This window comes from Sarcophilus harrisii, chromosome 6 (genome assembly GCF_902635505.1).
Source record: "Sarcophilus harrisii chromosome 6, mSarHar1.11, whole genome shotgun sequence".
NCBI lineage: Eukaryota > Metazoa > Chordata > Mammalia > Dasyuromorphia > Dasyuridae > Sarcophilus > Sarcophilus harrisii.
In genome coordinates, this window is record NC_045431.1 from 220548256 (window position 1) to 220692434 (window position 144179).

The 144179-nt window shown below is 39.6% G+C and overlaps 1 protein-coding gene and 1 pseudogene across 5 annotated transcripts; one reads left to right on the forward strand and one right to left on the reverse strand.

Moving 5' to 3' along the window:
* Window positions 1–10688: 10688 nt before the first annotated feature.
* Window positions 10689–86837, forward strand: EHF (ETS homologous factor). 5 transcript variants are annotated; one of them, XM_031944143.1, is made up of 10 exons: window positions 10689–10859; window positions 51348–51485; window positions 58343–58462; window positions 59807–60052; window positions 64183–64245; window positions 66841–66909; window positions 67009–67077; window positions 76689–76748; window positions 81437–81632; window positions 82221–86837. In XM_031944143.1, exons 2-10 carry the CDS (start codon window positions 51389–51391, stop codon window positions 82318–82320), a joined length of 1020 nt encoding a protein of 339 aa, XP_031800003.1. In that variant the 5' UTR covers window positions 10689–10859; window positions 51348–51388; the 3' UTR covers window positions 82321–86837. The 5 variants fall into 5 exon arrangements, with proteins under 5 accessions (XP_031800003.1, XP_031800004.1, XP_031800006.1 ...); XM_031944144.1 differs by having other exon boundaries at window positions 51351–51485; XM_031944146.1 differs by having other exon boundaries at window positions 51386–51485.
* An 8219-nt stretch (window positions 86838–95056) lies between these two features.
* On the reverse strand, window positions 95057–95432 carry LOC105750945 (annotated as a pseudogene).
* Window positions 95433–144179: the final 48747 nt, after the last annotated feature.

Sequence of the window (144179 nt, forward strand, 5' to 3'; positions counted from 1 at the left end):
TATTAATAAATTAGAGGAACACAGGATAGTTTACCTCTCAGACCTGTGGAAGGGGAAGGTCTTTATGACCAAAGCAGAACTAGAGATCATTACTGATCACAAAATAGAAAATTTCGATTATACCAAACTGAAAAGTTTTTGTACAAACAAAACTAATGCAGACAAGATTAGAAGGGAAGCAATAAACTGGGAAAATATTTTTACAGTCAAAGGCCTCATTTCCAAAATATATAGAGAATTAACTCTAATTTATAAAAAATCAAGCCATTCTCCAATTGAAAAATGGTCAAAGGATATGAACAAAGGATATGAAAATCTAATACATATTTAATCTTAAAAAATAAAACTGAGTTAAAAAATTAAAATGTTTAAAAAATTAATTAAATTTTTAAAAAAATTCTTAAAAGAATATAAGTTGCATGTAATTGGGGTTGTTTTTGGTTGATATCTTACATACCTAACACAGTATTTTGTATTCAGTAGGCATTTAATAAATGTTTGTTGATTCATTGTTGATTCATGATGCAACCATATCCTGCTGGTTGTCTGTTCCTAGGTGTTCAGATGCCTAAAGCCCTTTGTCAACCTCAAATGGCCTCAGGAACCTACGTCAGCTGTTGGTGGCTCCACCCAGACCTGTCAACAAGGCTGTTAGCTTAAGACCTCCCTTGGTCTCACTCTTTCTAGGCAGTCCTCTGCCAGCCCCTAGGGAGCTTGTTAAGTTAAAGCCTTCTCCAGAACTGAAGAAGCAGCCCCACGCCTGAAAAATCTTGACCCCTGTGGTTTCTAGTGATCTTGTGACCAGGGTAGGTGTTTTTATTATTATTATTATTATTATTATTATTATTATTATTTTGGCAGGATGATGCTTATTAACCTGGCCTGACTTTAGCCTGGGCAATTAACAATAATATTCTTCCCTCTTTAATTCCCCTAGTTAAACAGGACCTGGAGTTCTTGTTCCTTGCCCTGAGCACCTGGGTAATGGTGCTCTCAGGTGATCTCCCCTAAGCATGGCACCTTCGGCCATGGGGGGAGATGGCTCTGTACACACATTTGATTGCTACAAAAGGCTTCTGGGTAAAATAGCCTGGGCAAAGAGAGTTTTTCCTTTCTTTCTTGCAAGCTACCATCACCCCCACTGGCCTTTCCTGAAACCACAGGTGCTCCAGTATTAGGTCTGTACACCCCCTTAGGGCCTGATACTTGGCTTCTTCTGAATGCTTTGTCTTGGCACTGACACAGGAATAAGATGGCAAGGCTGTTTGGGTCTTAAGATAGAGAGTGTCTCCCAGGCTAGTGAGCAGAACTTGGGCTTCCCGTGGTCCTGAGGATGACCTAAGGAGAGGCAGAATGCCATGGGTACCGCCCTTTTTTTTCTGCTCCACCTCCTTCCTTCCCTCTTCCCCTCCCTCCTTCCCAAAGCCTGAGTCAATCATTTACCTGGCCTCCATTCTCAGCGTCACCTGGGCTGGCTCAGTGACCTGGACAAGATGTTATGTTTCTTTGCCCTTTGGTTGCCCCATCTGTAAAATGGGAGTAATCAACCTTTCCCATCACCCTGCCCCCAAGGATCCTGAGAAAGGGGAAGGAGACGTTCTCCTCAGGGGAGGGGCAGGAGACAACTCCCTGGACTAGTGCCTCAGAGGGAACTTAAATTAAGGAGAAAGTGTTGTTCCTGACCCAGAGGGAATTGGGAATGTTCCCTAGCAGCACTGTGTGGATACAGGAACGAGTCTTTTTTGTTGCTGGTTTGATTTGGGGTGTTAAGTTTTGTATTCCTCAAAGAAAGGATCCTTTCCAGAGTTATCCACCTGACTCTCTGGGGTTTCCTTATCCCCCTCAATGAGTCACCCTGAGACTGGACACAGATGGCTTATTATTGTTAGCCCTTCTGTTAGCCATTCTCTTGTTTGCCATCTTGAAGATGACCAAGAAATCAGGGAGGAGATGCCGTGACCAGCAGGTGGATTGGATTTGAGGGAGGAAGGGCTGGGCAACGTCGTCTGCCTCAGTTTCTCTTCCAGAGTCATCCGGGTCCAGTGGTCAGACATAGATCAAGATGATCCGAGATGGAAATTGGCTTTCTTAAGCTAAAGTCTTCAACTGGTCTCTGTGTGAGTGCTCTAGAGGGGAAACTGAGGCAGGCGACCTTGCCTAGCCCTCTCTCACTTAAATCCAATTCACCTGCCGGTCACAGCATCCCCTCCCTGATACCTTGGTCCTCTTGGAGAACCAAGGACTAACAACAATCCCCCTCCCCTACACCAAGGCTTTTCAGTTTCCTTTTATACTTTGTCCTCCCCCATTAGGATGTTACCTCCTAGAGGGCAGGTAGCTGGCTTTCTTTTTTTTCTCTGTATCCCAGGCATTTAGCTAGGTGAGTGGCTTGACAAATGTTTGTCAACTTGTCTTGTTGACCCAAATTATGGCACAAACATGACTGCGTAGATAAATAGATGACAGAGCATTTAATAATTACTTTATTAACACTCTCTATCCTAAGAAGCTTACATTCAGGTGGGAGGACACCATATATAAAAGGTTCCTGGAGGACAAAAGGGGAAAGAAATCTAGGGAAGTAAGGGTTAAAAGTGGGGGTGAGGAATGGAGCCCAAGGTGAAGGCTGGTCACCTCCTGAGACGGAATCTGCCAATCACAAGAGGGGGTCACTGGGAAGATGGGGAACCTGGGATTTCAGTGGGAGATCTCCTAGTGAGGAGTTTTCTCTCTAAATGCATACCTTCCCTTATTCTACTACCCACAGATTGGGCTGGGGTCACTGGGAAATCTGGTGGATTTGGGTTCTGGATGGGCTGGACTGAGCCCTTAGCCCAGTACCTGGCATGGAGGCACCATGTCAATGTTAGCTATCATTATTCTATAACACTATAGCCTTTAATAATTATTAGCATTCCTATAGTGATTCGCTGAGGACTTTATAAATATTACTTCAGTTATTCTTCACCACAACCCTGGGAAGTAGGTGCTACCATTATTATCCCTGTTTTACAGATGAGAAAACTGAGGTAGAAGGGAAGTGGTTTGTCCATCCTCACGCAGGCAGAGTGGATCAGATGTGAGATCTGAACTCAAGTCCTTTGACCTAGAGTTAATATTCTTCTTATTGAACTATACTTGAAGTAGAACCAGCTCCAGTCAATTGGGAGTGAGCCAGAGTCAGTGTCTTAGATTGCCCTTCTCTCATTCTGGATTCCTTTCCCACCCAGCTCACCCATGTCCACTCTAAGGTACTTGCAGTTCTAAGTCTGCTCCTTCTCCCTTAGGGCCCTGCCCTCAGATTAGGAAGCCAAGGAAGGCCCCCAATAATGGGATAATGGGCATTCCTTTGGATCACTACTAGGTTAACATATTGGCATTTTAACAGGGGTCTTCCCAAACTGCCTCTAAATTTGGGGAATGGTGGAAATTTCAGACACAATTGAGGAAGGGAGAGAAGAAAGGGAGAGAAAAAAAAGGGAAAGGGGGAAGGAGAGAAAGAGAAAGAGAGACAGAGAAAGACAGAGAGTGAGACAGGAACAAACAGAGCTTCAGAGAGAGAAAAAGACAGAGACAGAGACAAAGACAAAAATACAAAGATTTCTTCGTGCTTATTGAAAGAGATCCAAAGCATACAAACAAGGGATTCACCAAAGTTCTGGAGAGCAGGAGTGTGAGGAGGTTCAAAGCAGGAGGTGAGGAGAAGGGATTGATGATGATGATGATGATGATGACGATGATAATTAGCACAAATATAGTGCGTTAAGGTTATGAAGCACTTTATAATATTAGCTCATTTGTTTCTTATAATAATTCTGTTTTAAAGAAGAGGAAATTGAATCTGAGAGAGATTAAGAGACTTCTAGGTGCCTCACTCTTAGCAGGCTGTCAGTTCTTAGCACAGTGCCTGGCATATAGTAGACACATAATAAATGTCGATTGATTGAGGGCACACCGTAAAGTTCAGGTAGGCTAATCTGAGATCACCTCCTAGTATGCATATGTACATGTGTTCGCTTCCTCTCCTGCCTTCCCCTACCCCTACATCATGTAACATAAGCTCCTTGAGGACAGTGACTTTTATGTGCCTTTGTATTCCTAACATCTGTAACAGACAGGGCATACAATAGGTGCTTAATAAATGCTTATTCCTTGATTAATTAGAGTCCAACTGGCTTAGACTCACAATTATTGCACAGTTTCAAATGTCTTAAGAATTTATTATCATGAAAACTGGATGCTCCCTCCCAGAGAGAGGGGCAAGACAGAATCAGGAAAAAGGAAAGAAACAGATGTCTGGTTATGGGTAAAGTGTCAAATCCCACCATTTACAGGAACTTCTGCTAGACACAGACTCACAAAAGCTGGAGGCCAGGGTCCTCTCTGGAAGCAGCTTGCCTTCTTTATCTCTGTGGGTAGAGGCAGGGGCTACTAGTAAATGTTTAACCAAGGGAGGCACACTTTTAAGTTTAATGTGTATGATTAACATATTCTCCATCGATTTCTTAAGTCTAGACAGTCGGTGAAACAATAAATAAATGGCTCTCTCAACAGGTTGGAGCTGATTGGGTGGAGGGATTTGTGGCTCAGTTCAATGTTTATTAAGCACCTACTCTGTGCAGACCAGGCCTGGAATCAGGAAGAACTAGGGTTGGGGTTTCTTTGGAGATATGCTAGAAACTCAATTCCTCAGTTTCCCCAAGAGTTCTTTAAGATAATCCTGTTACATCTTAATGGGCAGAGGGAATATCCTCACTAGGATTTTCTGCGCCAATGGAATCAAGAGGTTCCCTCTCATCACTCCTGAAATATGAGGAATTGTGCTAGGACTAGGAAGAAAAATGATAATTTCTGCTCTTGCGGAGCTTATTGCCCTCGAAAGGTTTCTAACAGGTACCTGGATCAACCTAATATGATGTAGATAGGAAGTGATGAGAGCAAAGGAGAGAACTGTATAAAATGCTCACCAGAACTGAGTGGCTGCCCATCAATCAGTCAATAGCTGAACAAGTTATAATGAACGTTATAGAATATTATTGTTCTGTAAGAAATGACCAGCAGGATGATTTCAGAGAGATCTGGAGAGACTTACATGGACTGATGATAAATAAAGGGAGTAGAACCAGGAGAATATTGTATAAGGCAACAGCAAGATTATACAATGATCAATTCTGATGGACCAAGCTCTTTTCAATAATGAGGTTGATTCAGGCCAGTTCCAATGGATGGTGATGGAGAGAACCATCTGAACCCAGAGAGGGGACTGTGAGTACTAAATGTGGATCACAACATAGTATTTTCACTTTTTTTGTTATTGTGTGCTTGCTTTTTGCTTTCTTTCTCATTTTTCCTTTTTGATCTGATTTTTCTTGTGCAGCATGATAATTGTGTAAATATATATAGAAGAATTGCACATGTTTAATGTATATTAGTTTATTTGCTGTCTAGGGGAAGGGAGTAGGGGGAAAGTAGGGAGAAAAAATTTGGAACACAAGATTTTGTTAGAGTGAATGTTGAAAACTATCTTTGCATGTATTTTGAAAATAAAAACCTATTATTTTAAAAAATAAAATAGAAAACAAAACAAAGGATATTCAATAAAAAAAATGAAATGCTGAAACTTTGAGGTGGGTGAGAATATTTTCAGCTTGAGACAATCACCTCATTTTATAGAAGATGAAATTGAGACCCCCGAAGAGGGGATATGACTCCTCTAAAGTCATACAGATTAGAAGGAGCAACATCTGCCTTTGAAACTGGGTCTTTTAATTCCAAATCCAAGGCTTTTCTAATGACATTCTGCTTATCTATCTCTGGGATCAGAAAAGGCTTTGGAAGCTTACCCAACTGATCCTTCAAAGCCAATAAGGGTTTGAGAAAGGGGACTGAACAGGCAATGCTTTTTAGGACCAGAGATATCCTGTACAAATATAAAGAGACAGGAGTCCCTGAGTTACAACTAGTCATCCTGTTTGCCTGGATTATAGAATACATGGAGGAAAGTCAAGTTAAAATGGGGCTAGAAAGGCAGATGGTGGGGAACCTCAAATGTTTATTTGCATCTTAATCTAGGAGTAATAGGGAGCCAATGAAAGTTTTTTTTTTTTTTTTTTTTTTAAAGGAAGTGACATGGACAGGACTGTGCATTAGGAAGATTGTTTTGTACAAGACAGACACAAAATAGATGGGAAAGACTAGAGATATGGAGACTAATGAAAAAGATAAAAGTTAATTCCCCATTAGCTCTTGGTAATGAGGAAGCAATCATAAGCATTTATTAAGTGCCTGCTGTGTGCTAGACTCTGGGGAAACAAATTAAAGAACAGGGTTAATTAAGTCACCCAAATCACCTCACCCCACTTAAGTAAGTGTAAGAGATGCCCAGATACTTTAACAAGGTGAGAACAAGTCTCATTCAACCACTCAAACACTTAATTAAGTACAATATTCCCTTGGATGAACTGGAGTTGTCATTTCTCATTTTCCCATGGGCATCCTAGCAGCATCCCTAGAAGGATTGTTGTTTCTGCATTAGAAACCAAGGACAGACTATATGCTGCTTCCTAACCTTTCAAAATGCCCAGAAAAAAGTTTACCATGCCCAAGGGAAACTTTTTTTTTTATTAAAGCATTTTATTTTCAAATCACAGGCATGGATAATTTTCAGCATTCACCCTTGCAAAACCTTGTGTTCCAATTTTTTTCCCTCCCTTCCTCCCATTCCCTCCTCTAGACAGCAAGTAATCCAATATATGTTAAACATGGGCAATTCTTCTATACATATTTCCACAGTTATCATGCTGCACATAAAAAAAATTGAAGGAAAAAGGAAAAAAAAAAGAGTAAGAAAACAAAATGCAAACAAACAACAAAAATTGTGATCCACACTCAATCCCTGAAGTCCTCCCAAGGGAAACTTCTTGAGCATGCCATGGAAACATTGGTTGGAATGGGGAGGTATAGGGAAGGACTTTGAAAGCCAATAGCAACAAGTTACCACCTTGCTATATGTGTCCTCTAAGTCTGAGCCCACTTTTGCTTACATTCTGTAAGTAATTGTGGAAGCATCCATCATAACATTTGGGGAGAGACTTTGAACCAACTGTTCTTCTTGTGCTATCTTAGTAAATACCTTTTTTTCTAAAAACTGGTTGAGTATGGCTACTCAAATTGTTTCTCAATTGATCATTGGAAGGAAGCACACTGGTGGGGGCTCATGACCTGTAGCACTAGAAAGATAAGCTTCCAGTTCCTCAAGGCTGATCCTAGAGGCCTTCTGGGGGACCAAAAGGTCAGGTGGTGATTGAAATAAGAGCCTCAGAATAATTAGAAATAGTGATACAATCCCTCTTCTCTAGGAAAAATCCAGGAGAATAGCATAATTAGCTGAAATCCACGTTTTCTCTTGACCTAACTTGAAGGTTTCCTCCTTAGCCAGAACTTCTAGTAAAAAGCAGAGATTCCTCCTGGAAAGAGAGCTGACTGATTTGTGTCTCCTGGACATCCCCTGGGGGAGAGTGTAAATAAATAGTAACATGGTCAGGCAGATAGCAGGTGGAAACCAGAGACTTGGTAATGTACAAACTGGATAATCAGCTTCTGCATAGTTGAGAGTTGACAGTTCCTTATTAACTAATGGTAATGGGTGATTCCCTCCCATATTCCCCTCTCCTCCACCCACTCTGCCACTCTCCGAACCTGAAGGGTCTAAAAGGAACTGACTTTCATTGGGTCCAATCAATGCTTAGCTTTATAATGAAGAATGCCAAGGGGCACTGCCAAGGAGGGCTAGTGCTTATGATAATGAGAAAAGTATCTTGGTTATGGACTGGCAAAGTGGAAATAACAATTGAAGTTGAGTCACGAGGTCATATTAACTCCGTGTATAACTTATCCACTTGATTTCTTTTCTTTTTCTATCTACTAAACTTCTTTTCCTTAGTTTCCTCATCTGTAAAATGAGACCCCTTTCAATTGTGGGGAAAAAACACCAAGAGAAACTCCCTAAATCAATAAAGAGCCCACCATGTGCCCCAGGTAGCTGGATAATAGGTGTTTGCGATGCAAATATAAAGAATGAAACAAGTTTTACACTGAGGAAACTTATAATCAAATTTAGGACATAAATATAGAGATCAGAACATACAGAATAAATAAAAGGAGAATAAATACGTATATATGAGAATACCTATATATATGTGCATAGTTATGCACAAAGTAGTTTGGAAGGGAGGATCCTAATAACTGGGGAGAAGGCAAATCAGGAGAGATTTCCTCTAGAAGGGGGTGTTTGAGCTGAGCTTTGAAGAAAAAAGGATTCTGTGAATGCAGGTGAGGGAAGGGGTGAGGGAGGTGTGAGGGAGAGTCCAAGCAAACACATAGTATCTTATTAAGAATTATTCTTTCTAGAATTGATTATTTTTTTGAAGTCAGGAGGACCCGAGTTCAAATCTGATCTCAGACACTTAACGTTTCCTAGCTGTGTGACCCTGGGCAAGTCACTTAACCCCAATTGCCTCAGGGGGAAAAAAAAGAATTAATTTTTTTCTCAATTAAAAAAAAATCAATTCAGAGAACAAAATAGGCATTAAAAGATGATTGCAGATGAAACTGCAAATGTTCCATGTCCAACTTGCTATTCCCACCAACTATACAACAAACTCATGGAAATTTCTTTTATTTTTCTTTTTTATTTCCCTCCCCCTAGAGATGGCTATCTTAGACACAAATAGGCATATATATATATATATATATATATATACATATATGAATATGTACATATGTATGTATATATACATGTATAAATGTATATAGTATATGTATAAAAGTATCACATATACTGTATATAATATATAAAAGTATCACATGTATTTATATATATATATATATATAGACACAATATATATGCATGTATATATAATTATTCTATAAAGACTTGTATTTATCAGTTCTTTTCTTGGATACAGATAGCATCTCTCTCTCCTCAAATATCCTTTATTTTTAAATTGTATATTTAAAATAGTCAGCCTTATAGAGTATTCCCCTTATTCCCCCATAATACACACACATATACACACACATACACTTTTCTTTTTGAGGGAAAGGGGGAATTCTAGTTGCTGTGACTGTTGCTATTTTTCTTATCATAAAACAAAATGTCAAATTTTTCAGAGGTGGAGGACAGGGGGAAGTCAGGTTTTTGGGAATTTTTCCTTTGCATCTAGCCTAAATTATGCAAGACAATAGTTTATAGGGAGAAAAAAGATCTGAGGGTCTTAATAGACAGCAAACTCAATTCCTATATGCGAGTAGTATGACTTAATAGCCAAGTGATGTTAATTTTGTCATTGAGAGGTGTAGTATACAGTTCAAGGGAGATGGTATCTACTCTGTTCTCTACCTGAGTTTGATGACTTCTGAAATATATTATCCAGTTCTGGCAGCTGCATTAGAAGAAGATACTTATAAAGTGTAGCATATCAAAAATAGGGTGATGAAAGGGTCAATTAAGATGGAAGCCTTTATAAAATAATTATAGATAAAATATATATTTATATATACATATAATATATGTGACAGATTATACATATATATATATATATATATATATATATGTATGTGTGTGTGTTTATGATTACACCAAACTAGGATTGGGTCAAGGAACTAAATAAGGTGTTTAGCTGGAAAAAGAGAGAACTGGGGCATTGAGAATAATGAGGGAAAGGACTCAGGCCACAGAGGAATACCATTTATTCTTGTTGGATCCAGAGAGCTGACCTGGGACTAGGAGACAGGCTGCTCAGAGGTGAGTGGAAAGGGAAACTTTCTAATAAACAGAAAATGGGACGGGCTGTCCCTAAATGGAGCAGGTTAGGGTGTTGGACTTGGCAATACAAAAACCCACAGACGTATACTGGTTGAGTGATCCTGAGTAAGTCACCTGTCTATTCTCCCTTATTATCTCATGTATCAAGTGAGGTATTTTTATTAGATTCAATTTTGGGGGTCCCATTTAGCTCCAAATCAGAGCTTCTTAATTTTTGTTGTTGTTATTTCATTGCTCTTTTTGGCAAATTGGCGAAGCCTTCTCAGAATCAAGTGTTTAGCTGTATAAAATCAGAACAATTAAGAACACTTGCTCCAAATATGATAGCTCTGGTCCTCCTTCGAAATTTAATGACTGTGTGGTCTTATTTGTGCCTTAGTTTCCTCATCTGAAGAAATGAGTAGGTTGAATTAGTTGACCCTAAAGTCCTTTCTCAGTCCACCGTCCTAGAATTCCCTTCCTCCCACGAATTCAAGGGGAAAAAAAAAAATCCCTTGGTGGGATGTTGTAGGGGATTCCTGAGGAGGTCTAGGTTGGGCCAGCTGACTCTCTGGGGTCCCTTCCCAGCGAGGCTCTGCGTTTCTGACCCTTCCAGTGAGCCTCCAGGCTGGAAAGAACAGTAACTACCAGATCAATTCTTCACCCATTAACAGGCTACTTCTTTTTTCCCGAGACAGTCATAACCCGGTCAGACCTGTTTTGGTTGAATTCTAAAGTGTGAGCTGCTCATGCAAATGAGCCCATGTTTGCAATCTTTTATTTTACTGTATTAAGGCTCTCGCAGCCAATCAGGCAAGGGGGAAGTGACTTAGGGAATTCCCGGTTGGTGGCCTATTGCTTAACATCCTACAAAATGATTTAAAATTAATGTCCTATGCATTCATCTTCACTCTTATGAGAGCTGGGAAGTGCTAGAACCTAACACCCCACTAAGGTTGGCCATCACCTGTAGGAGCTAGTCTGTTTCCCTCTGCCCAGCTTCCTCACTAGACCCTACTATTGGATTTCCCACCAGAATCCTTAGTTAAATGAGGTAAGTTGAGTTGGGGTTTTTTTGTTTCTCTCTCTCTCTCTCTCTCTCTCTCTCTCTCTCTCTCTCTCTCTCTTTCTGTCTCTCTCTGTCTCTCTCTCTCTGGATGTCGAATTGTTAGTACCTGAGCAAGAAGAAAAGCTCATATGTTCTGGCCGGGATAGCCTGCCTGGAGCCAGGCAGCTGAGAAACTGAGATCTTTAGTCACTGACTCCCTCCCTGATGTCGGTTGGGACAGAAAATGAAACCCAGTTTACCTTTGGTTAGCTGACTCCCTATTTCTCCCTAAATGTGATTTCTCAACAGAACAGTTCTGAAGTTGGAGCTCATGCTTTTTCTTTTTTTAAACTTCAGCTCAATATGATTAGTTTCCTTTGTATTTTCTTTTATTCATTTAAAGCCTTTTTTTTTTTTTTTTTCTGAAAAGACTGTATATTGAATTACCAAGGATCCTAGAACACAGAATAGGTTAAGAATCCCCGCTTGAATCCCAAGAGTGGGTTTGGCTATTGAGTGTATGTGGGTGTGTTTGCTGCCCTGTTCCTGGGCCCCCATGGGAGTCCCTGTGAGGTCCCAAAGTTTCTGTCCTTGACCTTCTCATACAGCCATCTCCCCAGGAAATAAACAGATAGGTAGAGCTAGCTCTTGGCTTTCTAATCAGCTGCCCTGCTCTTAGTCCCTGTCCCTAGAGATATCTCCTGTATGTAATTTTCCTGACTCGGGAGCTTTCTGTGAGGAAGCAGTAACCAGTGGCTGGATGGAAGAAAATAAATGGTAGGGGAAAGGGGGGGGAAGGAGGAGATAGAGCAATGTAGTAATCCCAGCTGCCTTTTTTACTGTACACTGGAGATGGGATTGGACAGTCAGAAGAAATAGGTGGAAGGGGGACAGAAAATCATCAAAAGAAACCTCTCTATTGGGCTATTGGGTGAGGGTGAAAGGGGAGTTGAGGAGAGCAAAGAATCCTAACATATTGCAGGAGGTTTGTCTGGTTAATATTTTGTCTACTTAATGAAAGGACAGTGTGACGGGTGAGAAAAGTGACTCAGTAACTCCTGAAGCCGTCCCCATGCACCGAGTTTCTTGGTTCTAGATGCCAGGTCTGGGTAATATATGGTCAAGTTTCGCCACAGGACACTAGGAAGGTTGGGTCTGGCCACACGTAGGGAGCAAGAACGCTCCAGGCAGGGTCTCCAAAAGCTTTAAACCTCTGGTGCTTTGGTTAGCAAGTCCATAAACATTTATTAAGCTTTTTATTTATGATTTATAAAGTGATTGATTACTACAATGGTGCTTTTTTGGAGCTGTGTGTTTGAAAACGGTGCAGTATGAGTTCAGTGCAAACATAATTCACTGCTGTCCCTGCATTCACACTGTGAGCAGTGCTGGTGCAATGAAAAAAATGCCCCAAATTTGAAGTCATAGGACTTGAATCTGAATTCCAGTTTGTCTACTTACGACTTGGATGATTTTGATAAATGACTTAATGTCCAGGGTCTCAGTTTTCTCATCTGTAAAATGAGGGAGCAGGACAAGTTATCCATTAGATCTCTTCTGGTTTTAAATCTATGAGCCTACAATGGGCGAGAGAGCTTTGGAGAGGAGATGCTTTAGAACTTGTTGAGGAAAAAATGGAATATAGAAACTGGACCTCTTTAAGATGGAGGAGAGAAAGGAGTAAGTGTTTGTGTGTGGTGGAGAACGAGAAGAGAGTTGTATGTAGAAATAGCCTTTAAGCCCATGAAAGAGTATTGTGGGGCCCTTGAGGGGCTGTATTCTACTTCTATTGCGGCAGGTGAATGATGAAATGGTTGGGGAAGCAAGGGCTACTGAGGGTAGGATTTAATTTTCAGCAGAAAAGCTTTAGGTTAGCTATTAAAAAGAATTTTCCTGCTTACAAAGGGCATCAAGATTCTGGAATATATCTTTATGAAAGATTATAAAAATCTCCTTGTGGCAATACAATTCAGCTGTATTCAATCCAAGAAATATGTATTGATCAAGCAGCTGCGTATAGAAAACATGGCGCTGGTCAAGACGTTAAAAGAAAAGAAAATTTCTGTCCTCAAGAAGCTTGTGTTCGACTGGGGTGGTAAGGGCTACACTTTGTCCACAGATCAGTAAATATAATGTAATCGTAGGTAGGAGACCATCTTAGCTAGCACACAGTAGGCACTTAATAAATGTTTATTGATAGATTAACAACTGAGCAGGTGGGGTGGGGGTTCAAAGATGAGTCGGACTACAATGGCATCTGTAGGACTACTGGGTTAATGGAGAAATTACAATGGTCCCCAAACCCTATTTGGATTGTTTTAATTTGTGAACTTGAGCCAGAAGTTAACTCCCAGGTTCCCCACTGTACTGCACAGAGAAGCAAACAGCTGTTATGAGGTGATATTAATTAAATTAAATATAGGGGGAAATAAAAAAAAAAATCCAAAAATCTAATCACATAAGGAAAAAGAATCTAAAAGGTGAGGTCATCTCAAAGTGGAATAGACCTTCGTCTGAAGGTAGTGAGCTCCCCTTGACTGGAGGTCTTTGAGCAAAGGCCTCTGATGACCATTCTTTAAGAAGGGCAGAAAGATCGGTTGGATGAGATGGCCTCTAAGGTTCCTTCTGATTCGGGAGGGTAAAGGAAAGAACTGTGAATATCTCTGTGGGACAGGGTGTTCTGTAAATTACCTTGACTTGCCATTTGGCTGAAGCAATTGTAATCGCTCAATCTTGTATTTATAGTACGTTGCAAGGAGCTCCCATTAATTTCCAGACTTTATCTAATCCATCTCCAAAACCACCTTGAAAGCCAGTGGAGGGGCTGGGACGGGAATTTATACTGTGCCCCATAGAGAACAAAATAAAGATATGGGGAGATTAAAGTAATCCCCCAAGGTCATGGGATTATGGGATGATAGAGCTGGAGGGGACCTTAGTCCAACCGCCAAATTTTATAAATGAAAAAGCCCGGGCCCAGAAGGTCGAGTTATTTGCCTAAGGTCACACAGCAGATTGCAAGTAACCAGTGGCAAATTGGAAGGAGGACTGGGTCAGGTCAGAATTGTAAGGCTTTGGGTCAAAGGGCACAAGTAAACTCTCTGGATCCTACGTATAGTGACCTGTCCACTCCTTCCCTTTGTTTTCTCTGGTAAACGATCCCTGTCTACAGGATTTAATTTAGTTTCCAGTTGTAGAATGAAGAATAGAAAAAATTGGAAGAGGTCATTTAGTTTACTCCTCTGCCCTGAGACAGCAGCATTTGCCTAAATCACTCCAAAAAATGTGTGATTTTCAAAAACTCCTTTGGGATAAAGGTTGAGAGCCTGCTGAAAGAATACGGATCGGCCATGATTTTAAGGGTCACACACGATCTCTGCTGGGACTTGGATTCTCTCTCCTGCCCTTTTAACTAGGATCTTTCTGTGGAATCTTTGGCTATAAGACGGCTTATTGCAAACTTCTCTTCTCTTCCAGGCTCTAACATCGTGGGGTTGTGTGGTTTAATTTTCCCTCTTGGATTGGGAGGGGGAAAAAAACATTGTTGATGCAAAAATAAAATACTTCTCATGTTGTGGGGAGTGGTAGAGGGAAGTCTTCCATCCGGGAAGGAGTCAGAGGCTGTGAATTCAAATCCTCTGCCTTTTCTAAGTCTCTGTAAAATAAGGATTCTTTACAGCCCTAGATCTCTGATTGTGGGATCCCAAGGCATCCAGGATATGAATGGTGGGATGGCATGGAGTAGGGGGAGGAAAACAGCTCTCTCATTAAGTAAAGCACTTTATAGTATAATATGCATTAAAATTCTATGGCTTTGTGTTTTGAATAAGTAAAAATGAATAAATGATAAACGAATCAATAATAATGAATGATATAAATTATAATGAACAAATCATGTTTATAGAGCTCTTTAAGGTTTACAAAGCACTATGTGTTATTATCCTATTGGATCCTGGGAGGAAGGTGCTATTTTATGCCCATTTCACAGACTGAGGTTAAGAGAGCTTGAGGGACCCAGCATCACAAAGTTAATTTTTGTCAGTGGCAGGATTCCTTTGGCGAGTTTTCTTGATTCCAAGACCAGTGTCCTACCCTCCAAGCCCTCTGAAGCTTCACCAAACCTTCCATCCTCTGCCATCTTGATGAGCTTCACCCCTGAGCCAAGAGATGCTTCTGCTGGAGTTGTGGGCTGGTGTTTGTGATCCCTGTGATCTGTGATCCCTGTGGTTCCCCTGCAGCTCTCTGATTCTATGATTGTGGTAGGGGGTCACAGGTTGTGGTACATGTCGGTCGTTGACCTTTTAGATTTCATTTGAGATCAGTTGTAGGCTGGGAGAGATCTCCAAAACACAGTTGCTATGAGACTACTTACTTTACTGGCTTTTTTTCATTGGTGTTTAATTGGGAGCGAGGAGAGTTGGATGAATTTAAGAGTGTTATTCTGTATAGCAATGAGAACCAATATTGGTCCAAGGGATGACCCTTTCCCCTACCCTACCCCCAGTATAGAAGCCTATGGGTGTGGACTGTTATAGAAGTTGGCAGATCCAGTGACTGGATTATTCTTCTTTGTTGCCATTGAGGGCTCCCAGGGGGTGGGGAGTAGGGAGTAGGGTGTGTTTAGTGGGTTGGCTGGTAAGAAGTTGTCCGGGGCTCTGAGTAAATCTGGTGAGAATAAGGCTAGAAGGAGGAGTATGAGGAGTAGTAGCATTAGGCCCAAGGCGTCCTTGATAGTGTAGTATGAGTGAAAGGGGATTTTGTCTGAGTCTGGGTTAGGAAATGGGAAGGGGTATATTGAGAAAAAAGTATGATGTCAGAAAAATGCGTACTTATGTGCACTCTCTTACATTGTGAGTTGGTTTATTAGTCCTGCTGGTTTTTTTCTTCTTTTTGAAATTCTTTGCTTACAAGAATGACTTACTGAGTAGGGGGGAAAGATACATTAAAAAAAAAAAGTTACATAAAAGTAAAACATATTAACGATTTTTTTAAAAGCCAGTAGTGAAACTCTAAAATATATAAATAAATGACTAAATAAATAACCAAACAAAAGCTGTTTTGGCTTCCTAGTTGAGAGATAATGATTTAGTCCTAGAGCCAGGATCTTAGATGTGGGAATCTAGGCAAAGATATGAGCAGACATGGGAGAAATAAGTGAAAATTCAGAAGAGCTCATTTAAATTTGATATCAGAAATTAAACAAATTTAACCTGAAGTCCCAGAGTGGACTGTCTGACCTCTTATTGGAAAAGCAAAGTAAAGGCTGGATGACTCCTGGATCAGGTGTATTAGAGAAGGGAATTTTTGTTCAGGTAGATCAGGGGCCTCCTGTGTTCCCTTCCAACCCTCCTTCTCATTCCCTTTACCAACCAAAACCTGCTCTCTATAGGCTTGTCTGAGGACGAAATGAAAGAGAGAACTGGAGTAAATGTATTATCTCCTGGCTTTAGGGGGGAGGCTTTTGGGATATTTTGTCATTTCTTTTATAATCCGTCTCTCCCATTTTTTGTACCATAAGACTTAAGTCAATGAGTTTAAAAATTGAAAAACAGCCCCAACTGTTAAAAAGTTTATCTAGAATTACAATTTCTTGTTACTGTGTTTTTTGTAGCCTGGGCCTTAGCTGGAATACATTAAGAGCTTAATTAATGCTTCCACTACTAAGTTCAAATCCAAATCTTCATTTTCCTTCCCTCTGTACTCTCTGCTCAATCACGGAGCCTTTGGCTACATAGGGCCAAACATGGGACTTGCTCAGATCTTCACAAAGGTGACGGCGTCTCGTTAGACGACTTTAGCAAATATAGGTTCCCAACGAAAGTGGAGGAAGGCCCAATGGACAGGAGAAGGGGTGCATTATAGGGTGTGCAAGCCAGCCTTCTTGCCAGCCATTCTGGATCCCTCAGATGCCCACCAGCACAGGGCGACCCTGTCATCAGGAACATATGGGGTGGCCCATTTAAAGAGGCCCCCAGCTTTTTAATTGGCCTCCTTTTAAATGAGTCGGCCTGTAAAATAGCTCCTTTGAAAATGGATTTCACTAGCACCTAACCACAATTCTATTTTTGTTGGTGGTGGTTTTATTGGGGCTCTGGCTCTTGTGTTGGCTGACTAGATTTACACAGTATTTTCCTGCTTGTTTGTTTATTTGCGCTCCAGAACCTAGATTCCCATTTTTCTCCCGAAGGATTTTCTTTAGTATTTGAATTCAAGGTAGAAGACGCCATAGATTGCAAGATAAGCCTCTGTCTTCCCTCTCCCTTGTGCCAACTACGCATTTCATCTCGTTGGCAGCAAATCAAAGCCAGTGGCTTATGGCCTGGAAGTTTTGGAGAGATATAAGTAGCATTTCTTGACTTTCCTGTCCATTGATGGCCCAGCTGAGACCATTAACTAAATGGGAAGGGGGTGCCCAGGAAAGATTTCCCAGGAAGGGCAGTGGGTCTCAAGAGAGAACAAATGGTCCAGTCCTTCCTGTGCCCACCCATCAATCACGACCAGTTTCTCTTCATTTTCCACCTCGGTGCTCTCGCCTTCACCTGTTTCCATCCCTCCCGGGTCAGTATGCTTACCTCCAGATCCTGTTCCGATCTCCTCAGCTGCCAAGCCTCTGTCTCCCTGTTCTTTACTTTGCAGGTGTCTTGTATAGATAGACCTGGGCTTGCTGGCTCAGCTCATAGACCCCCCTGAGGGCAGGAACCATTTTATTTGAGCCTTTTACAAACCAGAATTTAGTGTTTCTCTCATACACCACAATACACCGAATTTATATAACACACTAAAGTTTGCACAGCCCTTTGTGTATATTATTTCAGGCATTATATACATTATTTCATTCAGTCCTCACCATAAGATTGTGAACTCGAGGCTATTATTATCCCCATTTTGTATAGGAGGAAAACTGAGGGGACTGAGAGGAATGGAGTAAATTGCCCAGGATCACACATTGAACCCAGAAACTAGGTGGTATAGCCAATGATAGCTAGAGAGTCTGGAGTCAGAGAGACCTGAATTCAAATTTAACCCTAGATATATCTTACCTCTATGACCCTAGGCAAGTCACTTCAACCTATGTGCCTCAGTTTTCCCATCTGTAAAATGAGCTGGAGAAATAAATGACAAACTACTCCAGTGTCTTTGCCAAGAAAACTCTAAATAGGGTCACGAAGAATTAGACACGACTGAACAGCTAATGGCATAGCTAGTATTTATGTAGCATTTTAGGATTGACATAATGCTCTACAAATAATATTTCAGGTCAGTCCAATGGTCTTGTGATGGAGAGAGCCCATCTGCACCCAGAGAGAGGGTTGTGGGGACTGAGTGTGAATCACAATACAGTATTTTCACTCTTTTTGTTGTTGGTTTGCATTTTGTTTTTGTTTTTGTTTTTCTTTTTTGATCTGATTTTTCTTTTGCTGTATGACAATTGTGGAGATATGTGTAGAAGAATTGCACATGTTTAACATATATTGGATTACTTGCCGTCTAGGAGAGGGGTGTGGGGAAGGGAGGGAAAAAATTTGGAACACAAGGTTTTGCAAGGGTGAAGGTTGAAAATTATCCATGCATATGTTTTGAAAATAAAAAGCTTTAATACAAAAAAGAAAAAATAATCATATCTCATGTGACCATCAATATCAACCTTGGGAGGTAGGTGCTATCAGCATCTGAGGCTAAATTTGAACTCTAGTATCCCTGATTTCAGGTCCAATGTTATATTTGATTTATCAACTATCTTAACAAAGCAATTGTTTTTAGTCATTTTAGTTATATTCATGACCTTATTTGGGGTTTTCTTGGCAGCGATACCAAAATAATTTGCCATTTCCTTATCCAGTTCATTTTTCAAATGAGGAAACTGAGGCAAACAGAGTGAAGTATTAGTCCAGAGTCACACAGTTAGGAAGTGTTTAAGATCAAATTTGAACTCAGGAAAATGTCTTTCTGACTCCAGACCCAGGGTTTTATGCACTGGGCCACCTGGCTGCCCAAATAAGGTCTAATAAGTGCTTAATAAATGCTTGTTGATCAATTGAACAATGGGTTTGGAATGGCTACCCCCAGTTTTTGAAGGAGAGACGATTGCAAACACCTTGGAGACAGAATAGGAAACTCTCTGTCTTAAGGTTGTCCTAATGTATAGTCTTCATGCAAATCTAGAACTAAAAAGATTCTGGGGATAGCTTTGAGATTCTGTTTGAATCTTGGGAGTAGTTGTGCCTGTCTCCATAATCAAAGAACTGGTGGGTTCTTAGTTGGAAGGGCTCTTAGCCCCTATGAAGTCCAACTGAACCTTCAGTAAAAACTTCCTTCTCTGGGCAAGTTCCAGAAATGTGTGTGTGTGTGTGTGTGTGTGTGTGTGTGTGTGTGTGAGAGAGAGAGAGAGAGAGAAAGAGAGACAGAGACAGAGACAGAGACAGAGAGAGACAGAGACAGAGAGAGACAGAGACAGTGACAGAGAGAATGAGAGCCATGTAAAGAGACAGAGACAGAGAGACAGAATGAGAGCCATGTAAAGAGAGAGACAGAGACAGAGACAGAAACAGACAAAGAGACAGAGAATGAAAACCACGAAAAGGAAAGTGAGACACAGAGAGAGATGGAAAGAGAAAGACAAAAAGAGATGACAGAGACAGAGAGAGAATGAGAAGAAAATAAGGATCAAGATAGAGAGAAACAGAGACAGACAGAGAATGGAGAGACAGAAAGATAGACACACAGAAAAACATAGAGAGAAAAAGAGATTTAAAAACACAAAGGAGAGAGAGACAGAGACAGAGAGAATGCCAGTGTAATACAGGACCTTCTGAGAGAACCCATTCTGATTTGGGAACCTTCTGATTGGTAGGAAGTTTTCCATTTCCCCTGACATCAAGACTAAATTAAATTTGCTTTTCTCTAACTTCCTCCTGTTTCTATTTCTGCCGTCTGGGGCTAACCAGAAGTCGACTCCCTCTTCCCTTTAACAGCTTTTAAAATATACCTTTATATACTAATATAGAACTATTCTGTCTCCCATAAATCTGCTCATCTTCAGCCTAACCATACCCAGCTGCTTCACCCAGAGCCTCATGGTCCTTCACCATATCGATACTTTGTTCTCTTGGCTCTTGGCTAAAATGTTGCCCAAACAATAATGCTCCCAGTTGAAGACAAATAGTGCATCCCACAATTCCAGTGCTTTTGTGGGTGTGGGGGCACTGGCACACTGCAGATAGGGTCCCATCCTTTCCTTTCCACCCTGTGCTACTTGTCCCTGCACAGTAGAGTCCCCACCGAGCTGGGACCCCTTCCACTGGCACTTCTGACGTAGCATGGATACCAGGAGAAAACGTGGGTTCTTCCAGTCTTTCTGCTTACCTTGTGAATGGCAAGAATTTTTTTGTGGCCACCCTGGGGCTTTCTTCATAAAATCCTTAGCTTTGCCAATGTCTTCTATTTGTTGTCAATTAGCGTTTGTTAAGCCCCTACTACATGCAAAGCACCAGGGTAATTGCGAGGGATATAAAGAAAGGCAAAAACATCGTACCTGCTCTTGAGGAGCTCACAGTCTAATGACAGAGATAACATATAAGAAAATTATATATATATTATATATATATAATATATATGTGAGTGTGTGTATGTATATGTGTATGTATGTGGATTTATATATATGTGTTTTTATATAAATGTGTGCATATATGCATGTGTAAATTTATGTGTGTATATATATTTGTGTGTAAATATATGTATATACATGCATGTATATGTGCATTGCAGGTATATCAATGTGTGTGTATGTGTGTAAATATTTACAAATATGTGTTTTTTTTGTGTATATATATATATATATATGCTTGTATATGTGTTTTAGGGCATATATGTGTATATATATTTATATGTGTATATGCAAGTTTGTACTTATACATATGTATGAATATGTGTGTATATAATATATTAGATAATATAATAAACATGTAGGTATACATGTGTACATATGTGTGAGCACACTTTGTGTGTATGTGTATATATAAATATGCATGTGTATATTGTGAGCATATCTGTACACACACATAAATGTATGTATATATAAATATATTTTATATATTTGTATGTACAATGTGTGTATATATAAATGTATATACACACAAGTACACACACACACATATATATGGCAGCTAGGTAGATAGAGCGCTAAGCTTGTAAACAGGGAGACCTGAATTCAAATCCAACCTCAGATATTAGCTGTCTGACTCTGGACAAATCGCTGTCCACTGCCACCATCCACTTCTTCATCCATAGAAAAAGCCACGGGGAGAAAGACGTGCATTGGGTCTCCAGGATCTTTGCCAAAAAAACCCCAAATGGAGTTAGGAAGGGTCGGATATCCCTGAAAGCACCGAACAGCGAGATAAACTCAGAATATATTGGAGAAAGAGTCAGAGGGGAAGTGCTGCAGAGCCGTGGGAATGGTTCCTTCCAGAAGAGATTTGAAGGAAGCCACGGCAGATACTGTATAAATCTTGTATGGCAGATACTGTATATTTCTTGTACTACATAATTACTTACATGTTATCTCCCTCAAGAGAATATGAGTACCTCGAGGCAAGAGAACAGGTGTTTGTGTTTTTGCTTTGCTTTGTATCCCTCTTATACCCTTAGCACTGGGCCTAGCACATAGTAGGGGCTTAATACATGCTTATTTATTTCCCTGCCTTTGGGCACATAGTAGGTGCTTATGTTTCTTTCTTTCCCTTTCTCTTAGCATAGTTGGTGCTTAACAAATGTTTGTTTCTTTCCCCACCTCTTAGCTTTATGTTGGGCATATTAGTGGTGCTTAATACATGCTTACTTTCCTTTCCTTTTAGTACTATGCTGGGCACATAGTAGGTGCCTAATAAATGTTTATTTTTCTCCCTCCCTCTTAGCACTATGCCAAAACATTGTAGCCTAATAAATGCTTGTTCCTTCCCCTTAATACTGTATAGGACATATATTTAGCCTGAATAAATGATTATGGCTTGATGGCAGGTTACTTTGGTCCACTTAGAATCTCTCTCTAGACCTTTTAGATTACAGCATTGATTCAATTAACCAGTAAGCATTTAGATATCATTTATTCTGAGGAAGTCAGCGTTGGGGCTGGGAAAACAAGGACAAAACTCAGTTTTTGGCCAGGTTTGGCTGTACAGTCAAGAATCTGTCGTTTAATCAGGAGGTTTGGAACCCACTACAGCAACTAGTCAATAATTTAGAGTCTCAGAAAGCTCCCAGAAATTAAATGGTCACCCAGCCAGTGGTATCCGAGATGGAATTTGAACCCAGGTTTTTGGCTTCCAGCCCAGTTCTCTATTATTCATCATGCCTTCCTGCCTCCAGGATGTACACTATTTAGAATGTAATTCAACAAACATTTATTGAAAGCTTATTACGTGCCTGCTGATTGGTGGAATCTAATAAACACAATATAATTTCCGAAGCGGATGTACTGACAATGTGGGAGATCAGGAAAGACGTTTTTTGGGAACCAGTCCTAGAGTTGAGTTTTAAAGACTACTTAAGAAGGTGACATAGAGTCGCGGGATGTGAATATATGGCTTCGTTCTGTACCCTGTCAAGTGAATTGCTCTTGGAATAATTCCACAGAAAAACTGTCACCATAAATTGTGATGTTTATATTTTGACTATATGTTATTGTTTGCATGTTGTCTCCGCCATTAGAATGGTCCTTGAGGGCAGAAATCCACCTTTCTTTGAAAAAAAAAATAATTGGTAATTAATAATTAATTAAAAATACTTGTAGACCAAACTGAGAAACCCAAAGTCTTCATTCTATTTTGTCAACAATGGATGCTTAATAAACCTTTGTTGAAATGGATTAGTCGAATTGCATTACAAGGGGTCTTCCCTTTGCCTTGAGCTCCATTTTCTTTGTGTTGCTAGAATAAGTTTGTCCACACCCAGTGAGAGTGAGTCACAACTCCATGTTATTACCATAATGGTGTGAAGCTTTGTGGAGGACTCACCTAAAAGATCAGTCTGTCCTTCTCTCAGCCCTTGGGAAAAGGGCCCTCCTGACTCTGGGAGGAGGAGAGGAGTTGTGGGAGCCCAGAAGATTGAAGATTCTGAGATTTCCTGATCCCATTTTCTCTGGGAGCGACTCAAGGAGCTGCCTTGGGATTTGGGGCACTGATCATGCTATTTGGAGAAACCATCATATCGGATACTGAAAGTAGGCCATCTCTCTGTTTTTCTCTTCTCCCTTCTGAGCTATTTGTTGTTGACTGTAAGAGAAGCTAGAATTTATTCTGTTGTGGGGTGATCTGGAGTTACTATGGAGCATAAAAGTTTATCAAAAAAGTGGTCTTAGTTGGTAGAACCCAGTATAGAGGATGATGATTATAACTAATCCCTGGAAATGGACCTGTGTGACCTAAGTAACAAAGTGGGTGGAGTACTGGATTTGGAGTCAAAACTTTGTGAATCCTGTGTGATTTTAGGCAAGAAACTTAACCTTTTCCCCCCAGCCTCAGTTTCCTCATCTGTAAAATGGGGGTGTTGTTACTGTTATTATTATTATTAGTTTGGGAGACTTCCTTTACCGTTGATGATCACTGTCAATATGTTTGGATAATTGGCAATAATGATCAGAAGCCAGACTTTGAACCTTAATGTCTTTCGATATTCATTAGAATTGAAGTCACATAAACAAATATTTTATTATGTACTTACTCTTTTTGCATGCTATTATTGCAATAGACTGTTGGTTGGTTTTGCAAATCAGAATATAGTACAAGAAGAGTATTATTATTATTAGCCAGATGAACACAATTTTGCCAAATTTTGTAGATTACAACTCATTTAATTTTTTGGTTATTACTATTATTCATATTAAATAGCAAATGTTCAGGACTGAAGTAAATATTTAATCGGGTTAAATTCTGAAAGTTTTCTGTTCTTTATAAAAGCATGCAAATACCTTCCAAGGTTTATAAAAGTGGCTATTTAAATGGCCCCCAGCTTCATGCTTTTCCCTAGTTAATTCCAATGGGTTTACCCTTCCCTAGGGAGATCATCCCTATCTCAGAACCTCAACCACCTTCAATGGCTCTCTATTGCTGTCCAGATCAAATCTAGTATCTTCTGCTTGGCTTTGACCCTGACCCTGACCCTTCATATATCTTATTGCCTCCCAGGTGCTCTGTCTCCTATATGATCCCTCTGTCTGACTCGAGCCATTTTCATTGGCTTTTCACTGGTCCTCCAAACCTGGAATTCCCTCCACCCTCAAGTCCCCTTGAGGCTAATGCCTTCCCTCTATTGTTATGTCCATTTTATCCCAATCCAATCTTTTTGGGGGCTGTTATCTGCCTTTTGACTCCTTGATTAGAGAAAGCTGATCACCTTGAGGACTGAGACTTCTCCTTTATATTTCCAGCTCTTCGCTCACTCTCTGGTGACATCATCTGATTGATGATGTCACCTAAATTCTGGGTACACTTGAATCCAAATTTAATCTGAGTCCCAATCTCAGCTTCTGTCACTCTGCTTATGGCCTTTGAGCAATTCCCTTTGATTTGCTCACTTTACTCATCTGTAAAAGGGTGAGAATAATAATTATATACTTTGACAAATGATTATAAAGAAACCGATTCACAAAACTTTAAAATAGCATCTTAGAAGTAGGTAATTTTTATTATGGTTCATAATGCTTCATTGAAGAGAGTTTCAATCTCCACCAGCTATTATATATATAATATATAGAACCAGAAGGTCCTAATTATACTAGTGAATTCACCATTGTAGCCCCTATCTAGGATCAGCTGATAGCTCTTTGGGTAGAATACAAGACCGGAGTTCAAATTCAGCTTCAGAAACTTAGTAGCTATGTAAACCTAAGCAAAACACAACCTCTGTTTGCCTTAATTTCCTCATCTGTAAAATGGGGTTATTAATACCTCCTCCTACCTCTCGTGAATATTATGAGGATCAAATAAAATAATAATTTTAAAGCGCTTAAGAGAGTACCTGGCACCTAGTAAAACACTATATAAAAGTTAGTTAGTATCTCTGTTGATGCATTCGTATCTTTTTATCCCCCTCACCTAGTGTAATGGCTGGTACATAGTCGGCACTAAATAAATGCTTACTGATTTATTGAATGGAGATGATCTTGGCTTTTAAAATTCTGAACTTAACATATAGCTGAATATTTCCATATATACAGCAGAATCTAAAAAAAGGATCATACGTTTGTGAATCTCCATTTCACAAGACTTTCTAAAAAAGGATATAATTATAAATATAAATTCCACATGTTAATTTCATAACATAGCTTGTCTGTATTTTCCTTCTGAACTTCCTTCTGTGTATTTTTTTAAAAAGTTATAATGGTTCTCTTTTTTTTTTTTTTTTTTGGCAATTCTTCCTACCCTGTTTGCCTTATGCTGAATTAAAATTCAAGAGAATGAAAGAACACCATGACCTTGTAACCAATCAGCACGGTCAAGTAAAATGAATCCACCAAGTAGACTAAGTCTAAGGTGGTGATATGTATATATATCTTCTTCTTTTTCTGCTTAGTTTATTTGGCATTCAAACTAACCCAGATTTCTCCAGAACTGTCTTTTTTATCATTCCCTACTGTGTGTTAAGAATTCTGTTAAGAAAGCAACATGGAAACAAAGAAGATAGAGACAGAGATATGGAGAAAGAGAAAAAGGGAAACAAGGAGAGAAAAAGAGACAGAGTTAGATTAAGGGAGAGAGACAGAGACAAAGAAAAAAGAGAGAGACAGAGACAGAGAGGGAAAAGACAAAAGACAGATACAGAAACAGACAAAGAAGAGAGAGAGAGGAAAGAGGACAGACAGAGACAGAGACAAAGAGACAGACAGAGCCAGAGAGAGAGTTTTTATACATTTCAGTTAAGAAATGCTTGGTCCCCCCATCCCTTTTCCCATATTTATATGTTCTTCAGGAACCCAAATCAGGAGATTCCATCTCCTGCCTTTGTACTCTCATCCATTCTTTTCCCCTTCCCTTCTTTCTTCTCTTAAAACCCTCAGAACTGAACTGAATCAGCACAATCCCAGTTCTTGTTTTTCTTATGTAACTTCCTCGATACATTAAAATTCTGAAAGAGCTCACACTGCTTTTCTGCCTATGAGAGTGTCAGCACTAGATCATCACATAAGCCTCTTCAAATTGCTTAAATAAATTTACCTTTCTACGTTTCTCTTGATTCTTGTCTTTGCCTTTAAAAGTTCCTACTCAGCTTTGGTCTTTTCATCAGAAACACTTGAAAGTGCTCTCTCCCATGATGAAATAGCATTTGGAAAAGTGCTTGGCTTGTCAGCGCCATAGACAGACTTATTCCCCTTCCTTCAGCCCCACATCCACTAAAAGGCTATTTTCCTTCCAATAGGATTCAATTTAGGGTTTCAAGTCCAAGTGTTTTTGCTGTAAGCCGGTAGTGCTTGTCAGAGTGGGGGCAGTGAAATCCTAGGTCCTTGGAAGAAAAAATTATTGGCATCTTGGAACAAGTATCAACATATGTCCCATCAGGCTGGGAAATTTGGATGATGTCAAGGCTTTGGGCTGAGAATGCCTGGGGGTGAGACTTCTTGGGGGAGAGGTTAGGGGAGTTGACTTCCTACTTCTAGAAACTAACAGGCTTTCTGCTTGTCTGGGGAGGGGTATGGGAAACGTATAGCCCCAAGGAAAACCTTGGCTTCTCCCCTACACCCTGGAGAAAATGCTCCCGTGTCTGCAGACATGTAGTGGCCCAGGGAACCCAGAAAGCCCAGCCTTCCCTCTCCTGCCTTGGGGGAAGGGAGCTTGGGAGTGGTTGGGAAGGCTGTGGTAGAGCCCTGGAGACCTTGGTGTCCCACAATGTAATAAAACACACATTTCCATTGGTGTTAAGGTTTACCAAGGACATTTCTCACAATAACCTCGTGAGGTGAGCAGTGTAAAGATCTTTTTTGTATCTGTTCTTTGGGAGGCTCAAGGGATGAAGGCTGTTAGACACAGGGGAGAGAATGTAGGCTCGGAAATGAGCAGGTTGAGATTCAAATCCCATGTCTGGGGTTTATTGCCTAGATGATCTTAGACTCCCTGGGCCTGGCCATCTCTATAGGCTTTTCTAACTCTGGAACTATGATCCTAAATCACTTAAAAGAATCAGAGACAGTGAGGGCCCTGGAGTCAGCAGGACCTAATTCGAATTCACCCTCAGACCCTTAAGTGAGAAAGTGGGCTTTTTTTTTTTTTTTTTTGAGTCAGAGGGAACTGAGTTCTAATCTGGCTTCAGACACTTAACACTTTCTAGCTGTGTGACTCTGGGCAAGTCACTTAATACCAATTACCTAGCCAAAAAAAAAAAAAAAAAAAAAAGGTCAGTTTCCTGATCTTTAAAAGAAGATCTACTGACTTTAAAGGTCTTTAGATCTAGGACATTATTCATCAAGTTAAATAGCTCGCCCATTACTAAATATGTTGGAAAAACAATTTTTTTTTAAAGGTTATCTATCTTTAGGATTCTGGGATTCTCCTGGCCACAAGGAATCATAACACATCTAGCGAGATAGTTCTCAGGAAGTAGCTTTTCCCCAGCTACCTGGTTTTAGGTGATTTAACGTCTTCCTAGGGGACAGGATCCTTCAGGGACTAAAGTGTGATGACTTTGAAAGGGATTTGAAAGACAAATGCACGGAAATTCTGTAGCATTATGACGAGGACCTATCTCCATGGCCATTATTGCAATTTCTTCATTTGGAAGTTTACAAAGTAATTTTTGTTTAACTGAGTGTTTTAAGAATTGCTACAAGATAATATATATTTTTATCATATTTAAAATATATTGGATTACTTGTCATTGGGAAAGGAGGGGAAAATCGGGGCAAAAGGTTTTGCAAAGGTTAATGTTGTTAATGTTGAAAAATTATCCGTGCATATGTTTTGAAAATAAAAACTTTTTATTTTTAATTGAAGCTTTTTATTTTCAAAATATATGCATGCATAATTTTTCTTTTCTTTTTTTATTTATTTAATAGCCTTTTATTTACAGGTTATATGTATGGGTAACTTTACAGCATTAACAATTGCCAAAACTCTTGTTCCAATTTTTCCCCTCTTGCCCCCCACCCCCTCCCCCAGATGGCAGGATGACCAGTAGATGTTAAATATATTAAAATATAAATTAGATACACAATAAGTATACATGACCAAACCGTTATTTTGCTGTACAAAAAGAATCGGACTCTGAAATATTGTACAATTAGCCTGTGAAGGAAATCCAAAATGCAGGTGTGCATAAATATAGGGATTGGGAGTTCAGTGTCATGGTTTTTAGTCATCACCCAGAGTTCTTTCTCTGGGCGTAGCTGGTTCAGTTCATTACTGCTCCATTGGAAATGATGAAAATAAAAACTTTTAGTAAAAAAAATTAATTATTCTTCACTGTAGATGAAGACATTTAAGAATGAGAGGTTAGCTCACCATCTCTGTCACTTCCTGCCTCTGGAATTGGACAAGTCATTTAATATATCTCTGGACCTCGGTTTCTTTCTCTGTAAATCAAGGAACCTGGACCAAAGTTTCTCCCCATTTTAACTCTGTGATCCCATGATCTAATAAAACAGACAAGGTCAATGACTTATTTGGGGTCACCAGTTATTTCAGTGCTGTCTGATTCTTCATGACCCCATTTGGGATTTTCTTGGCAAAGACACTGGAACGGTTTGCCATTTCCTACTTCAGCTCATTTTACAGATGAGTAAATTGAGGCAAACAGGGTAAGTGACTTGTCCAGGATCACACGGCTGCTAATTGTCTGAGGTCACATTTGAACTCAGGTCTTCCTCAGTTCAGACCCAGAGCTGTGGTCACTTTGCCACTTCGCTGACCCTGGGTCACTAGCTCAAGCTACTAATTTTCCGAGAAGGGAGTTGAGTTTAGGGCTTCCTGACTCTTAAATCCAACGCTCCATTCTCTGCACCAGGCCATCTTTCCATATAATGAGATGATTTGTTTGTTGAGGAGTGAGTTATATGGTTCATGAAAGAATCCTGGCGTATAATCTGCATCTTTCCTGGATAGCCTCAGAAGCCCCAAGAACCAAGTTTTAGAATAATTGCTGTTATTATAATATATCCATTTAAAAGAATGGTCCAAAGATGGTTGTGATATGAATAAGGAAGGGGAAAAGCCTTTCTAGATTTTAATGGTCTTAATAATGGAATTATTTGCTCTTGGAGGATGACTCTATTCTTTTTCTCTAATTTGTGGGATGTTTGAATAAACAGGTCTGTCATAAAGGCAGTGCATTAGAGCTCAGACATGAGGCGCTCTTCAAATACAGCCCTAATTTCCCTTCCATTTTCTCTTGAAGATTTTTTAAAAACAGTTTTGTTATTCACTTTGTTGTTCTCATTATTATTGTTAATAAGGCTGAGGTGTCATTTAGGCCAGCCTGGCTAGTTCACTGAGTCAATCCTTGGCTTTAAACAGGAAGTCTGCCTGGAGTTTTGATGGATGGGTTTGCCTGAGCTCTGAAGGAGAGCTTTTTAGATTGTCTTCCTTCTTCTCGGGTTGTTATTTGGGGGTGCCTTCTGGACTCACAGGATGTAAAATTCTTGGGAGGACCAGCAGTCCAGTTTTTAGGTTGCACATTCAGGAAACTCTTCAGAAATACAGGGATTTTCAGGAAGGGCTATAAAAGGGAAGGGGACTGATAAAATAGCCATTTTTGGTAATGTCCAGAGAAGGGATGATGCTGAGGGGGGTTGCTTCTACTGCCTTTGAAGTTTGCAAAGTATTTTATGAACGTTCTCTCGTTCTCCCATGACGGGTAGTGTTCTGTCCCCAAAACACAGTCTCTCAACATATGTCAGGCCCCCCAGTTCATTGTAAATCTATTGAAGGCAGGCACTTTCTCTGTGTGTCTCAGCACAACACCTGACACAAAATAGGTACTTACTGTGCTTTAAGACTAGTTATCTCCAGGATAGCTAGATGAAGTGAATAGAACACCAGCCCTGGAGTCAGGAGGACCTGACTCAGACACCAGACACACAACATTTATGAGCCATGTCACCCTGGGCAAGTCACTTCACTCCAATTGCCTCACCAAGAAAAAAAAAAAGGTTTGGTTATCTCCATTTTATGAATCTCAAAATTGAGTTTTAGGGAGATTAAGGTTCTTGTCCTTGATTGATTATCCCTATTCTGTATCTGGAAACTAAGGCTCAGAGAGACTGTCTCCTTGATAATATTTAAGAAACTTAATAAATGCTTGTTGCCTTCTTTCCCTTTCTCTGATCCCTGGATTAGCTTATTTTACTCATTTTGTAGATCTGAAAACTGTGCATCAGAAGGAATGAGGATCTCGTAAATGGTTACACAGATAGTAAACTCCAAAGTTGAGATGTGAACTCAAGTCTAGCACTTTTTCTATTAACCAGGGTCAATAAGCATTTATTAAGCACCTACTATGTGCCAATCACTATACCACTTTGTCATTTTTGACACTGTGTCCTTTTTTCTTAGAAGTGGAGTTCTTGGATCTTTTTTTTTTCTCCCTGGAGGGACCATAAATCAAACCTGGAGTGTTAAAAACATTTTTAACGACCTTGCCATAGGATTATAGTCTTTTGTTGGCCATGCAAAATGAACTGAGTGTATTCCCATGAGATTCTAAGCCTTAGTTTCTAGAATCGGCTGTCAGTTCCTGCTCCATCCTTGTCTGACTTATAAGGTAGAAAATCAAGGGCTGCTTTCCAGACCCGCGGGCTTGTGCCCAACTGGCCCAGAGGCATCCAGGGCCCTCTAGTAAGCAAAGACCTTCTTCCACGAAAAGTCTCTTTGCTTGTAATGGTGACAGGGTGACAGATCCCAACCCCTCCCTCCCCAACCTCCCCACCCATCTCTTCCCTCCACCCCACTGCACATACCAACATGGCAGCTCTTATTTATTTTTCAGTCAGCTGAGGGTGTTGTTAAATCTGTTGACTTCTCTGGCTGCCCGGTTTGGTTCCGATGAGCTACCCTCCCTGTCCTTCTCAAAACAAGAATGCTTGGGAATGCTCAGCCAGCCATGTCCCTCCCTTGTCAGAACATCCTGTCCTTAATGCTCCTGGATGGGCAAGGCTGCTGCGGTTTTCTTGGCCCGCTGCAAAGGCTTCCAGTCTAGTCCCCGGCCCAGGGGTTGTGAGGGCCTGGGCCGAGGAAGAAGCAGGGGAACAGGGGGGAGCCCAGCGAACTTCCCTGAGTCTTCTCCTTCCCTAATTTGAAAGAAAACTATCAAGAAGTTTCCTGTGATGGCCAGGGAGGTGTTGAGGGCTGATGATGACGCTTAGCCTTAATTAGTGCCGTCATGGCTTAAGTTTGAGTGGTTTCTCCAGTTCTTTGTGACTGACCTTTGGGGCCAAGGCTCCTGCCGTCACATGATGTTGACGAACTAATGAAAAATGAGGGCATGTGGATGACGAAGTGGGGCCTTGGATTAAGGCAGAAATCACACCTTGTCTTTCCCAGTCCTTTTGCACCTAAGATCTCAGATGGCTTGGCAGGACATTAATGAACTTGTATGACCAGCCTTAGAGGTAGGTATCCTTCCCTTTGGACTGGGGAAGCAATGGCCAGGGAAGAGGGAAGGGGGCTTAAATCTGGCCAGTGACCTAGAAATTCACTAGGGAGCCATGTGGATTGGGAGAAAGAATGATCCCCTGGAGCATCTCAGAGATGGCCTCTCACATACAGATAAATATATATAGATATAAAACAATCACCTGGAGCATCTGAGAGATGGCCTCTCATAGATAGATAGATAGATAGATAGATAGATAGATAGATAGATAGATAGATAGATATTGATATAAAACAATCACCCGGGGCTTCTCAGAGATGACTTCTCATATTTATCTATATCTATCTATCTCTATAGAGAGAAAGAAATAAAACAATTAACCAGGGCCTCTCATAGACAGATAGATGGAAAAAAGGATAGATAGATGATAGATAGATGGATGGATGGATGGGAAAAAGGATAGATAGATTGATAGATAGGTAGATAGAGGTATAAAACAATCACTCAGGGATGTGCCCCTTACATTCCCTAAGACCATATTGATTTCCTGAACTCTTGCTAGGAAGTAAGCACCAACGGTTGGGACAAAAGATAGGCTTCTTGGCTGTCCTGATCAATGTGTGTTTTTGATCATTGTCTTTATGACAAGCAAAAAAGCAAAATGTATTCAGCCCTCGAATGTGGTGGTGGTCAGTTGTCACCCAGCAGAACTCGACACCTCTCACTGGGCCTGTTCTGAACAGACACCTGGATAGATTGTCCTTTAGGAAAGGGTCCTTGGGTATCATCGATGCCTTACCGGGTGCCAAAGGAACATTCAGACTGAAAACACAATTGTGTGTGTCTGTTGTATGTGTGTAGAGAGTTTTTTTCCTTCTGGTTTTATAAGAAAAACAAATTGGCACAGCCATTCAGTCAAACCCGCTCAGGCTGTTCGGGCAGATGCCTTTCTTTGCTTTTTCTGTTTATTTTCCAACAAATCAATGCTTAACTGCGTTGTTATCGGAGCAGAGCAACAGGTGCAAAAAAATACCTGGGCTGCCAACTCAAACGAAAAGGTAGGGCTTATACCCTCTGGGAGGTATTCAGTAGATAACAGGAGCTCATGCCAACAACTGAATTAACAGCTCTATTTACGGGGGGTTTTCTACCTTAACAACCTGCTCCTAACCCTCTGACATATAAACACCTCATTGTCCTGGGCTGAGAGACAGCCACCGGCCCAGACAGCCAACTGCCCTATTCCGCCCTGAGTGGAGTGCTTTCCTGGCCCCGCTGCTTTGGAGAAAGCTGGGCCCTAATCCGATCTGCCAACTCAAGAGCTTAGAAGGACTTTCTTTTTTTTCCTGAGTCTTCTCAATCAAGGGCTATGTCAGAGGCACAAGTGAGGGATGGGGGAGGGTGAAAGAGAAATGAGGTCTTGCTCTGAAGACTTTTATTTTTAAAAATAGAATGCTTTCCATTTTGTTTGTTTGACTGCTTGGTTGTTTCCGGATCTCGGGCAGATTGCCTTGGCTCTCGTTGCTATTGCTCCTTTCGGTTAGTAGGTTTTTTTCTCCCCCTTTTCTACACTTGATCGGATTCGCTGAATGGACTAGATCACATTTAGAAAGGAGTAATGATTGTTTAGAAGCCAACTGGAAGAGTTTGGGATATTAGACAAGTATTATTCTTAAATGTTTTGGAAAGCTACGGGGACCCTTCCTTGAGGAAGGTCTGTTGATGCTTTAAAAGTCCTAGGTAAAAGGTGACCTTGCCAGATAAAGGAGCCTTCATTTCTCTAGGCGATCTAGGCCAAAGAAACCCTGTCATAGATGGGTATTCTGCCTGTCTTTTCTTGACCTTAATTGGCAATTTGTCTGTCTACCTTCAGAAAAACACATTAAAAAAAAAAAACAAAAGCTTTTTATTTTCAAAACATATGCATAGATTGTTTCAACATTCACCCTTGCAAAATCTTGTGTTCCAAAAATTTTTTTCTCCTGTCCCACCCCTCCCAAGATGGAAAGTAGTCCAATATATGGTCAACATGTTCAGTTCTTTTATATATAATTTGGCAGTTATCTTGCTGCACAAGAAAGATCAGATCAAAAAGAAAAAAAAATGCAAACGACAACAAAAAGAGTGAAAATACTGTGTTGTGATCCACACACAGTCCCCATCATCCTCTCTCTGGGTGTGGATGGCTCTCATCACCACAAGACCATTGAGGAAAACATATTTATAATAATAGATCAAGTCTATTAAATTCGGATTCCACGTTAAGGTACATTGTAGTAAATACAGTCGTTGCTGATAGGTTTTCTTGAGATGCCTAATTCACCTGAAGTAGCTCTTCTTCCCATAGTTCTTTGATTTTCTCCTTCACTGATACCGGATACAGTTTCCTTCAAGGTCCATTTCTTTTGTGATGGCCTAATACTGGAAGTATGGAAGATACATACAAAATTCCTGGCTCTTTTACCTAACACTCAGGGCTTATAACTCTTATATAGACAGGAGTCCAAAGTGGTGACCCAGGGCTCTACTTCCCCCCATCCCCCAATATTTCCCTTCATTTCAAACCCATTCCTACCCCACTATATTTCAACATACATTTATTACCTGTCTAATCAGCACAGAATATTAGGAGCCAGGGAAAAGAGATAAAATACAAACTCTCCCTGTTCTCCATGAGTTTCTTTTACTCAAGAGATAATGAAAAAAGAGTGATCCTTATAGACCAGGGATAAATGACCATATATCATGGGATCCTAGATTTAGATCCAGAAGAGATATTAGAAGTCACCTATTCTAGGGTTGTTGTTATTTATTTTTTTAATTTATGGAATAAAACAAGTATTTCCATAACATAGCACAATAATGATAATAAGAAGAAAAGATCTTACCTGAAACTGAAAATTTACTATGCCCAATTTGCCATTCCTTTCAAATATACAACAAAATTGTCATGTAAATTTCTTTTTTTTTTTCTTTTTTTCCTTCCCTTTCTCTATCTCTTGCTCCTGCCCTGGAGATGGCCCTCATTAGTCACAAATACATATCTGTATGTATATGTGTGTGTGTGTGGGGGTATATGTGTGTGTATATACACACATACACATATATAGGAAATATATATATATACATATAATTATTCTATATATATTTTTATTTATCAGTGTTCTTTTTGAATACAGATAGTGACTTTGCCTTCTGAAGTTAATATGGATATTTGTAACAGACAAAATAAGTTATTCAAAGCCATTCTTAACTCTGGTTGTATCTCATTTTTAGATAAATGTGCTACCTGTAAACAACATTGTTAGATTCCAATTTTTATTTATTTTTATTTTTCAACATTTTTATTTAAAATTTTGAGTTGTAAATTCTATTCTTTCTTCTCGTAAGCAATCAGAAATAGGTTATATCTGTGTGATCATGTAAAATATAGAATATAAAATATTCTTTATCATGTAAAATATTTCTATATATCACTTTGTACAAAAAGACTCAAAATGGGGGAAGAAGAAAAAAGTGACAAATAGCGTGCTTCAGGGTCTGTATTCAATCAATATCAGTTCTTTATCTGAAGGCAGTGTGCTTTATCATTAGTTCTTTGGAATTGTCTTGGATCACTGTATTGCTGAGATTAGCTAAGTCATTCACAATTCTTTATTGTACAAGATTGCTGTTGCTATGTACAATGTTCCAGTTCTACTTACTTTGCATCAATTCATGTTAAGTGTCTCCAGGTTTTGTTTTGTTTTTTAATTACTCTGCTTGTCATTTCTTATAGCACAATAACACTCCCTTCCAAATTTTAGGGGTTCTTAACTTAATAAACTCTGTGAACTTGTTTATAAAAATATTTTGATAAACTTTCTTTCAATATAGTTGGTTTCCTTGGTAGTTCTATATATTTTATGTATAAAAATTATTTACGATTAGAAGGAAATAATTTTATTTATTTAATAAAAAAAATTTGTTAAATGTCTTCTACGTGCCAGGCATTGTGTTAAGTCCTTAAACAAATATTATTTCAAATCCAGGGGACCCAAACACCTAGACTGCCAATGAAATTTTTCTATGACACAAAATAGTTTAATCCAACACCCTCATTTCCTAGGTGAGGGAACCTATAACCAAAGTGATTTAAGTGATTTGTTCCTATAACACAGTGCAGGCAGCTAGGTAGCACAGTGGATGGAGTGGCAGACCTGGAGTCAAGAACACTCATTTTCCTGAGTTCAGATCCACTCTCAAATATTTAGTGACTGTGTGACTTAAGTCAGTCACTTAATTCCATCTGCCTCAGTTTCCTCATCTGTAAAATGAGCTGGAGCAGGTAATGGCAAACCACTCTAATAAACCCTAAATGGAATCACAAAACTGAGACATGGTTGAAAATGACTGAACTGAACACACTGCGTAAGTGACAAAGTCAAGATTTGAACCCAGGTTCCCTTATTTCAAATCCTATGCTCTTTTCACTAAAACACAAGTTTTGAATTGAGAAAAGAGTGCATATATATCTGAATTAGGCTCGAATTGGGCACCCCAAATCTAATGCTTTGAAACTCACTGCTTTCTCCACCCACTCAATAGTATACAGCTTTTTTGTTCCTAATCCTGCCAAATTTAGGAAATTGAGACCCATATGATGTTTTTTCAAACTTTAAAATGATATATAAATGTCATTTATTATGATTCTTGTTGTTTTTATTGGACCCATGGACATCCTTCCTGACAGGGCTGCCTCTTCATGGGGATTTTTTTTTCCAGGAGAGATTGGATAGAGAGTGTGAACAAAGTCAGGGAAAGGAGGGAAGGAAGAAATAAAGAATAAAAACTTCTAAGACAGCAGGGACCATGGTCCATGAATATATCTCATGGAAAGTTATATGAGGGCATCATCAGCAAAAGCCGGCATTGGTGGGGAAGCAGAGATGGAAGGATCCTCCGAGTGTTCGAGAGTTTGACTCAGCCAGGTGGACCACTATCTACTCTGAGAATGGGGAGGAGTGTTAGCCTGGGGGACAGAAAAGTGGGATCCTGAGAGGAGTTGAACTTGCTATCAGACAGCTGTTAATTTCCTTTCTGGCCACCTGCTCTGGGATAGATAGCTGTTTCCCAGCTGTTGATTCCCTCATTTTCCTCCTGTGAAGAGTCTCAGGGCTGCCTACTGAAAATCAGAATTCTGGTATCCTCTCTGGTTTTTTTCTTCCAGTTGGTAAGGATAGATATAACCATATGTAGTCCCCTTATTTTTCCCTTCTTCCCTTCTACTCCCCTGATCTCCCTACCCCAAAGCAAGAATGCAGCCTCATGTCTTAAATTCCATTTCACCATGGGGTAAGAGGGAATCCAGCCTGTCCTCCTAAAAATCTCATTAGCTTTATCTCAAAGACTCCTGGGTACGTTGTTGACAGTGCCTCCTGGGGTCACCCAAGGTAGCTTGTCTTTTGATCAGCTTTGGTTTGGAGCCTCACCCCTTGCACTATCTGCCTCCTTGTCTGTGGTAGGCACCAGGGGCGATAAGGATCATAGAAATGTGTGTATTTACAAATTGCTCACAAACAGTAAAGGAAATCTACAGAAATGTTCTAGATCTAGTCCCTGAAGAGAGCCCAAATGGCCACAAAAACTCTAGAATAATCAATAGCCCTGAGAGTAACTTAGCTCTGTGGGTATAGAATTATGTATGATGCAATCCCCAGGTTTTCTTTATTGGTGAAAATAGAGACTATTGCCAGTATTGTGGCCAAGGTATATGTATGTTACATTTTTATTTGAGAGCGAATGATGTTTAAGGATTAAATCTCTCAAACTCAGAGTCACATTGGAAAGAGGAAACTATTTTATTTTGAATCTTTATTTTAAAATATACCTTCTTAGCATTTTTAACAAAAATCTTAAAATTCACCTGCTGAGTTTTATTAACTATTTTGCTTGTTGGCTCCTTTGCTTATTAGCTAAGGATAGACTCTGGATGTTGTGTTCATTGATCTCTGACTGAAAGGTTAGTAAAGCTCCTTCTTCCTTTTTTAATCTTCTTACACATTATCTCCTAACATGACCCCTTCGGTCCAGTGACATCAGCCTTCAGGCCCCTCCATGAACAAGATACTCCACCTGACTTTGGAAATTTTCTCCAGCTTTCTCTCACACTTGGGATACTCTCTTCCTCCACTGCACTTAGCTACTTTTCTGGCTTCCATTAAGACCCAAATAAAATCCCATCTCATACTAGAAGCCTTTTCTAACCTCTTTTAATTCTAGTGCCTTTCTTCTGTTAAGTATTTTCTATTTATCTTACATATAGCTTGTTTTGCATTTATGTATTGCAATATTGTTTCCTCATTAGATTATGAGCTCCTTGAGGGAAGGGATTCTTCCCTCTTTGTATCTTTTTGTATCCTTGTACTGCACACAGTGTGTGATACATAGTAAGTGCTTAATAAATGTTTACAGACTGACATGTGTTATCTCATTTAATGCTTGAAACAACCCTTTAAGATAAGTGTTCCTCATTTTATGGATGAGGCTCAGAGAAAATGTATTTAATATTCAGGATCACATAGTAATTATTTGAGGTGCAATTTGAACACAGGGCTTTATCATCAATGTGATTAAAAAACCCTTTTTAGGATCAAGATTTAGAACTGAAAGAGACCTTGAAGGCCATCAAAATTCATAGCTAGATAAAACAATGGCTGGAGCTCTAGGCCTGGAGTCAGGAAGATCTGAGTTCCAATCCAGTTCAAAAATGTACTAGTTATATGCCCTGGGCACTCTCTCTCTCTCTCTCTCTCTCTCACACACACACACACACACACACACGCACACATACACACACACATAAAAGCATTCACCCTTGCCAAACCTTGTGTTCCAATTTTTTTCTCCCTCCCTTCTCTCCCACCCCTTTCCCTAGATGACAAGTAATTTAACATATATTGAACATATGCAATTCTTCTATACATATATCCACAATTATCATGCTACCTAAGAAAAATCAGATCAAAAAGGAAAAAAATGACAGAAAACAAACAGCTAGCAAACAACAACAACAGAAGTGAAAATGTTGTGCTATGTTGTGATACACCCTCAGTTCCCACAGTCCTCTCCCTGGGTGTAGATAGCTCTCTCCATCACAAGATCTTTGGAACTAACCTGAATCACCTCATTGTTGAAAAGTGGGTAACCTCTCTTTGCTTTAGTTTGTTCAACTATAAAATCAAGATACTTATAGCACTTACCTTTCAGTGTTGTGAAGAGCAAATGAAATAATATTGATAAAGTACTTAGCACAGTGGCTGGCACATTTTAAATGCTATTTGAATGTTAGTCATTATTATCACTATTATTGACACTGAAATAGAAAGGTTACACCTGAACCTTAGTCTCTTCCTCCAAGTGCAGTGGAGGGATCCTCTACCACATCATGTTTTAATGCCGCATTGTTTTTCTGGTGAGATCTTTTGATAAAATGGACTTCAGTTTCCTTTACTGTTCAATGAAAAGGTCTGAAGGTTCTTTTCATGTCTAGATTTCTGGTGAATTTAGAAATGGCTTTATAATGCTGTAAAGTTATTCAATTGTAAGGTATCATTACATCTATAGAGGGGGAATTTTGGCTGGATAGCAGGAACCTTCCCAACTTTGACTCCTCTGCCAGCGTGGAAAGGGCTTCCCTGGTGGATAGTGGGCTTCCATTTGATAGAGTTTTCCTAGCGGTGGTTGGATTTTTGCTTGTGCATCAGAGTTGTGGGAGACTTAGAGCATAATCTTGTCTGAAGACTGGTTGGGTTAGATGCCTTCTAATCCGTTCTAACTCTGCCATTGTCTCATTATAATTACATGAAATGTAATGGTGTGAATGGGGTAAAGATGATCAGTCTATAGTTTGAGCTGTCCCCAAGGCTGGAATAGCTGTCAGTCATAATGGTGGCCATTGAAATACTCAAGAAATTATTCCATCTTTTGTCTTTCCCCACAATCCTTTGGGTACTTGTACTGAAGAAGTCAATAAAATAACCTAAGTTCTTTTCCAATTAATAAACATTTATTTCTCTCCCCTCCTCCCCCCCAAAAAATGAATAAAACAAGGAAAAATCCTTTAGTTTCTTTATTTGCAAAGTGAGGAGGAGGTTGAACTAAATGACCTCTAAGGTCTGTTTCTAAGGCTGTCTCATGATTGTGAATTTCCTTCATTAGATTTAAAACTCCCTGAGGGCAGAGTATTACTTATTATTTTTTTAATCTCTCCAGCACCAGGCTATATATTCTACTCTTAGTCTGCTTAATTTGCTGAATGAATTAGAAAGGTTCCAACTTCTTAGGTGTGGGGGGACCTGTTAGTGAAGGTCCCCAAAGCTCCCTGGGGCTCCCAGGTAGCACTCAGATGGTCCAGGTGGGCTAAGGACAGAAGCTCCCATTGGAGCACTCACCCGAGCTGGGCTGTGTTCCCCCCGGTTCGCTCTTCATCATTAATCACAAAGTCACAGTTCAGCAGTTTCTGCCTTTGTGACTTGAGCTTGCCTCTCTTCTTCACCGAGCAAGACCAGGAGACAACCAGACTGCCCGTGGTGGCCCCCGCCCTGAGACTTGACACACCCTCTCAGTTGTCTGGGCAGAGGCTGGTCCCAGCTTCGCCCCCTCAGTCATGCCAGGGCCTCCTGTTCCTTTCAGCTCCACCCTTTGGGTTTGGGGAGGCCGCCATCTGTGTCCAACCTACCTTTCAATTAAAAAACAATTGATTGAACCTTTGCTCGGCTTCCCCGTGAGACTCTCTCTGAGTTATCCAGGGGGTCAGAGAATCCTTGGATCAAAGGCCAAAAGAGCCTCAGTGGCCCTTGAATCCAGCCCCTCCCGGATCTTGCCCCCCAAAGGATTTCTATTTATCAGCTCAAAAGCCAAGGAAAAGAAAGCTAGATTTGGAATCAAACCCAAGTTAAAATCCTGGCTCTTGGTGGCCATTGGGTCCAGCCCCTGGTGAGTTCTGTTCTTCATCAGCTCAAAAGCCAAGGGAAAGGAGGCTAGATATGGAGTCAAACCCGAGTTAAAGTTCTGGTTCTTCCCCTCTCTCTATGACTTTGGGTTCAGTATTCCCTACTGGAGAATAAAGGGGAAGGACCACTGGAGGGGATCCTTCTGAATTTGTGACTCAAGGATCCCTTGATCCCTCCCTTGTCCTTCTTTTCTTCCTCTTCTCAACCCAATCATGTTTGGGAGAGCCAACCCCTTGGTCAGAAAGAATAGGTAGTAGCCCAGCATAAGAATTCAGGAAGGGGGAGGAGAAAAGAGCAAACATTTATTAAGTGCCTACTGTGTGCCAGGTTTTCGGAAGAATCTTGTGCTATTATTATCTTCATCTTTCATATGAGGAAACTGAGGCAGACTTAAGTGCCTAGAAACTGGATTAATGAGAGAATGATCACTGGGGAAGGGAAGTGGCAAAATTTCACAGGAGTAAGCTTCAAGCTACTGAACAAGCTCCACAGCCTGAAGAATTTGACATTAATTCTGTGAACAAGATGGGAGACATGGTTGTTTGCCCAGTCGAAATGGGATGATCTCCAGAGTCCAGCAGGAATGAACCCAGAAGGACCAAGAATGGGAATGACTGTACCTCCTGATTCAGAGAGTATAGCTCTGATCTTGTCACCTCACCTCCTGCTCAGTAAACTCCCAAGTGCTCCCCATTTCTCTGGAATTAGCCTTAAACTCTATTTAATGGTCTTTTAAAAAATAATTATTTTAAAACTTAAATACAAAACAGAAAAAAGAAAAAAAAAACATAGCAGAACACGAGAGGATTCAAAACATGAAACAATAAATTTCCATTTCAAGAAAACCTAGATATTAAATCCTACACATTGTGTTCGGAGCTATCCATCTTTTCTTTGCTTCCTTTTAGGTTTTCTTTTGTTCTCTGCTGTACCCTTTTGTTTATGGTCTTCTTAAACATTACTTCTCTCCACAAACTCTACAGCCTAGTCATACCGCCTATACTTAATGGGTAGTGTTGCATGGTGACGGTAATAATAGCTAGCATTTATATAGGAATTTAAGGTTTGTAAAGAGCTTTTACAAATATTCTCTCATTTTTATCCTCACAGCAGCAATGCTGGGAAGCAGGTGCTGTTAAGAGTCCCATTTTATGGATAGGGAAACTGAGATAAAGATTAAGTGGCTTGTTCAGAGATATATATAGCTAGTAAGTTTCTGATTTTGAACTCAAGTCTTCCTTGCTTCAGGTGCAAGACTACCTGGAGCTTCCTCAGTGTTGCTTTTGGAGTCATGGGTTTTTCTTGGCAAAGATCCAGGAGTGGTTTGCTATTTCCTTGTCCTGTTTGTCCTCATTTTACACACGGGTTTGTTGTTGTTAAGTCATTTTGACTCTTTGTGACCCCATTTGAGGTTTTCTTTTTTTCTTTTTTCTTTCTTTTTTTACTGAGGCAATTGGGGTTAAGTGACTTGCCCAGGGTCACACAGCTAGTGTGTCTAGTGTCTAGTATCTGAGACCAAATTTGAACTCAGGTCCTCAGGGCTGGTGCTCTATCCACTACACTACCTAGTTGCTCCCATTTGGGGTTTTCTTGACAAAGGTGCTGGAGTAGTTTGCCATTTCCCCCCCTACCTCTTTTTCTTTTTCTTTCTTTCTTTTTTCTTTTTTTGCTGAGGCAATTGGGGTTAAATGACTTGCCCAAGGTCACACAGCTAGGAAGTGTTAAGTGTCTGAGGCCAGATTTTAACTCGGGTCCTCCTGACTTCAGGGCTGCCTTTCATTTTATAGATAAACAAAAACCCATTAGGTAGAACCAAGGTCACATTTAGTAACTATGCTAGGAGGGATTTGAAGCTTGCTATTCCAGCTCCAGAACCAGAATCTTTCCACTGATTTCATTTGAGAATTTGACTGAAATGAGCTATGTGCCTCAATTCCTTTTGTGATTCTTATTAATTTTAAGGAGGAGTCTTGTTTTTTGTATCCCAGTTATTTCTGGAAAAGTATACTACCCCTGCCACATCGAACCCTTCCTTGTAACAGAGCAAAAGTTCAACAGAAATAGAGTGAGTGACTTGGTTTAGCAATGTACACGGCATTCTGCCCTTGCCATCCTCCCCTTGTTCACTGAGAGGAGAAAGATAATATTTGATGATGTGTTCTTTGGAATCATTAGTTACCTGGAGGTCATTTTCCTTTGACTGCTTTGTTTAGTTGGTGCTCACAAATGTACTCTGTGACCTGAATGCCTTCCTCCCTCAAAAGCTAAAAATAGAGCTGTGCAGGTGGTGATGGTCAGGCTTGGATCCCCTTGGAGGGTAATGAGGTCTCTGTTAGAGGACTGGGACTTGGTAGATGGAGTGACGTTTCAGGTGGAGACGAGGGTGAGTGGGAAGAAGTGGCTCGAATCTGGCAATGGTGTTGACGCCAGGAGACCGCCGTGTTCTGTGGGGGCTCGCCCATCACTGCCCAAAATTTCATTTTGTGACAACATCACTCCCTGAGGGCGCTTTCTCTTGATCCCAGCTAGACTCATTTCCCAAGGCCTGGCTCCTGCTTTTGTAGATGAGGAGGCTGCTACAGAGAGATGATCTGAATTCCCCAAGTGCATGAAAAAGGCTGGGTTGAGAGCCACTTGACAGCCAGGAGAGAGAGCTGAGTCGGTAACTGTCTGCCAGGTGATGGACGCCACGGAGTTCCTGCTTGTCAGCTTAAGGGCAGACTTCTGTCTCCAGAACTGTCAGACTAACAAACTGTCTTCCCTTTGCATTAACAAATCTCTCAGGATTGTGCAACCTGAGTAATCAAAAAGGGCACCGAGTCAAACTCAGTCACTGCCCGTCTTTCCTGCTCCATGAGGGTAGCCGTGGCACATATAACCGAACTCCCACCCCCATTGCTTTCCCTCTCACCTTTGAAGTGGATCCAATGAATTGTTTTAACAGCAGAGGCTTTCCTATTAGTCTAATTAGGATTTTTTTTTTCATGGCTCAACATGAATGATTTAATTTTGCATTCCTGGATCAGACACCACCTGAGCACTAAGGAAAGATGGTCAGTATGGGAAGGGAAGGAAGGGAAGCTGTTGGAGAATTAAGAAACTCTGTCAGCCACTTTTGGATAAGTAAGAGTTAGTGTGACTCAGGATGCCCATGGTCTTGACCTATTCAGCCCAAACAGTGGACCCCTCCAAGGGCAGTGTGGCCTTGGAGTCAGTAGGGTCAAATCTTTACAAAACAATAATAAAATAATAAAAAAATAAGAATAATAACTCACAGACATTAAATGTCTACTCTGGGTAAAGTACTATATTAGACTCTGGGAATATTAATACCAAAAAATGAAATGAATCTTAATTGGATTAGTAAAGTTGGTAACAGAGGAAGAGTATTGAATCTGTAGGAAGAAGCTGTGGATTCCAATTCTGACTCCAACATGTATAATGTGAGGGACCTTATGCAAGTGACTTGACCTCAGCCTTAGTTTCCTGTTCTATAAAGTGGAGTTGGGCTAGATGGTCTCTGAGGTACTTTAGAACTATATATCTATGCCTTTTTAAATTTTTTATCTATGTCTTTTAAGAAGGAAGGACATTTACTAGAATGATCTCCCCAGAAAAGGAAGCTATATACATCAAACCACCACAAACCCTATTTGGTCCATAGAAGTATGAGCAGGTGGTTTTAAGATAGGAGCAGGGACTGGGTTTCACTAATATAGACAATTTCCAGGTAAGGAAGCTCCCATTACCAAAGTGTTTGCTACTGTTTTCAAATTCAGTTAAGGAAACTGAGACCAACAAATTAAATAACCAGCTGAATCATATAATTATCTGTATATATCTCTGTGTGTATGTATATAAACATACATACATATATATAAATATATATGTGTGTGTGTGTGTGTGTGTATATATATATCTGTATATATGTATCTGAAGTTGTATATGAATTCGAGTTTCCTTAATTCCAAATCCAGCGTTCTATGCACTGAGCTGCTGAAGGCAGGGTAGAAATTGAATCCAGCTCTTTCTGCCTATGAGACTCTCTCTCTAGTTTGGAAAATGAAAAAAAAAAGTCCTATCCCTTTCACGGCAGCATTCTCCCTCCTGGAAGCCCTGTGACTGCTCTCCTAGGGATGGTTACTCAACAGACCCCAGCAGTTCTACAATCAGCTCCTCATGTGGGCTCAAATGAACTCTGACTAATCAGGGGTTGTCCTATAAACTCTTTTACAAGTAGGAGCCATTTTATATACCCTTTAAATGAGCAGCTCACTACCCTAACAGCTTTCTCTTAAAAGGGCACACATTTCTTTTCGTGGTGGGTAAGAATTGGAAATCAAAGGGATGCCCATCAATTGGGGAATGGCTAAACAAGCTGTGGTATATGATTGTAATGGGATATTATTGTGCTGTAGAATTGTAGAAATTGTAGAAAATGGTGGAAATGATAAGCGGAATGATTTCAGAAAAACTTAGGCAGAGTTACAGGAAATGATGCAGAATGAAGCGAACAGAACCAGGACAACATTGTACACGGTCACAGCAATAATTTATAAGGAAAATTGTGAGTGCCTTAGCTATTCTCAGTAACATAAGGATTAATAATGAAGAATACTAAAGAACTGAACAGAGACTGAAGCATTGCTACTTTTTACTTTCTTACATTTCTGTGTTTATATTTGAGTTTTCTTGTACAAAATGACTAATATGGAAATGTTTTTACATAATTGCAAAAAAAAAAAAAAAAGGGAGGGGACACACTGTGGTTGAACCATAATGATACCTGTACAAGTCTATGACCTCGCTACTGTACTGTGAGAGGAGGGCGTCTGAGACTGAATAGCAATCTACATTGACAGGTCTTTCACATCAGTCCCTTATTGAACTTAAATCTGGAATGGATCTGAGGAATCTAGATTTAGACTTGGGAAGTGTCTCAGAGGCCACTTTATCCAACCTTCCCATTTTACAGATGTAGAAACAGGCTCAAGATCACAAAAGCTAGTAGATGGCAGAGTTGAGATTTAAACCCACATCCAGAGAGTTCTTTCCACATCCAAGGCTTATGTGGCCTAATCATTAAGGCCCTAGACCTCTCTAAGCCCCATGGCTCCAATTATATTGTTGCTTCTATTAAAAAACAAGGAAGCAAAGATGTTGGAGATTTTGGCATTGGGGATTGGAGGAGAGATTTGGGGAGCAGTAATGGTGACTTTCCCCACCAAATCCTGCCCTTTATTTTAGTCCGACTTCTAGCTTTAATCAACTCAAAACATTCTAATTCCATAAAGCCAATGACCTTTTTTTCTGTCCTTATCCTCCTAGAAGAATAGGTTAAAACCCAATTTTTACCATAGATTTCACCTGCATCTCTCTTGTCTGTACTTACCCCTGTGTGTATGTTTGGTCTCCCTTGATAAAAATGGAAGCTTCTGAAGACCACTCAACCAATCTACAAGTATTTACTAAGGGCTTACTTTGTGCAGCTGTGCTAAGCTCTGGTGATCCAACTAAGCCCGAAAAAGAAAGTCTCATCTCTCAAGGAAGGGAACAAACATTCATTAAGAACTTGCTCTAAGCCAAATACTGCTACTGTTACTCTCATAACAGTCCTGGCAAGTAAATGCTACAATGATCTCCATTTTATAATTGAGAAAAATGAAACAGATAGTATCTCAAACTGGATTTGAACTCGGGTCTTCTTTTTTTTTTCTGGTTCCTAATCTAATTTTTTTTTTTTAATAATTATAACTTTTTATTGACAGAGCCCATGCCTGGGTAATTTTTTTTTACAACATTATCCCTTGTACTCACTTCTGTTCTGATTTTTCCCTCCCACCCTCCACCCCCTCCCCTAGATGGCAAGCAGTCCTATGTATGTTGAATATGTCACAGTATATCCTAGATACAATATACGTGTGCAGAACCGAACAGTTCTCTTGTTGCACAGGTAGAATTGGATTCAGAAGGTAGAAATAACCCGGGAAGAAAAACAAAAATGCAAACGGTTTACACTCATTTCCCAGTTGAACTCAGGTCTTCTTGACCTCAGCTCCATGCCAGAAGTCACCCCCTAGCTCCCATGAAGAAAGGGATGTTTCCATTTATTTTTCTCTCTGGCTCATTGCCTGTTACCTAATTGACTGATCTCAGCAAAGTGATTGCTAAAGTAACACGTGGAAAAGATGGTCTTAGACTGGTCTAAGACTTCTTGTTTTGATCACTCCTGTCAGAATTTTTTTTCCTGGTTGGGTATGTTAGGGAGATATTTTCCCAATGACACCTGTGTAGTTTCTGAAGTTGGGATTAAGTTATAAAGGCCCAGGTGGGTTGATGTCTAACTCAAAAGGGGAAAGACTGGGAACTTGCCAAGCTATAGAAAAAGGATCGGGTAAGTATTGGGTTGTAATGGTGGGTGTGGTGTTTAGGAGACAAACCCCATGATTAGCTATGGCTGGGAGGGTGGGATTTAATCCATTTTACTGCCCTTCCTTGCCTTGGTCACACACCCCTTGGGGTCCAACAACTGTGCTAGACAAGAATGCTAAATCAAATGGAATGGAAACGGGTCTGATGGCCAGACGGGTGCAAAGAATAGAAACTGGTTTGAGGTCTACTTGACTGAGATCTCAAGGGAGTTATCTTGAACCCTTTTCTGGGTTTCATTTCCTTCTTTACAAAATGGAGGGGGGTTGTCTGGGTGCCTTGAGGAATCTAAATCTGAGCCTGTGACCTCCTGTTCTTCAGTGTGTGGGGCTAGGAGGAATTTAGGAGGAGTCTGGCCAGAAAGCTGCTGAGCTCAGCTACCTGGGAAATGCAAATGGAGGCCTTATCTCTCCCTTTCCCACCCTCCTGCCCGGGAGACCGCCTGGTCACCCACTTGCTTTTTTACCTGCCTGCTTCTTTCAGCCCTCTGTGGAACCTGCCACTTTAAACAACCCCAGCTGGCTAAACAGGACGGAAGAATTTAGTGGAAACCCTGAGCTGGTCCTCCTCTGTCTCTTCCCCCCTCCTCCCCCCCACTCCCTCCACCCCAGTCTTCCATGAAGTGGAAACCCGCCTAGCCCATCCTTCTGTGCAAACTGGTTGGGCTGTGATCTTCAGACCTTCAAATGTTAAACAGTAACTTTCCTGACTATGTTGGTGGTAGGGCCATCATGGGCCCTCTCAGAGCCCAGGCCTTGAGTAAACAGACTGCCAGGGACAGGGATTCTCTCCTCCACACCTCTTCCTGCCCTTCTCGCCCTCCGCTGCTGAGAAGGCAGGATGGCTCAGGAGGAGTTATTTTCTTCTCAAATAATAACTTCAAGGCGAAAAGGAGCTTTGGGATGATAGTTTTAAGTTCCTAATTTTACAAGTAAGGAAAATGGGCCCCAGAGTGAAAAAGTGGTGAAAAAGCACTTTGGGATGATAATCTAAATTCCTAATTTTACAAGTAAGGAAAATGGGCGCCAGAGTGAAAAAGTGATAAAAAAGAGCTTTAGGATGATAGTCTAAGTTCCTAATTTTACAAGTAAGGAAAATGGGCCCCAGAGTGAAAAAGTGGTGAAAAAGAGCTTTAGGATGATAGTCTAAGTTCCTAATTTTACAAGTAAGGAAAATGGGCCCCATGGGCCCCCCAGTGAGAAAGCGGCAAAAAAAAGAGCTTTGGGATGATAGTTTTAAGTTCCTAATTTTACAATTAAGAAAAATGGGCCCCACGGTGAGAAAATGACAAAAAAGAGCTTTGGGATGATAGTTTTAAGTTCCTAATTTTACCAGTAAGGAAAATGGGCACCAGAGTGAAAAAGTGATGAAAAAGAGCTTTAGGATGATAGTCTAAGTTCCTAATTTTACAAGTAAGGAAAATGGGCCCCAGAGTGAAAAAGTGGTGAAAAAGAGGTTTAGGATGATAGTCTAAGTTCCTAATTTTACAAGTAAGGAAAATGGGCCCCAAGTGAAAAGGAAAAAGCTTTGGATGATAGTTTAATTCCTAATTTTACAATAAGAAAATGGGCCCCGTGAGAAAGCAAAAAGAGCTTTGGGATATAGTTTTAAGTTCCTAATTTTACAATAAGAAAATGGCCAGAGTGAAAAAGTGGTGAAAAGGAGCTTTGGGATGATAGTTTTAAGTTCCTAATTTTACAAGTAAGGAAAATGGGCCCCAGAGTGAAAAAGTGGTGAAAAAGCACTTTGGGATAATAATCTAAATTCCTAATTTTACAAGTAAGGAAAATGGGCCCCAGAGTGAAAAAGTGGTGAAAAAGAGCTTTAGGATGATAGTCTAAATTCCTAATTTTACAAGTAAGGAAAATGGGCCCCAGAGTGAAAAAGTGGTGAAAAAGAGCTTTAGGATGATAGTCTAAGTTCCTAATTTTACAAGTAAGGAAAATGGGCCCCATGGGCCCCCCAGTGAGAAAGCGGCAAAAAAAAGAGCTTTGGGATGATAGTTTTAAGTTCCTAATTTTACAATTAAGAAAAATGGGCCCCACGGTGAGAAAATGACAAAAAAGAGCTTTGGGATGATAGTTTTAAGTTCCTAATTTTACAAGTAAGGAAAATGGGCACCAGAGTGAAAAAGTGATGAAAAAGAGCTTTAGGATGATAGTCTAAGTTCCTAATTTTACAAGTAAGGAAAATGGGCCCCAGAGTGAAAAAGTGGTGAAAAAGAGCTTTAGGATGATAGTCTAAGTTCCTAATTTTACAAGTAAGGAAAATGGGCCCCAGAGTGAAAAAGTGGTGAAAAAAGCTTTAGGATGATAGTCTTAAATTCCTAATTTTACAAGTAAGGAAAATGGGCCCCCCAGTGAGAAAGAGGCAAAAAAGGAGCTTTGGGATAATAGTTTTAAGTTCCTAATTTTACAATTAAGAAAAATGGGCTCCACAGTGAGAAAGTGGTTGGTCCAAAGTCATGTAGGAAGACTCATAGGATTATAGATTTAGAACAGGATTGCACTCTCTTAGAATATCATTTAGTTCATCCCTATTCCTTTTTATTTTTTTTCAGATGAAGAAACTGAGTCAGATCCAGAGAATTTAAACCTGGTATTAGAACTCAGATTTTCTGACTCTCAGGCCAGGCTTTTTCCAACTGGATTTTCCTGAAAGTGTGGGGATCACCATATGCCCCCATTCCATCATCCTCTATTGATGGCAATTAAAATCAATTAAATTAAAGTAAAAGAAAATTCCAGGATCCCCTGGAAGGGACCTCAGAGGCTATCCTGTTCCCCTGATTTTACAAACAACATGGATGCACAGACTTGAAAATTAGTCGAATGTCCTCCTTTTGTTGAGAGGACACGGAGACTTGAGATATAAGGTGACTTACCCAGTCTTAACTTTTTAAGTAGCAAAACCTGCATTTGAATCCAGATGTTCTGACTCCAAGGGGCAACTAGTTGCACAGAGCACCAGGCCTGTAGGGAGGAAGACTCATTTTCCCAAATTCAAATGCAGTTGGATGACCCTGGGCAAGTTACTTCACCATGTTTGTCTTAGTTTCCTTATCTGTAAAATGAGCTGGAAAAGGAAATGACAAACCACTCCAGTATCTTTGCCAAGAAAATCCCAAATGGGGTCACAGAGTCAGACATGACTGAAGGGACTTGTTCCTTCCCTCTAAAGATTCTCCACTTCAAAATGAGCAGGACCAGGAGATCATTATATACTTCAATAACAATACTATATGATGACCAGTTCTGATGGACCAGGCCATCCTCAGCAACGAGGTCAACCAAATCATTTCCAATGGAGCAGTAATGAACTGAACCAGCTACGCCCAGAGAAAGAATTCTGGGAGATAACTAAAAGCCATTACATTGAATTCCCAATCCCTATATTTATGCACACCTGCGTTTTTGATTTCCTTCACAAGCTAATTGTACAATATTTCAGAGTCTGATTCTTTTTGTACAGCAAAATAACAGTTGGGTCATGTATACTTATTGTGTATCTAATTTATATTTTAATATATTTAACATCTACTGGTCATCCTGCCATCTGGGGGAGGGGGTGGGGGATAAGAGGTGAAAAATTGGAACAAGAGGTTTGGCAATTGTTAATGCTGTAAAGTTACTCATACATATAACCTGTAAATAAAAGGCTATTAAATTTAAAAAAAATGAGCTGAAGAGGGAAAAAAAAAAGAAATGAAATTTAAAATTATGTTTATAGGCAACTATTTTTCCTACTGAAACAAGAATAAGATTGATGGCCATCTTTAATAAATAGCATATTATAAAATGTCAAAAAAAAAAAAATAAAGCTGCTCCACTTCAGTTCCCAAGACCATTTCATTGTCATTTCTTAGTACACTAAAGAGGAAGGAAGGGCCATTTAGCATTTGTGTTTGGGGGCTGGAGATTTTCAGGAGGTGGCTGAGTTTCTAAGAAGCAAAGTTCCCCAAGAAGGAACAGATCCCAATGGCTGGGAAGTCCAGGCAAGGCTCCATTCCATGAGCCAGACCCCTGACCCATCCCTGTGCAGTTCTGGAGGGGGGCTGGCTGTGTGGGGGATGCATTTATCCAGGTGCTCCGGGACTCCTGAATAGAACAAATTAAGTGGGAATATCCCTAGAAATGCCCATGTCTTTGACTGCAAGGTTTAATTGATTGGAATTCTGCTTTAAGAAAAAAAAAATACTCTTTGGTGTTTTCACTTTTGTCAGCTTGGAGACTGGCCAGCATCTCCTGGTGAGAGGTATTGCCCTTCATTCTGCCTCATTCCCGATCAGAGATTATTCATTTATGAATAGGTGGCTGTAAAAACTTGTCTCATACATATGAATATTGGACATGGAAATTTTAATTGCGCGAGAGTTCTGCCTTTCCCATCAAGGGCTGCGGCAACATGTTTCTGGGGCTGGTGCTGAGGAACTGACTTTTTTTTTTTTTTCTCTTCTTTGAATTTTACTGCTGGCGCTTTCCAAATGGCATTTGTCAAGAAGGCATTAACTGAGCGGACTGTTGGATCCCCTTTCAGATCATGATTTTGGAAGGAAGTGGTGTGATGAATCTCAATCCCAGCAACCATCTTCTCCACCAACAGCCGGCCTGGACAGACAGTTACCCCACGTGCAATGGTAGGAGGGCCTTGGCTCTGGGTGGGGTGAAGTGCCTGGTACTATTTCCCCCATACTCAAACGAGTCCATTCTTCTTCACTTTAGGTGAAAAAAACAGCAAATTTTAGGTCAGGATAGGAAGATAGAACTTTCATAAGAATGAATTTCTTGGTGGAATGATAGCCTTTCCCCAGTGGATTCCATATGGTGATTTTTTCCCCCTATTTCCTTCTTGTCATCCTGGAGGAAGGATGGTGACTGAGTGGGATCTGTTGAGTGAGAGGATAGGGGGACATGTTGTACCTGAAGGGGGAGGTTTCTATTTCAAGTTTCTTTTTCAGGACAGAGTAGGGGATAATTTAATAATTCTTCCTAAGAATTTATTTACTCCTTTACTAACTCAAGAGAAAGTAAAATAGGATAGTAAGTTTCATTCAGCCCATATATATCACTTTATAGGGGATGAAGGGAGAAAACTAGGAATTCTTGTTGGGAATTTGACCTCCTAAGCTTATTTCTCTACCTTACTGGTTTCTTTTTTTCTTTCTTTCCTTTTTATTTGTTTGTTTTTGCTGAGGCAATTGGGGATAAGTGACTTGTTCAGGCTCACATAGCCAGGAAGGGTTAAGTGTCTGAGACCAGATTTGAACTTGGGTCCCCCTGAGTTCAGTGCTGATAGTCTATCCACTGTACCACTTAGCTGCCCCTTTCTTTCCTTTAAAAAAAAAAAAAAATCATAGTGTTTAGAACAAAAAGGACCATAAAGGTCATCATTTCCACCCCGTTTTTATAAATTAAGGAAAAGAGTATCAGAGAGGTTAAATTTGCTCAATGTTGTAACAAATAGTGGAGTTATAATTCATGGGATAAGAGGGTTAGATTAGTTGACCTTAATAGTACCTTTATTGGGGCAGTTAGGTGGTGCAGTAGATAGAGCACCAGCCTAAAAACTCAGAAGGACCTGAGTCCAAATTTGACCTCAGACACTTAACACTTCCTGGCTGGGTGACCCTGGGCAAGTCACTTAACCCCAACTGCCTCAAGGGGAAAAAAAGTACCTTTATTTTTATTTTATCTTTGAGTAAACTGAGGTCTATAGAAGTTAAAATGTCTTATTTAAGATTACATATGTGGCACGTAGCAGAATGAGATGTTGAATTCAGCTCTCTGAATTTCCATGTCACCATAACTGGATGGGCTTTTGCACTGGCTTCCTGGCTTGGGGTATGCATCTTCTCCACAGTGCCCATTGTGCCTAACCAGTTTACTTACATCCCATCTCTGGGATCGCGGCTTTTTGGTTGCATACCTCCCCATTCCTCCATTTCCAGGGTCCTGCCACCATGGTGTATCTTTCCAAACCAGTATCCCTTGTTGGGTAGCATTAAGGGCCATATAGCCCTCTCTTTTAGCACAATTGTACCCTCTCCCAGATGAAGCTACTATTCTTTTGATTCTCAAACCAGTATTCTTCCCATCACATGAGACTTGAATAAATTTGATAATGAATTTGGATTCAAATGATCTCAAGTCCTAAATATGTCTCCATATTTTTCAAATGGGGGAGAAGGTGTAGTCAAGGCTTTAAAATACCGGGTCACAACTTGAGACTTCTTTTTTTCCCCTCAAATTTGAGACTTATAATCGTGGTCCCGTCAAAGAGTTCCTAATATTTCAGAAAGAGACTTTTCTTTTATTACACAAGAAAGAAGACCATCTCAGGCTGAGAAAGGAGAGAACAGTGTGATGATTATATGAGGGCTGTATTTTTTTCATGTCCACAATATAACATAAAAAGATTCAAAATATGTAATGATAAATTTCCATTTCAGGAATTCCTATACAGTAAGCAAAAGCGTATTCAGAACAGTTCATCTTTTCTTCCCTTCCTTGTAGATGGGCCTCTACTTTTCAGTCACCCCCAGATGTGAGAAATTCTGGGGGGAAAAATGAATTTGTTCCCTTTAAACTCAGTTATGGCTATTTGGGGAATGGGGGTGGGAGATCATGGCAGCCTTTCAAAATTCCCCTAGGAGTGCGGCACAGTAGAATGTGAATCCCAGCCGTACAGTTCACAGGAGAACAGCAGGGTTTTCCCCAACTTCATTTATGAAATGAGAAAGTTGAACTTAAGTATCTATTTCGACTCCTTCTAGATCCAAATTCTATGAATACAACAAGAGGAATAAATAGGGTAGAAAAAGAAGTTAAGGGATCAATCATTAGTGAATTTCTATAGCTTCCTCCCTATTGAGGACCTCCATGCAATTTATTTCCATTCAATCCAGTTGATTTCAATTAGTCAGGAAGCATTTATGTACTGTTCTGGGCTCTGTACTTACATACAAAGTAACACAAGAACACCTCCCCTGTCCTCGAGGAGTGTACGTTCTAACAGAGAAGACCCGTGTAAATAATCAGGGACGAGCAAGAGAGGTGCAAAGTTGATGGCAGATAGTCTCCGGGAATGGCTCTGGCTTCTTGGGCTCAGGAAACATTTATTTATCTTTTAAGGATTTTTTTTCTCCCCCCCCCCCCCCCCCCCACTTAATAGTGTGTATGTGTATGTATATATACATACATACATACATATATATAGTACATTATATATATGTGTGTGTGTATATAGTACATTATATATAGTAATTTTATATATGTGTGTATATATAGTACATTTTATCTATGTGTATATATATAGCACATATATATAGTATATTTTATATATGTGTATATATGTATAGTACATTTTATATATATATATATATATCAATTACATGTAAAGATAGTTTTCAACATTCACTTTTATAAGTTCAGGAAACATTTATTAAAAGTTCACAACGTGCCAGGTACTGTTCTAGACTCCTGAGACACAGTCCCTCCCCTCGAGTTTACATTTCCCTGAAAATGTTTGTTGTTCCTCAGTGTCTGAGGCCCCAAGGACACCAGGGATGTCCTTGGTGAGAACCAGGATAACTCCAGTATTGCTTCCTTGCTCCAACAAGGCTGGATGGTGTTCATGTCTCAGATAATAATTTCTGCAGAGACACAAAGGAATTAGCAACTGAATGCAATTCTCTTGGTTCTCCTCACTAATCAGGGAATAGGATTTTCTCTGGGGAATCTAAAGAAATTGTCTGGCTATCCCAAGTCAATGTAAAAATATTGCTAGTTAACATTTTTGGAGCATTTACTATGTGCTAAGCACTTTACATGTGTTATTTCATTTGATTCCATAACAACCCTGGGAAGTAGGTGCTCATCTCCAAAGTAACTTATTATCCCCAAGTTACAGTTGAGGAAATTGAGGCAGCCAGGTTAAAAGTGACTTTTAGCTAATAAGTATCTTAGGCTGGATTTGAACTTCCTGAGTCCAGCCTGATGCTCTAACCCTGGCTGCCTCTAAGACTAGGGATTAGGCTTTTGGTTTCATTGGTAGGGGAACTTCCCCAATGAGGAAACTTCTCCAACCAATACAGGTCAATAAGTAACTTCTGCAACCTATAGTCCTAAGACATTAGCTCAGACATTAAACATGACTAAGGACATACAACTGAATACATCAGATTTAAAGCTGAAAGAAACCTTAGAGGCTACAGAGTCTCAGTTCTTCATCTTCCAAATGGGGAAACTGAGGAGCAGAAAAATTAATTTTAAGGGGCTTACCTACCTAGTAAATGCCAAAGGTAGACTTGAATTCAGCCCTTCCAGTTGTCAAGTTCATTACTCTTTCTACTACACCTTTATTTCATTTGAAAATTCCATTTAAAATTTAAAATATCATTATTTTTCAAATAAAAGCTAAAATGGAAAACCAGTTTTGGAGATACACCAAGAAGTAGGATTCATTCTCAGAAGCCATGTTTACATGACCCTAGTTAGCTGGGTAAAAACTCAGTCTGAAATGAGGTCCATTATCCGGGAACTGGAATAGTTCCAGAGTCTTTTCAATAGCTGAGTATCTGAGTAGTTTTTCGCACTTCCTTGTGTGGTATCATGCCCTTTTCAGCTGGCATTCAGGACTGCTTCCCTTCACAAACTGGCCTGCCAGGGGTTCCCTGCACACATTCCTCTTCCTGCCTTTGTAGAGTCTGTCCCCCACGTCTGGAATGTTTCCCCCTCCTGATCTCTGTCTCTTAGCATCCCTGGCTCCCAGCGTGGAACAGATCAGGTGTGTGGCCAATTTTCTCCCCTGCCCCCTCCCCATTGTTAATGTTCTCTCTCTCATGAAATTACTTTGCATTTAGTTAATTAAGCATGTTGTTTTCCATTAGCAGAAGGCAAAGGCTGTTTTGTCTTTTGTCTTTGTGTATCTAACACCGAGCACAGTGTCTGACTCATGTTTGTTGAACTGAATTTTGGTAACTGGATCCATTTGAAAAACAAGTTATTTGGAGCTGATTTCACTTTGGAAGGGAACAGGGGTCTTGAGATTGAGTGGAATTCCCATCATCGTGATGCCCATTTTTGGTATCCAGCCTCTTTTATTCCCTGCATCAGTCTGATAGCCATCCTTCCAAGGTTACTGAGATTAAAGCAATGGAATTGAAATCAATCAATCAATCAACTATTTCAGCATTTGTTCTGTGTCACGTTCTGAGGGATGTAGAGATGAGCATGGAACCCCAAAGACATTCTCGTTGGCTGTTGCTTGGGGACCTCCAGAACTATGTCACCTATATTGGTGGAAATAACACGACCTGAATCCTCATGTTTCAGAATCCCAGACAGAAGAGCTGGATGAGACCCTCAAGGTCTTGGGCAGCTATTCAACATCCTGCCCATGATACTACTAATCTTGTCTTCTGCTTTGGGATGAGTGGGGAAATACTAGGACTTGCTCCCAATGTAATTTTCTTTCTCAGGATTTGGGGTTGATTGTTTAGATTCCCTCCTCTGTATTTTTTGGGGGGCAAATGGACTTCCTTAATCTGTATATAAAAGACAATCATCCATTGGCAATTATGAGAAGAGCTGAATTTTCTAATCCAGTTTAATACTCATTAGAGAGATATCTCCATTCTTTCCCCCAACAAAGTAGTCCCAATGCATGAAGAGAAGGTTTGTTTGTAGATGGACTCATTATCAGGGGTGAGACATGCACCTGGAATAGACTGAGGTCAAAGAGGGCTCAGCATATACTTTATTCAGTCATTTTCAACTGTTTTTGACTCTCCGTGACCTCATTTGGGATTTTCTTGGCAAAAACATTGGAGTGGTTTGTCATTTCCCTCTCCAGCTCATGAGAAAACTGAGACAAACAGAATAAGTGACTTGTTTAGGTTCACACAGCTAATAAATCTCTGAGAGTGAACTTGAATTCAGGTGTTCCAGACTCCAAGCCCAGAGCTCTCTCCACTGAGCCATCCCAACATATACTCACTAAATTCATTTGACTCAGCCAGTTTTCTTATGGAGAAGAAGTTGGCTTTTCCCTCCATGAAATTATGGGAATGGTGTCTGATAAACAAATATGACGTAGGATCATCCAAGGGAGAAGGAGCATCCATAACCAGGATACGTTTGGACATGACTTTACAACCCCAATGGATGTCCTGCTCTACCTTCTCTGGTTTTGGAAGGAGCCCCGGAATCTCAAGCTAGGTGAGCTAGTTAATCACATACCACATGAAGGGCTGGAAATACCAAAAATTCAGGAAGATTACATTCTCTCGGAGTATTCACTTATACATATATGAATGAATACAATTATGATGAATATTTTACATATGGATTCATGTTCTGATTTTGACATGTACTGGACGGGTGATCAGTCCCTTAATAGTCCCTTAATATTCTAGTGCTCATCCAAGTTCTTTAAGTCTATCAAATTTTAGAATGTGTCAGCCCGCTTTGGGGGAGGATATTCCTTCACCCAGAATTTCCCTTTGCCATTAAAATCATGTCTTATCGTTATCCCTATTCCTCTCTCTTGAAGAAGGAAATGGCAAACTACTCCAGCACCTTGGCCAAAAAGATCCCCATTATAACATCAGGAAGGGTTGGATCTGACTGAACAATAACAAATCCCCTTTTCCATCTTTATTGCTATTCTTATGCCTATGCCTATGTCTCTTCTAATTCTTTCCCCATCCTCATTGCTATCTTTTTCCCTATTTCTATACTTAATCCTCTATTTTATCTTCTTCTTCTCCTCCTCCTCGTCCTCCTCCTCCTTCGCAACTCTTATTCTTCTCTTTAACCTGATCCCTATCCCTACACCTGTGTATGTGTATGTATATATATATATATATACACATATATATATATACACATATACATAAATGGACATGCTTCTTCATATATGCATGAGTAAAAATAGGATAATTTTGGGAGATAGTGTGGTCCTAGCAGCCAGGGGGAATACAGAAATACTTCCTATAAGGCATGTTACTTGAGTTAAGATTTGAAGAGAGCTTGAGTTTCTAAGGGGCTGAGGTGAGGGTCATGTATGAGGAAGAGCCCAGTCTGGCTACAACATAGGATGTGTGAAGGGATAACCAGTCTGGATGGGCAGGTAGGAGGGAGCCAGATTTAGAACAGGCTAAAATACCAAATAGGAAAGTCTATATTTTATCCTGGAGATGATAGGGGGATGGTGAAGTTTCTTGGGCTTAGGATATTAGTTTGGCAGTGGTGTGGACAGTGGATGGAGACAGATAGGATGTAGGTCCTTGAACCAGTAAGTACTGGACACCAGTAGCGAAATGAACGTTTCAGCCATAGCAGCCCTCAAAGGTTATTCCCAAGTTACGAAGGGGTTGCTGACTAAATTACAGGTGGTAGGAGGATTTAAGGCAATCTTCATAGTGGATTGTGGGATCCAAGATCCTAGATCTTGAGCTGGAAAAGACCTCAGACCAACCTACTCATTTTACAGATGTGGAAACTGAGGCTGAGAAAACTGGATACAACTGCTACCAGCCTTACATTGCAGAAGCTCTGACTGCTACACACTTAGGCACAGCAAGAAGATTAGGTGGCAATGTGTGCCCTCCAGGTAAATGGCAGCTCTGAAAAATTCCCCCCACATCTCTTCTTTGGCAGCCGGCGAGGTCATTCCCACCAACATGGCAGGGAGGGAGAGCCGAGAGCTGTGTCTGGGAAAAGCCGTCTTAGCGAGAGGATGGGATTCTCTTCTCAGGGCCATTCTGAGCCATCAGCAAGCCTTTATTAAGTGTTCACCGTGTGCCAAGCACAGTGCTCTGGGGCAAACGGGAGCCTTCCCTGCCCTCAAGGAGCTTCCATTGGAATGCCAACATGGTGGAAAATAGGGTGAAAAATGTGTGTGTGTGTGTGTGTGTGTGTGTGTGTGTGTGTTTATGTGTATACATGTATGTGTGTTTATATCTGTGTATGTGTTTGTGTGTAGATGTATCTGTATATATGTGTACATATCTATATGTATATGTTTGTGTATGTATGTGCATGCACACGTATGTATGTGCTAATTACTGGATCTATGATTAATTAGCAGCTGAAAATTTCATGCTTTTTACTTAGCTTTTTCTAAGGAGCTCTGAACTCTTTCATCCTGTCAAGTCACTTGTTTCCCCCCCCCCCCCCGCCTAAAGTTCCCTGGAAGTGACAGAGGTGGGAAAGTATTAGATCCATTTTCCTGGGAAGGAAGCAGAGGCACAGATCAGGGATGAATTTGACAGAGGCTATCCCGAGAGCCTGCGGTCCAGCTGGACTAAGAGCCCACATTTCCAGGTCTGCTCCTTTTGGCTTGTGGACATGTGGAACATAGGGAGCACTGAATTGAGTGCCAGGAAGCCCAGGCTCCAATTCCTGCCCCTGATACTTAATTAACTGTGTGACTGTCAGCAAATCCCCAACCTCTCTTGAGTTTTAATTTCTTCATCTATAAAATAGAGATAAAAATATTTGTAGAATCTACCTCACAGACTTGCTGTGAGGATCAAATGAAATACATTTACCCAACACATTATTTCATTATTTTTTTCCCCAGTTAACACACTTAACTCTCCCACCTTCTTCCAAAAAGAAACGAAATCTTTTAAACCTTTAAATCAAAATTAATGCTAGCAATGGCCAATGGCCAAAAATGTGTGTTTCATTTTGGGTAGAACATTTTGTAAACTTTAAGAATTTCTATAAATACGTATAGTTGTTATGATTGTTATTGTTTATGCCTGTCTCCAGGAATAAATATCAGACCAGTTCCTCCCCTCTCCCCTGTAAGTTATCCATGTACTCTCCTCCAACCCATTGATTTTGGACGTATTAGTCTATCAACCGCCTCCCTCCCTCAGTAGTAGTCCCATATTCATCATCCCTGAGTGTACTCCCAGATCACTCACTGGATCTCCTCTTTTTTCAGTTTCCAGTGGATTTTTTGGAGGCCAATGGCACGAAATTCATCCTCAGTACTGGACTAAGTACCAGGTGTGGGAATGGCTCCAGCACCTCCTGGATACCAACCAGCTTGACGCCAACTGCATCCCCTTCCAGGAATTTGACATCAATGGGGAACATTTGTGCAGCATGACCTTGCAAGAATTTACCCGAGCAGCAGGGGCAGCCGGCCAGATTCTCTATAATAACCTGCAACATCTCAAGTGGAATGGTGAATACTCCTCCCCACCCCCTGCGCTCCCATCCCCATTTTCTGTGGGCAGGACTTTCTCTGCTGGACACTTTGGGAGGAAGAGGACCAGGATTACTTTTACTTTAGTATTTTTAAAAAAAGAAATGGCAAGAAACAAAATTGGATATGATGTAGATAACTAGGAACGGTCCTTTTCCTAATCTTTTAGAATTCAGAAGATTCAACTCCCTTTTCATCCCACTGTTAAATTTTCCTGAAAATAAGTCATGCTTTCCTTTAGGAAACTCCTAAAGTGATTTCAGACACAGGTGACCCATCACCATTTCATTCAAAGTTAGATTAAAATTTAGCATGATTGAGATTTATTCTACTCATAATTTGAAAGCCAGTCTCAACATTCTCCCTAGGAAGCCCCTCTGCAGGAGTTGTATATATTTATGCATTTTCAAAATTAATCTTTGGAACCTTGGGCATGGGTAAATATCAGGTTAATTCCAATCAATAGGGTCGTAGATTGAGAGTTGCAGGAGACTTGGAGATCATCTAAACTCATTTTATAGATAAAACAACTGAGGCACAGAAAAGTGAAGTGACTTGCTGAAATCCCACAGGTATTACGTTGCAGAGTCAGATCGTAACTCAGGATAGCTGACTCCATACCCAGTTTTCCTGCTCCATCAAGGTGTCTCTCAATCCGGTCCAACAAGCATTGAACATACCTTAGTGGATGTAAGACATTGCCTCTCAGTTCACTCCCTTAAGCATTTACTGTCTGCTGTGGGCAGGACACTGCCCTGCAAACAAAGACAAAGAGAAAAGCCAGCAGTTCCTGGCTTGAGCACCTTGTGTTCTACCAGCTTATGCTCTCTTGATACTATACAATTTCTAAGATATTATAAAATAGTAATACTTAAATGAGAAATTCCATGTAGAAGAGAGATAGTTTGATATCTAAAGTTATCTTTTAATTTTTAAAATTTATTTTAAATTTTAAATATTAGATTTTTTTCTAAATACATGTAAAGATAATTTTCAATATTCATTTTTGTAAGACTTTGTGTTCCAAATTTTTCTCCTTCCTTTCCCCTTCCCCTCAAGATGGCAAATAATATGATATAGATTAAATATGTGCAATACTTTTAAACATATTTCCATTTTTGTCATGTGCAAAAAAAAAATAATAAAATCAGAGCAAAAGGGAAAAAACCATGAGAAAGAAAAAAACAAAAAAGAGGTAAAAATACTTCAAACCACATTTAGTCTCCATAGTTTTTTCTCTGGATATAGATGGCATTTTCCATCCCAAGTCTCCTAATATTCACGTTTCCAAATACTGATTGAAAATTATTTTGATTGTTTGATAGTGCCATGAAAGTACTGAATTTGAAATCATAGGACTTGGGTTTCAACTCCAGACTTTCTTTCATTTGCTACCTGTCTAAGCAAATCGTTTAACCTGAGCCTCTATTTTCTTATCTGTGACAAGAAGAGATCAGACTACATGACCTCCAAGGTCCCTGCCAGCTTGAATAATCCTAACAGTTCTTTTCTTCTTCCCCTTTAAACTTTTTTATTGTTACCTTTTGATTTTATATCCTTTTTTATTTCCCATTGTAATCTTTCCCTCTCACAAGACCTATCCCTTAAATAAAACAAAACAAAAAAATAGGAGAAAAAAAATTAACAAAACTAATCAACATATGAGGGGAAAATCCGACATTTGGTGCATTCCATATCTAACTCTGCGATAAAGCAAGGGTCTTATTATTTCCATTAATTGGCTGCCTTCCAGATGCTTTTTGTAGGGGGTACATGAGTGAAAACAAACACCAAAACAAGACCCATCCTCAAAGTGTATACATTTTACCGGACTTAAATATTTATTTACGTGTCATTCAAAGCAAGAAGGAACTAACCTGGGACACACCAATGTAAAGTCATCCAATATTAAAAAACTAAGGACTCCCAAGTAACATGCTCTAAATGGGATCTTCCCTTCAAGCTTTGGAAAAAGACCTAGCTTTAAAGAGAAGGGAATGGATTCCTTATTAATGGTGCCATTGTTTCCGCTGCTAAACTGGGAATTTGGAACTTGTTGACTCCTCAGATAAGAATGAGATTCAGATTCTTGACAGCTGCCATCAAAAGGAACTTGAGAGCCAAGGGAGAGATTGTTGCTGTCAGTTCAGGAACATTCCACCCCATATGGCCCCACCGCCATTTTGGATGAGCTCATCGTCTGTCACTCATCCCCTCGTTCCTTTGCACCCAGCTCACAGCGGTTGCTCATTTCATTTATTATTATTTTTTTTTTACTAGAACCAAACCAAACAAGACACTAAAAATAAACCTGAGGACTCCACGATGAAATAAAAAGCCTTCCCCGCCCCCCAATTAAAATCTATTGTTTTTCAAGCCATGGCCTGAATGAACCCTGGGGATGTCATTGTGTCATAGATTTAAAAGCTGGAAGGGATCTTAAAAACCATCAAGTCCAACCCTGTCATTTTACAGAGGAGAAACATGAGGTCCAGATATATACAAAAACATGCCTATGGTCACACAGATCGTGACAGTGCTGAGATTTGAACTCAGAGCTTCACATGTGACCACTTCTCAATGGGCTCTCATCCCTTAGGACAAATCTAAATTGATAGCTCAGTAAGTCACCACTGTGTGCCTATCTCTGTGTTGGCATCCTGTGGGAGAGACAGAAGAGATAATCAGTACAAGCTTTATTGTGCTCCCTCCTGATTTACCTATCCTTGTATAAATGGGGAGTCACTGTCTTCAGAAGAGCTGGCTGTAAATTGATTAAGCAACAAGGATTTCTTAGGGTCTCCAATTCTAGGACATAATAGCCCAATACTACAGATTCAAAACCAAAAGTGAAATTTCAGTTCCTGCCCTCGGGAAGCTTCCGTTCTACAGGGGCTTATATTCTAAGTATGTAGCCAAAGGGCTGTCGAAACTGGAAGTGAAGCTCTTCTTAGGGTTGTGGAACCTTGGGAGACCAGGCTGCCCAAGTCCAATTGTTTTAGACTAATACATAGGGCAATATAATTCAAAAGAAAAAAAGGGGAAAGGAAGGGAAAGGACAGAAGAGATGAGAAAGGGAGGGGAAAAAAGGGAGGAAGGAAAAGAAAGGGAGGGAAAAGAAAGAAAAAAAGAGGAAGGGAAGAAGGAAAAGAACAAAAGAAAGAAGGAATGAAAGGGAAGGGAGAGAAGAAGCAGGGAAAAGAGGCAAAACGGAAAGAAGCATTTATTAAGTGCTTACTGTGTGCCAGTGATTGTGCTTTTTCATGTGACAAACATTCAATATTCTGTGCTTTGATATTCTCTGGATACCAACATATTGACATGTTGAGTGGATTCCATGAGGACATGGACAAAAGTTGCTCAGATCGGGCGGATGGGCGTATATGGATGACGGTGATCTCTTTCTTTGTGAGGAATATATTTCCATGCATGAGATCACAGATCCCTCACTGTTGGGAGGACTATGTGCTGGGTTTGAGAAGACAAGACAAAAGCCACCATGAGAATGTGAGATGGACCTGTTGACCATTTCCTCCAGCTCACTCCTCTGCTTGCTGTCCCTTTCCCTATAGTCTAGGGGTGTCCAATGCAGGACTATAAAATCACAGAAGGGACCTCGGGGGCATCTACTCCAACTTCTTCAGTTCACAGAGAAGGAAACTGAGGTTCAAAATGGCTAAATACATCTAATTCCCTCATTTTTAGGCGGAAGAACTGAGGCTAAATGGTTTTCCTGAAGTCACACAGTAACAATGAACAGAGTTAGGGGTCCCAGTTCTGTTCCTCTTATTAAATTCAACATTCTTTCCACTGTATTATGCAGCCCTTGAGAAGTTTCCATTCTACTGGCAGAGTATAGGATATCCACAGACAAGTCATTGGAAGTGCTTTCATGAGGAAGGAGAGCCCTTCAAGGGAGTTGATTGCCTGCCCTAGTGGGAGCTGTTGAGGTCCCTTGAATAAAACACAGGAAGGGCTTGGGCAGGTGGCCAGTCATCTCAGGTCAAGACTCTTCAAGTTTGGCCCTGACCCCATCCAGGGCGGGTCATGAGCTTGGGTCTTCTTCTTGGTCTCCCATTGCTTTAACCTTGTCAAACCATCCTCCACAGGCCAGTGTGGCAGCGATCCGTTCCAGTCCACCCACAATGTCATCGTGAAGACAGAGCAAGCAGGTGAGCACCAACTGACTCTCCTGGTGGAGAGATCCCCGTGGAGAATGATGAATTAGAGAGAAAGAACTTTAAAAAAAATTAGCTGCCATTTATATTATGGTTCAAGATTGGCAAAGTACTTTCCCTAAATTATGTCACTTGAGCTCCATGAGAAACAGGTATTATAGGTAGTATTGCTGTGATCGTCAAGTCTTTTCAGTCCTGTCTGCCTCTCTGTGACCCTATTTGGAGTTTAATTGGCAAAAATCCTCAATTAGCCTCCTTATTTTACAGATGAGGGAACTGAGGCAGGGAAAGGTACAGTGACTTACCTAAGCTCACACAGGCAGCAATCAGCAAGTCCTTTGACTCAAGATCTTGGTATCCTTGATTAATTGGGGGCCAGGGAAGAGGGAAGAAGAATCTGTCATTAGCTTGAGTGGAGCTTTTGTTCCAGGTACCTGAGGCCAGAATTTGGCCCCTGGGTGCTTTGTGAATCATGCGTGTTAGAAACTGGCTCGGTACCTGTATTTACTCCTTTACCAGACAGCTACTTCCCCATTATTAAAGGTAAAACCAAGAGGAGCCAAGTACATTAATTAGACCTCTACTGCCCTTCTATACATTTGAGCTTGGATGTCCACCCCTATTCTCTGAGCCCACCTCTGAGGCTGGTTGAGCTCTGGGCTCCCCTGAAGCGTAAGCCCCTCCCTTCAGTGACCCCAAAGGTAGTATTTCAGGGAAAGTCCCCAAGAACCCCATTCTTCCTTCCTGAGAACCCCAACTTTCTTGTGGTTCCAGCTCAGGAAGAGTTGAGCTAAAGGGTGGAGAGGCTGGTTTATCCTTGGGGGTGGGGGGGAGAGAGAAGAGAAGATCCCAAGAGGGGGCAACACCCCCAAACCTCCTGGGCTGGCTTTGCTTTCCAAAACAACAGATGGATGGGGTGACCAAACAAGGAGAGGGTGTAACCCAGAGAGCTAGAGCTTGGGGTGCCCCAACATGTAGCTATTAGTTAGGATACCAGCTAAATCCCTATGTCGTAAACAGGAGGACTTAGGCAGTGAGTCAGATTTCATATGATTTATGCAGTAAAAACAAAATGAAGATCTCAGAGAATCATAGACTTGGAGCGAGGAAGGACCTCAGAGCCTTTCTGGTCTGTCCCCCTTATTTGACAGATGGGGAAACTGAGGCCCAGAGAGAGGGCATTCACGATAGACCAAAGTCATATAGATAGTGTGGTCTCCCACTTAATAGTGGATTCAATTCCAGGTCTTCTGAGATGAAATTCGGTTTTCTTCTCACTTTATCGGGCTAATTCTTCTGTCTGGTGTAGACCTTCCAGTTGGGAAGAAATATTCATTAATTTGTTCTGTGGGGATGCAGAGGGAGATGACTTTTCATATCTCCAAATCAAAAATCACAATCAAAATAAATTAAACACCTAATTAGTTACCGGTATTAGCAGAGCTCAAACAATTGGGAGGGGAAGTTTCTTTTTGGAGACCAGCCAAGAGTTGGGGGATGCTATAGATTTAGGTTTCACTTTGGGTGGATAGAAGGGAGTTTATCTTTGATTCAGAAATTTAAAGGAACACTCAGGGCTGAGAAGCGACATTCCTCCACGCCCCCCGCCCCCCTCCCCCCCAGATCTGCTGTGGAAAAAAAGACATTCTAGCTTTTTCTAGGACTGGTACACTTGGCCCCCCCGACATTTTTATTTGCTCTTGCACACTCTTCCCTTCCTTAAAATGCTGCATGGTGTAAATGGATTCTTTTTTTTTTTTTTTTAATTAAAAGGGATTAAGATTGGTTTCACTTTAAAAAAAATATCTGAATACCCCCGAGGCTAACTGGAGATACTTGAAGGTGTCAGCAGTCAGGGCTGATGTGAGGATTATAGACTTGGGCAGATGAAGAGACTGAGCTCAAAATAATTATAAGAAAATGTATTATTTTATAAAGATTACTACTCATTAAATATACAAATTTGTTCCGAAAAAGTTACTCTTAAACTGTTTCCCCATCCCCATATGAAAATATGTTGACAATTATTGATGCTCAGAAAAGGATAGAGTGTGATATGTCAGGTAGAAAGTCAGGAGATAGTTGAATGAAATGAACAAAAAACATTAAGCAAGTATGACACATGGCATAATGTCTAGAAATCTGGTCCTGGGTTCAAGACCAGAAGGAAGACCTGGATTCAAGTTCTGCTTTTGAGATAGATGGATTGTGTGACTCTGGCCAAGTCACTTACTTTCTGAGTTCTAGACAACTCTCTAAGATGGTATATTTCAGAGATGATGCTAAAAGGCATTGACAGAGACCAGTTTCACTCGTCTGGGAGTTCCCTATAATCAGTGAAATTCCATGTCTAGTCCCTGTCCTTATATTTTAAGCTCTGTGTTAAGTGCCAGGGATATAATGAATACAAAAAGAGAGATAGTCCTGCCTTTGAGGAGATTATATTCTAATGGTGGACACAAAACATAGAGAGGATTGGTGGCTAGGGAAAGGCATTGTGATCTCGAAAGTCACAAAGCTGGTGACTTCACAAAAGTTTTTTTTCCCTTGCCTCTCTGAATTTCCCCCTTTTCTTCTTTTTCCTTTCAGATCCTTCCATCATGACCACTTGGAAAGAAGATAATTATTTATACGACACAAACTATGGTAGCACAGTAGGTAACTACCATCCTACCATTTGGGTCATTTTCAAAGTACCCATAATACCATTTTGTAAGGTCCTAGCTCCTAAACTTCCATTGTCTTTCTTTGATTTAGAAATGATGGACAGCAAAACTTTCTGCCGAGCTCAAATCTCTATGACAACCACTGGCCACCTTCCGATTGGTAAGATAGCCATTTTCCTCTCAGAATTGAAATTAGCCTTCCCCTTGGGGAATCGATAATTTCCTCCTTATGAATCCAGCTTGGGGTATTTCATTCAATTTCTGCTTTCCTTTGTTTTTTCAGAATGATTGGTATAGCCGGTCTCACTTTTGCTGTAGTTTTCCTTATGGAATGGCTCCCACATGATGTGGGGAAGGGCAGTTATTTCCAAAGCGATCTCTAATATTCAGAGCAAATAACTTTTAAATAGATTTTGCCAGTCTTTTGAGTCTTCTTTGTCTTCCCTGGACCATCTAGTCTCCACTATCCTGATGCTCTTGTCCACCTCCCCGTATTTAATCTGAGCAAAATCTGCTTTCAGCAAAGAAATTTATAAAAGCATTCCCACTAAAGTATAAATTAGGGTAGCACTGAATGGGATGTCTCAACGTCTGCATTTCAGGAGAAGAAATGTAAGGAAGACTCCCCCGCCATGTTGGAATGAATACTGGGACGCAAAGTCACAGACCTTAGGTTCCAGTTCCAGTTTTACAACTTGTCTATGGGCTATCCCACAATCCCCCTCCCCCAGCCCCCCACCTTCCCATAAAAAGAGGGGATTGAACTAGGTGGCTTCAAAAGACCCTTTTGAGGCTTAACATTCCTTGAGTGTATGAATGCCTTAAGCCAAAGGATTGGATCTCAAGGAACTTTGGTTATAAGCAAGGTATTTGTATTGTAGGTGAGGGGCATAATAGTTTTGTATAAACTCTTGGAATCACCCCAATGGGGGTGGCTGCCAACTCTGCCTACTTCTAGAGCCAGCCTTGATGCCTTATTAGTCATTACCCAAGGTGCTTATAAAGCATTAGTGCTGAACACAGTATGTTGCTGATATATTAATAGCTTACATTTATCTAGTGCTTCCTGTGTTCCAGGCACTGTGCTAAAACCTTCTCAATTATTATCTCATATCCTTAAAGAAATCCCGGAGAGGGGTACTATTCTTGTCTTCATTTTACAGCTAAGGAAACTGAGGCAAACAGGTTTAAGTGACTGGCCAGGATCATATTGTAAGGATCTAAAATCACATTTACTCCTTGCCATATGCTACTGCCCATAGGTCCCCGGACCTATCAGTTGTGTGAGTACCAAATGAAAAAATACTTAGTAGTGGGGAAAAAGGGCAAAAAATAAAAAAACCCAAAAATGCTCCCCATGGATATACAGAATTATAGAATCTCAGAATTTAAAGGGATTTCAAAGATCATTTAGTTTAACATATACCTGAATAGAAATCTCATTTTAGACATTCACTAGTTGAATGGTCCTGGGAAAATTACTATAAAACATAACAAGTACAGAAAAATCCCCCAGATTGTCCCCTCAGTTTGCCTTTTGGTAAAATGTGACAGTTGGACTCAATGCTTTCAGCTCTAAATCTAGGGTCCTATGAGCCTTTCTGATCTTCTTGCCCTTAATCATAGAGAGCCTGCTACAGTGTCTCAAGGCAGCTCATTCTATTGCTAAAGCTCTCCTTTCCCTGTCTTATCTTCCCTTCCCTGCTTCTCTGGGGCAGAGACAGCCCACCAAACACCTGAAGACCCTTCTCGTTTCCACTGGTGTTCCTTGCCACTCTTGTCTTCTCTTAACTAATCCTCCCTAACTCCTTTCTGCTTCTCTTCATGGCATGGACTCAGGGCCGGTTCTCCTTGGACTGCCATCCAGCACTATTGTATGTCAAGACGAGTCTTTGTCCAGGAAAACTGGTGAAATCAACAGATAGCCTGATCTTAGTCCCTTAATCCATGTGCTTACTTGTCTGTTTGCTCTCAGAGGCGCAAGATTTGCTCAGGCTAAAGGAATGAGAATGAATGTTCCAGGCCCAAATTAGCCTTCCCATCTGTGAATCTATAATTTCCTCCTTACGAATCTGGCTTGGGGTATTTCACTCAATTTCCATTCAGCAAAGTTTACTGAGGACCCACTTTGAGCAAAATACTGGACTAGGTACTGAGGTTATAAATGAAAGGAACTGATCCTTGCTTTTAAGTCACTTGGGTTATCTCTTTGGGGTGTAGGGAAGGATAAAATGATGGACACAAATAAGTACAACCTAAAGTAGGGAGTGATGGAGGCCAGCAGAGTAATCAGAACTAGAACAGGCTCTAGAAATATTCATAGAAGCAATGATGGGTCATTCAGTAAGGGAAATCTTCCCGGAGGAAGGGGAGAGAGAGAGAAGGATTCTGGAGTACATTTTAGTCAAGGGTGTTGAGGCAGAAAATGGGTCAATAGACAAGTGTTTTTTATATTCAGTTTTTTCAACAAGCATTTGTTAAGTACTTTCTGCATACTCAGTACTTTGAGGATACAAAGGTAAGGCAATGAAGTATTCCTTACCTCCAAAGAGCTTACTTTCTAATTGAGGGGAGGGCTAAAAAATAGATACAAATAGAATAGATGGGAGGTGACCATGGGCTAGCAATGTGGGGGACCAGAAAAGACCTCCTGTCCTGTAGAAACTGCGCTTTGGGAGGCAGAGTGATTTGGTATTGGAAGAACTGAGTTTTTTTTTTTTTCTTAACCTCCCCCCTCATTTTTATTCTGAATTTAACAAACGTAAACTCAAATATTTCAAAATACAAAGAACAGAAAAAGAATTATGTATGAAATAATGAACTTCTCTTATTTATAATTTTAAGTATATATTACATTTACCACAATAGTATCAAAGCTGCTCTGATTGTCCTTTTCTGAACTGCTTTTTACTTTCCTCTGTATTTTTAAAAGTTTAATTGGTTTTCTTTTCTTTCTTTTCCTTTTTTTATTGCTATTCCTATCCACTCCCTCCTGACACTGGTTCCTGGAATAAGGGTTCTTCCTGTCTGGAATAATTTCCCTCTTCATGTCTACTTTAAAAAAAAAAAACAACTTTTAAAAACATTTTTATTTAAGGTTTTGAGTTTCAAATTCTCTCCCTCTCTTCCTCCCCCTTTCCCTCCTTGAGAGGATAAGCAATCAGAAATAGTTTATACATATGCAATTATGTAAAAAATTTCCATATTAGTCATTTTGTCCAAGAAGACTCCTAATAGGGAAAAAATGAAAGAAAGTGAAAAATAGCATGCTTCAGCCTGTGTTCAGTCAATATCAGTTCTTTCTTGGGAAGTAAACAGCAGGCTTTTTCATTAGTCCTTTGGGATTGATTGCCTTGGGATCACTGTATTGCTGACAATAGCTACAGTATTACTGTATACAGCAATCTCTTGGTTCACTTCATTATGTATCAGTTCATGGGAGTCTTTCCAGGTTTTTCTGAAATCCTCCTGTCGTTTCTTACAGCACAATAATATTCCATTACGAATTCTAGGGGGTTTTCACCTAGAGTCTGTGAACTTGTTTATAAACACATTTTGGTAATGATATTTTAACATAATTTCTTTCCTTGGGAATTCCAAGGAGTTTTATTTTACATATTTTTAAAAAGGTCAGAAATCAGTCAGAATGAATGGAGTATAAGGAATTTCTCTGTGCCTATGCTGAGGAGTAGTGTGGTGCAATGGAAAAAGCTCTGAAAATAAGATGTTCGTTCTGGTCCTGGTTCTGTTACCCAGAGAATGGGTCACTAGAGAGGCAGTCGCTTCTCCTTGAAATGTTCTTATCTATAAAAAGAGAGGGTTCCATGAGATGATCTCTGAGGTCCTTCCGGACTCTGACACCCAGATTGGGTTGTGGCTGCCCCCACTGAGGGGACCAGGCTTGAGAGAGCCCAGTTGTTATTTCTTCCCAGAAGTCCTGACCTAATACCACTTCCCTAATGGGTTTCTTTAGAAAGGAAGAATGAGTGTGAACCATAGAATAGCTCAACATTAGTTAGGGATGATTTGGTCTGGTTGGAGCTGAGGGCATAGTCCTAATGCCCTGAGTCTGGGGAACTTGCCTTTGCTAAGCCTTAGAAATCTTGGCTCCCTTTCTGCTTTAGAGAATGAAGGAAAAAAGCTTTTTTGGAGTCAAAAAGAGCTGAGTTCAGACACTCCCTAGTTGCATGACTTTAGGCAACTCACTTAATCTGTGCCTGCCTCAGTTTCTTCATCTATAAAATAGGGATAATGATAGCACCTTCCTACCAAGGTTGTTGTGAGGACTAAATAGGATGAGATTTTAAAATATTATATCTGCAAATCTTAAAGCTCTTATAAATAATAATAATTATTATTTAGTGGTCTTAGTGGAGATATCTAAGCTTGTTATCAATTCCGGACAAATCCTGGCCGGTACAACTAAAGATCAGTCAGTCAGTCAACAAACATTGATTATGCATCTTTTATGTACCAAGAACTGTACTAAGCTCTAGGAACACAAAGAAAAATAAAAGACAGTTTCTGTTCTCAAAGAGCTCACAGTCTGAGGAGGCAATGTACAAATAGTTATGTTCGAACAATCCAGATTTAGGATAAATTAGAATTAACAACAGTGGGTGATCTCTGAGACCGGACCCTTCCAGCCCTAAATCTGTAATTCTATGACTATGTCTAGGACTTTCTAGGGAAAGGGAAAGGAACAAGCATTTATTAAGTACGGGTTATGTGGCAGGTATTCTGCTAAGCACTTTACAGATATTATCTAATTTGGAATCTAAGAGCTCCAAGGGACCTCAGAAGTGATCCAAGCCAATACCATTTTATTGATTAAAAACACAGAGCTAATAAATGAGGTAGGGGGGAGACATCTAGGTGGGGCAGTGGATAGAGCACCAGCCCTGAAATCAGGGAATCTGGGTTCAAATCTCAGACACAACACGTCTTAGCTGTGTGACCCTGGGCAAGTCACTTAACTCCAATTGCCTCAAAAAAAAAAAAAAAAAAGAAGAAATAAATGAGGTAGGATTTTAAACTCGAGTCTACTTGACTCTATCCATTATGTCGAGTTGCCTTCCCCAACTGACCAATGGGGGCTCACATGGGAATGGAGCTAGCCCAGACCTGAACCATCCCACCCCTCTGCCATTACCGTCAGGTTCCCTTATAGAATCTCAAACCCTCATAAAAAATGCTAGGATTTGAGGATCTTTTTATATTTGAGGACAATTAACCAGCAGAACTAAGGCGGAGCCTGGTTTAAACTGATGCCCTCTGTGATAAGTGGAGGTGGGGGAAGTTGAGTTTGTTTTGATTTCTCTGACATCTGCCCATTTTCATAAAAGCCTTGCCAGTATTCTTGATGAGCTTGATAGTCCTGGAGCCCTGTCATGCCAATTCTGACTTGATGTGTTTATCCACTGGCTTGTTGGGCCTAAAGCTAGGGCGTTGCAGCCTCTTTATAACACTGAAATTTGTATATCCCGTAAAGAAATTGCTCACAGCTGAATCATATGCAAATACCCCTAATCTCTGCTGTGAGCAAAGCTGTGGGGCCAGAGTCGTGTTCTAACACTTGCAGTTTAAAATCCTCTGCCTTCTTGCTGGGCCTCTAGGTACGGAGGGGGCCCTGTGACAGGAAGACCAGGGGACAAAATCATGGGATCATCATCTATTGAGAACGGAAAAGGACCTGGAACGCCGTATAGATTTTCAACTCCCTCAGTTTATTTTAGTTTAAAAAAAATTTTTTTTAATTTAACAAAAATCCATTTTCTTTCTACCTTCATCAAGATAAAATTGTTAGAAAGGGGGAAAAAAATAAAATCTTTTTTAGTCAAGCAGAACATTCACGCAGGGCTCAAGTTAAAGAAAAATCTCTGTCAGGAATGGGGGTAATGTACTGCATTACTGACACTGGAATTCTATTTGGTCCCTGTGTTGATCAGAGTTCTTATGTCTGTATAACATAGTTATTATATTATAAATTATTCTCCTGATTCCATTCGCTTCATTCTGTATCAGTTCAGAGATATCAGTTTTTTCTGAAAAATGTTTCTCTGTCACCTCTCAGGAGTGAGCGTCATTTACTTCACTATCCACACTGGAATTCTACTTGGTCACTGTGTTCATCAGAGTTCTTATGTTTCCAAGATATTTGCATCATAATGTTGTTATTATGTATAGATTTTTCTTCACACTGTATCAATTCATACACATCACAGCTTTTTCTGACATGGTCTCATCATTTCTTGCAGCATAATAGTATTCTTTTTATATACCATATATGCCGTAACTTTAGTTATATTAGATTTTTGTTCTATAACTTGTTCAGATACTCCCCACTGGTGAGTAACACCCCCTTCCCCTTATTTCTAGTTCTTTGATACCACAAAAAGAGCTGCTACAATTTTGTACATAGAGATTCTTTCCTCTTCCTTTGATCTCTTTATCAATTTTTTTATTTTTACAGATTTTATAGATGAGAAAATTGAGGCACTATTGTTTCAAAAGTAGTGAACACCAGAATAGGGATTGGAACCTGGGTTTTATGGAAGTTAAGCCTTAGGAAAGAAGAACTGACCTATCTGAAGACATTTTGCCCTTTCTTTAACAATAAATGACATTTTTGTAGCGCTTTGTGGTATAGAAAGTGATTTGTGTAGTTTCTCATTTTTGTCCTCATAACTACAGATACTATAGATATCATTTTCCCCATTTGATTGACGAAGGAGCTGAATTTTAAAGAGCTTAGTGGGATTCACCTGGGGTCACGCAGCTAGCAAGCCCCCGAAGCTGAATTTGAACCCTGCCTCTGGCTGAGCCCCAGCTTTTGCACAGAAACCATGGAATGCACCGCCGTTGAGAAGAGAAACCCTTTCCCCAGCCCAGCCCTGGCTCTGAAAGGCCTTCTGTGCATCCCTCGTGGGTGCCTTAGAAAGCTCCTGTTGCCACACACTGCTCTCCGGGTAACCACGGCTCTTTGTCTAGGGAGCAGCAGCGTTGACCTGTCACCATGATGTATCACTCTGTGTCAATGGGGCAGTGCCAAGGCAGTTGCGACACTGTCACATCCTGCTGGGGAGTGTTGCAATCTCCCTCGCCCTGCTACCTCCTGCCCAGCAGAGGAGAAGATAGAGGGCTCAGATTTTCCTGGGAATTAACCTTTGCATCTTCAAGAAAAAGCAACAGATGCTGGGGGATGGGGAGAAGGGAGTTGTGTGGACCTCATCTGGTCGGTCCCTTAATTCCAAATCCAGTGAAGGGACTAGGTGTTCTGAGGGAGAGAATTAGCAGGCAAAGGACATAGGTTTAAACCCTACTTAACATGTTATTTCAGCCTGAGACAGAGGCTATCCTTATCCCCGTTTTGCTATTGTTCAGTCTTGTCTGACTCTCTGTGATCCCATTCATGGGGTTTTCTTGGCCAAGATGCATCAGTGGTTGGCCCTTTCCTTCTCTAGCTCATTTTGTAGATGAGGAAACTGAGGAAAACTGGGTGAAGTGACTTGCCTAGGATCATACAACTACTAAGTGTCTGAGGTTGGATTTAAACTCAGATCTTCCTATCTCCAGCAGCTCTGACCACACCTTGTAGTTGCATTAAACTTTCCTTTTTTCATTTATCAAGGGCTTATTTTCTCTCCCCACCTAAATCCACCCCTTTGGAAAAGAAAAAGAAATCCCTATAACCAATCTAGATCATCAAGGAAGACAAATTCCCAGATTAGTCTATCTACAGAGATGTAGCTTTTAAACGTTTTTCAGTTACCAAAGTTACCAAGCATTTATTCTACCTTACCTATAAAATGGAAGAATTGGACTAGACTTCTCTGAGGTCCTTTATAACTCCAAATCAGCCGGTCTAATGCCTTGTTTCTGTTTCCAAAGAGCCAGGTTTCTGTCCCTGCAGTCAGACTGGATGCATCAAATCAAACCTAGAAGCATTTAAGTCCCTCCCAAATGCCAGGCACTATGTAAAATAATGGAAATATTAAAAAAAAAAAATGAAACAAAAGCAGTCCCTACCTTCAAGGACCTTCCAGTCTAATGGAGGAGACAAGTATGTGCAAACAACCATGTGCAAACAAGATACATACAGGAAAAATTGGAAGTAAACAACAGAAGGGGAAGAGATTAACCCTAAGGAAAGTGGGAAAAGGTTTCTGGTAGAAGGAGGGATTTTATCTGGGACTTGCTGGAAGCTGAGGAAGCCAGAAGATGGAGTTGAGTGGGGAGGGCATTCTGAGTATGGAGAACAGCCAGTGAAAATGTCCAGACTGTGGAGATGTGGTATTTTGTGTGGGGAACAGCAAGAAAGTCATGTCTTTTTTGTTTCTTTGTTTTTTTTGCTGAGGCAGTTAGGGTTAACTACTTGTCCAGGGTCACACAGCTAGGAAGTGTTAAATGTCTGAGACCAGATTTGAACTTTGGTCCTCCTGACTTCAGGGCTGGTGCTCTATCCACTGTACCACCTAGCTGCCCCTGAGGTCATGTCTTAGGACCATGGTTCTTCTGTGGCCCAAATAATACTTGGCAGCTGACTGACCCTCCCATTGCTGCATCAGGACCCACTTGGATTTGTTCTCTCTCCTTCGGGCTGACGTGGTCTCCCAGCTGCCAAGGTGATCTCAGTGCTCTGAAGAGACATCTGATTAGAACCTTAATGGAGAAGTGGATTGAGTCCTGTCTGACTATTCATTCATGGGATTTTCTTGGCAAAAATACAAATGGTTTCCTATTTACAGATGAGGAAACTGAGTTAAGTGATATGCCCAGGAAAGAAAGGCAGAGCCAGAATAGGGACCAGGAACATTACAGTTTGAACTCTTCCTTAGGTTCTTATTAGCTTTGTGATTCTGGAAGAGTAATAACCTGAGACTTGGTTTCTCTACCTGTAAAATGGAATCACTAATAGCACTGACCTCTCTTGGTGGTTGTGAGGAGCAGATGAGATGATAGGATAAAGAGGTATATAAATACGAACAATTAGTAGAACATCTTGACCAATTTCACCCCTTCCCGTCTGACTTGGGTACTTTGCACAGGATCCTTGTGGGAACCACGAAAAGTCTTAGGTATAGAGAAGCTCGGTCAGGTAGAATGGTCCATTTATGGGAACTGGCCCAGAGTGCTTCAATGCAGTTTATGTCTGAAGCCCGTCACCCATAATCCCTTAATGCAGATACCAGTGAATTCTCGGTTTGGGGGTAGAAGGGAATGCTCTGACTGCCAGTCGTACTAGTCATTTCTCTGTACCATTTTTCTGGATAGGACCGGCTTGGGGATTATTTTTTATTTGAGGCAGTGCTTTACAAAAAAATGGGTTGGGAGGGGGTGGAGTTCAGCGTTGAGGTAGTTATTATACTCATTCTTTGTACAGTCTCTCTAAATATCTCCATAATATAAAGTCTCACAGACGACACACACGATACCTCCAATTTTGCCTCTCAATTTTACACTTTAACTTGATTTTAGCTGTGTCTCGGTCAGTTTTTTTTTCCCTCTTGGTGACAGGCACAGGGCCCACAGTGAGTCATACCTTTGTTAAACTAATCTATATGTTTCTGTAGTCACTCAAACCCCATCAATGGCTCCTTTGTCAGGCTGATTAAAATATAACTTTGCATGCCAGAAAGAAAAAAAAAGAGTCTGTCTCATTTTGAAAGGTGTCTCTCTTTATAACAGACATTTGCATTTTTGTATTATTAAAATGAAAAAGAAGGGTGCAAAGTATGTAACCTGAGTGTCTTCTCTGTTTCCCCCGAGCAGATTCACCTGATCTGAAAAAGGAGCAGGAGCACCCGGCCAAATCTCACACCAAAAAGCACAGTAAGTGGTCCCCTTGGAACCTGGGGTTCTGGGACTGGCATTTAAGGCTGACATCCCCCAGCCTTCCTAGTCCTTTCCTACAAATCTATGGACAGCATGTTCCTACCCAAGTGGACTCCTTTCTATTCCCCTAATAGACCAAAGTTTGTTTACTCTGATTTCTCTATCTTTCCTTCTTTCTTTACCTGCTGAATCCCTACCTATTTCCAAAAAAAGTCTGCCTTAGACATCACTGACATACATGATGCTTTTTTTTCTTCTGCCCAAATATTCTATTTTATTCTCTCTTTTCCCTGATTATACATGTCCTTCTCTCTCTCTTTCTCCCTCCTTCTTCTCTCTCTCTCTCTCTCTCTCTCTCTCTCTCTCTCTCTCCCTCTCCCCCCCTCCCCTCTCTCTCTCTCTCTCTCTTTTTTTTTTTTTTTTTTTTTTTTTGGCTGAGGCAATTGGGGTTAAATGAATTGCCCAGGGTCTTACAGCTAGGAAGTGTTAAGTGTCTGAGGTTCAAATCTGTTTGAACTCAGGTCCTCCTGACTTGAGGGCTGGTGCTCTATCCACTGCATCCTAGCTGCCCCACATTATTATTGTTTTTAAATACACACTTCTTTAAGCATCATGGCCAATATAATTCATATTCCGATGCCTAAGGTTGATAAATGTCCCTTCATGACTCCATATAATCCCCTTTTCCTCACTGCTCTAAAGCATACAATCATAGAATATTGTACCTGTTTGGCTTAGAGCCCCTCTAAACTAAAAGGGCTGTGTATTAGTTTAGATCAGTAGAATGTAAATACTTTGAGACCAAAGACTATTTTATTTTTGTGTTTTGTGTACACGGTGCCAAAAATAGTAAATAATATGATTGACTGATTAACTGATTTTAAAAAAAAATTCTCCCTAGTATTATACAAGATAGATCCTAATAAATGTTCATTGAATGAATAAAAACAGGTGGAATGATGGTGGGATAAATGGATAAGTAGGGAGATGGAGAGCAGAGAAAGCACTTCATTGCCCAAGAAAAGTCGGGCAGAGGTTTATGGGTAACTTGTGGTACTAACTGGGGGTGCTAATTATGTCCACACAGAATCATGGAAGATTAGAATAAGCAATTGTTTTATCCAGTCCTCTCATTTTATAAATTAGGAGCCTCCTCTAAATGGAATCACAGAGTGGTAGAAGCTAAAGTGGATTGGTTCAGCCTGTGAGCAAAAGAATCCCCTCTCCAACATTTTGGCCAAGCCACTCTGCTTAAAAGGACAACTATTCCAAGATAATTATTTATTTTATAGCAGGTTCTTTAAAAAAATTTTTTTCAGTGGTATTTATTTTCCAAGTAAAGTAAAGATAGTTTTCAACATTCATTTTTTATATTGATTAACTTTTTTTTCCCCTTTATTAAAGATTTTTATTTTTCAAAACACATGCATGGACAATTCTTCAACATTAGCCCTTGCAAAACTTTGTGTTCCAATTTTCTCCCCTTCCCTACCCCCTCTGCTAGATGGCAAATAGTCCACTATGTGTCAAACATAGTAGAAATATATGTTAAATCCAATATATGCATATATATTTATACAATTATCTTGCCGCACAAGAAAAATCAAATCAAACCAGAAAAAAAAAGAGAGAAACAAAATAAAATACAAGCAAATGACAACAGAGTGAAAATGCTATGTTATGAAATACACTCAGTTCCCACAGTCCCCTCTCTGGGTATAGATGGCTTTCTTCATCACTAAACCACTGGAATTGGCCTGAATCATCTCATTTCAACTTTTATTTTTGTAAGATTTTGTGTTCCTAATTTTTCTTCCTCCTCCTCCCTGACAGCGAGTAAACCTGATTTAGGTTAAATTTTATGGAGCATTCTAATTGCCAGAAAAATTGAATTTCCCAGCCAAGGAATAATCCTTCAAATTCTTGAATACAGCTATTAAACGATTTTCCCCAGCTCACACAAGGTAGCAAATAGGAGAGACAAGATTTGAATTTAATGGCTTTTGATCTCCAATCCAAAGCTTGTTCTCATGCCGTATTATACTACTTTCTGTCATTACTTCTTTAGTTCCCCTTCTCCTGCCCTCCCCCTTCCACTCCCAAGATTTATTCACATATTAAAACAGAAGAGATGGGGTAGGCAGGTGGCTCAGTGGATAAAGTGTTGGGTCTGAAGTCAGGAAGACCAGAGTTCAAATCCAGCCTCAGACACTTACTAGCTGTGTGACCGTGCCCAAGTCACGTTCCCGTTTGCCTCAGTTTCCTCATCTTTAGATGGAGAAGAAAACGGAAACCATTTTGGTATCTTTGCCAAGAAAACACCAAATGGGATCAAGAAGTATGGAACCTGACTGGTTAAGTCATTTTTACAAATTTAGTTTTTAATACTGAAAGCTAATAGTGGCCGAGCCACTTACTGACTGTGTGACCTTGAGTGTCCACCTTGGATCGCAGTTTCCTTATCTGTAAAAGGGGACTGATGATATTTCCATTACTAGTGACCCAAATTTGTTCTGAGCTATAAATGAGATCTCAGGTTTAGAACTGGCTGGAGAGACCTTAGAGGCCATCCAGCCCAACTGTTTATTATAAATTAGAAAACTGAGGCCCCGAGACATGATGTGACAGGATCAGAGATTCAGAGCTAGGAGGAATTGTTCTCCAAAGGCATTTAACCAAATCTCTAAATTTACAGAGAAGGAATTGGAGCCAATGGCACATAAATAGTAAAAAGGGAACTAGCATTTGAACTTGAATCCTTTGACTTTATATAAAGCAAGCTACCCACTGTATTCTCCTAAAGGGCCGGCAAAATCTAGCATATCTAAGTGAAATGAGTAGAACCAGGAGATCATTGTACATGACAATAACAAGATTACATGATGAATCAAATCTGATGGACTTAGCTCTTTTCCACAATGAATGATTCAGGCCAGTTCCAGTGATCTCGTGATGAAGAGAGCCATCTACACCCAGAGAGAGGATTGTGGGAATTGAGTGTGGACTACAACATAGCATTTCCCCTTCTTTTGTTGTTTTTTGCTTGCATTTTATTTTCATTTTTTTTTTCCTTTTTGATCTGATTTTTCTTGTGATTTTTCTTTCTCATTCATCTGCTGAGTGACCAAGAGTAAAACTTAACTGTAAACTAATATGATCTCCTGGGTTTACCCTCATTTTTTAAAGAAGCAATCGGAATTAATTGACTTGCCCAGGGTCACATAGCTAATAAGTGTCCCTCTTAAGAGGGAGGTAGCTATAAAGAGGGAGTTGGGGATAAGTAGTATTTTTTCTTTTTTTTCTCCTTCCTCCTTTCCTTACTTCCTTTCTCTCTCCCTCCCTCCTTCTCTTCCTCCTTCCTTCCTTCCTTCCTCTCTCCCTCCCTCCCTTCTTCTTTCCTTCCTTCTTTCCTCCTTCTCTCTTTTTCTCTCCCCTCTCTCCTTCCTTTCCTCCTTTTTTCCTTCCTTTCCTCCTTCCTTCTCCCTCTCTCCTTTCCTCCCTCCCTCTCTTCCCTCCCCCCTCCCTCCCTCCCTTCCTCCCTCCCTCCCTTCCTTCCTTCCTTCTTTCCTTCCCCCTTTTCTTCCTTCCTTCCTTCCCCCTTTCCTTCCTTCCTCCCTCTTCTCTCTCCCTCCCACTCCTTCCCTTTCTCTGTGTGTATCTTTCTCCTTTTTTCCCCCTCTTTCCTCTCTTTTTCTGACTCTCTCTGCCTCTTTCTGCCTGTTTCTTTCTCTTTTCTGAAGATCCTTGACCCTCCAGGACAGAAACACCTGTTTTCCAGATTGAAGATGGAACAGGTGCCTCACAAATTGTCTTTTGTGTTGACAGATATATGAGGACATGGAGCTGGGGACCAACAGTTGAGGGGAGTGTCAGTAGAAACAAAATGCAATTTAAAATGATTTGATGAATTTAACAGGGAAGGGCTCCATTCTACCTTTCCGTCCTCAACTAACACAATCTTTGAAAGGTTTCCAGCACTGTGGCATATACATACTAGATGCCTAATAATTGCTTGTTTGAAATGAATTGAAGCACATATCCCGTGCTTTTTTATTTTTTTAGTTTAAGAAAGTATGCTTCAACCTGCATCACATTCCATCAGTTCTTTCTCTGGAAGTGAATGCATTTTTAATTTTCCCCCTCACTTAATAATATTCTGTTTTTTCCAAAAAAGACAATTTTCAACATTTACTTTTATAAGATTTTGATCTCCATTGTTTTTCTCTCTCCCCTTCCTTCTCCCAAGAGGGCAAGCAATCCTCCTATTTCATGTGTCGAAGGGAATAGAATCATCCGATTTCAGAAATGAAAGACACCTCAAAGGTCATCTGAATAAACACCAATCAAGAAACTTATATTAAGTACTTATCAAGTCCCAGACATTGTGCTAAACACAGGGAATACAAACACAAACAGAAGGAAGGACAGTTTCTACTTTGAAAGGACTTAGGGAAAGAACGGGAGACCCAAGGGAAGGTGTGAAGACTGCATTAATCACTAAGCAGTAGTCCAATTTGCTTCACTTCAATTCTACAAGCACTGATTAAGTACCTACTGTGTGCCAGTCACTGTAAAAACAAAACAATAACAAGAAAGAAATAGTCCCTGCCCTCACCATGCTTACCTTGATAGTAGTGACTGAAGTGGTTAAAACTTACGTCCTTTGTCTCTGCTTGCTTGCCTAGACCCTCGAGGGACTCACTTGTGGGAGTTTATCCGAGATATTCTCCTCAACCCGGATAAAAACCCAGGGTTAATAAAGTGGGAAGACCGGTCTGAAGGTATCTTCAGGTTCTTGAAATCGGAGGCTGTGGCTCAGCTCTGGGGGAAGAAAAAGAACAATAGCAGCATGACCTACGAAAAACTCAGCCGAGCCATGAGGTAAACAATTCTAGAAGATGCTAAGAGCTGAATGACCACTTACAGAGTCATAGCAAGCCAAGGGAGAGGACAAAGGGCTGATTCAGGAGCTAGAGGGTCTACATTCAGATCCTTCCTCACGCCAATGCGGCATTCAGACTGGTCTGACTTACGAAAGTGCCCTTCCCTCTCTCTGCCTCAGTTTATTTATCTGTTAAATGGAGGAGTTGGGCTAGATGAGGTCCTTTCTGTACTAAATTGGTAATCCTATAATGGCATTAAGGATGTCCTTTGCTGAGGGAGGGGGCCAAGAGCTGTCCTTTTTAATGTATGTGTTGGGGAGGGAGCAGGTAGAGAGAGAGACATGGGAAAAACCTGGCTTCTCTGCCATGATTGGAGGGAGGGGTGGGAGAATTGCTCTCCCCTAACTAAGGTGCTAAATTCTGTCATTTGCTGTTGCTGGAGGCCTGAACCTGGTTTTAGTTCCCTTTAATTTTGGAGGTTTGAGACAAAGTGCAACTGCTCCACCCTGCTTACTGCTCTGCCTTCTGTGCTTCAGTGTTCCACCAACTCAGACCTAACTATTCTTATCTATTTTCCTCCTTGCAGATACTATTATAAAAGAGAAATCCTAGAACGTGTGGATGGACGGAGACTAGTGTATAAATTTGGGAAGAATGCCCGGGGATGGAGAGAAAATGAAAATTAGGGCAGTTGGAACAAAAACCAAAAAACACACCCACACAAACACACACACACACACAAATACACAAATACACAACACCCAACAACAAGTCAAGAACCTCTGGACGTAAATATTTCAAAGACTACTTTTCTCCTATTTATATACTATAAGGGAAGAAACAATCTACGTCTAACAGGAAGAAGGAACACTGTAGTTAAAATTATTTTGTTACTTTGAAGTATGTCCTGTATGGGGAAAAAACGTACACAGTTTTCTGTGAAATATGATGCTGAATGTGGTTATGATCAATTTTTGCCTCTTGTCGTGAAGTTCATTTCTGTTGCAAGAATAACGTGGTTCTCAACCTTTTGCTATCTGCCTAGAGGATGAGGAAAAAAAAACAAAAAACAAAAAAATCAGAGGGCATTAAATGTTGTTTGTTTGTTTGTTTTTTTTTTTAATGCAAGATAACTTAGAATAAGGTGATATGTTCTCTGTGCATGAGGACGCCAAGTGTCCTCCTTGGGAGAGATGGATACAACAGTTTGACTGAACTCTAATGACATATCTCCTATATGCTGGGAACCTACTGGATCAACAGTGATGAGCCCAAAGGATGCTGGGAGATTGGACTTGGTCTCTGGGTCATCAGTCATTGGAGGCTAGAAATGGTGTCAGCTCCGCTGTGGTGGGGGGAGAAAGAGTAAGAGAATCATTGAAACGGGGATTCTGACCCAGATCAACTTACTGCAGAGACTACCTTTTTCCTCACTGATTGGTGAGACTCCTCTTTTCCTGTGGTCCATCTTTGGGTGTACTCATTTTAATTTTTATGTGGCGTAGACAGTGGGAGTGAACATTGTATTGTAGGAGTAATTTATAGGTTCATCTGCGCTCCAACATGGGAAGCAGAATTAAGAGGTCATCTCCTGCCCTTTAGCTCAACTGAGAGAGGAAGCCCAAAGATTTGTCTCTAGAACGAAAAAGGATCAACCTTTAGAACATCACATAAGAGAAAAAGTGTGGAAGAGAAAGAGAGTCATAGAGAAAGAAAATGATATAGCCAGAAGAGCAGTCAGAATTCTGGTGGAGTTTCAAAGGGGAGTCACAATTATTTTGGGGAAGCTATGTATGTGTGGGGGGAGTGTAAGGTGACTACAACAATTTTTGAAAATGGAAATTTTTCCTGTTTTTTCTCTTTTGACTATAGCTCTGGGTTCATCTATCCTTGCCCTAGCATGGCTAGCTGGCATTCCACATTTTGTTCAGGAAATCACACAACCAAAATAAGTAATATGGCATAGTGGAAAAATGCTGGGACTGGAGTCAGAGAGACTTTGGGTCAGTCACTTTGTGTCGGTCTTCATAAAATGAGGGGTTTAGACTAGATGTCCTTTTAACATTCATTGCCCATTTCATTTTATGATCCTATTTTTTTTGTTTGTTTTGTTTTATTTTTAGTTATTGTGCTATGTTGCCACCTCCATCTGTGGAACTATTTCCAAGGTTTCTGGAAAGCTAGCTCATAGGAGGGGGAAAGTGAACCAGTGAAGAGACCCAGTATTCCTATTCTAGTTTTTGACTTGTCTTCTTGACCTTTTAATTTTTCTGCCCCATTTTCCTGATCTGCAAGATGAGTTATCACCAAGATTAGAGGGGACTTTAATTCTCTTTCATTCCCCGACACACAGTAGGCACTCAATAAATATGGGTGGATGAATATTTGAAACTAGGGTGGGGTTGAGAAAAGGGTTCCTTGACTGTGAGAGAAGGGGTCTCCTAGACAGGCTGAATTGTATTTTTCTGCCTGATGGTACCCACAGTCTGGCCCCAGTTTTGTAGCTTTGTGGTCTGTAGTTTTTCCGTTGACGATTACTAGATGACTGAAAAAAGAGGCAAGAAAATGACAAAGCTGGTGTGGCTCTGCCCAGGGCATCCATAAAAATAATAGCTGACATTAAATAGCTCTTTAAGGCTTAACAAAGGTCTTTCCATACTGTTTATTATTTGATCCTCACAATTGCCTGGTGAGTTGGGAGTTAGGCAACTGTTATTAACCTCATTTTATAGCTGGCGCTTGGGAGAGATGTAGGGACTTGCCTATGGGTCCAATGGAAGATTTAGCTGAGTAAGGACTAGAATTCAGCTCCCCTGACCCGACCAGGGCCCTCCCCCCTCCTCTACAACATACTTCCTCCTCCTTGAGGTATAAAGGCATAAAGGAAAAGCTCTGAGGGAGCCTGTCCTCCTTCACCAAATCTTAACCAAGAGTACCTATTCACAATATTTTTATTTCCCAGTGTCAAAAAATGTTCATAACTTGTGTGTACTGGGGACGTGGGGGTGTTGAAATGTGTAGAATATTAGCTCCTTGAAGCAGAGACTTTTTGTTTTCTGTCTTTGTATTCCCAAGACCTAGTGAGGGGCTTGGAATATTTTAGGTGCTTAATAAATACTCATTGAATTAAATCATTTAAGGAAGAGTCAACCCAATGGTCTTCTTTGACCTTGCTTTGGACTTCTTGATCATCATCCTGTTGCCAGACTACCAAGCTCCCCGTCCAAAACCAGCATTTTAGATAAGACCTGATTTCTCATTTCCGAGACTTTCCAGCTTTTTCTGAGATGGACCGTCAGTATGTTGGCTAATTGCCCCAAGCAGCAAGGGTCAACTGGATAGGTGTTTAAGTAGAGTTGGAGAATTCCAATCCATCCTCTAGTAAAAAGGTTGCCACTCATCTGTTGCTAGTATTCCCTTTCTTGGCCTCAGGTCCCCATCTCAATAAGTTGGGGTATTAAGTTTTCAGCTTCTCTATCGTCTCCTTTTGGATTTTGTACATTTTATCAGGGTTGGCTAACCAAAGCAGGCACCCGTGCCAATTCCACGACTGAGAGTGAGAACTGAATACTTTTCAATATGGTGCCAAAAGGGGAGGAGTAAAGATGGGATATCCTAGGGTTCTATCAGATCTCTGTTCTTGGAGAATTGGCTCCTGACTTACAGCTTCCTAGACTTCGAGATTTAGAGGTAGGAGGGAGCTTGGAGGATCAACCTTGTTTTTCACATGAGGACATTGAAGTCTCAGAAGAATGGTCACCCACACATGAATCCAGTATCTCTGCTTCCATAGCCAGCATGCTTGACGGGTCTCGGGACTGAATGGATGTCTTATAGATGCCTTCTTCAGTGACTCCTAAGCCTCTGCTTGAAACTTCCTGCTGATGACTAGGAAACCTTCACAGAAACTGAGGAAGAATTGCCCCTTTGAATACTTTTGTCTTTTTTTTTTTCTTTTTCCCTGAAACAATGAATGCTCTTGCCAACTCAAGACTTTCTGAGATATTACTGGCTGAATCTGGAAGGACTTAGCCTGAGAAAGTGTAAAAAAAAAGGTCTCTCTCTCTGAGACAGGGAGCCTCTGATTTTTTGTAAGAGTAGCCTTAGTAGCTATCATCAGCATAGACTCCTGATCTCTTGAAAGACCTTGTCATCAGGAGCTGAATCGGAAGGGCTCAAGTGTAATTTAATAAGCATCCTTTGGAAATTGCTTCACCTTTGGGACAGTGGCAAAAAGGATGGAGTTTTTTTCCCCCTTTCTCAAAGAAAAATCCATCAATCTGTGAGCATAGCATTGTGGGATTTCAATGTTTGACTTCTTACCTGGTATTATAGGAAACCAGACACTCATCTTGTCGACAAGGAAGATGCATGTTGGACACACAAATTGTACTACCTTATTTAAAACTGTGATTCTTAACCTGGTGTGCAAAGCAGCAATGAACCTTTGACCAGTTTTAACCAATGAAGAGATGAATGTGTTTATATGGTGTAAATTGCTATTTAAATGTAAAGCATTTCTAAGCTCTAGTATTTTTTATAATGTAGAGTAACTTTAGGATTAGAAATAGAACTTTTAGCATATATGTGTAGACTGGTTTTGCAAGTCTGTGGTCTTTCAAATGTATAGTACATGTAAAATGCTAAGTGCTAAATACTGTTGTTCTATTTTCCTTAAGAAACAAGATAATGAGCATTTATTGAGCACTTACTATGTGCATAGCACGCATAAAATCTATCTCCTGCATCCTGTCCTATGCATATAGTAGGCATTGAATAAATACTTGTTGAAACAATGTTGGAACAGGATTATCTTTTGCATTTGCTGTCGGGAGCATTTTCTTGAACATGGACTAGAGCAATTAATCAAAACCATTTTCTTAAGATGGTCTCCCATTGGTTGTTGAAATGTACAATCCTTTCCATGCTTAGCTAACCCGGGATTTGTCTTTTTCTAGTAAATTGGACAACCCTTGCTTTTCCTCCCCTCTGGTTTCTGTGTTGACAATTGAGGGGTGGGGGAACAACCTCCTGGCTGCTGGTTCATCAGGAATCTTGCTCTTTAAATAGAATCTGTTAAAATTGTTTCTAAAAATATCTGTATCACCAAAGAGCTGTATTTCTCAGCATGATGTCTCTATTTTTACGGTTGCCATAAATGCCTTAATTAAAAACTAAACAAACCAACCTGGGAAATAGTCGACAAATGTGTGCATGTGTGTGCAGTTCTTGAATCGGTGATTTGAAATTTGCTTGAACCTTTGCAGGGGCAGAGAGGAAGGAAGTTTACTCATCAAGTTGAAATGGAGCCAAGTGCTCGATGTTGCCGTTGCTGGGTATCCATTTTCTGGGAGGGTCAGGCAAAGGAGGGTGGGAGAGACCTCTCCCTCTGCTGGACAGTAAATCAATTTTTATGAGACCTGTGAATTCCTGGGGTAGGGAGCTCCCGGTGAGGAATTTCATTTTCTGCTGAAGAAAAGTATCTTCATAAAATGTACAATCCAAGAGAATTTCCTCAGACCACTGAGGGATTGACTGGCTCAAGGTGATACAGCTGCTGTGTGTCTCGAGGTATGTCTTCAACTCGACTCTATGCTGTGCTGCATCTCAAGTCAGTATTTAGCTGAAAAAGAAATTATTTCAGGGTTGCAGTGGGATTCCTTCCCATCCTTTAAATCCCACTTAAGCCCAAGGGTCTGGAGCATCATTAATAGTAATCAGTCAATCAACAAGCCTTTACAAAGTGTCAACTATGCCCCAGCTACAGTTCTAGATGCTGAGGGTACCAAGAGGAAAAATGGACAGCACCTGACCCTTGTTCATATTCTATTGGGAATGCCATGTAGTCAAAGACCATTAACCTAGAAATCAAGCATTTCAGTTGGACAATTCTGGGCTGTATTGGGCACTGTGCTCCATTTAGGCAGACAAAAGGTAAAGACAAAAATCAAGGTGGGACCTGCATCCCTTATCTCCCCCACCCCCTTCCCTCCACACACTTCTCAATCCAATAAACTCATATTTTAATGGAGGAGAGAAATTCAGCACATACAAACTTCTAGTCCTGGTTTTGTCAACTTATGGCTTGACCTTAACAAGTTAGGTCATTTCTCCAGGTCTCTGTTTCCCCATGTGCAAAATTAGGAGGTTGAACTAGCCTTGAGACAATGATATATACTGACCTCCTTTCCTTAATGTTTCTGAACCTTGATTCTCTAGTGTTGTGTGTGTGTGTGTGTGTGTGTGTGTAGGGGGAGAGATAGGAGTTGGCAGAAAAGGAGGAATTGAAAAAAAAAAAAAACAATGGATAGTGAAAGAAAAATCAGCAAGACTGGTATCAAAGATGACCTTGGAAAAACTGCGAAAGACCAACACCCTTTGGCCTTGAGGATTCAAAGGAAATATATCTGTGTTTCTTGGAATAGTGACAGAATCTGCAAACAAACAAGTCTGAATCTGTGATGGAAGGTTCTTGAATGGGAGAGCAGGGTTACTCGTACTTCCATGTCAAAGTCTGAGGATATGCAATGGGGGGATTGGGTCAGTTACGGCACTGGTGGGAAGATAGAGCCAGAGAAGGGAAGGGGAGACAGCTAGCTGCCCTTGAGCACAGTAAAGATGGGGTACAGAGATGAAGACGTTACAAGTGTTCATTTGAAATAGCTGAGAATTTCACTCTTTGGCATATTCAGCTGGAGAAGTCAAGTTTTTTGTTATAGTTAGGATGCTCCTTTTCTGACCTCACCCACCTACCTTGCCTTAACAAACATGACACAGTACAGGAGCATTTTCTGACCTGAATGTGCACAGATCTGCCTTAGATCTCAAGTACAGAAATCAGTGGGGGCCAGAGAGGTGAAGAAATGTGGCCATTTTTCCTCAAATAGAATGAATCTGATTCAAGTCCTTTATTTTGCCCTATTATCTACTACAAAGTAGGATACCTCGAACTTGGGATTCTGGGATCATGGATGGGGAATTGGAAGAGACTTGAGAGACCATCCATTCCAAACCCTTCATTTGACAGATGAGGAAACAGACTTAGGTAGAGTTACAAATTGCTTTCCAGGAAACTTCCCTTAAATAAGTACAGTCTGTCCTACCTTCTTCCTGGCCACTTGTCTTCTGTCCCCAAACCCAACCCTCTGGCTATTGTTCTCTTTCTTTCTTTACTTTCCCAGCCAAATTTTCTGAATGAAAACAATCCTTGCTGCTTCTACTTCTTTACTGACCATGTATGTCTTCACCCCCAGAATCATAGGGAAGGGTTTCAGCAACTACCTCGTCCAACTCATGCCAGATCAAAGATCCTCTTTGCTATATACCCAACAAGTAGCCATCCCTTCTTTGCTTAAAGACCTTCAAAAATTATTTAACAGCCAATGCATCCTATTTTACTTTCAGGCATTTTAAGAAGGGTTTTTTCTTTGCTTTTTTGAATCAAGACTAAATTTAGGATAGGGGGAAAATTGGAACACAAAGTTTTGCAAGGGCTAATGTTGAAGAATTGTCCCTGTATATGTTTTGAAAAATAAAAAAATTTTTAAAAGACTAAATTTACCTCTTTTTGATACCCACTCACTCTTTTACATCCAAATCTCTTGGGCTAAGCAGAACAAGTCTAATGTGCCTTCAATGTATCAATCAATGGTCATGTTCTCTCTCCTCCAGGCTCATTCCTTTTTTACATATCATGAAATTGACCCTCTGCATCATTATGGCTGCCCTCATCTAAAGACTCTGTAAACTTACCAATGATCTACCTAAAACATGGCACCCAGAATTTAACACAATATGCCAGATGAGGTTTAATCAGAGAGAATAGCCTGGGACTCTCACCTTCTTACTGCTGGACACCATGTTGGTTCTTAGACATGATTAGCTCAAGATCTCATTAACTTTTTTGGCTGCCAAATCACACTGATGGTTCATGTTGCTCTTGCCATCCACACATAGTACTTAAAGGCATTATGCTTTCAAAGTTGATTTTTTTAAAAACCCAAATGTAAGCCTTTCCATCTATCTCTATTAAATTTCATCTTTGTTGATTCAAGATCCAACATGACAAAGTGGGATAGAGCTGCTCTTGGATCAGGAATTCTTGGATTCCAGTTTTTTCCCTGACCTATGTTGGTTTTGTGGCAACTGAAGTGAGTAATTGAACTTCTCAGTGTTCTAGGCCACAATCTGCAACTATACATTGCAGAGTATGGTGAGTCAAAATGATAGAGAGAATTTCCTCTCCTTGGTCTAGCCCATCTTTTCAATCTTCACTCCTTGTTCTAGACCGTCAAAGTCTTTATGACTCTTAACTCTCAATATATTAGTGATTCCTCCAAAGTTTGTGGAATCCGTAAATTTTAATGTCATCTGTGTCTTTAAATCCATACTATGCCAAAAACATGAAATTGTGGATAAAAATATTAAACCTTGTACAGTCTGACTTCCATTCCCATTAATTTGCTGGAAATGGATCCTTTGAAAGATCACAAAGGCTACTTCTTATGGCCAAATTCTACTGTCCTTTCCACCATCTTTCCTCTTTTTGATCTCTTCTCTGTGCTTGACACTGCCAACCACATTCTCCATGTTGACCCTTTTGGCTTTTGTGATTTTTTCATTTTCCTCCTCTTCTCAACCTTCTTCTTCTTTCTTTCATTGACTCATTTTCTTTGGACTCTTCCTTAACTGGGAGTTCTTCCCAAGGTTCATTCTTCAGTCCTTGATCTGATTCTTTCCCTCAGATCTTATCTACTTTCTCAGTTTTAACTTTCTCCAGAAGGTTGACTACATGACCATCTTTGTCAGTCGACAACAACTTATTACTCTCTCCTGGACATTTTCACTTGACTGACTTGCCATGATCCCAAATTTATCAAACCCAACACTTAAAACAGTGACTTGAATCAGGCATCATTTATGTTCACGAGTGGCATGTAAAATCTGCCAATTTTTGGCAGTCAATTTTACATTTATTTTCTTCTCAGAATTAGCTTTTCTTCCTAAGCTTCCTTGTTAATGGCACCATTATTCTGCTAGACACTCAGGCTTAAAACCATAGCAATATCTTTCTTTCCCCCTTTTCCCCGATGGCCAGTCAATAACGTTGTTCTGTTGAATCTTCTTTCAAAACATCTTGATGTTTCCTCCTTTTCTATTCTTACCAACCCTTGTCACCCAGACCCTTATATCTAAGGTCTCTCTCAGCTATAAATCCTAAGAGATTTCCATCTCTGATACTTGGGATCATAGGGTCATCTGTCAAAAAGAGAGGTTAGGAGGGACATTAATAGTCTACAGGACAGCCAGAGGAGGGCAGTCAGCCTGGTGAACACTTGAACCCTTAGCCAAGTGGAATCAGGCGAAAGAACTGGAGATGTTTAACCTGGAGAAGAGAAGGTTAGGGAAAGGGAAGGGAACATGATGGTTCTCTTCACGTACATGCATCAAGGATGGAATTGCTTCATTTGACAATACAGGACATAACTATAGATAGTTTATAGATAGCTGCAAAAATAAAGAAACCAAAACAAATTTAGACGTGGTAAAAGGAAAAAACTTGAATAAGTCAATCAAAGGTGAAATGGATTGTTTCAGGAGATGGTGAGCTCTTCAAGGAAAGCCTTGCTAAGTCCTGATTAAGGGATATTGTTCGAGAACATTTTTGTGGAGGGACAGATGGATCCTGAGCTCCTTTCTAGCTTTAGAAATCTGTGCTTCCACACTTCCTTTTCTAGTTTGTTCTTAGCACATTATTGTCAGACTATTTTCCTTCAGTCTATTAACAGATAAGCCACTCCCCTGATCAAAGACCTTCAAGGTTTCTCTATTTCCTGTTCCGCCAATCTAAACTCTTCTGGCTGACTTTCAAGGGGACATATTTTACTCTAGGGCAGTAGATGGGGTGCCAGACCTGGAGTGGGAATTCCTGAATTCAAATCTGATCCTAAGCACTTACTAGCTGGGTGGTAGCTGTGCAAATCACTTAACCAAGAGATCCTGAAGAGTTCAGAACTGATGAAGCTTCCAGCCTGGAAAGCCATCTTCTCTCACTCATATTGAAGCAGGAATTCCTGCCTCAATGCACTCAACAAGTAGAATTTCAACTCAGGTCTTCCTGATTCCATGCTCTATCCACTGCAGCACCCAGCAGAGCTGGAGATAACATCGGCTCTTGCAATTGAATGGGTACCTTGTTGGAAGCTATGTGATGTTTTTAACAGAACATCAGTTCCCAAGATGCTCAGTAGCAGTCTGCTCCTCTCTGGTTCCAGTGATATTTGGGAAGAAATACCAAGTATCTACCATGGATACTTTTTGTTTTTCTACCATGGACCAGCACCACTGAGAAATTACAGATTGATACTTAGTTAATCAAGGAGATCAACCAGACTAATAGATCTATCCATATGCCAAATGATTGTAGCAGGGAACACTTTCCCTTCCTGCTTCTGTGTGAGGTGTAGACAATAGATCAGTACTTATAATAAAACCCACAAGTTGTGTAGCAAGATAATTATATAAATATGTTTACATATATTGGATTTAACACACATACATACACACACACATATATTTAACATAGATATATGTATTTTTTTTTTTTTTTTTTTTTTTGCTGAAGCAATTGGGGTTGTGACTTGCCCAGGGTCACACAGTTAGGAAGTGTTAATTAAGTGTCTGAGGCCAGATTTGAACTCAGGTCCTTCTCATTTCAGGACTGGTGCTCTATCTACTGCACCATCTAGCTGCCCCTAATATATATTTTAACATGTATAACTTATATTGGATTGCTGCCATCTGGGAAGGGGGTAGGGGGAAGGAGGAGAAAATTTGGAACACAAGGCTATGCAAGGATCCATATGGAAAAATTATCTGTACATATGTTTTGAAAATAAAAAGCTTTAATTAAAAAAAACCCACAATTTCATCATTCATTGTCTTCCCTTGCCCAGAGGGGGAGATTGTTATGCTCTTCAAGTGCTCTCCTCCTAACTCCCCCATTTTTGGGTGGAGGACACGACCAACCTTCTGGTGACCCAAGTTCATCCTTAGCAATAGTCTTGCCTCTTCTTTTTCTCTCCTCCATGTGTTCCCCACATCTTCTCATCACAGCATCTCTCAACTCCATCTTTATGTACATAGCTACTAGCCTTTATCTGACTTCAGGTCCTTTTTATTTCTTACCTGGACAATGACAACATCCTCCTGTCTAGCTCCTCTCTAATCTGCTCCACACACAGCTGCCCACAGAAGGAGGTTTTCCTTCCTAAAGCCCACAGCATTCCCCTGTTTCAGAACTTCTCTTGTGGCTCCCTAGTAGAGCACAGAATCACAGATTGGAGCTGGAAAAGATTATAGAAATCCCAGAAGCCACAAGAACCCTAGAGGGAGAGGGCTTCAGCCCAACTCACTCATTTTATAGATGAGGAAACTGAGGTTAAATGACAACAGCTGGGAAGCACATCTACTAAGCATTTTGAGGCATCAATTTGAAACTATGTGTTCAACCTTCTTTTTACTTAAGTCACCTCCTCGGCTCAAAAGCAAATGACTCAGTTGAGCATGTCAAGCTCTTCACAGTCTGAGTCTAGGCTACTGGCCTGATGGTTGTTCCCCAAGCATAACATTCTCTTTTCTCCCTCCATAGTCTCCCTTGTTATCTCTGTCTCCATCCATCCTCTGAATCCATCCTTTGTTCTTTCCCGGCTCAGCTTATATGCCACTTTTGGAAAATCTTTCTTGGTCCACTTCTTTCTCAAATTATCACTTCCAAACTTATCTATTTGTCTATTTTACTCTACATAAAATGTAATCTTGATGAAGACAGGGTCACCTTTTCATGCACCATTTGTACCCTCAAACTTAGAAATCTAGCTTTAGACACTTACTAGCTGTGTGATCTTGGGCAGGTCACTTCACCCGGTTTGCCTTAGTTTCCTCATTTGTAAAATGAGCTGGAAAAGGAAATGGCAAACCAGTCCAGTATCTTTGCCAAGAAAATTCCAAATGGGAACATAAAGAATTGAATAGTCTAGCATATTTGCCTCAAACGTGGCAAGTATTTGCTTCTCTCTCTCTCTCTCTCCTCTCTCTCTCTCTCTCTCTCTCTCTCTCTCTCTCTCTCTCTCTCTCCTCTTCCTGCTTCCCTCTCTTTCTTTTCCTCTCTGTCTCTCCTGCTTGCCTTCCTCCTCTCTTTTCTCTTGTCCTATTATTAAAAAAAAATTCAATGAGTTTGCAGATTATAGAGGGACAGAGAACCGGAGGTGAGGGGTGCTACCAGAAGGGGTGTCTCCTTTGGAATCTCCAGTGATGGAAAGGATGGGTGACATTTACAGGAAGTTAAATAGCATACAACTGTTCCCTCCTTTAGTATTTGGCTAAGTCACTCAGTAAGCAAAGTCTTTCCGATTGTAAATATTAAAAAAAGAAAGAAAAATAAACAATGTATTCATACTAGGTACAGTGTGGTGATCCCATTCAAAATTCATGAACTTGATGAAAATTTTGGGTCTACCTTGATTTAACCCTACTCCCACCTCGACTGGGCCAGAAAAAAAGCTCAGAGACAACTTGGACCATGCCTTGAGGTGGTATTTATATGGGAGAAAGAAAGAGGAATAATTTCTTATTTGATAATAAAAAAATTCATGTTGCCTAGTAAAATAATAATTTACATTTCTAGAGTATCTTTTCTTTTTCAAAAATGAAGTTGATTTATCACAAATTTCAATTATAGAATTAGACATTATAAAACATTTTACTTGGATCCTTTACAAAAGTATTAATTTCATCAACTCTGATTTACTGGTAGGCTAAAACTCTCAAGATTAATTTTAAAGCTAACAAATAAAAGACACAACATTAACAGGTTTAAAATGACTAATACTCATATGATATCAGGAAACATTCATGTTTATAACTCCATAAGACTTAATACTATTTCATAATTATGGAGGTTATGGAAAAAATATAGTAATAAGTTCCTGAATTAATGAACAAGGATTTAGACTACATGACACTGTAAAGTCATATTATTTATTGACTCAAATTTGTGTCATTCAGACCTTTAAGTGTGTTTCACACATCTAACAAATTGTGTTATTCTCTGCTAATATTCAGTATTTGTTGAAAGAGGAATCCTTTGCTCATCACAAGCAAAATATTCACTTTCCAACAATGTCTGAAAATGGTGACAAATTCTGAACCAGAAGGAATAGAAGTTAGTCTCAAGAGTACAAAAATTCATTAAACAATTACAAATGTGAGGAACCACTTTTAAGATTTGCATAACTATAAGAAGAATCTCTTTTTTTTTTACTTTGTATAAACTTTACACAACTAAAACATTTTTTATCTACTACAGGAAATTAAATTGTAAATAACAGAACAAATAATTATTTCTGTCTTGTTCTAGTGTAGTCAAGTTGTATATAAATATTTAAGAGTAATAGGATGATCACTTTCATGGAAAAATGCAAGTTTTTCACATAATCATTCTTTTGTTGGGTCTTCAGTATTTCTTATTTTAAATATCTTAGTTCAGCTGTTTGAACTAGCTTATTCTTCCTCCCAGCATACATCAGCTGTTGTTCAGGATCAGAAAAAATAAAGCACAGAGGAGATGAAACTCTTCAATCATCATGTTGATATTTATGATTATATATAATGAAGCAAGGATGTCATTCAAGAGTTCATCTTTAAGCTCTTCAGGTGAAATACCCTCATGCTCTTCATCCAGTACTCCCAGCCATTAATCCTTGACAATCTCCACATTTTCCTCCTGGCAGGCTACCATCCAGAATGTCTCATGGTTTGCAAGACATTTTTTCTGGGATAACACAGCTGGTGAAGTGGATGGTGCTGGCCTGAGATTCTCATTTTACAGATGAATAAATGGAGGGAAAGAGACTTGCTCACAGTCACACTTAAAGTAAGCATCAAAGTCAGGATTAAAACTTGGGTTTCTCCTGTCTCCAGGTCCAGCATCCTTTCTACAATGATGCAGGATAGGGAATCGACATTCTAGTCCTAACTCTACCACTGTTGATGGACACACACAGATAATTCCCTTCACTTTTCCAAACTTTCCTTTTGAAGGAACTGGGACTTGGATATGTACATGGGAATTTCCTGGTCTTCAGTTTCTTCATTTGTAAAGTTATTGAAATGGGTAAAACATATTAAAGTGCTTGAAGGCATCAGATACACATGGGATTGAGAAATATTTCACAAAAATAAGTAAAAATGATGTGGGAAAGATTCCAATCTTTGATTCCCAACCCCCCTAGCTAATGTAAATTACCCTTTGACTCACAAATCCTGGTCCCTTTGAATTCCAATAGAAGGTCCGGACCTATCCCAGCCCCACCCGGATCTGAGCCAACTTTGGGGCTACACCCCAAAGCCCCTCGAGCTAAGTCTCCGACTTAAAAGGACCATACTGGGAACCCCTCTTTGCAGAGATTCCAAACATGGTCGCCATGTGAGGACCCTCTGTCCACTGGACCCTCTGTCCAGTGCCCTCCTTATCTCTACCTTCACCTATCTCCTACTTCTAAACTCAATAATAAACCTCTTTTATTAATCTAGCTCTCTGGGCCAATAAATGCTTTTATTGGGAATCCGCGCCGCTTCTAGACCTCATATACCACCGTATCCTTGCGCCGAATCTAAGGGGGTTGCAGGGGAACTCTGTTTGACTCCCTGTACCCCAAACCTGCCACTAGACCTTAACTAAACCCTAATTTCATTTAGGTACCCCAAATGTAGACCTCAACATGTGGTCTACACCTCAACATTCGGTTCCTAACCTCAACAAAAAGACAACCCAACACAGATAATGTTAATTTGTGGTTTTCTAAGGTGATATGCAACCACAGAGATCCATTTCTATTTGAGTCTGATATCACTAAACTAGACATGGGCAGCCAGGTAGTGGAGTGGATAGAGTACAAAATCAGGAGGTGGGGGAGATCTGAGTTCAAATCTAGCTGTGTGACTGGGCAAGTCACTTAACCCTGTTTGCCTCAGTTTCCTCATCTGTAAAATAAGCTGGAGAAGGAAATAGAAGATCCTCCTAGTATCTCTGACCAAAAAACTCCAAATGGAGTTATGAGGAATCAGACATAACAGCCATCACTACAACAGACTAGACAATCAATATGAGGTTTCTTCCAATGGCACAATGACTAAATCATTATAATTATTGACATTTAACTGATGCTGAGTGAAGCAAACAGAACCAAGAAAATACTGTACACAGCAACAGCAAGACTGTGTAATAATCAACTATGATATACTTGGCTCTTCTTAGCAATATCATGATCCAAACAATTCCAATCAATTTTAGATGTAAAATGCCATCCCTACCCAAGAGAGAGAATTATGGAGACTGAATGCAGATCGAAGTATACTATTTTCACCTTTATTTTTCTTCTGTTTTTTTCTTTCTTGTGACTTTTCCCCTTTGTTCTGATTTTTCTCTTACAACATAATTCATATAGAAATGTGTAAGAAAATAAATGTACATAAGAGGACCTGAGTCCTCTTTAAGGACAGCTAGATGGTGCAGTGGATAGAGTCCTGAAGTCAGGAGGACCTGAGTTCAAATCCATATAACTCCAATTGTCTCAGAAAAAAATAATTTAAAAATAAATTAATTTTTAAAAATTTAAAATAATTTTGACATTTACATTACATATTAAAGTCAGTGAAATGCTTTGTATTTTGTAGAGGCAGCTCAGTGCCCCTACAGTGCTTGGAGCATTAGGTCTAGAGTCATAAAGACCTGAGTTAAAATCCAATGTAAGAGACAAGCTGTGTGATCCTGGACAAGTCACTTAATGAGATCTGCCTCAGTTTCTTCAACTATTAAGTTGAAATGGGTATAAATAAATGAAGATCATGATAGTACCTACTTAGAAGGATCAAAGGAGATAATATTTTTAAAGTGCTTCTCCACAGTGCCTGGAAATTTATATACAGTAGGCCATTTATAAATGCTTATTTCTTTCCTTCCTACAATTGCAATAGATTTCTAATTGGCCAAGCTGCCTACAGTTTCTCCCTCTTCTAAATCATCTTCCACACTGCTGCCCAATGGATGGATTTCTCCTAAAGCCTGTCCCCATACCATTCCCCTACTCTAGAATACCCAGAGGTTCTCTGTTGTCTCAAGGATGAAATATTTTGGTTCAAAGTTGTTCACAAATGAACTCATTCTTTATGCACATTCCTCTCCTCTTCCCTCCTCTTAATACTTGGTATTCTATTTCCCACCTCCACACCTTTGTTCTAGAGTCCCTACTTTCTTTCAAGGCTCAATTCAAGTGTTACTTGTGGTTTCTCCAGCCTCAAGCACCCTTTCCGACCTTCTTTGAAAGAGAGATTCTCCTTGAACCCTGCCTCTGAGAAAGACCTGCCTCAGGGAATCAAGCTTTCTGTTATCTAGGGTTGAGTACCTAGTTGGAAATTCTAACCCCATTGAATTGGAGATTAGTCCCAGAGACACTCATTCAATTTCAAAATTTTCTATTCTGATTCCAGCCCAGGCTGCACCCAGCCCCCATCAAGAACTGCCCCCAGCTTCTGGACATAAAATGAGCCAACTTGGGGCTCAGTCCTTGCAGAGGACCTAATATTCCATGCCAAGGAATCTCTTTGACATAGCAGCAACTCTCTGCCTGCTGAAATGATATTCTCTTTCAGCATATCTTTATATTTCTCACCTATTTCTCTAACAAGACTTTATACCTCTCTGTTGGGATTTCTCTGCTAGAAACTTTTCTTCTCTGTTGGTACCTTGCCACCGAGAAATCCAGTCTTTCTATTCATACATAGTAAAGGCTGACTTCCCAGTGCCAATAATAAACTTCTTTTACCAGTCTAGCTTTTTGGGTTTGTAAATTCTTTTATGAAGGACCTCTGCACCTCCAGAAGGGGTTTTCCACAACTCCCTGCTCTGTACCGAATCCTAGGGGAATCTAGGGGAGCCAAACCTCTTCATTTGGTTCTCTGAACCCCATACCTGCAACTAAGCTCATCCTTTAACTCCCTCTCCACCAGGAACACTCACTTTATCACCTTCCTTTCTTCCTTCCTTCCTTCCTTCCTTCCTTCCTTCCTTCCTTCCTTCCTTCCTTCCTTCCTTCCTTCTCATCTATCCTTCCTTCTCTCCTTCTTTCCTTCCTTCTCACCTATCCTTCTTTCTCTTTCCTTCTTATCTACCCTTCCTTTTCTTTCCTTCTTTTTGCTGAACTCTCAAGACATTTTGAATGCTCTGGTTTTTCTGAGGCCCAGGGCTTATAGTAGGTTAGGACCCTGTGTGTTCTAAAGAGTTTAAGTTAAGAAATGGTCTTTGCAGGGGCAGGGGAAAGAAAGGGAGGAGGGTTATGGGGAATATAGCTTAAGTCTTTATGCACTCTGCCTGGGAAGCTGACTCCATAGAAATGTTTTGGCCTCTTTGGGGAGAGTGGCCTATTCTGCTGATGTATTCTAATGAAAATCTGCATCCCATATGCCAGCTCTTTTCTGTGTGACTTTAGGAAATGCAGAGTGGGAAGTTCACTCCTCCTTTTCCCTCCCAGCTTCCTATGATCATAACAAACTTCTTGAATTCCTTCCTTTCCCCAGGCCCAATTTCTTAGAAACAGGAAGCTGGTGCTTTTGCAATTAACTTAATCCCTGTTTGGGTGATTCAAAAAGATGTTTTAGATCTTCAAGTCCTGGAGCTCAAATGCAAGATTGACTGTGATCTCCCATCAACAAACCCGGAGACTCAGACTTGTGACTCACCTACTAGCTATTTTCAGTGGTCTTGGTTTCCTAAGGTAAATAGGCTCTTTCAAAAGTTGCTTAGCTCAGCCCTAGATCTCATAGGTAGAAGGAAAGATTGGAGGAAGGAAGGGAGGAAGGAAGAGAGGAAAGAAGGGAGGAAGGGAGAGAGGGAGGAAGGAAAGAAAGGAGAAAGGGAGAGAAGAAGGAAGGAAAGAAGGGAGAAAGGGAGAGAGGGAGGGAGGGAAGGAGAAAAGAAGGAGGAAAGAATGGAAGGAGAAGGGAAAGGATTCTGCAAATTAGAATTCCCAATTTCACATAGAACAAAGTATAGGCTTTTCTCATGTTATCAGGAATTGCCTCTTTCTATGCCAGTCTATTAGCCACTGAATCTTCCAGGACTTTAGCCTTAATAGCTATAAAATAGCTTAAAAGTCATTTATTTCTATTTGCCTTGGTTTCTTCATTTATAAAATAGGGATAATAATAGCATATACCTCAGTATCAGACCTTAAATTATACTAGAAGACATTAATTATCAAAACTACCTGTTACGGCTAAGAAATAAAAAATTATATCAGTGGCAGAATAGATATACAATACACAATAGCAAATGGTTGTCATAACCTTGTGTTTCACAAATGTAAAAATTTAAGCTTTGGGGATAAGAATTATTTTTTAAAAATTTTTGGGCAAGTTGTACAGCAGTATGGCAGAAATTGGCATAAACCAATATCTTATATTATTTACCAAGATAGGGTCAAAATGAATATATGACCTAGAAAAGTAGAAGAATATGAACTATATTGCCAATCAGACTTATGGATAGAACAATTGATGGAAAAACAAGAGATACAGAGCATTATGAGGTATAAAATAAGTAATTTTGATAGCATTAATTTTTAAAAGTTTTGGTACAAATAAAACCAATGTAGTGAAGACTAGTCACGACTAGAAGGAAATAGAAAATTGGAAGAAAATTTTTATAAATTTTTTTTCAGAAAAAGGTTTCATATCTCAAATATATAAAGAACTTTGTCAAATTTATAAGCATATCAATCATTCCTCAGCTGATAAATCAAAGGATATGAATGGTTTTTTGATGAAAAAATCAAAAGTATATACAAATGTATATATGTATTATATATATAATATGATTATATGGGGTAAAATGCTCTAAATCACTATTGATTAGAGAAAAGCAAATTAAAATAACTTTGAGATATCATCTTATGCTTATCATATTGGTTGAAATGACAGAAGGAGAGAGTAATAAATGTTGGAGGGAATGTGGAAAAATTGGGACACCAATTCACTATTTGTGGAACTGTAAACCGATCCAACCATTTTGGAGAGCAATCTGAAATAATGCCTGAAGAGTTATAAAAACTGTACATAACTTTGACTTCCAAATCAATCCCATAATTAGATCTGTTTCTCAAAGCAATTAGGGAAAAAGATAAGAACTCACATGTTCTACAATATTTATAGCATCTCTTTTTGTGATGGAAAAGAACTGGAATTTGAGGGGATGGTTGTCAATTGGGAAATGGCTGAACAAATTGTGATGTATGATTATGATAAAATAATATTATGCTATAAGAAATGATGACTTGATTGATTTTAGAAAAATATGGAAAGACATACCTGAAATATTGAAGAGTGAAATGAAAAGAACCAAGAGAATATTGTATACATTAATAGCAATATTATCCTAAGAACAACTCTGAACAACTTATGATTTTGAGTATCATTAATACTCACATCAACCACAAAGGACTTATGAAAATGCTATCCATAACCAGAAAAGAGCTAATAACTAGAGGCATATATAGTGTGGCTTTATACATACATATATATGTATACATATACATACATATATATTTATATAGAGATATACATATACACAGTATAGATATTTATGTCTAAACCTTCTCTAGGATAGGTAGGAGGAAGGGAGAAAAAAACCAGTGTACAGCAGAGAACAAAAGAAGATTTAGAAGAAGCACGGACAAGTAGGATAACTTTGAAAGCAATACATAGTATTTATTACATTTATTACACATTAGTTTTTCCCTTAAAAAAGTAAGCATTTTGAAGTAGAAATTCATAATTTTATCCCTTTTTTATGTTGTGCTATGTACATGGAAATGATGAGTGTGTTTTGTCTTTTTGTATTGAAGTTCAAAAATGAATAATTTTTTAAAAAATAGTGCCTACTTCTCAGGGTAGTCTTGAGATTATAAATTATAAATGTATGTAATATATATAATATATGTATATAATGTATATGCATATAATATATGTAAATATATAAATAAATATATACTTATGTATTATATAATATATAAATATAAATATATAAAATATAAATATAAAGCACTTAACCCAGTGACTGGCAAATAGTAACACACTATAGAAGTGTTAGATGCTTGTTTTCCAGCATGTTGCCTAATCATAGCACACTTCCTGCTGCATCATCAGGGAGTTTACCCTCTTGAAAGAAAGGCTGACCTCAGTTGGGGAAGAGAGTTATGATATGGATGACAGGCTTGGTCTTGTGGTTTCCTGGTACAACTTTGTAGTTTTTACCCTGGAAGGACTCTTAGAGACCATCTAATTCAGTAATCCCCAATTTGGACCTATGAATTTAAAAGCAAAAATAAAAACTTTTGATCCACGCATTTTGGTCTAATAGGTTTCCTTTGTAATTCTGCATATTTTAATTTATTCGTTTAAAGTATTAGGGAAGGGGGCCATAGGCTTCACCCAACTGATTGCCAAAACCATGCGTTACTCACAAAAATGTAGGAATCCTTGGTTTAGTCCAATTCCTCTTATGTTACAGAGAAGGATACTGAGGTTCAGGGAGAGCAGGTGGATGCTTCAAGGTTGTATCCCTAATAACTTGGAGGATCATAGATCTAAAGTTGTAGAAAACCTGAGAGATTTCCTGTAATAGCCCAGATTTATATGGCATCTAAAGTTTATAAAGTGTATTATGCCGATCGATCCTCCAACAAAAAAATCCTTAGGAAAGTAGGGAGGGAAAGAGTAAGGAAGTGAGGAAGGAAGGAAGGAAGGGAGGAGGGAAGGAAGGAAGGAAGGAAAAAAGGAAGGAAGGAAGGAAGGAAGGAAGGGAGGGAGAAAGGAAGGAAAGAAGGAAGAAGGGAGGTAGGGAGAAAGGAAGGAAAGAAGGAAGAAGGGAGGTAGGGAGAAAGGGAGAGAAGGAGGGAGGGAGGAAGGAAAGAAGGAAGGAGGGAGGGAAGGAACACTGCTTCATTTTATAGAAGAGGAAACAGAGGTTGATCCTGCTGGTGTTAACTGCTATTCTCTTTTTGAAGGATGAGGACCCTGACATTCAAAATCACACAAGGAGTACATGTTGACATTAAGCTTCTTCCTGAGTCCCTCCTGATTTCCTAAGGCTCTTTCACCTACACTACATTGCCTAGAGATCTAATGGTTTGCCTCAAAGTGAGATCTCTTAAAGATCTTAGCTTTAAAAGGCTAAGATCTCCCACTGCATCTGGGACCATCTCCAGTCATCCTGATCTACATCTGGTCACTGGACCCAGATGGCTCTGGAGGAGAAAGTGAGGCAGGTGACCTTGCCCAGCCCTCCCTCACTTAAATCCAATTCACTTGATGTCAGGTCACCACATCCCTGATGCCCTGGTTCTCTTCGAGAATGAACAACTTAAAGCAGCAATAACATCCTTAACAGCCTGGAGTTTTCCATTTTGAATTTCTAGAAATCACTGCTAATTATCTAACTTCTGATAAGACTCCAATGTTTTATTCTCTATTTCCTTGAAGGGTATGGTAGAGAAGCAAGAATCCCATGGGCTTTGGATATGGCATTCTTACAGAACTCTCAATATCTTTGATTTCTTTGCTTGTCCATAGACTTCAGACGACAGAGCCAATCATCTCAGAAACGGGGGAGAGTTGATGGGGGAAGCTGGTCCTCAGAGGTGCTCCTGGGGCTCGCGGCTATCCATACCAATACAGATGATTCACAGTTTCATGTGAAGCTTTTGGGCTGCTTAGTTTCAGATATAATTGTATAGTTGGGCAGGGCTTCTCTGGTAGATAAAGGATGGGAGGCTGTCCCCAGGGGAGTGAGGTAAAAGGAGAATTTCTCTTGATCCAGTTGGCATGGTGAAAGAGCTAGAAACTGGTTTACTTCCAAATCCTGGAAATCACTGAACATAAGACTGTGTCTACACATGTTGTAGGAAATGGGAATTTGAGATAGTCATCTAGAGATGTCAAATCCTTGAAGATCCAAGATGGGGTCCGCCCAGACAGATTGCATCCTCTCTATACGTTCATAATTATCACCACTATGGTGGTGATAATTCATGATCTGTTGTCCCATCTTCTGATTATGGATCCTCTCTAGGCTTAATGAGGTTAAACAGTGGATCATAAGGTCATTGATTTGGAACCATCAAGAGCATCCTGATAGAATGAGAGACTTTGAATCAGGAAGTGCTGAGTTCAAACTCTCGGACATTTACTAGCTGTGTCACTCTGGGCAAGTCATTTAAGCCCTGCCTCTGTTTCCTCAACTATAAAAGGGGGATAGTAAGAGCAACTACTTCCCAGAATTTTTGTAAGGATCAAAATGACACAACAGATGTAAAGCACTGTGGAAATTTTATTTTATTTTATTTTGCAGGGGAATATTTTATTTCATATATTTTTAAAAGCCTTTTATTTTCAAAACATATGCAAGCTAGAGTACATATCTCGCAAGAGCCATATCAATACTAATTGGACAAATCATGACTTTTATCTGCCTCAGTTTCCTTATTTATAAATAATTATAGCACCTATCTCCCAGGGTTATAGTGAGGGTCAAATGAGATAAAGTGCTTTACAAAGCTTAGTATATTATATAGATGGTAGCCATTATTAGGAGGGATAATAGGGGAGGAATGAGGATTTTATACTTATCAGGGGAACAAGATTAATGCCAAAACAAAGGTCAAATTAATGAGGCTGTGAGTCCCCAGGACAATACTGAGCACTCCTGGTACGTATTTTGGGGCATCTTATTTTATTTCAATTGTCTTTGTGTGAATGTGTTTACCAGATCTTTATTAGGAGGTAGCACGCTTCTTTATTGGTTCTTTGGAGCCATGGTTGATTGAAGTTACTTTCCAATTTTGTTGTTACCTTTAAATTGTTACTTTTTATAATGTTGTTGTTACAGTATACAGTGTTGTCTTTGTCCTGTCCACTTCCCCCTGTGTCAATTCATACAAATCTTCTCAGATTTCTCTAAAATATTCTCTTTCCTAAGTTCTTATTGCACAGTCATATTTAATGACTGACTGGTAGCATAATTCTTTCAACCAATTCCCAATTGATGACCATCCCTTGGTTTCCACTTCTTTGTCACTACTAAGAAATGCACTCAAGGACTTTTTTCTCTTTGTTCTCTTTAGAACAGAGATCTTGTAGTAGTATGGCTAAATCAAAGGTGACTAAAGCTTTTCCAAGAGCTTTCCAGTCCTTTCATGGAATCCTTGATTTAGAGCTACGTTGGACATTGGAAGTCATCTGCTGCAGTGGAAAGACACAGATTCCTTTTTCTAGTAAATCTCAATTTCCTCATTTCAAAAATCAGGCTGTTGGACTAGTTGGCCTCTGAAGTCCCCTCCTATTCTAAATCCATGATCCTATGGTCTATAACACACCTTTCATTCTATAAATAAGGAAACCAAGTCTCAAGTTAAGTGACTTGTCAAAAGTCATGCAGATAATAAGTAGCAGAGGTGGGATTTGAACTCTAGACTTAGAGCTCTTTCTGTCATTCTAGCCACCATGGACTCAGAGCTTTTTTGCAAATGATAACTAGGGTGCCTTACCCTCCATGTGTGCTACCATTTTAAATGTTATTCCTTCTGTTATTATCTCCTAAGCAGATCAGCCAATTCCCCAGGCAAAGCAGGGGTGGGCATTAGTCAGAAGCCTACAAAGGCTTTGATCTATCCAGTTCCTCATAGTCACTGCAGTTGTGCTCTATAGGGAGCTTGTTTCTTTTTCAGGCTTTTCATCTTTCTTCTCCTTACCCCAGAGCTAGAGAGGATCAGCTAGTGGTAACCCCAAAGCCTGAATGAAAAGTCTGGGGTTCAAATCCCAACTTTGCCACTGTGTGACATTGAGAAAGTCATGCTACTTAGATGTCCGCTTTCCTGATTCATTAAAAGAAAGGTCTGGACAGGATGAAGTCTCCCTTTGCATCGAAGCCCCCATGAATAAGCTTCCTTTGGAGAGACCATCTAACCAGGAAGGTGGGCCAGTCAATCGTCCAGTCGGGTGCTTATTGGGCATGCCAGAGGTAATCGCCACTGACAACACAAAGAAGGGGAGATGCTTTCCTGTTCTTGGACCCACTCATGGAGGAAAGAACACTGTATTTGATGTCAGAGACTTCCTGACTTGGCTACCCATCACCCGCTACTACTCACTACCCACTACTACATAGCTATACCCATACATATCTAATTTTGAGAAGGTAAGGGAGAATATGCATTTTATAAAGCACCTACTATGTGCCAGACACAGTGCTAAGCATTTTACAAATATCTCATTTGATCCTCACAACAACTCTGAGAAGTAAGTACTAACATTAGCCCCATTTTACAGTTGAAGAAACTGAAGCAGCAGAGGTTAAGTGATGTGCCTCTGTTTTTTCCTCTAAACGGGTAATAATAAGCACTCTAATAATTCCATAATTCTGTTGCAGGGAAGATGTTTTGTAAACTTTAAAGCAAAGATCTGACCATGTCACTCATTTCTTTCTCTCAAGATTCCCTATTGTTCTGAGGATAAACTAATGACTCCTCTGTTTGCCTTTTATGATACTTCACAACTTTGTCTCCTAGCTCATTATATATGGACACCTCTTTCTACGGTTTTCTCTGACCTCCATACAGGGGCGTGCTGGGGTCAGCTCAAACCAGCCTGCAAGAATAAAATGTTCAGTGTGAGCATTTAACTAGAGGTCCAGATCCAGAGTAAAAACAAGATCCGAATTCAAATCCAATCTCAGCTATGTGATCATGGACAAATCATTTAACTTCTGTTCGCCTCATTTCCTCAGCTATAAAATTAGGATAAAAACAGCAACTATATTAAATAATATCTGCAAAGTGCTTAGTGCATATACCAGATAGTATATAAATGCTAGCTATTATTTATTTGTTTGTTTTGCTGAGGCAATTTGGGGTTAAGTGACTTGCCCAGGGTCCCACAGCTAGGAAGTGTTAAGTGAATTCAGATTTGAACTCAGGTGCTCCTGACTTCAGGGCTGGTGCTCTATCCACTGCGCCACCTAGCTGCCCCTATGCTAGCTCTTATCATTTATACCTTGGAAATTAGGAGTAGCAAGTATGACAAATCAGGGCTTGATTTATTTATTGTTTTATTGATTCCCTACTCTTAAGAAAGTGATTGAGAAAATGTTACTAATGAAGATTAAATGGAAAAGTTACATATTCACAGCTCCCCCAAGCCAGTTGTTAAACATTTACTAGCACACTCTTGCCTCTGGACCTTTGTATTGCACTCTCCTCTTTCCCTTCCTGGAATGCACACCTTTCTCACTTCTGGCTCAGAGAATATTTCTCCTTCTTCAAGGAAGCCCAAAGACTTCTACATGACGCCTTTCCCAATCCTCTGAGCTGTTAATACCCTCTCTCCCCAAACTCCCTGGGATCTCCTGATTTTCTATTTGATGTGTGCCTCTTTATGCTTCCCCTCTGACATGACCTTAATCTATTTTGTGCATACGTAGTATATACATAGTTATTAACATGTTATCTCCCCCATAAGAGATGTGGTGGGGGTGGGGTTCCATGAAGCCAGACTGTTTTTGCCTTTCTTTGAGTCCTTAACACTTAACACAGTGCCTAGCACATAGGATGTACTTTAAAAATGCTTATTGACTGACTGAATAATACTTGTGTTGTCTCCTCCAGTCAGATGTAAGCTCCTTAAAGACACGCATTATTTAATTTTTGGTTCTGTATTTCAACACCTGACACATCAGAGGTGCTTAATAAATGCTTGTTGATTGAAATCAACATGAGGATTATTATTATATCCAATGTTATTTTCCATCTAGCTAAGAGGATTCAAAGCATAAATACACAAAGCAATAAAATTATAGTATGTGGTAGACTATGATTAATGACTTTATGGTTTTGTGGGTGTGTGAGCAATTTTCATTGGGGCAGATTACAATCCATCTGCACCTTGTTGTCCATTTGATTTTTGCTCATGACTTTCCCGTAGCCACAGAATCACACATTTGGAAAGAATTTCAGTCTAATGTCCAGTCTAATGTGGACTTGGACAGTTCCCTCTAAGGTTTACCAAATACACGATCAGTCAATGAAAATATCTAGTGGGAGGATACCCACTGGTGCTAGACATCCAGAGGAGAGCCTCTGAAGGGCTTCAAGTCCATATCATGACATCCTGGAAGATTTGGTTAAAGAGAACAAGGGTGTTTATGATCTGGGTAAGAGAAGACTTAGAGAGGACAAGATGGCGGAGTTCAAGCATTTGAAGGATTGCTGTACAATGGAGAATTGATTAATTAAACTTGGTCTGCTTGACTCCAGAAAAAAAGAAATAGAAGCAATGAATTGAAGAAGGAGGCTGCAAAGTGTCAAATTGCGTTATGACTTTGGGAAAGACTTCCTAACAATTGAAATTGTTCCCCAGAGGAAAGACTGGATTAGAAAGTACTAGACTAAGTATTGGGTTCTTCCTCACCGGAGATCTTCAAATAAAGACTTTTTGGTTAAGTTGTTTCAGGGATGGATTGGACTAGCTGGTTTCTAAGGTTCATTCCAACTTTGAGATTTTGTGCTTATGTGGTTTGAGCTAGAAGGGACCTCAAAACTCACATCTAGATCAAATTCCCTTCCCTCCCCCCATTTAAGAAACGGGGAACTGAATCTTAGAAAGGGAAAGTGACTTGCTCTAAAGTTATACTCATGGTAAGTACAAAGCTAGTATTTGAATTTGGCCAAAGACATTTCATTTTTCTCTTAACCTCAGTTTCCTCAAGTGTAAAAAACTCCTTACACTCCTTATATAACCATTGAAAAGAATGTTGTTGACTTTTTTTTTTCTTTTTAAAGACTATATCTCTGTCTTGGGGCAGCTCATTAGCACAGGAGATAGATAAGAGTGCTAGGTCTGAAATGAGAAAGATTTTAAATCTTGCTTTAGATATTTACTATGTGACCTTGGGCAAGTCATTTAAGCTCTGGTTGCCTCACTTTCCTCATCTGTAAAATGAGCTGGAGAAGGAAATGGCAACATCTCTGCCAAGAAAATTTCAAATAGATGTAACAAAGAGTCAGTTCTTCAAAGAGTGAAATGATTGAACAACAGGAGCAATTTCTACTCATGGGCCCATTCTCTTTGACCTGCTCAGTTTTTTGACCATACCTATTTGCCCCAATCTGAACAACCTGTGGGTCCCCTATTTTGAGAGGTTCACCAATAAATGCCAACAATGAAGATATCCAACTGGTGTTGCCCTGACTGTATCTCAGAACTTCTAAGCTGAAGCACTTCATGAATCTCAGCATCCCAGGTAGCTAATTCTGCAGTCTAAAAGCACTATAGAAATGTGAGCTGTTATTACAAACACTTTATAATACAAGCTTTTGTTCTTTTTTTTTTTTTTTTTGAAAATTTTAATTAAATGTTACAAACTCAAGTTTCAACATCTATGCAAATAATTAGATTTGGTAAGTCACTGGATATTCAGGCTGATCAAATAGGAAGTATCATAAGTAGATTCCACTGCATATCGTTCAATTTAATGGTTTAATTAAGCACCAATCTGTTCCAGGAACTGGGTTAGGAGTTGGGCTTGTGAAGACCTCCCTCTCTTTCTTTAAATGATCTCAAGGATCTAATATTCTACTTGAAGGAAGGGATGGGGGAGAAGAAGGGAAAAGGTGACATAACAAATAAATAAAAACAAAAAATATACAAAATACATAGGAGGTAGGATGGTACAGTGGGAGGTATAGTGATCCTTAAGTCAGAGAAGCTGGGCTGAGATCTCATCTCTGATGCATATTGGCTATATGACTTTGGGCTTCAGTTTCCTCATCTGTAAAATAAGGAGATTAAAGTAGATGACTTCTGAAGTGCTTTCTGGTGTTAACTCTGTGATTCTATAACAAAACTAAAAAGAGAGAGGACCTTTTGTTGTTGTTCAGTGGTTCAGCTGTATCTTACTCTTCATGACTCTATTTATGGTTTTCTTGGCAGAGATGATGGAGTGGTTTGCTATTTCTTCCTCCAGCTCATTTCACAGATGAGGAAACTGAGGCAAATAGGGTTAAATGATTTATTCAGAGTTCCAGTTAGTGTTTAAGGCAAGATTTGAACTCAGGAAGATGACTCTTGCTTACTCCAGGTCCAATGCTCTATTCACCATGCCATATACCTAGCTACCCCAAACTAACTCTGGGGTCCCTCCTAACTCTGAGATCCAATACCTCTACTGTAGTTGGAGACTCTGGAATGCCCTCTCGCCTTCATTCTGTTGGTTCCCTATTGAGCAGATGGTTTGAGAAGTTTTCAGATTTAAATTCTCTTGTTAGATCCAGATAAGAAGCTGGACCCAGTCTAGCCCCAGAATAGGTCCCATAGACCTTTCTTTGATTTCAAAGACAACCAAGGAAGTCTATGGGCCTAAAAATGCCTCCCAGGCTGAGCCGCCACTATGCTGGAGTTCCAACATTAGTCATGTTGAAAGGTGAAGGGATTTACAGGAAATGCAAATGTCTTCTGGGAGGTGTAAGTTATCAAAATCATTATCTTCCCATTAGCCCAAATTACTTTATCAGATTAGCAGAGAGCAGGGCCCTGGGGAGACGGGAATCTGGATGTGTGAGTCTGGAAGCAAAGAAGGAGGCAGACTAGAGCATAGGGCTCATGCTTGAAGTCACAAGGGGAGTTGGAGCTCATGTGAGGAAGCAACCACTATTTGGGGGTTTTAAGCTGAGTGTTGCCCATCCGCAAACACGTTTAGACAAATGAAATCAGGCGAAAATGAACATCAAAGGCAACCTTGATCCATGGACCTGAGATCGTAAATCTTTGGAAACAAGCAGTTGGTAGGAATGTTGCCAAAGGGTTGTATGAGTAACTCAGGTCTTTCTGAGCACCCATTTTCAGCAGCCTTTCCTGCTGATGTTTCTTTTCTTTCTCCGTGGTTATTCCAGCAGCTTTCAAGCCAGGGCCTCAGACCCATAACTAGGATGGATGGGGTTAACTGGGCCTTGGTCTCAAAATTCTGCTATTTAAGGGGCCCTGGGACCACTCTCAATCTGCAGGTTAGAAATAGTTGTATTTAGCACCTAGTCATCCAGGATAACTAGTTAAAATAGAAAACAACCAGGGAGATGCTCCAGGGAAGGAAAGCAAGTATGGCTGCATTTCCTGATGATAGTCCTTCCCAGTGTCCAGAAGTATCCATCTCCACCTCTTCTCCATCCCCCATCATGACTTTGAATTGCCCCAGGTGACAAAATTGTTAATTAGGGCTCAACCCAGCAGTCACAAAGGGTGGAGCCCAATTGGAACTACCCTTGGGATGACTATTCCCAAAACAATTTTTCCCAGTTCTTGCTGACCATATATTATGACCAAGATTGACATTCTTGCCTAGAGAAGATGGTACTAAGGGAAAAAATTCACCAGATTTAAAATTCAAAGGAGCTTCAGAATTGTCTAGTTCAACTCCCTAGTTTTTCAGATTAAAAATGGGAGACCTCAAAAGCCAAAGTCACTTGACCAAGACCCAAGAAATGGGATCTAAAGGAACTCCAAATCCACTGTTCTTTGTACTGTTCCAACATGCCAAGCACAGTAGCTATTTTTTCCCCAACCCTTTCAGAAACCCAACCGCATTTCTTGGGAGATAGTTTGATGTGATGGAAAGAACACTGAATGTATAAAACTGAATGCATTGGGTTGAAATCCCAGATCTGCCACTTACTACCTGTGTGACCCTAGGCTTCAGTTTGCTCACCTGTTAAAACAAAAAAAAGTTGATTGGATTAGATAATCCCCAAAGTCTCTTCCAACCTGGTTATCCCATGTTCTAAGGTCCCTTCCAGCTCTAATATTCTATACCTTCAATTTCCTTCCAACTTTAACAATGTATGTTCTCTGTCTAGCTTGGACAGTCTACATTCTAAGGTTCCTTTTTCTTCCAAAGCCCATGATTATCTTTTTCTGTCAAAGGGCCCTTCCTTTCCCTCTTGCTTCCTTGAGGACACAGCAACTGCATGTGGATGGCTCAACCATTATTTTATTATCTGGTATAGTTTAGCTTGGGCATCCCTGAGAATCTGTAATCTGAAGGCAGTGAGATACAGCTGGAGGCAACGACATGGCCTGGGCTTACAGGGCTCTTGAGGTCCAATAAATCATGTTCAAATAGAAGTCAAGAAGGTGGGGAGTCATCTGTAATGAATCCCAAGGCTCAATCTCCAGATCAAGGGACAAAGCTTTATCATGACATCACAAGGCAGGCAAAATTCCTAATGAACTCAATGAACAAAGGGAAGGTGGGACCTTTTATGAGAAAGGACCCAGGAGCAAGCAATGCTCACTATGTTAATTGCATTTGTCACTAAATCAACTGGTAGCCATGGTGGTCCTGTTTATGTAAAGTGGCTTCTGGAGTGAACATCTATAGCCTGATCTCCAGATTGTATAAATTAACAGAGTTTGACAGGCTAGCTCTGTCAGTACAAGATAAATCTATTAGGTCAGTGTGTTCCTCACGGGGACCCACTTACATACTGGGTGGCTACCAGGGATATGGTCTTTTCCTGGAGTCCATCAGGACATCTTTCTTTGTATGGATGGAAAGTGAAGAATTGACAGTAATGCACAAAAGCTAGGGGTACAAGTACTTTCTGAATCACATATATTTTCTGATATGCTCTAAGATGGCTTCACCTTTTGTGATGTTCTGGGATCTGGAGTAAGAAGATTTGACCCAGCTGTCTTCATCTGGATCATTACAAAATCCAGTAAACTTGTGGTTTGGTATGGAAATGGAGGGAAGGAAGAGGGATTTCCTGATTTTAATAAGATCTCTCCAGTTTCACCCAATGAACAGACAGTATTCTATAGCTGTTGGTGCAAGACACATTCACATTGATGATGGCACCTCAAATCTTTGATCTCTCTCATTGAACATGTGAAATCTTGCTTATCTTTTGTTCTCACTTATTTCTGGCAATAGTGACTCCATGTACTGATGAGAATTAGAAAAATAGAATCTTCGAACACCAACTGTACATCTTCTAAAAGTTCCTTTGTCCATGAGAGTCAAGCAACAAAATATGTCAATGGTTGATCAGGTTCAGAGCTATTTGGGACCCAAAGCAATAAGATTGTTTTATGGTAGTAGGATAGCTCAACCAGGATGTGGAGAAATGTTTCATGAGAGTGGAAAATGAATATACTCTTTTATTGACTGAAAGTGCCTTGTCTCTGTTTACTCCACCGGTGTTGCATACCCAGTTCAGGATATCATGATTGAGAAAATTCAAGTTTTTTCAAACTTGAAAGTTTGAAGATTTTTCAAGTTTTCAAAGTTTCAAACTTTCAAAAGTTTTCAAGATTTTTCAGCTTTGAAGCAGGTGAGTTATTTTTATTTTTTTATAAGAGCTTTTTATTTTTCAAAATACATGTAAAGATAGTTTTCAACATTCACTGTTGCAAGACCTTGTGTTTCGCACTTTTCTCCCTGCCTTACCATCTTTCTCCTCCCCTAAACAGCAAATAATCCAATGTAGGTTAAACATGTGCAATTCTTCTAAACATATTTCTATATTTATCATGCTACACATGAAAAATCAGAAAAAAAAAGGGAACAATAAGAAAGGAAAAAAAGCAAACAAAACATGTTGTGATCCACATTCAGTCTCTACACTTCTCTTTCTGGATACAGATGGCTCTCTCTATCACAAATCTTTTAGAACTGGTCCAAATCACATCATTGTTGAAAAGAGCCACGTCCATCACAGTTGATCATCACATATTCTTGTTGCTGTGTATGTTCTTCTGGTTCTGCTCACTTCACTCAGCATCAGTTCATGTAAGTCTCTCCAAGTTTTCCTGAAACCATCTTGCTGATCATTTCTTATAACTCTCAATGATTTTTAAGAGGGTATAATGGTTACAGAGACCAAAAAAATTGATAAAATCCCACTCCTTCAATTTATAGATGAGCTGACTAGGTCCAACAAGGTTGTGACTTGTCTAAAATCACACAAGAGGTGAATAGCAGAGTCAGAGTTTGGCCCTGAGACTGAGCCAACATGCCTGGGCTGTGTGTTCTCTTTAGTCCCATGCTGGTGATCTGTCTAATACTGTGGAGAAAACCATTCCATAACAACCCCTCTTCTACCATTGGGCTGCAGACAGGAGTGATATGAAAGCAAAGAAGAAAGACTGAAAGGTAGGATGAATCCAAGATGATTTAGATCTGGAAGGGAATTTAGAGGCTGTCTAATCCAACCCCTTCATTTCACAGGTGGGGAAACTGAGGCACAAAGCAGTTAATTGATTACCCAGAGTCACACACACAGAAACTAGGTCTTCCAGACTCCAGATACAGTTCCCCATCTACTTACACCACACTGACTCTAGTCAAAATTCATCCTTCTACAGGGTCAAGATGCTTTGGCTCTCAAAATTCTACTAGGGATTAAGAGGAAGGTGGTTGGGAACTATAACAAATTCAAAAATAAAAATAGAAGGAGGAAAACTGAGGCAGGAGAGAGTGCTAAGCATTGGGAAGACTCCTTAAAGCTGGAAGTGAACTGAGCCTTGAAGGAAAATGAGTATTTAGTGGAGGTGAGAACTGAGTAAATGGAAGAAGGAAGTATAGAAAGTATCAAATTTAGATGATAACTCATAGACTAATTTGTCTGGAAAAGCAGAATTCATGAAGGGAAGAAGTAGGAAAGAAAAATAGATGAGAGATTATGCCTTACTACAAAGTTTCCAGTTGGGAACCATTGAAGTCTTAAGTAGAGGGTTAGGTTATGGTTAGGTCTGTGCCTTAGGAAAAATATTTTGGCAACTTCGAGGAAGATGGATTGGAGACCTTTGTGATCTCCCTCAGAGTAGGTGGTATATTGCACAAAGTAGGTGCTTAATAAGTGGTTGTTGTATTGTCTGTATTCTATCTGAACTTAGATGAGCAAATGACATTGAGGTACTTCCCATGGGGAGCTATTTTCTAGGCAAGTAGGAATGGTCTCCTTTGTGGTCACCCAGCCTTCTTTATCCCTGGCTGGGTCCTTGGGTCATTGTCCCCCTCAGGTCAGTGACCTTGGCAATAGTAATTAGCTACTTCCATAATGAGTTAATAAAGATGTTTTGCATGTTTATGGGGCATGGCGTTTTCAAGCTGTTTTACAGTCATTTATTTATTCATCATCCCTTTGGCCAGAGCAGTAGGTCAACCTGGTCACCTTCAGGAGACTTGAGTCAACATGAGGTGTGGGTGGCTTGCCTAAGGCCAAGCAGAAAGGCAGTAGTGAGTGGCTACAGCCTTTTGGCCCCCTTTCTCTTTTCTCAGCATCCTCCCCTTTCCAGCCTTCTAGTCCTTCAGACTATCTACCCCTATGGATGCTTAGAACCCCTCTGGGTATCCTGCCCAATTCTATCTTCCAGGTCAGGAAATGCAAGACCTTTACCCTAACTCTCTCCCTTCATTCTCTCCTCTCAGAACATGTCAATCACATCCTTGCTCCCTTTTCTCAGAACTCACGCTAGATAGCAATTCTTTGGTACTTCAGGAGTCAGTAGCATCAGTGTGATGGCTCAACATCTGTGTACCAGGCAGTAAAGATTCAAGCACAGAATCCAAAAGGTCTCTCTAGCCTCAAAGAACTTACAGCTCACATCCCACCCACCATTTCTCCTTCTGTGATTTTTGTGCAAGTCTTTCAACTACTCAGTCAGCAACACTTCCTTCCCTTAATCTTCCAGGAAGAATTTCTCCCACATTCTGGAGGCTCTCTTCTAAGCCTATCAACTTTTCATTTGTACTAGGGCATCATCTGGAATAGGCTTTGGTTAACCCATGCTATCACTTGCCTATTTTTAGTCTGATCCAATCCAATCCAATTGAATTCAGAATAATTATGGAGTACCTTTTTTTCACATCCCTTTGTGTGTTGAGAGAGAAGTCAGGATACAAAAATAAAACCATTATTATGTTAGATTACATATTATAGTAAGCTAAGTAGATGTAAAATAATTTCATTAAGTGGGGTGGTCTCAAGGGGAGTAGATGCAGTGGAAGACTGTTTTAAAAAAAAAGGAATTCAGAGAAACATGGGGCCACTTGTATGAAATGATGCCTAGGGAAGTGAACAGAATCTTGAGAAAAAGCTACACAAAGAGTAGGCTCATGTAAATGAAATCAGCATTCAAAAGTAGTTGAACTTAGATTTAATGGTTAATATTAGTCTCTTAAAAATGAGATGAAACATAATTCCCTCATATAGAGAAAGAGGTGGCTGGGGGCCACAGGAGCAAAAGTTTGCAGGTACTAGCAGATATCATTTTTTATGTTTTTTCTAAATTGTTTTTCTGCCTTGCAAAAATGAATTCAATAAGGAGCCATGTTCTATTAGGAAAAGATTGTAGTATTAAAAAGACACTAGTAATGCTTTCTTATTATATTTATTATATTTTAGAAGTGAGTGGTTAAGGGACAGAAAATTAAATGAAAACCAAACTGGTGTTTTTCAAATTTTTAGTGTGATAACTTACATTCCTTCTACCCTCCTTTAAGGATTCTTTCTGATTCCTTTACCTAAATAAGTCTAACTAAAATTGTCAATATTTTAGATTCAAATTATATACATACATACACTATACACACACACACACACACACACACACACACGAATTATCTTTAGAGATAGTATTGGAACAAAGTATAGAAATACAAATACAGTTTGTTGAATCAGAGATAACCATGATATTCCATAAAGAGGAAAAAGAAAGATAATTACTGTTTAACTCCCTAGAACTATGTGGTTTTATTGTTATTCAGGCATTCAGTTGTGTCCATGACCTCATGAACGATCCCATGGTACTTCTGTCTTCCACTATCTCTTGAAGTCTATCCAAGCTTGAGTTCACTATTTCCATAATACTATCTGTTCATCTCATCCTCTGCCATCTCCCTTTTGTCTTCAATCTTTCCTAACATTGGAGTCTTTACCAATGAGTCCTGTTTTCTCATTATGTGACCAAATTATTTAAGCTTCAACTTCAATATTTGACTTTCCAAAAATTACTACTAGTACTATTACTACTACTAGTACCATATGTACCATATATGTTCTATATATACCATGGCACTGCTATTTCTACTATTATTATTATTTCCATTTCAACTTCCACTATTACTACTATTACCACTAACTCCTACTTCTACTACTACTAATACGTCTTCCATTATTATTACTACTACTACTACTGCTACTACTATTACTACTACTACTACTACTACTACTCTACTACTAGTACTACTGCTATTATTATTTTCCCTACCACTACTACTGTTTTTTAATCTTTTTACTCTTGTGGTGAAGTCACAAGGAAGCCTACATTTTGTTCTCATTTCATTGTATTTCTCATTCAGTGTTGTTTGTTGTTTTTTGTTCTAATTTATTATTTTTTTCCAGTGGTGTACAACTCTTTTTGCTCCCTTTTGGGGGTTTTCTTGGCAAAGTTACTGGACTGGTTTGCTATTTCTTCTCCAGCTCACTTCAAAATAAAGAAACTGAGATAAACAGGGGAAGTGACTTTCTCAGGGTCACAAGGCTAGTATGTATTTGAGACAGTATTTGAACTCAAGAAGGGGAGTCTTCCCTCTTCTTGGCTCCAGGCTCGGCACCAGACACCACCGCACCAACACTAAATTGAAGGTTTTCTACAAAGTGATTTCTCAAGTCCCTTCCAATTCTGAGTTTCTGTGATCTGATGCCCTATACTGTACAGGCTTGATGCCTTTTGCCAAATTTCCTGACTCATAGTGGCTCAGTCTGCATGCAGGAGGTAGAAGGGCCAAGAGCTATATGTGGGATAAGCCCCAAAGAGAGAGGGGAAAACAAATAAATAGCACTCCATAAAACACTCTCTGTCCATAAAAGTGGCATTGTTTTTGCTTCAACTCTCAATCATCTGCCACACTAATCAGGGGCCAGGGAGGGGCTGTGACTGACGCCGTTTGGAATTCAAAATCCTTTCTATCTGGCTTTGGGATATGGGATCTGCCTTTTTGGGGGCATCACGTTTCCCTTGTTATTCGTGTTCGGTCCAGATTTATATTAAGAAGGCACTGGCATTTTATATATCAATCAGAGATGGAGGGACCTTTTTCTCATCTCTAGCAACTAGGACTTCCCCTGGACAAAATTAATTTTTTTGTTTTTTAAATATTTTATGTATGCTTATTTATATGTGTGTGTGTGTGTATATATATATATATATATATATATATATATATATAATATGTGTGTGTTTGTATCTGCTTGTAAATATGTATATGCGTATTTCCTACCATATCATTGTATTATATCATTGCATTACATTTTATTATATTAATATATAAATATTATATATTTATAATATATTACTTACATTATATTATATTATATTACAATTTAATATATTAATTATATTAACATATTATATTATGTTATATTCTATTCTATCATATGTATATATCACACATATAATTAGCACTGTGCCAGTCATATAGGAAGTATTAATAAATACTTGTTGATTTGGCCATACACTTAAATATATATGGATGTGTATGTGTACGTGTGTGTTTGTGTGCATATGTGTGTATGTATGTCCAAGCTGCCTCCCCCAACAGAATGATAGCTAGACTATGATCTTTTTGCCTCTGTACCTACAGGACCTAATTTAATGCTCAGCCAAGTCCAAGGGCTAGAGTTTGGATCTGTGATTTTATTGGAATAAAAAACTCTCCCAGAAGCGGAAGCTTCTACCAATGCAGAACCACCCAGTTCCTTAGAAGTCTAGCAGGTTAAGAGGGTCACATAATCAGTGTGTATCGAAGGCTAGATTTGACCCCACACCACATTGCCTGTCTGACACACAGTAGGTGTTTTACCAATACATGTTTGATGGAGGAAGAAGGAAGAAGTTGGGGTGAGTAGTGGCCAGAAGGTGGAGAATACAGGAGACAAAGACATTTAGGATAAACATTATTGACTGAGGAGAGTCCCTAAAGTAGGTAAGCCAGGAGTGGAAAGTTGAGAGTTGTGTACTTCTTTTTTACCCTGGTGAAGTTCCCAGTTCGTTTGCCAAGGCTGACTCATTTCTCATCTTCACCAGCACCAGCCCAGCCCTCACACCTCTGGAGGTCTCTCAGCTTCACCCCATTAGATTTGCTAATGTGTCATCAGCTATTTTGTCTTTAAATGAATTTTCAGAGAGGCTGAGGAAATGGTAGGGTGAATGTTTTCACAAGCTACAAACGTGCCAAATGAAGATGAAAATGATAGGCTATGGATCTTGTTGAGTGATTCCAGGTAAAAACTTTTCCCTGGGATTTTCCTTGGGCATGGCTATTGCTCTGGTTGAAGATTTCCATTGGATTCTGTTTTAGAGAATTTGCATAGGTGAATTTCACTGTTTTTCACTTTTTTTTTTTTTTGGCCAGTCTCTGGATGATCTCAGTCAATCTCAGTCAATACAATTCATTAGTGATTGTTAAAATAAAATGAATAAAAAATTTGAAAAATTAAAAAACACAATGTGATGTAATAAATAATAAAGAGCTGCTTTAAAAGCTAATAAAACCTGGATTCAGTTTCTGTCTCTCACATTTAATATCTGTGTGACCCTGGGAAGTCATTTCATCTTTCTTTCTAATTTAATGATAATTTAATATCTCTAGAATTCTATGATAAAGTAAGTTTCCTTTCCAGTAGTTCCTTACATAATGAAATCACAGTAAGGGACCAAATACAAGGCCCTGTAGAAAGTAATGGGATTATACAAATGAATAAATGAATGTATAAAACAGTTCTTGCTCTCTTATATTGATGCTAGAGGTCATAGGGAGCTACTAGTATATAATGAGCACAATAATGACACAACTACATGTAAACATGTTGCTTAGATTCTCTCCAGCACCACCACCACCCTTTTTGGGGCTATTTATTTATTTATTTTATAATAATAGTGTTTTATTTTTCAAAATACATGCAAAAATAATTTTTCAGCATTCACCCTTGCAAACCTTGTGTTCCAAAATTTTCTCCCTCTCTCTTTTCTTCCCTTTCCTCCCCAGACAACAAGTAATCCAGAATAGATTAAGCATGTGCATTTCTTCTATATACATTTCTCATTTTTCATGCTGCCCAAGAAAAATCAAATCAAAAGAGAAAAAATGAGAAAGAAAAAACAAGGAAGCAAAAAAAAAAAAATACAAAAAAGATGAAACTCTCCATAGTCTCTCTGGATAGATATGACTCTCTCTATCACAAGTCTATTGGAATTGGCCTGAAAATTTGTTGAAAAAAGCCAAGCCCATCACAATTGATCATCACATAATCTCGTTGGTATGTACATTGTTCTCTTGGTTCTGCTCACTTCACTTAGCATCAATTCATGTAAGTCTCTCCATCCCTTTCTGAAATCATCTTACTAATTGTTTCTATAGAAAAACAATATTCTATACCATTCATATACCATAACTTATTCAATCATTCCCCAACTGATGGGCATCCACTCAGTTTCCAGTTCCTTGCCACTACAAAAAGGGCTGTAGAAGCTTAAATTCTAATGAAGGATGCAACATGTTTACATGTAGTTTTGTCATTATTGTGCTCAATAAATATTAGTAGCTTCCTATGACCTCTAGCATCAAATATAATCCTCTGTCACTTAAAGTCCTTGACAATCCAGTTTCAACCTACATTATCAGCCTTATTTATTATACATTGCTCACCTTCATGCATTCTTCAGTTCAGCCCAATTGACCTTAATGATGTTCCACAATCTTGACACTCCATTTTCCATCTTTGCCTTGGTATAGGCACTTCTTTCTCATATCTGCCTTTTAAAATCCACATTTTCCGTCAAAGTAAGCTTGTGACTCCTCCTGCATAAAGTCTTCCTGGTTCCCCTACCTCTCTCAGCTGTTACTGCCTTCCATCTCCAATGCCTTTTATTTGTTTTTTTTTAATATCTCTTATAAAAGAAAAGCAGTATAGCCTAGAAATTAGAGATAGCATACATCTCAGAATGAGAAGATCTGATATTTTTGTGATTACATTTCAATATAATTCATTTCCTTTTAAATCTAGATATTTTGTTTTTTTATGCACTACTGTCTACTAGAGAGGTCTATGATACCAAAAAAGATTAAAAAACTCCTTGGATAAAGTGAAAAGGGAAGGGGACCTAGGACAGTAACTTGGGAGTCCCTCTATAGTTAGTGGGTATGACATGGCATTATTAGTTGTTTTCCTTCATTTGTGAAGAGGTCCAAAATGATAGCACTATGTTAGAGTCAAGTTAGTGTCTGGCTGATCAGACCAATAGGAGCTCCAGACGCTCTGGCACAGGTCGGACACAAAGAGTCCCTATGAACATTTGGGATGGCTTATCTAATTTTGCATATTTTGGTTTCCTTTGGGCTAATTCAATTCTGCTTTGCTCACAGAGCACAGCACTTTTTTTGATGAGGGCGCCAAGCTGGGTGGCCAGTGTCTCCCGTGTCATATAATTGATTCCAAAGTTCTTGAGAGAGACCTTGAGAGAGTCTTTGTATCACTGTTTCTGACCCACCATGTGAGAGCTTGCCATATGTGAGTTCTCCATAAAATAGTCTTTTTGGCAAGCATACATTTAGCATTCAAATGATGTGGCCAGCCCAATGGAGTTGTGCCCTCTGCAGTAAAGTTGGATTGCTTGGCAGTTTAGTTTGAGAAAAACCCTAGTGTCTGTGGTACTTTATCCTGACACATGAACTTCAGAGTCTTCCTGAGACAATTTAGATGGAAGTGATTTGATTTTTTGGCATGGCACTGGTATAGTGTTCAGGTTTAATAGGCAAACAACAATGAGATCAGTACCACGACTCTGTAGACCTTCAATTTGGTAGTCAGTCTAATACCTCTTCTCTCCCACACATTTTTTTAGAGCCTCCCAAAGACTGAACCAGCTCTGGCAATGCCTATATCAATCTTATTATCAACGTGTACATCCCCAGAAAGTATACTGCCAAGGTAAGTGAACTTATCCACAGCATTCAAAACTTCTTCATTTACTGTAACTGATGGTTCCACATGGATGATGTAGTGCTGGCTGATAGATATGAGAACTAGCAAAAGAAACCAAGAAGAATCAGTCAGGCAGTTAAGTGAAGAAACCAGTGAGAGCAGTACCAGGTAATCCTGGGAAGAAGAGAATACCTAGGAAAAAAGGGCAATTGATATTGGTAATCATCCTAATTCTGAAGTCAAGAATGATAAGGATTGTAAAAGGCCATGAGATTTGACAATTAAGAGATCACTTAATATAGAAAGAGCAATTTGAATGATGACATTGAAAGCTAGACTAAAAGATAGGTTAAAAGAGTGAGAAAAGAGGAAGTAGAGGTGTCAGGTGTAAGGATATAGCTACAGGAGAAAAGGAAGAGAGAAGATGGCGAATGGAGGAAAGAACCTGGGAAAGAACTGAAGGGTGGAGGGATTGGAGGTTGCAGGGAGGACAAAGAGCGAGGGTGTCCTTTGGGAAGGAGATTTTTCTTCCTCATCTTAGGACAAAGAAGAATCACATTTTTTTTTTTTTTTCCATTATAATCATTTTGACAAGTTTGACTTAACTCAGGAGAGATAATCACGTCATCCTTTGTAATGAGAATTGCGGTTGTCTCCCTCTGTTTACAGAGTAAAAGTCACTGTGACTGTGATTTTCCCACTCAAAGACAGTGGGAAAAGTAGAATGATAAAAAAGCCCTAATCAGATAAAGGAATTCGAGATTTCAAATGCACAGAAGAGCTTGATGGGTGATGGCACCATTTCTTGCCTGTAGCTAGAATGGAGGAGTAGATAATGGGAACTGAATAAACTGAAGATAATATTAGGATATTTGAAGGTGTGTCAATATGTGTTGAAGTCTCCCAGTATGAATGCAGAAGAGGAAGAGTAGAGAAAGACAATGAACTAGATATTGTATTCACTAAGGAAGGAGAATGTCCTAGAGTTGACAGATAACAAACATCTGTATCAGGATTAGTTGACAAATTTAGATTATGGGAATATCAAAGGAGAAGAGGTTACTGAGTGATGAAAGTAGAAGGAGTCTCCCAATTCCCCTCTCCTGACCAGTGGTGGGTATGAAAGTTGAAGCAGAACTGGATAAGGTCTCGATAAATGGTTATTAGGAAGGAGCCAGATTTTAGTGAGGACTAGAAGATGGAAGAAATGAAAAGTGAAGAGATTTAAGACATTTAATCATTAGACATTTGTCAGTTTTGAAGTGGATATTCTCATTCTTTTTCCTGACAGAAAAGGGGCTTCTTTTTCAGACCAGAGAAGATTTGGTATGATCTGAGAGGCAAAGCTTTTTAGCAGGGATTATTCATATTGTTCAGATTTATTTAACTGGTCTGTTCCTTCTAGCATAAGGCCAAAGAATGACCAGTGGGTCATCCGGACATTTGTTTTCATGTTTAGAACAGGGCTGGCTAGTTGTGGAAGGAGGAGCTTGGCTGAGTGACAGAAATATGAAGTAGTTATCGAAGCTTTCCAGAAAGGACAAAAAAGTTACTCTTTGGGAAGACTTTCTTGGTGCTGGCTTGGTGTCCTTTGGGAAGGAGATTTTTCTTCCTCATCTTAGGACAAAGAAGAATCACATTTTTTTTTTTTCATTATAATCATTTTGACAAGTTTGACTTAACTCAGGAGAGATAATCACGTCATCCTTTGTAATGAGAATTGCGGTTGTCTCCCTCTGTTTACAGAGTAAAAGTCACTGTGACTGTGATTTTTCCATAATGCACCATTCACTTAATGTGAACTCTGATCTGTGACTTTGTCCAACTTATTTCTTGACTCTTTTGGGTATAGAACTAAAAGGGAAGACTATGCCGACTTCAAACCCATCTTTTCTTAGGCTAAAGGTTCCATCTTTGTCCAAGGGAGCATTCTACTAGGTGTGGGGAGGGAGTTACTGGGGGAAAAGGACATCAAAAGAATTTTATTTTTTTTGCTGAGGCAATTGGGGCTAAGTGACTTGCCCAGGGTCACACAATCAATAGAATATTTTAAAGAGAAATTGCCATATATATCACTGGGGGCTCTACCCATGTTTTCACTGAAGTCTACAGTGTTTTATTCAAATTGGGTATATTTAGAGTTTTAATTCTAACAACTTTAATTCTGAATGTTTGCCAACAAAAAACTAATACTCTGTAGACCAGATTGGGAAACTTGGATATGAGCCTGGGATACATACAACTTAGCAAAACTCACTGCATATTACAATGAAAAGAGAAATCTCTGGGCACTGGAATAATTTCCATCCTGGAAACTTATCTTCAGAAACATCTAAACCTTGCCATTAATCTCTCATTAATTGGAAAATGAACAAATTGTGGTGTATTAATATAATTGGGTATTATCACAACATCAGAAACTATGGGCATAAAAGGAAGCCAAGATGGAAGAGTACAGGCTGAGACCCAGCTGAACTTTCCCTCCATAGAGTTTTAAAATAATCCTTCTTTTTTTTTTTAAAATTAATTAATTAATTAATTTATTTTTAAATAACTTTTTATTGACAGAACCCATGCCAGGGTAATTTTTTACAACATTATCCCTTGTACTCACTTCTGTTCTGATTTTTCCCCTCCCTCCCTCTGCCCTCTCCCCCAGATGGCAAGCAGTCCTATACATGTTAAATAGATTACAGTAGATCTTGGATACAATATATGTGTGCAGAACCGCACAGTTTTCTTGTTGCTCAGGGAGAATTGAATTTAGAAGGTATAAATAACCTGGGAAGAAGAACAAAAATGCAAGCAGTTTACATTCATTTCCTAGTTTTCTTTCTTTGGGTGTAGCTGCTTCTGTCCATCCTTAATCAATTGAAACTAAGTTAGATCTTGTCTTTGTTGAAGAAATCCACTTCCATCAGAATACATCCTCATACAGTATCATTGTTGAGGTATATAATGATCTCCTGGTTCTGCTCATTTCGCTCAGCATCAGTTCATGTAAGTCTCGCCAATCCTCTCTGTATTCGTCCTGCTGGTCATTTCTTACAGAACAGTAATATTCCATAACATTCATATAACACAATTTACTCAGCCATTCTCCAATTGATGGGCATCCATTCATTTTCCAGCTTCTGGCCACTACAAACAGGGCTGCCACAAACATAAAATAATCCTTCTAATCAAATTTTGGAGTAATAGGGCCAACAAAAGATCTGGGAAGATATTCTTTTAGCCTAAGACAACTTAGAAGATTACTAGAAGTCTTTGATGCTGCAATAGGTGCCAGCCTGGAGCACAGATGTTGCACCAGATGCAAGCTTTGAAGGTGACTGCAGTAACTTTGGGAGGTATTAGTCCAGAGAAGATAAGGGGGTCAGATAACTGGTCAAAAAGAGATTTCAGGGGACCCTTTGCTGGCACTGGGTGCAGCTGGTGCTAATTGTCAACTATATTGTCTATATGCAGTTTTGGGTCACAGTTTCAGCGTAGAAAGGAGTGCTTCTGATCTGTCACAAGTGATAAGGGGACATGGAGACAATTCCATGATAGAGAGAAGCATTATCACTCATGGCTGCAGGAGAGTGTATAACTGGGTCATAGTTCCAGGGTCAAGAGGAACACTAGTGCTTACAGCTGGAGGGGAGCGGGGTCTCTTTCTAGGTAAAGATCAGAATGCAGATCAAGATAGCTATAACACTGGAAGTACTAAAGACCTGTAGAACACCAAAGCTACCTCTAAAAGCAGTAGCATGAAAAAGCTTGAAGCGTGGAACAGTCTTTTCACCCTGAAGTAAGTAGAGTCCAACTTTAAAATAAAGCTCCAAGTCAAAAAAAAATAGGCTAGGAAAATCAGCAAACAATAATGACATCAATAAAACAATGTGACCACAAAACACTACTATGGTGACAGGGAAGATCAAGATATAAACTCAGAAGATAACAATATAAAAACAGTTACAAGCAAAGGCTCCCAAGCCAAAGAGCTGCTCTGATCAATACAATGACCAAAGAAAATCCCAAAGCCCTCATGGCGAAAAAATGCTATCCACCTCTGGAGAGAGAACTAATAAACTCTGAGTACAAACCAAAATATAATTTTCTTTATTTATTTGTTTTGCTTTTTCTTTTTGTGATAATGGCTTATTTTGCATGATTTCACATGTATAATTGATATTATATTGCTTGTTTTCTTAGCAGATATGAAATGCTGGAAGGAGGGAGAAAATTTGGAACCCTATTTTTTTTTTTTAAAGAATGTTAAAATAAAGAAACAATAAATTTTAAAAAGAAACTATTGACATAAAGTATTCAGAGAAACTTAGGGAGACTTTGGAAAACTTATTTGGAGCAAAGTTAACAAACCTTGAATAATTTATCTAATTTCTATGATAATGTAAAGGGAAATTCCAAAGATAAACTTCAGAATTTTGATTAATGCATTGAGCAGTTGTAAATTCAAGAAAGTAACAGTGAAGTCCCCTGACTTGTATCAGAGAAATTATGTACTCTGGCTGTGGAATGAGCAAGCATTACCAGAAGTGAACAGTGTGTTTGTCTACTTTTCTTGATTCACTTTGTTACAAGTGAAGGTTCTATTAGAGGCAGAGAGGAAATCATTTTGAAGTGAAAGTGATATGAGAAAAAGAGTAACAAAAAGAATATAATGTAGTAATTACCCTTGAGGTATTGTAGTGTATTTCTTTTAAAAACTCAAGCTCCAATTGTAGGCATTGTCCTCCCACTCTTGGCCACCATTTTTTTTTCTTTCTTTTCTTTCCTTCCTTCCTTCCTTCCTTCCTTCCTTCCTTCCTTCCTTCCTTCCTTCCTTCCTTCCTTCCTTCCTTCCTTCCTTCCTTCTTTCCTTCCTTCCTTCCTCCTTTCCTTCCTTCCTTCCTCCTCTTTCCTCTCTCCCTCCTTCCCTCCCTCCTCCCCTTTCTTTCTTTCTTTCTTTCTTTTTCTTTTCTCTCTCTTTAACAAATTAACATCACTTAGCTTTCATAAATGAATATTTACTTTTAAGATATAATAAGAGGTACAATCACTCTCCCTCAACATTTTAAAGTAAAAGTCTCCCCTCTACCATACTGACCACTGGAGAGAATGGTTTTAGACATAATGCAGTTTCCATATATGTTTTGTCTCACCAAGTTCATGTTCAAATATGACATCTATTGTGCTGGATGAGTTAATGTCTCAGTTACTACTGAGTGATTTTCTGATGGTTACTTAAAGCTAGATGGGATAAATTCATCAGGCCATTAAAATTCAAAAAGGAAATTTAGTAGACTATAAGTTCCTTGAGAGCAGTATTTTAAATTTAAATTTAAATTAAATCTTTGTATCCCCAGATCCATGCAATAATGCCTTGTGCTTAGGTACTTAATAAATGCTTGTGGATTGGATTGTTTTAGGATTCTGAGAACTTTGTAAGACTCCTGGCCAGAGATGTAGTATATTTAACAGGGACTGGTGGGATTGAGTTTGCCTGAATATATGCCTATGAACTGATGCAAAGAGAAGTAAGCAGAATCAGAAAAACAATAAACAAAATGACAATTACAACAGAAATGGAAAGAAACAAAACAAACAAAAACAAAACTGAACTCTATGTAATCATAATGATTAAGAGGATAAACCCTGAAGAAGTAGTTTTTTAAATGGCCCCTTGCCCCTTCTTTTTTTTTTTTTTTCTTACTGAGGCAATTGAGCTTAAGTGACTTGCCCAGAATCACACAGCTAGGAAGTGTTAAGTGTCCGAGACCAGATTTGAACTCAGTTCCTCTTGACTTCAAGGCTGGTGCTCTATCCACTGCACCACCTATCCACCTCTATCCATGCAGCTTGCACCTCTTCCCCCATCCCCCCACTCATCCCTTTCTTTATGAAGGTGTTTATTGCAAACACTTTCAGACTCATTAAATATATTGGTTGGGTTTTTCTTTTTTTTAAACTTTCATTACAACATGTTGCTCACTGGGTGAGTGAGATGGAAAGGGTATATGCATGAAAGAATGAATGAAAAAAGTATTTATTAAGAGTTTACTTATGTCAAGATTGGGAATACAAAAATAAAATGTTCCAGTCTCTGCTCTCAAAGAAATCAGCTTTTAATTAGGAGAGACAACAGAAAACTCAGGTACCGGGAAGATAGAAAGGTCAGAAGTCCTAAAGGTGCAGTGGTGGGATCCAGAGGTCTTAGGTTACTTGAGTGCTGTGAACATGGAGGTATAGATGAAGATAAAGTAAAAACAAGAAGAAAAAAATGAAAAATTAAAAAAGAATGAATTGGCCTGATGTTTGTAAATATAATCAAAATGTTTTCAATTGAAAAGAAGAAAACTGTTACTCTTCCTCTCTCTCTCCTAATTGCCAGACTAAACCAACAGAAGGCTGCCAGAAATCTCCATCTATATATCCTATAGACACAACCAATTCAGTATGTCTAAACAAGAAGTTCCCTGTAAAATCTGAGCCTCTTCAGAATGCTCCATGTAGCCACCATGACGGTGTCCATAACCATAAAGAGTAACTACAGTGTAGGAAGAATGGTCACAACTAAGAGCAGCAATTTTGCTCCTTGGGGCAAACAACACAATCGAGATAAACAGCATTGAATGGTCCTCTAACAACCTTGTAATTCATGATGTGACATTTATACAAGAAGTAATTAAGCCAAATTCTGTTGAATAGAGGGAGAACTAGTCACTACAATGACTCTGACATGGGTGTTATCTATATGTAGCCATCTGAGTGCCTCCTATTTTTAGCTAATTATTTTTTGCTAATAAGGTGCTAAGTTCAGTTGTTAATTTTTATACCCTGAGACAGAGCCCTGGTTTTCCTCCTCACTCTTCAGGTATTTATAGAAAACAAAATAGAAGGAAGAGACCATGAATAAAATTCCTTACTTGAATTATTTACAAAATATGCAAATTTTGAGTAATAAAAAGATGAAGAAGAGATCTCAAGGGGGAAAAAAAGCAAATCTAGTCCTATAGATAATCTGGTTTGATAGTTTGGAATTTGCTTCTAGAAGGAATAGGATATATCAAAGAGGGACATAGAAGTATTATAACACAAGAAGATATGACAGCCTTGAATTCAGCAGGACCTGAGTACAAATCTAGTCTCAGACACTTAACATTTCCTAGCTTTGTGACCTTAGTCATTTAACTCCAATTATCTCAGAGGAGAAGGAGGAGGAGGAGGAGATAGAGGAGGAGAAAGAGGAGGAGGAGGAGATGAAGAAGAAGAAAAAGAAGAAGAAAGAGGAGGAGGAAGAGGAAGAAGAGGAGGAGGAGAAGAAGGATATGTGTTCATGTGAAGAAATCTAGGAATTCCAGTGATAAAACCTATTGCATCGAACTTAGATAAAGATCACCAGAGATTTAAGCACATGTGATATCATCATTGAACTATACTGCAGACCATTTGGACCATAAGAGGAAATAGATGAAAAATTTGGGAAACAGATCACAAGTTTGTCACAGAAGCATGGAGTGCAATGATGAGGTACTTTGGCATCTGCTCAGCTTACAAACAAAGCTATAAAAAAAAAAAAAAACAAAGCAGTTAATAATTTCTTAATTTGACAATAATTTTTCCTTTGAGAGATGGGAAAAATGCTCCTCTGTATCTGATTCTCATTAACAAATAGGACCTGACTGTTCGGTTGGAAACAATGGCTAGCACTCCAACTTTGAATCAGTGATAGAAAAGAGTCAAGCTGGAAATTGTCTGACCTACCGTCTAGATCTTGAGGAAAAGATTTTGAAGAATTTAGAGGAAAAAATAGAATCCCCTGCTAGATAGCTATATGGGTACTTAGCCCAGGAGCAATGAGAAACTTACAAGAATGAAATTCTTAAGGCTCAAAAACAATCTTATGGGGAGGAAAGGGGAGGGAGTTGTCCAAAGAGATTGATGCTCTTAGATGGACTAGGGAGTCACTAGAATTTATTGAGTAGGGGAGTGATAGAATTGGACCTTGATTTAGGAAAATCACTTTTGTTAGCTATGTGGAGGATAAATAAAAATATCTGGGATAATGGTGCTGTTCTTGACAACAACAGAGCCTTCTGAAGAGGATCAGATTTTACAGCAAACTTCTTATTTAGACATACTGAATTGGTTGTGTCTATGAGATATATAGATGGAGATTTCTAGCAGACTTCTGTTGGTTTAGTTTGGCAATTAGGAGAGAGAGAGAAAGAGGTGGGGGTGGGGAAAGAGAGATGGAGAGAGAAAGGAAGAGAGAGAAGGAGAGGAAGAGGGAGGCGGAAAGAGAGAGATGGAGAGGGGAAGAGAGAGACAGAGAAAGAAAGAGAGAAAAGGAGGAGGGAGAGATGGAGAGATGATGGAGAGAGAGAAGGAAAGATTTTTTTTTGAGTCATCTTCACACAGATAACAATTGAACCCATGGAGGTTGATGTGGTCATCAAAAAAGAAAATGTAGGAAATGTTTGAGATAAGATGGCTCAGGACAAGACTTTCAGAAAGAACCGCAAGATAGGAAATGGATGATGAGGTAGCAAAGGACAGTGAAAAGGAGTGGGAAAATAGATAGGAGAAGCAAGAAAAATCAATGCCACAAAAAGCAAAGGAGGAGAAAATATCCAGGATGAAGGGCTGGTCAGCATTGTCAAGAACTGCAGAGAATTCAAGAAAGATAAGGATTGACTTAGCACTTTAAGATATTGGTGCCACTCATGATTTGTGCAACCTTGGACAAGCTTCTTCGATTTATTTTATTTTAATTAATTAATTTTTTCACTTTGATTTATTAGACTTGAATTTTATCATCTATAAAATATGATACCTGGATTGAGTGCTTTCTAAATCCTCTTTCTTTTTCAAATAGAAAAGGGAGAGAATAAGCCTTTCTATACTGTGCCAAACACTGTGCTAAGTGCTTTTTTTTTTTTTTAAATTAAAACATATTTTCTCATTGGATATTTATAACCATCTTGGGAGGTAGGTCCCATTATTATCTCCATTTTACAGATGAAGAAGCTGAGTCAGAGAGAAACTAAACGATCTGTCCAGGATCCCATAGCTAGGAAGTTTCAGAAGCTTGATTCGAATTCAGGTGTTCCTGACTCCAGGTGCAGCATTGTATTCATCCAGCCTCTCATAACTGTACACTATTCCCCAGTAATATCAGTCCACTGGATTTCTAGTAAACTCTTTGCTCTCTCTTCATCCCAAGTCTTTTTTTATTATTATCAACCAAGATTTACCAAGTTCCTACTATGTACTGAATGCCATCCTGGGCACTAGAATTATAGCAAAGGTTAAAATATAGTCCCTGACTTCAAGGATCTTGCTGTCTAGGTTAAACATTATATATAGAAATATACACACATATTTATACACACACACATATCTACACATATGTGTGTACATGTGTATGTGTGTATGAAAATACACACGCATACACATATATTATACAAAAATTATTAAAAGTTAAGTTCCTAAAAAGTATGAAGACAGATACTATAGATACTTAAAGCATGGCGAATTCTCTGTTGGTTGTAGAAGCTGAGAAAGATCTAACATGATAAAATTTGGAGCAACAAAGGACATTTAGAATCCAACTCTTTCATTTTGTGAATGATAGGATCTATAAGTAGAGCGTAGTAGAGGTAAAATTTACTCCTAAGTCTTCTGATTTCAGATAATAATAATAATAATGATACTTAGCATTTATATCTGCCAGCAAGTATCTGAGCAGTATTTGAACTGACATTTAAAAACAAACAAACAAACAAAAAACCTTTTCTAAGACTTGCTCCAGCACTCTATTCATGGTGCTACCAAGCTTCCCCATGGCTCTATTTCTATTGCCTCTCTTCCATCCTCCAGAGATTTTATCTGCATTGTGAAGGGAGAGTAGCGCTTCAATATGCTAAGAAGGAGAAATTTATTTCAGGCTAAGAAAAGCTGGGAACGAAGGTGTGGAAGTAGGAATATTCAAAGTAAGTTCAGGGAACCAAGAGGAGGGACATTTTACTGAAGCAGAGAGTAATGGGAAACGAATTTGCAAAAACCCATTTGGATCCATTTGGAGTGAACCTTGAATGCTCCCTGTTCTAACGTGTTAATGTAATGATATTTGGATTCTGATCCATATGGAGTTAGGAGTCATTAAAGGTTTTTTTTTTTTTTTTTAGCTTAAACAAATCTGAAATAATTGAGTTGACGGCCCCAAGGTAGTTGCTATCAGTAACTGAAGAGTGCTCCTGCTTCTTTCCTAGGTTAGATTTATTTCTAGGAAGTAAATAAAGACATGAAGCAGGGCTTGCAATGATGTCTTTAATCTTTAAAACAGGAACCCTAACTAGTGTCAGATAACAAAGTGAGTGCAAAGGAGGATCAAAGCAGGATTGTCAATGTAACAAAGCATCATCATAGAGACAGATCCTTGGTAGAGATGGGGAGAATTATGACAGCTAGTTCAACTCTGCTGCTTAGATTTTTCTTGAAATAATCTGTGACTTAGGACTCTAAGTCATGTATTGGGGAGACTGGGGCTCCTTAGATAGTGATAGATAAATAGATTATAGATGGGAGGGGAAGAGAGAGAAGGGAGGGAGATATAGATGATAGAAATAAAAAAGTAGAGAGATATAGGTGATAGAGATAGCCTGAGATAGATGCTAGATATCTTTCTCCTAAAATTATATTTCCACTCAGTTCCAACAAAATGCAACATTAGACATTATTAGGCATTTACTATATATAAAGCTGAGTAAATTAGGGTCTCTACCTTTTTTTTTTTCCCTGAGGCAATTGGGGTCAAGTGACTTGCCCAGGGTCATATAAGTTGGAAGTATTAAGTGTTAGAGACCAGATTTGACTTTAGAGCTGGTGCTCTATCCACTGCTGCTTCTGGTCTCTACCTTCTTAAATCTTATAGTCTTGTAAAAAGATAACATATATATATATATATATATATATATATAGGTAAATACAATGCATGGTCTCTCAATATAGAAAACATGGTTTTTATCTTTAAAATTCAATTTAATTAAAATAAAGTATTAAACACTAACTATGGTGCACTTCCATCCAAGATGGTTATCCGAACAATAAGACAATATATGGCTTAGGTCCAAATATTGACTACGTCAAAGCTAGAAGTTCACACCAAACTGAATACTGAGGAAATCTAGTGAAAAATTAAAGTGACTGTATCTACCTCAGATTTACAGAGGAGTTCAATCAGAAACTTAAGGGTAATAAAAGAACACTCAGTTCCCAACTCTCTACCAGTTCCAGCACAGGGTAGTTTCCCAGCAAAGCTAGAAACTCAAGGAATTTCTCCCCTACCCCAGAAAGTTCCAAGGTGGATAGAAAAACCTAGGATTGGGAATTTGGGAGTGCTAGGGATTGACAATAACCAATTCAAACTGGGGCTGTTAAATCCCTCTGAGACATCAGAGAGAGTCCTGAAGATCCAGTATTCTGAACCTCAAAGATCTTTGAAAGATGGATGTCAGCACAGGAATCTAAGCACATAAGACAAAATAAGCAAAATCAATCACCTCACCCTGTATGACCCCAGAACAAAGCCCCAGGTGGGGAACTAAATCTGAAGGGATAAACAAATCACAGGAAATACCAACCAGTGACAAAAAGAAGAGGGAGTGATTTTGTTACAATTTCAAGCAGAAACTCAAGGAATAAAGTAGATTCTTCTTTCTTCTTTCTTCTTCTTCTTCTTCTTCTTCTTCTTCTTCTTCTTCTTCTTCTTCTTCTTCTTCTTCTTCTTTCTTCTTCTTCTTCTTCTTTCTTCTTCTTCTTCTTCTTCTTTCTTCTTCTTCTTCTTTCTTCTTCTTCTTTCTTCTTCTTTCTTCTTCTTCTTCTTCTTCTTCTTCTTCTTCTTCTTCTTCTTCTTCCTTCTTCTTCTTCTTCTTCTTTCTTCTTCTTCTTCTTCTTCTTCTTCTTCTTCTTCTTCTTCTTCTTCTTCTTCTTCTTCTTCTTCTTCTTCTTCTTCTTCTTCTTCTTCTTCTTCTTCTTCTTCTCCTTCTTCTCCTTCTTCTCCTTCTTCTTCTCCTTCTCCTTCTCCTTCTTCTATTATTATTATTATTATTATTATAGCTTTTTATTTCCAAGATATATGCATGGGTAATTTTTCAGCATTGACAGTTGCAAATCCTTTTGTTCCAACTTTTCCCCTCCTTCCCCCCACCTCTCCCCTACATGGCAGGTTGACCAATACATGTTAAATATGTTAAAGTATAAATTAAATACAATATACGTATACATGTCCAAACAGTTATTTTGCTATATAAAAAGAGTCAGACTTTGAAATAGTGTACAATTAGCCTGTGAAGGAAATCAAAAGTGCAGACAAAAACAGAGGGATTGGGAATTCTATGTAGTGGTTCATAGTCATCTCCCAGAGTTCTTTCCCTGGGTGTAGCTGGTTCAGTTCATTACTGCTCTATTGGAGCTGATTTGGTTCATCTGATAAAGTAGATTTTTCACAAGAATGACATGACTATTCAGAAAAAAAAATGAAGCAGTGAGGTAAAAGATTTGAGGGAAAGAATTTTGAAAGAGAATAAATAGTTAAGAATATAAAGTGGTAGATCTTATCCAAATAATGGAAAACTAGGAAAAACCCTAATAGCAATAAATCAATGCGTTGAAGAGACAGCCAAAAATAATAGAAAGACTGAAAAAATAAATAGATAAATAAATGTGTCTGATATAAAACCTGGAAAATAAACTGTGCATGCAAATTAAAGCAATCATGACATTCTATCTCATATCTCTCAGATTAGCAAAACTGAGCCAAGAAAAGGAAAATGAACAAGTTGGAGGAGCTATGGAAAAACAGATAAAATGATGTGCTATTGATGGAGCTTTGACTAGTCCAGTCATTCTGAAAAGCGATTTGGAATGATGCCCCAAAAGTTACTAACTAGTGCAATGATAAAACAGAACTATCCCAGGCCTATGGGAAATGAATGGAATGGAATGGTGTAATATTACTGAGCAATAAAAATAATGAGTAGAACCCTTTCAGAGAACTGGTCAGAGAGTTGCGTGAGCTGATACAGAATGAAGTAAGGAGAACCAAGAGAACAGTTTGTACAATTACATCATTCTATAAGCAAGCAATTTTAAAAGTTTTACAAACTCTGATCAATACAATGATCACTAGTGATTTCAGAAGCCTTGTGATGAAGAATCACCACCTCCTAAAAGAAAGGTGCTCAATTAAAAATCACATATGAGACAACAGTTTTTGGACATAGACAATGTGGAATTTGTTTTATTCCATTATACATATTTGTTACCAAGGTTCGTTGGTTTGCTTGTTTTTCTAAGTGGGAGAGCAAAAAAATAAAATAAGTGATTGTTGATAAAAATTTTTTTAATAGATTAGAAAGACATCATCACATATGAAACTAGGAATGTCTATTATTCATAATTTTATTTTAAAAATTATGTTAAATTTATTTTAAAAATATATATTTTCCTTTAAATAAATTCTCTTCTCTTGTTTTCTTTTCTCTCCCCTTCTCTTCTCTTCTCATTTCTCTTCCTCTATCCTCTCTTCTCTGATTCTTCTCTCCTCTCCGCTTCTATTCTTCTCTTCTTTTCTCTTTTCTTCTTTTCCTCTCCCCTATCCCTTTTCCTTTCTCTTCTTTCCTCCTCTCCCCTCACATTCCTTTTCTTCTCTTTTGTTCTGTTCTATTCTCTTCCTCTTCCTTTCTCTCATCTCTTTTCCTCTTTTTTCCCTTCTCACCTTTATCCACTTTCATTGGAAGAAGAAAAAAAGAGCCATTTTTTCTTTTTAAAAACTTTATTTAGTGTTTTATTTTTCTCAATTCCATGTAAAAACAATTTTAACATTCTATTTTTTCAAATTTCAGTTCTAAATTTTCTCTCTCTCCCTCACTGAGAAGGCAAGCAATTTGAAATAGTTATACATTGTGTAGCCATGAAAAACAGATTTCCATTAAGTCATTCTATAAAACAAAACAAAGACTAAAAAAAAAATCCAAGAAAGAGAAAGTAAAGAAAAAATATCTTTGATCTGCATGCGAGCTCAACCAGTTATTTCTCTGGAGATGAACAGCACCTTCCATCATGAGTCCTACAGAATTATCTTAGATCACTATATTTCTGGGAATAGTTAAGTTATCTATAGTAGATCATCAGACAATGTTCTCACTTTGTATCAGTTCATTTAAATCTTTCCATATTTTTCTAACAACATCCTGCTTATCATTCCTTGGAGCACAATAATATTATATCACAATTATATACAACAACTTGTTCCGTCATTCCCCAATTGATGGTGATCCCCTCAATTTCCAATTCTTTGCCATCACTGAAAGACCTGCTATAAGTATTTTTGTACACATAAATCCTTTTCTTTTTTCTTTTTTATTTCTTTGGGAAACAGACCTATAAAACCCTTTTCTTTTTTGGTAATAGCTATTCACAATCAAACAAAATAAATTTTCATCGACTATTTCTGAAAATGTCTCTCATTCTGCATCTTAATTCCATTCTCTCTCTTTCTCTCAGGAGGTATGAAGTATCATCATTAGTAGACAGCAAGCATAGATTGTCATTGCATTGATCCTGTTTTCCAGGCTTTCAAAGTTGTTTTTCTTTGTAATATTGTGATTGTCTAAATTAATCTTCTCATTATACTCACTCTAATGTTCTGCCTAACATGTGGTAGGCACTTAATAAATGCTTGTTTTCTTGTTGTCATTACTTCACCCTACACCAGTTCCCAGGATTCGAGGAAAACATCCACTTCACCATTTCTTTTGGCACACTAGTGTTCCATTATAGTCATATGCCATAACTTGTTCAGCCATTCTCTAATTGATGGGCACCCTTTTAATTTCTATTTTTTTCTGCTACGGAACAAAAGCTGCTAAATACTTTTGTACATAGGGGTCTTTCCCCTCTTTCCTTGATCTCTTTAAGAAGGGAAGTGACAAGGTTAGATCTGTGTTTGAGGAATATCACGGCAGAGGACAGATTGGAGGGGGAGGCTAACATTTTCCTCATGGAAAGAGTGCAAACATGAAACATTCAAGTACTGGTGCCAGGTAGTACATAATGAAGTGCCAACATGAGTGGTACAGACTGTAAGTACTTTGGGAGTTCAGAGAAGGGCGAGATTGCTGTTGGCAGATGCCATCAATTACTCAATATTCACAGTGGATGCAGTCTCTTTTTAATCTGAGGGTGGATGAGATGCATAATTTAAGATATGGGAGCTATTTACAGAACCAACCGGTTCCTGAGGGCTTTCTGCACTGATCAGCATCTTAGTTAGGGGAAAAAAATCTCTACTAGTTGACCTTTCCACAACCTCTCAAGCCTAGATTTATGGATGCTGCCTACAGAATCTCTGAGCAAGCCATTATTTGCTGTTCTAGAGGTAGGTAAATAAGGTCTTAAAAGCCATCATCAATATACGATCTCCTCTTTATTTTCATTTGAGTTTTCTAAAGGTGATGTAGGAAGGCAGGATTGGAGGATGATGGGTGATCATAGAGTCAGTCTTGATCTGCCATAATTAGTTTCAATCTTTTCTTAATTTGCCCTTTTGCTTAAAAAAATCAAAATCAAAATCAAAATCATAATAAAAGGACCAGTGGAAATAGAACTGGAGATGGAGTAGGGAGACACAAATTCAAATCCAATTTACTATTGGTCTGATGTGGGGCAAGTCCCTTCAACTCTCTGAGCCTCAGTTTCTTCATCTATAAAATGAGGGATCAAGACTCACATGATCTCTAAGTTTCCTCCTAGCTCTGAAGCTCTGATGCTATAATAATGAAACCATACATTCAGAGCCAGAATTGATTATAAGTAAAGTGCAGAGTCATAGGAGCTAAGATTTAGTAGAAGAGATCTTGGTGATCATTGAGTCCATCCTCATTTTATAGATTTGCAAGTAACCATACTCTCTAAAATACGATTCCTTAACAACAGCTAGCATTTATATAGAGCTTTCCCAAGTTTTACCACGCACTTTAGAATGATTATCTCCCTTTATCCTCACAACATCCTGGGAGGTAGATGCTAATATTATGCCCATTTTATTGTAGAGTCATTATTCATTCAGTTGTGTGACTCCATTTGGAGTTTTCTTGTTAGATCCTGGAATGGTGTGCCATCTCCTTTCCCAGCTCATGTTATAAAAGAGAAAACTGAGGCAAGCAGAGTTAAGTGACTTGCCCAGAGTCAATTAGCATCTAAGAGAATTTGAACTCTGGTCATCCTGACCCTGAGTCACCTAGCTGCCTCTATATCAGCTGTACAATGAGAGAGTTGGACAAAGTGAATTCTAAGCTTTCTCCCAGTTCTGAATCTATAATATGATGGTAGGGGAGGGGAAGAATGAGGTCTTTGGGCTGCATTGGCAGTAGGGAGTCAATGGATGTCAGATACAGAAAATGAAATGATCTCTCAAGATTCTCTCCTTCTTTGAAGGCAAGATTTCTAGTTAGATTTTTGTTTTGTGTTTTTGAATATATGCTTTATCTGGACTTATATTTAGAATACAACATAGCACACATTTTAAAAAATTAGCCTGGTATGAACAGGCCTGTGTTAGGTATGGGGGAGATACAGAGTTTAGCCAAGACTAACACTCTTGAATGTCCATTTTTTGCCAATGTTTTTAGGAAGTGGAAGCTTATTTTTAAAAATAAAAAAAAGAAACTATGCCCCACAATTTTGTAGTGGGAGATGTTAGAATCCCAAATAGACCAAATTTAAGTGAAAGGCAGCCTAGAATTGTAGGGATCCAGCTTCAAGTTCTCAATGGAATGCTCAGTATATGTATTTAAATCTTCCTGTGCCTTGGTTTCCTTATCTCTAAAATGAGAAGGTTGAACTAGATGGCCTCCAAGGTCACTTAATATCTCTGTGCCTCAGTTTCCTCATCTGTAAGAGAAGGGAGAAGGGATGGATTTGATAATCTCTTCCAATTCTAAGCCTGCAAACTTTTAAGTATTTATTCCATAATATCAAAATATAAAAAACAACATCAGCCCTGAAGTCAGAATGACCTGAGTTTAAATCTGGCCTTAAATACTTAATACTTCCTAGCTGTGTGACCCTGGGCAAGTCACTTAACCCCAATTATCTCAATAATAATAATAATTCTCTTGGAATATATCAACATAAATGGAGAGCCAACCTCAGCTTTGGAATCAGGAAGAGTTGCATCCCTACTGGCTGTGAGACCTGAGTGAGTAAATCAACCTTTGTCCCCCAGCCAATCTTCTTAGACTCAAAATTGCCAATCTCCATCAGTGGAAATGTTCTCTATGAGAGCTTCCCTCTAGCCCCTTCTCGGTCCCCACCCCCAAACCCTCAATTCTTTGGAATATTGTATTCCTGGAGGGAAACTGAGCTAGATGCACTCCTTTCTCAGCAGTACCCAGATGAACAGGTTTACTTTCAGCCCCAGTCACCAAGAGAGGCAGGTTCTCTTGGCAAAACAAAGTTTTCTGGTCTTACAGACAATAGGTCTTAGCCTCTATTTGCCTGATGGCACACAGGAGAGCCATGTGCGTGGGTTGTTGGTTGTGCATTGTTGGCAGTTCCATCTGTTGAGTTTGGCTTTTGCTGACTAAAGTGGGGGAGCTGCTCTAGCTGAGAGAAACAGGTGAAAAGAAAGATCCTTGTACAATGTGGCTCAGGTCCCCTAGAAAGAAGCCACTGGGATTGTGTACAGAGCTATGTCCTCATCAGGGGTCACCAAGGTATCTCAGTGATCTGCCTGAAACTGGGGCCGGGAACGCGTGATATAAAGAAGGGCAGAGGTTTGGGTCTCCACAGCTCTTTTCCCAAGAGAACTAAAAGAAATCTCCCAGAAATGTAGAGTTACAGACCAATCTACTTTCCATCTCTTAGAACGATAGACCAAGAGGACATGGGATTAACTTCCAACAAGAAGGAAAGAGATTTGCCAGAAGGAAGGCTGTAGGTGCTCTGAGATAAGAGACAGCATAGGGACCATCTGAAGTCTGAAAGATCTGGGTTCAATTTGGGTAAATCTTTTAACCTCAATTTTCTCTTCTGTACACGAGAAGGTAGAAATCTCAGGTTCTCTTATCTCTAAAGCCATCATCTTCAAGCATTGAATTATAGATGTGATATCTTCTTGCCAAGACTAGAGATGGCATCTGGGGGTCTTTTGGATTAAGGGAACTTTATGAAGCTCCATGATAAGATGATGGCTTGTTCATTAGAGATAAAGATGGCGCTTCTTACCCTGCCATGGCCTTTGAGCTGTCACGTCAATGCTGGGGATAGAAGGGTATAGAGACAGACATCTGGACTCTTGCCTTTTCTTCCTTGTCACCATTTATGAGATGGACAGGTAAGTAATAACCAATGACCAACAGTGGGATTGAATCCTTTACTTTGATCTTATTCTTATCATGCTTCAGCCAACTGAGCTAACTGACTATGAACACAACCATCTATCTCATGCTTAAGATCACACAACTAAAAAGGGACTGAGCTAGAAATTGAACCCAGTTCTTGCACTTTCCTACTGTGCTACTTTGGGGATCGAAGCCATAATTGCTTGGAGGCAGTGTTGCCTAGTGATTAGAGTTGATTTTGGAGTTAAGAAGACCCTTGTTCAAGTCTCACCTTTGGCTGTGAGCACGTCCAAACATCTGATCAGTAAGACAATTCTCCAAGTTAGACATAAGATAACAATCGGCAACTTTATACAGAATTCCTACCCTTGGTGTTCTCTCTCCTGATGAAATTACACATCTGGGCCAATATATACATATAGAGATGCACCTATAGATGTATATATAACGCTATACCCAATGCACTTGAATGTTCATTTATTAAAGATTATCAGGTGCTCGTCCAATGGAGGCCATTTCTATAGGCCCTTGCTGGAGACCAGAGCTTTCTAGGAGCATTGAAGTAAAGTGTGGATGATCACTTGTCAGCTATGACCTAGAGGGAATTCCCATTCAAGTGGGATTTAAACTGGATGGCTTCTGAGCCTTGCCTACTCTTCAGTTCTGTGACACGCTGAAGAGAATTGGAGATTGGAGAGAATCTAGCTGATAAGTTACAGGTGGGTCTGAGAAGTCCTGGCTTCCAGGATCAGATCTTAAGTGTCTCAGGAAGTTGTTTACTCTCTGACCTGTGATTTCTTCTTCTCTAAAATTAGGGGTAAGGGGAGTCCTCCATTAGATACCCTCTAATTTCTTTTCCAGTTCTAATGCTAGGTGAGTTGGTTTTCTCTTTCATATTTTTTTCCTTTTCCATTAATGAAACGTAAGTTATAATTACAAAGGCATTTTACTGAAGTGTTCTGAACCTACTGGATTCTTTAATTAGCCTTACTTGTTTTAATTAAACTAAGGTTTCAATCAACATCACACTCATTCAGAATTAAACCCAGGAGTGAAAGCCTTGGCTTCCAAAAAGGGCTGGGGTGGTTGGCATATACAAACAGGCCATTTTAAGTAATCAGTAGCAATCTGATACACATGCTGTAATGGTTGGGAATTAGGAGTTTAAGGCTCACACCCAAGGGCTGCGCCCAAAAGGGAGAACTTGCTCATTGTTGCACAGAGGCAAGGGTCTGCTAGCCCAGGAGTCTCATGGCAGGAGACTCATAAAAACAAGAATTGAGGGGTTCCAATAACCCCACCCCATCAGGAAACTCCAAAGGACCCCTAAACAAGTCCGTGGAATGTGAATTAGCTTTAGCAATTCAACACCCAGGAGGGACAGGTAAAAAAGGATCATTCCTGTCGATTTAGAGCCATTTTGTATCTTTGGTTTCTTTCATGGGTTGCCATGGCTACAGAATTCATCATCAAGTGGTCATCCTATTTGGAAGGTAATGGTGTGCCTGAGTATAAAGCATGTTACAGACTTTGGGGGATATTTTGTTTCTCCTGTATTACCTTAACAAATACCCCTTTTGAAAAGCTACAAGTCTGGTTGACTGTCAGTCAACAAGGGATTTGTTAAATGTTTGCTATGTGCCAGGAACTGTAAGACCTGAACATAAAAACGTTGTCACTGTGCTGAAGGACAGAATGATTCTCAAAGTGATAACCTGGTGGGGAAGTCCACTGGTCTAGTGTGAATTTAGTTTGAGAAAACCACCCCCTAGCTTTTCTGAGATCCAAGAGTATATGATAGCCACACACCCTGGTGGGTAGGATCATATTCCTCTGAGAGCTTGTGCTAGACTTTGTTAAGCTACTGGCTCATTCTGTCCATGGGACCATTTCTGAAGCTTTTCCAGCATTTAGAAAGTGCTTGCCTGGGAGAACCCAGGGCTTTTTCACCTTGAGGCTTTCAGAAAAGATGTAAGCAAGCAGAAGGAAGGGTGGAAGAGAGTGAACAACTCCATTAGGAACCTTTGGTCTGATGAGATCTAATTTTGATGATAACATTTTAGCAGAAAAAAACACTGGATTGATTTAGGATTCAAAAAATGGGGTCTGAATTTTAGCTCTGCTGTTATTTGTGGGTAACTCATGAAACCTCTTCCTCATCTACAAAATGAAGTGTTTAGACCAGGTGGTCTTGGAAATCTTTATGTTTCTGTCCCCTATTCTCTGTGGACCTCAGTTTCCTCATCTGGGGGTTAGATTAGCTAACTCCTTTATGATTCTATGACTAGATGAATCTAGTTCTAGTTCTAAATCCCATGATTCCTAGTCACAAAGACTGGGTCCTTTAAGATTTGAGTAGCTGTTCTTCTAAACATTGCATATTTAGAAGTGATTTATATCTTGACTAAAACCAAGACTTAGCTCCTGTAGTCCCACGGACACTATAGGAGGTCGAATTTCCCTTCTTTATTTGGCTTGTTTGAAAAGGTCACAGCCTCTGAGTTTCATGCAACTATTTTTCCCTACATTGGGAATTGGGGTGGTCCTACTCTCTGAAGGCAATGGATGGGCCTAAAAGTCCTTCTCTGTCCTACTTCTCATAGGTCCTTGTTGCAGGAAATAGACACAGTAATCTTTGAATAAGCCCTTGATAAGTCGAGGTGCCCTGACTTGCCATCAAGGAAGACTCTTTTTAGTAACAGTTTTTTTTTCCTTTTTTCTATCTCCTTGGAGGCTTCTAGTTGAAGAGAAAAACCAAGACCTCTGAGTAATGTCTGGTGCTCTTACACTGCGACAGGGATTTTGTTTAGAACAAAACACAACACCACAGAGTGTGGGACATGGCAGGACTTTGGAGATCAGCTAATCCAGCCCTCTCTTTTGACAGCTGAGAGAAGTCTAGAAAAAAGAAAATAGTTTGCTTAACATCACAGGGTAGTGAAATGGAAAGGATTTAGGCTTTGGAACCAGCAATCGTGGGATTAAGTCACGACTCCCCGACTTGTTACTGGTGTGACCTTAGGCAAGCTCTTTCCCTTTGTGATGCCTCATTTTGTTTCTCTGTCAAAATGAGGAGCTTGGACTACTTGGTCATTTCCACCTCTAAATCGATGATCCAAATAATAATGAGAATGAGACACCCATGGTAAAGGACGTTCCAACCTGCTTCTTAGGAAGAGAAACCCAGAATCCTCTCTGCTCTATTGGTGCCTTTGCTTAAATGTCACAAAGTTCTTGCCTGGGCTCTCATCACCTTATTGATCCCATCTCCCCTAAATTGAGCTAGTTCAGTTTGAACTATCTTACTCTGAACCCCACCAGGGTTTGCGTAGGGGGCTGGGAGTCTAAGGGTTCGCCTTCGGTGGGACTGTCAATAGGAGTCCTTCTCCCCCCTTCCCAAACCTCACCCCACTGTGGCGCAACCAGGTACGACTGGGTCACCAGACTGGTGAAACCTGAACAGTTGGAGACCAAAGGAAGCACTTGATGACAAGAGGGTGGGGTGTGGTGAGCAGGTACAGGGGGAGCAAGGGGGCTCGGAGAGGGAGGGAAGGTGGGAGGGACCGGCTCTATTTATTTTCTAATGAAGACAGACTATATATTTCTTCTCTATTGTCTTTATCATGGTGAAATCTTATGAGTCTGATTTGTGCGAGGCCCTGTATGCATTGTTCTGCTATTTGGTTTTGATAAAACGTGGGCATTGTACATGATGTTCCCTAGCGACGTCAAACCTCGCTTCATGGGTAATGGGTGGCACGGGGCCATACCACAAGTTGTGCAATGCCGGGGCAGGAAAAACAGTGCTGCTACTAGGGGATTAAGGCTGGTATTTCACACTGAACTTTTTAAAAAGGGAGGGAGGAGAGAAGGAGAGAAAGAGAAAAAGAAATAAAAAAGAGGAGAGAGAAAGAGGAGGAGAGGGAGGAGAGAAAGGAGAGGACAGAGAGAGAGGGAGAGAAAAAGAGAAAAAAGAGGAGAGGACACAGAGAGAGAAAAAGAGATGAG

Coding starts and splice junctions, on each gene's coding strand:
- EHF (XM_031944143.1), top strand. CDS start 51,389: ATGATTTTGGAAGGAAGTGGTGTGATGAATCTCAATCCCAGCAACCAT. Junction 60,053..64,182: donor GCAACATCTCAAGTGGAATG/GTGAATACTCCT, acceptor CATCCTCCACAG/GCCAGTGTGGCAGCGATCCG. Junction 66,910..67,008: donor AAACTATGGTAGCACAGTAG/GTAACTACCATC, acceptor TCTTTGATTTAG/AAATGATGGACAGCAAAACT.